The sequence below is a fragment of the Chiloscyllium plagiosum genome, unplaced genomic scaffold (genome assembly GCF_037043375.1).
Source record: "Chiloscyllium plagiosum isolate Xiang-an unplaced genomic scaffold, Cpla_swu_hap1 HiC_scaffold_15, whole genome shotgun sequence".
Lineage (NCBI taxonomy): Eukaryota > Metazoa > Chordata > Chondrichthyes > Orectolobiformes > Hemiscylliidae > Chiloscyllium > Chiloscyllium plagiosum.
This window is the reverse complement of record NW_028270153.1, coordinates 58,687,653-58,831,831: the sequence shown is the minus strand read 5'-3', so window position 1 is coordinate 58,831,831 and position 144,179 is coordinate 58,687,653. Positions and strand designations below refer to the sequence as shown.

At 43.2% G+C, this 144,179-nt stretch overlaps 1 protein-coding gene across 1 annotated transcript; it reads right to left on the bottom strand.

Annotated features, from left to right (window-relative positions):
• Window positions 1-80,078: 80,078 nt before the first annotated feature.
• On the bottom strand, window positions 80,079-138,987 carry LOC122559946 (uncharacterized). The gene is made up of 6 exons (XM_087994620.1): window positions 138,858-138,987; window positions 138,119-138,262; window positions 82,930-83,073; window positions 82,708-82,810; window positions 80,819-80,955; window positions 80,079-80,493 (listed from the first exon to the last, which is right to left on the bottom strand). Exons 1-6 carry the CDS (start codon window positions 138,985-138,987, stop codon window positions 80,444-80,446), a joined length of 708 nt encoding a protein of 235 aa, XP_087850746.1. The 3' UTR covers window positions 80,079-80,443.
• Window positions 138,988-144,179: the final 5,192 nt, after the last annotated feature.

The window sequence follows — 144,179 nt, the reverse complement described above, 5'->3', positions numbered from 1 at the left end:
GTCAAATATGGCAAAATGCAGGCTTTAGATGGGTGGTGCAGGTTCAATGGGCTGAATGGCCTTTATCTACACTGTATGGATTCTATGATTCTTAACAGCAATTGTTTAAATCTTCCAAAGAAGCCCCTTGTGTAGTTCTACCCTACCGAAAGATTTTATTTTTAAATTCTAAGAATATTTACTTGGCTTCACTCATACACTATCTGGGTGGCTTGCTCAGAACATACCATCAAACCTGTAAAACATTACCTGCTTTTTTAAAATGAAGTTTTGTGCATCATTAACATATTCCTCTCAATCGAAGTAATCATAAATTGCTTGCCGAAATGCTAGCTTCTATCTTATTATTGATTTTAAACTGATGGGGCTATGATTAGTTGACTCCATCCTGTTACCCATTTTAAAGATAATGACTGTATTAACCCCATTTTAGTCTAGGCATTGTGCAGGAGTGCACTGTATCATTAAACTACAGGCTAGGAGCTTGCACAGCACATGTCCTCCCACACTGAAGACTCTTGCATGGATATCAGCAAACCATTTGTTCTGTCCATTTTCAGGTTCTTATTTCTAATAAAAACATTATGTTCCTCTGAGCTAATGTTAGTTTTATTATTTATATTAATGTTAAATAATAAGAGTCTAACATCAACTCAAGTTGGTGGCTGATGCAAAGTACTAATTTATTATTTCAACCATATCCAGTTACTCTGTTATAACCTGGCATTGAACATATTTCAGTGGCTTAATGTAGTCTGTGACAATTCTCTGACTCTTTAAAGAACTGAAAAAGCTGTTCACATTATTTCCACAATTGTCTATTATTCTCTTTTCCATTATCGTTTTAGCTCATCTAGTGGAAGCCTTTGTTTTCTTTAGCTGCTCCTTGCACTTAACTCTGTTTGGTATTCATTCCATAACTAATTTAAATCTAGAGATTGAGATTGATATTATGCATTTTTTATCTTTACTTCAGATCTCTGATCTGTACAGCTCACATCTTGATTTTTTTTGGCAGGAACATAGAGGAAAAGAGCAAATGAGAAGAATGTAAATACATAAAGAATACAATGTTAATATTAGCTTCTGTTTTAGAATCATGTTTTATGTTCCTTGTGGATGATGGGAAACATCTTTAACTTTCAACTTCAGCAACATATTTTTGACTTACATACCCGTGCCTACACCAATACAGTATAACATCAGCTTGCCAAACCACAGAAATATCAGATCAATAACCTTATGTTAATTGCTTTTGAATTGCATTTAATTGCATTCAAGTTATGGTCATTGATTTCAGATTGACAAGATGAAAACTAAGGGAGACCAGCTTTCACAACAAGAAGTGGCTTCTTTGTACACATTTCAGCATAGCTATGGGGAGAAATGAAGACAAGGCTAGGACACACACACACACATGCACACATGCGTGCACGTGCGCACACACATACACTTTTCTTTGACCACATCAGTAAATTGTAATGAAGCACTATGTTTCAATAGTTACAGCTGACCAGATTAAATACATCTCATACCAGGAAAGCCACTATGAGTGACATTCCCTGGATCTCAGGGGTAAAATATTGAACTTAGAAAAGTCAACCAGGTGTGTTAAAATAGTCAAATGCATAGATAACAAAACCATATTGATGGTTTCAGCAGCAGATAAGCTGAGGCAGGGAAAAGTCAGGATATGTTACCATACAGGTAGTAATAGCCTTAATGCTGAGATGGATATGTGAATCGGAAGCTCATTCAAGGAATTGTCTGATATGATAAAACTGTGCCCTCTGTCATCATGTGATGGAACGCTATCTTGTTACAAGTTTCAATCTTGTACAGCTCAGAACATGGGGATTAACGTCATGTACAAATCGTTAATAAACATTGTTTAAAAGAAACCTAAAAGTAATTCTTGATCTTATTTGACGAACCAAAGAACCCAGATGAAAACAGAGGGTTCAACTGCTTTTTTCCACATGATTCCAATATGGATTATTTTAGGCAAGGGATGTATTTAAATATTTCTTGTAACTTTATATAAGGGAGTTTTTGTATTTATCTCTAAAATATGGGTTATTCATCTTTAATTTAGAAATTACGGGAAGGTACAGTAACAGAACAAAAGAATGTATTAGATTTTCATGCAGCTGCTTAAAATTTCTGACTCTGTCTGCAGTGACTGTGGAAAATATTGAATCGAAATAAATGTAATATTGTAGTCCTACAGCTTAGCAGCAAATTGTGGAATTGAAGCACACAGCCAGAGCTCATAATTGATAAGGCTGTGGCATTAACATTTATATTCATTTTTTGTGATACTTGCAGGCCCGCTGAGTCAAGGACAGCTCAAACTAGTTCTGTATTAAGGCAAAATATTCAAATAATCTTTTTCTTGGGTATGAATGTTAAAGCAAAAGTGTTTCAGAAACTGAAGGTTTTTCTAGAATAAAAGTCATCCTTGCTACTGCACATGATTAAGTTTATGAAAATGAGAGGTAAATCCAAATAAATCTATCCCTTACAACCATAATAATAGTGTGGATGCTGGAAACCTGTAATAAAAACAAAACTGAAACAAAAAATATTCAGCCAAACAGCACCTGTAGAGAAAGAAATGGCTCAGTGATTTATAAAGAAATATAAAGTATTATTGTTTTTTCCAATTCATTTACAGATGAGGGTGTCACTGGCACTTTTTACCCATCCCTAAATGCCCAGTGGGCAGTTAACAGTCACCCACATTGCTGTAGGTCTGGAGTCACATGTGGACCAGACCAGGTAAGGTTGATGACAGTTTACTTCCCTAAAGGACATGAGTGAATCAGATGGGTTTTTCCTGTCAATCAACATTAGATCGATGGTCATCATTAGACTCCAGTTTCCAGATTTTCTTTGTATTATGAATTCAAATTTCACCATCTGTCATAGCGGAGATCGAACCTGGGTCTCCAGGACATTCCCTGGTCTCTGGATTAATAATCCAGTGGTAATACCACAAGGCCATTGCCTCCCCTAAAACAGGTTGAGGGGAATTTTCCCTGGAACTAAATGGCATGGGCATTGGAAAGAAAATTAGGAAAATCACCTCAGACGTGTTGTAACAAGATTCTTACATTAAAAGCAAAAAGTCACATTTTGCAACCAAGTGTATAACGATGAGACGAGATTCTCAACAACCAGGGGTGAGAGGCGTATTTGCATGCATTTACATTATTAGTTCATCTCACATTATTTATATACAGTTTTCCATTCTGCCACCCACAAGGTAGAAACTAGACAGGACAATTCCAAAGAGAAAAATTAGGGTAGTAACTTGGCAACTCCAGCTCACTACTAGCTCCTCCAATTCACTATTTTGGACACCAGTCTTAAACCTCTCAAGGCACACTCCATAGGCAGTGGCTGCATGCACCCCCATTCACAAAAGTTGGCACTTAACACACACCAGCCTCACTGCATCCTTACAATGCCTTGCATTGCCTCACCTTTTTGAGCTTTGCTCCCTCAGTCAGCTTAAAGACTCACTGTGCTTTTGTCTTCATGCTGTTTAATGCAGGGACAGGCAGCTTGTCACAGTTAGCAGTCACCAGACAACAGACTGAACGTGTTACTGTATAGCACCCATGCTGCATCAATGTCACACCTGCACCAATGCCAGCAGCATATGTGGCAAAGACATTGCATGTGCTGCAACCAAATGGCCATGTCTCAAAGTCTAAGGGAAGGAGTCCACAATCAAGCCCAGGAAAACACCTTGCAGCCAAGGAGTCAATCACCCCTAACTCCATACAATGAATAGAGCTTTTAAACATAACTATGACATTTTGTTTTAATGCAGAAGTTGGTGGATAGGCAGTCAGAATAATCACTGGCATTTTATTCCGGAAAGACTTGATGTGCGAATCAAGTCTTTTGACAATCATATCTCTTGTTGGGTTCCTAAGGTAAATTAAGGTGGGTAACTCCACGCATTAACCAAGGGAATGGAACAACAGAGCATAGTTCCTCATAACATAAGGGCTGGTGTAACAAGCCAAGACACCTACTGAGTTGTACGACTGTGAGAATTGCAGGTTGTAGTTCATGGCTATCCATTCAATTGAATAATGAATAAAACATCAACAAACACAAAATATCTTCTGACAGGAGCTCACAACAGACATTGATCCCCTCTAGAATTAACTGATCATCAATAATTTAATAAATTCAGAAAGGGTAATGAAAGGTCTAATTTCATGAACATGGATTGTTAATGTGTTTTTGGTGGGGTATGTGTGATTACAGAATGGATTTCGATGATCATCAGGATTTTAGTTTAGTTTTGTTCATAGGATATGGGTGTCATTGGCTGGGCCAGCATTTATTGTCGATCCCTAGTTGTTCTAGAAATGATGGTGGTGCGCTTCCTTCTTCAACCCCTATAGTCCATTTGGTTTGGCCCGAAACACAATATCACTGGGGAAGGAATTCCAGGATTTTAATCTGTTGACAGTGAAGGAACAGTGATACATTTCCAAGTCAGGATGGTGAGTCGCTTGGAGGGGAACTTACAGATAGTGTTGCTTTCATATATCTGGTGCCTCTGTCCTTTTAGATAGTAGTTGTCATGGGTTTGAAAAGTGCTGTCTAAGCAGCTTTGGTGACTTTCTTCACCGCATCTTGTGGATGGTACACACTGTTGCTTCTGAATGTCAGTGGTGGAGGGAGTGAATGCTTGTAAGATGTGGTGTCAATCAAGCAGCCTGCATTGTCCTGGATGGTGTCAAGCCTCTTGCGTATTGTTGTAGCTGCATTCATCTCGGCAAGTGGGGACTACTCCATCACACTCCTGATGTTTGCCTTGTAGATGGTGGACAGGCTTTGGAAAGTTAGGAGATAAGTTCCTCAGTGCAAGATTCCTAGACTTTAAGACACTCTTGTCATCAATATACTTACATGACAAGCTCAGTTCAATTTTCAGTCAAAGGTAATGTCCAGAACATGGATAGTAGAGGCTTCAGTGATGTTGGTTCCAATAAATGTCAAAGATTGGTAGTTAGATTCCCTCTTATTGGAGATGGTCATTGTCTGGCATGAATATTGCTTGTCACTGGTCAGGGAGAAAGTGAGGGCTGCAGATGCTGAAGATCAGAGCTGAAAATGTGTTGCTGGAAAAGCGCAGCAGGTCAGGCAGCATCCAAGGAGCAGGAGAATCAACGTTTCGGGCATAAGCCCTTCTTCAGGAATGAGGAAAGTGTGTCCAGCAGGCTAAGATAAAAGGTAGGGAGGAGGGACTTGGGGGAGGGGCGTTGGAAATGCGATAGGTGGAGGGAGGTCAAGGTGAGGGTGATAGGCCGGAGTGGGGTGGGGGCGGAGAGGTCAGGAAGAAGATTGCAGGTTAGGAAGATGGTGCGGAGTTCAAGGGATTTGACTGAGACAAGGTGGGGGGAGGGGAAATGAGGAAACTGGAGAAACTCAGCACCGCCTTCCTAACCTGCAATGTTCTTCCTGACCTCTCCATCCCCACCCCACTCCAGCCTATCACCTTCACCTTGACCTCCCTCCACCTATCACATTTCCAACACCCCTCCCCTCTACCTTTTATCTTAGCCTGCTGGACACACTTTCCTCATTCCTGAAGAAGGGCTTATGCCCGAAACGTTGATTCTCCTGTTCCTTGGATACTGCCTGACCTGCTGCGCTTTTCCAGCAACACATTTTCAGCTTGTCACTGGTCAGCACAAGCCAGATCTTGCTGCATTTAGACATGGGCTGCTTTAGATTCCGAGGAGTCACAAATTGTGCTGAACATCCCTACTTCTGACCTTATGATGGAGGGAAGGCCATTGATGAAGCAGTTGAAGATGGTTGGCCCTAAGACACTACCCAGGGGAACTCCTGCAGAAATGTTCTCAAACTGAGATGAATATCCTCCAACAACCACAATCATCTTCCTACGTGCCAGGTATGACTCCAACCAGAGGAGAATTTGCTTCTTGATACCCATTGATTCCAGGCTTGCTCAGGCTCCTTACTGTCACAGTTAGTCAAATGCAGCCTTGATATAAATGGCTATCCTTCTCATCTCACCTCTGGAACTCAGCTCTTTTATCCATGTTTAAACCAAGGTTGTAATGAGGTCAGGAGCTGAGTGATCCTGGCAGAAAGCTCATTGGATAAAGTTTCAGTCAACCACTTGAAGCTGACCAACAAGCTTTTTGGTAAATTATAAACCTCGATGCTGGGGTCCGACTCTGCTCGAAGATGTCTGCCAATCAGAGACCAGCTGTTTATGAATCCTAATGACCAGAGGAGCTGAAGGCACAGATGTGGGGGTGACCTTCAATGGCCACCCTTTTCCCCCATCCTGTCCCCAGTCAGCTGCAACATGGAAGGCAGGTCACACTGGTTTCCTAGCCATGCAACCAATTACATTGTGCAGCTACTGGGAAGTCAGATAATTGGGTCAATGATAAGTTCAGATCATTAATTGGCTGTCAGTTGACCACTTAAGATCCTTAATTAGTGGTGAGTCAAAAAGGCCAAAATGTGAATTAAGATATTTCTGAGCAATTTGTGTTCCTTCCCTATCAAGATTCTCCTTTCTGAAGTTTCTTTTTTTAAATTTACGTGACAATAGTACTATTTGAATCTCTCATTTCAAAGTCAAAGCAAACTGTTGTCAGGGTGGCCCTTTTGAATTATTACTGAGAAAGAGATTCAAATAAGAGCAATTGGTGCTTGTCAGCTGACTTCAAAATTTGTTTCTTTTCTATCTTGTTATTGATCTCTTGCACCTTCTGCCATTCAGACTCCCAGTATTTAATGTAATACGAAAACAATGCAGATGTAATTTTACAACAGAAGTATTTCAGGATGCTCTAACTGCAATGAGTGCCAATGGAAAAGTAATGGGATGCTGCCAGATTTGATTCCCTACAGTGTAGAAACAGGCCCTTCAGCCTAACCAGTCCACACCGACTCTCCAAGGATTAACCCACCCAGCCCCATTTCCCTCTGACTAATTGACCTAACACAATAGGGCAATTTACCTGGCCTGCATATCTTCAGACTGCAGGAGGAAACCCACACAGAGAATGTGCAAACTCCACACAGTCACTCAAGGTTAGAATTGAACCTGGGAGCCTGCTGCTGTGAGGCAACAGTGCTAACCACTGAGCCATCTTGGATTTCAAAAGCCTGTTATTTGTAGTGTGAAAGGAAACCAAGAAATATCACATACTTAAAGTAACTTTTAGCGATCTTCTGGACTGATCATGGTCACCTAAGAGGTTGGACAGGAATTGTCCAGAGTTTTATTGTATCTTATATAATATCAAGGAACTGTGGAACCTGGAAATCTGAAATACAAACAGAAAGTGCTAGAGGAACTCACCCAATTTTTCTCTCTAGATGCTGCCAGACATAGAGTTCCTTCAGGACTTTGTGATTTTAATTTCTACTTGTTGGCTCTGGAATTTCTCAATTTTTGCCCCAGGAGATGACATGACTGTGCAGGAAGGTAATGAGAGGGGTTGAGCAACCAGATGGGTCAAAAGAGTGGAACCAGTTGACTGATCATCATCAACCTTCTGCCGTCTGTGTAGAACATGTTTAATGGACAATCCAGTAAACCAAGTATTATGTGTTGCCTGAATTAGAGCAGCTGACATTGGTTGGAAAGATTGGGAACTGAAACCTCATGGAATTCCTAAATCCTTGGCACTAAATTTTACAGAATTGACTTTCCTCCTGGGCTGTTTTCTTGAGTATAGTTCCGTGTTGGTTATAGTGATCTGTGCTGCCACCCACTGCTCATGTTCAGACATTCATCAAGGCTATTATTTGTATTGTATTGCCATCTAGTGTCTGATCTGGAAATTACAGCATCTCACCTCCCATTGCTGTGAAGAACAGCTTTCTGTTGAATGATGATGATTGCCTAACTTTGTCTTTCGGATGTTCCTAACTACACAGATTGATATTGAGACTGTAAAATGGTAGTCTCAATCAGGGATGTGATGGCCAAGTGATATTATCACTGGGTTGTAGATCCAGGTAAATGTTCTGGAGACCTGGGTTCAATTCAGCACGGGAAATGGTGGAATTTGAATTCAATGTATATGTGGGATTTGATGACCATGAATCAATTGTCAGGAAAGAAAACCCATCTGGTTCACTAATGCACTTTAGGTAAAGAAACTGCCATGCATACCTAATCTGGCCATGCTAGTCTGACCAGTAATGCTATCATCCTGAGAATGATTAAAGAAAAAAGATTTACTTTAATCAGGTAATTAGCTTCTTATTAAGTATTCCATTGGCTGACAACATCCCTCCTCTTTCTTCCTGAGTCAATCAGTAATTTGCCATTTGGCCCTTGTATCATAAAGGTTATATTCCCTTATAAGGGAGCTTGGACAAATAAATATAAACTTTCTATAATTGGCAGATTGAAGATAAAAAGTATTATATTTGGCACTCACACTCATACGCTTTCATTTGGGTGCCACAGGTGATCAGAAGTAGGAATCAATACTGTCTACTTTTGCACTTAGAGTCATAGAGATGTACAGCATGGAAACAGACCCTTTAGTCCAACCCGTCCATGCTGACCAGATATTCCAACCCAATCTAGTCCCACCTGCCAGCACCGGCCCATATCCCTCCAAACCCTTCCTATTCATTTACCTATCCAAATGCCTTTTAAATGTTGCAATTGTACCAGCATCCACCACTCCCTCTGGCAGCTCATTCCATACATGTACCACCTTCTGTGTGAAAAATTTTCCCTTAGGTCTCTTTTATATCTTTCCTCCCCTGAACCTATGCCCTCTAGTTCTGGACTCCCCAACCCCAGGGAAAATACTTTGTCGATTTATCCTATCCATGCCCTTCATAATTTTGTAAACCTCTATAGGGTCACCCCTCAGCAACTATGGTGCTGCTGTGCCTGAGATTTGCTGACTCAGTAATGACTGAGCAAAAGGCAATTCCCAGTCAGTTGGAGCCAATCACTTCGGGGTGGGGGTTCAAAGTTCTGTTTCACTTGTGTTTGGCTTTAATTCGAATTTGAATACATCCTATTGGAGTGAGACAACCTCAAGACTGGATTATTACAGCATTCAATGCACAGGAATCCAGCAGCAATAAAAGCAGACTGGAACTCACATTTCTCCTCACCCTGATGAAAGACTGTTGGTGGTTGACACAGATTCAATGTGTCCTTTGGACTTACGTCAATGTAATTAACTTCCTAACACTGCTTCAGACTCAGACTAAGGAGGGTGTAGGAAGCTCACTAACATTTGGAGCAGAAATTTGAAGGGAAGAGAGAATTCGAGATGAGTCTGATATTGAAATGTTGTATGCTCTTGGAAAATGTCTTAATCTATTTTTACATTTTTTGAAAAGCTGAGGGAGCAGAGCACTAATTACAGAGAGGTAAAGATATAACAAAAATATTTCCAATATGCAAATCCATGTTTGAAAATGAAGTAAGAGTATCTTTGTTGCAAATTATTTCCCTGCCATCATTCTTTTGGGTGGCAAGTCTTAAAGGAAATGTAGCCAAGCAACACTCCATACTCCACTCTCCTGTTACACAGGAGCTGTCAATCTACCCCACTGCTCACCCACACCAACTCATTAAATCTTTCATAATAGGAAGGTTTGTTTTTACATCTCAAGCTCTTGTACAATAGCATGGTGTTATTATTGAATAGAGATTAGGAATAAGGCAATGCTACTGACCTGGTTTATAGCAGGCATCAAAAGGCTGTGCAGCATTCAAAAACACATTCTACTTAGGATGGTAATAGCGACACCAACTAATTGCCTGTATCACCAAGAACATGGTATGCAATTAGTACACTGCTCCCAATAATAAGCACCATGGAATAATCATTCCATGCTGTGAAATGATGTTTCACCCAAAATCCTTGTCAAGCACTACAGAATTTCTCCAGCCAAACAATTATTTTACTACTGCATAAAACACACTATTGAATGTTGCAGGGTTGAGAACGAGGAGCCCGATAAGTGGGAGAAGGAAAGGTCAAAAAAGAGTGAAAAGTGGAGTGTGCTTTAGTTTGGTCACCATTATGATGACCACTCAGAACTCCAAATTAATGTGAATATTTTTCCACCCTTAATTCTAAAATATGTGTTTTTGTTTAAACAGTTATAAGAGACAATATAACTGCATGTAAAACCTTTGTGTGGAATGTAACCTCAAGGCTTCAAAGAAACTTAAAACAGGTTTGACTATGATCTCTCGCAATGACAAAATTAACAAGAAGCTGATAATGCTTGCTGCTCAACAGCAAGTTAACCCTTGCTGATCATGCCCTGAACTGCAGGCATGCTGTGTCTTTTTTCCCTTTGCAAGGATAAGGATAAGGACAAGGATTTAAAAAGTCACTTTCAACTCCAGTGAAGTAGAATTCTGAGAATGAATGCTCTCAGTTATACCTGACTGTGTTCGAGTGTTAACAAGCTGCAAAGGTCATAGTTGAAGAGCTATTCCCTGGTTCCTGATGGTGTCATCTTGACTCAAACTTGCTTTCTCTCTATGGATGCTGCCCGACTCATTGTAATCTCCGGCCTTTATCGTTTTCAGTTCAGAGTCCAGCATCTGCAGTATTTTGCTCCTTCCTAGTTTTCCCCATGTTGCAAGTAATGACCCTGTGTAACTCTGAGTGCTGCAAGCCGGTTTAGAAAGGAATCAGGCCAAAGGATTTTGACATATCCTGCAAAACCAAAATCAGAAACAAAAATTGAAATTGTTGGAAAAACGCAACAGGTCTGGTGGCAAATGTGGACAGAAAGCAGAGTTAATGTTTCAGGTCCATTGACCTTTATTCAGAAGGAAAATCTCAAAACATTTATTTAATGTTTGCCAACGTCATTGCATTGGAGGTTACCAATAACAATGACCATAATGTTCAATTATCCATTCTCCTCAAACCATTCAGAAAATGATCCACATAGCTATATTTTTAGTAACTGTTATCTTTTTTTGTACTCATCTCTTATTTCCAATCCATACATATGTATGTTGTTACTAATTCTTGTGTTTAGCAACAAATGAGCTCACTCTTTTTTTTTTAATACTTGGAAAAAACCCTGGTTAAATTGGCTCCTTTTAACGCATACGTTCATTTGGATCTAAGAGAAAGGTTAAGCAGTTATTTTGAAATTAACTTCATTGCAACCCACCAAGAATGGAGGTAAATAAGGAACAGGAGCCAGGTCATCCATTTTCACCAAGGAGTTTAACAATTTCAGGTATCTAATCTGGAATTGTAAAGAACTTTGGAATCTCTTTTGGGGTCTGGATAGAACAATGACATGAATTGGAATGGTTCTGGTCACTAGATGTTTAGGAAAGATGTGAGGATCCTCGACAAGGCACAGATGAGACTTACCAGAATGGTTCCAAGGAATAAACATGGTTAGATTGGAGAACTTGTGGTTGTTCATTTAGAGTAAACAAGATTGAAGGGGAAATTTCATAGAGGTGTTTATGACAGCTTTAGCGAAACTAGATTTAAAAAAAAACCAAATTGTTCTCATTAACCATACTAGAGGGAGATGGGGGACACAGATTTAAGACTCTTTTAACATACAAGATGCCAGCAGGATATGAGAAAAACCTTTTTGTAAACACAACAAACAGTAATCACCTGATAAACCCCACCACTAAGCTGGGTGGAATCTGAGACAAAGAATAATTTCAAAAATGGTACTTGAGGGAAATAAGTTAATGGATTTCTGTGGCTGGGGGTGGGAAGAGACAATGGGAATAATTCAATTGCTTTGGAGAGAGCCAGCATGGAGTTGATGTACCAAATGGCCTTCTCCTGTTCTGTAATGAATTTGAGAGACATGGTAGACTGACAATGGGATAGATTTTTGGAGTGATGATTTCCTCATCCCAACATGTGAATAGCAGTTCCAAACCTCAGAACTAACTGAAGCTCCAAGTCATGAGCATTTTTTTCAATCTGGTAAATGAAATAATATTACGAAGTTGTAATAGATAATAGATGGCCAGCAGGTAATAATTATTAATCAAAGCTGACCAAAGTCTCATATTTGAAATCATTCAAGGGTAAAAACTGAATTAGTACAATTTATATTTTATAGTATTAAATCTGTAAGATTGCATCACCAATTCCAATCATTTTTGGTTCTGAACTTCATTGTAATGCCACTCAAGATTAAATTTACTGTCCTCAATTCTAACAATTTTTAAATCATTCCACCAAGTGAAAGAATAATTCACGAGTTGCACATTGAATACCCAAGTCTCTCTTGATGAATATTCGCATGAAGAAAGGTTAGCCTGGGCACTGTGTTTTTAATGTTTTGTCGTGCAGCCTGGGCAGCATTGCAATATATTATAATTGTATAGTATTTTCTAAAGAGGTAGAAAATTGACTGGATAAAGGACTGATTCCAAACCAACTTTAAATTGCTCAGCTTTATTAATAACATAAACATAGAGTTAGTAACAGAGGCAGAGGGGCTACAAAATAGTCTCAGAAGGATTTAAACCATTTCATCAATAGGCCAGACATAAACCAAGTTAAATTGAAAGCTGATGAAAGCAAAACTCCTTGTGTGGCAACACGTATGCACCATATATGCAAGAACAAAAATCATGCATTTATATAGCACCTTTCACATTGTTATGACTTTCAAAAGCACCTTACAGCTGATGAAGTACTTTTGAAGTGCAATCATTGTTATAATGTACACATTACAGTAGCTAAGTTGTACAAAATTGTGCTTTGAGTAATGATGAGATCATTTACTTTATGCATTGATTAAATGAGGATAGCATTTCTGTGAAATATTGCCATGACATCTTTGGTTAATCTGAGAGATTACACATTAAAGAGTACAGCACTCCCTCAGTACTACACAGAGGTTTCAGCTTTTGTTAACATCTCCAGTTTCTTCAGTAAGACTCAAACTCAAAACCTTCAGAGTCAGAAGCAAGAATGCTCCAATCAATCAAAGACTGATAACTTATAAACAAGGTATAGAAAGAATGGAATTAAATAAACGCAACACTTAAAAAAGGAGTCCAGTTAATATGGATATGTTATTTATGATTTGGAAAATGAAGCAATTAAAACAAAGAAACAGAATTGATTATCAGAGTGGCAGTGATTACAACAATGTAATTTATATTTAGGGCAGATGATAGCTGGGTCAGATTATACTTAGGGACCCATAATGTGCATAGTCCCATAATGCTGATGCCCTAAGAGTTGACATACATCAAGCATCCACTCCCTGAGTCTATAATCTCATTGAGACATCCAGTCTACCTCAAAATGAGTAGCACACACCAACAGTATATTAGGGTCATTAAACTGTTCAATTATCCTAGACATTGAAGAGGAAACCCTTATTCTGCTCTTTCCAAAATGTTTAGCCATTCCTGCTCCATGATACCAGAAAATTGTAAATTCAAAGAGTAGCTGATTGAACCCTTTGTTGTAAAAAGTAATGATTCAAGAAGGGTTGATATTCATGTTTATTGGCTCCACCTATTTTACTAATGTCACACACAGTCTTTGAATGAAGACAAAGAAGGCCAACTCCACCTTTCAGAAGAAGCAGATGCATCTGGATCAGCTCCAAAAGGTCTGAGTAATTCTACTTGACCAAATATTTATTACTGTCATGCAATATCTTACTTAAGAACAGTGATTCTTTTGTAGATACTGAACAGAAGTGGTGTAAACTTTACCACTAATTACCAGATAGGCCAAAGACAAAGCAGAGAATAAAAGAGGATTGGTGACAGCAATCCTTACTTAGCACTAAATCCTGACAATGGTGACAAATCCCACAAGGTACTCGGAATGATTATCTAAGAAAATTACACCTTCAGTACTGTGGTTCAAGCCATCAGTAATTTGGACATTGTCAAATAATAATATTCAGAAACACCTATATTATGCAATTTTCAGTGAGGTGCTAGTGTGCAGGATGCATTATTGGCTCCGAAGTGTATCGCATTTGGTGAGCACATTCAGTACCCTGTTTTTGCTGGAGCAAGCTCCTGTGATTTTGAAGTAATATTAGATTTTTTGAGCTTATCAGAGGTCACTCTGAGTTCACGTTATTCACAGCATTAATTGTGAGCAAAACTAACAAACTAATTAGCTATAACACAAAATTAAAAGTGGGTCTAGATTGGGTTGGGATATCTGGTCGGCATGGACGGGTTGGACCGAAGGGTCTGCTTCAATGCTGTACATCTCTATGACTCTCTGTCCACCGTGCTATTTGTACTTAAAAAGGGGGGAATGCTCAGAATTTCGGGCCCAGTTTAAAATACAAACACTTCAATTATAATTCTTTCAACAGAATCTAATCTGATGGCTGTTAGTTAATTTTGCTTGATTTCTACAAGTATATTTGTATTGTTATCTCAAAGTAACTTTTAGTTGATCACCAGCAGACCGTATAAAAGTGCATAAAGGGCAGAATGGAGAGAGAATCAATGAAAGATGGATAATGTTCAGTACCATTTGCAACTTCCAGGAAAATGAAGCAATCTGTATCTGTGGGCAGTAAGACCTGAACAACATTCAAGCTCGGGCTAATAAGGTGAAGTAATATTCAAATCATATAAGTACCAGACAATGATCATCTCCAACAAAAAAGAATCTAACCATTTCCTTTGGACATGGCATGACATTAAAATCACTGAATCACCCAATCATCAACATCCAAGGAGTCCACTGAAACTCATCAGTAATATAATTGGACCAAGTGGGCGGCACGGTGGCACAGTGGTTAGCACTGCTGCCTCACAGCGCCTGAGACCCGGGTTCAATTCCCGCCTCAGGCGCCTGACTGTGTGGAGTTTGCACGTTCTCCCCGTGTCTGCGTGGGTTTCCTCCGGGTGCTCCGGTTTCCTCCCACAGTCCAAAGATGTGCAGGTCAGGTGAATTGGCCATGCTAAATTGCCCGTAGTGTTAGGTAAGGGGTAAATGTAGGGGTATGGGTGGGTTATGCTTCGGCGGGTCAGTGTGGACTTGTTGGGCTGAAGGGCCTGTTTCCACACTGTAATGTAATCTAATCTGCTTCATTACTATGACCACTGTGTCACATGTGAAAGGAAACTGTAATGAAACAATAAATACTGATGCAGCCATTGATAGTCACATACTGTTGTTAATTTTTTGTTTAAAAGAACAGATCAGAGTTTGGTAATTCTGCCCCAAAGAAACCTGTCCACACATTCAGAATTATGAAGAAATATTCTCCTCCAGACTGGAGATGTATAACTTCAAAAACATTCAAGAATATTGATTATCTTCCATGGCAAAGCAATAGATTGATCAACCACCCCATTTGACTATCTTCAAATTTCACACTTTCCAATATATTATGTACACGTTGCACCAAGATGTCATTATGGAAACTTTTGAATATGCACAGAAGGACAAAGTTAACAGGTATAGCTGAACACCACCAATTGCAATTTTCCCACCAAGCTACGCAACATTCTGAATTGGAACAAAATGACTACTTTTTACCATGATTGGATCAAAATCCTGGAAGTCTTATTTTAACAACACTGCGTATATACCTAGGGGAGAAAGTGAGGTCTGCAGATGCTGGACATCAGAGCTGAAAATGTGTTGCTGGAATAGCGCAGCAGGTCAGGCAGCATCCAGGGAACAGGAGAATCGATGTTTCGGGCATAAGCCCTTCTTCAGGAATGAGGAAAGTGTGCCCAGCAGGTTAAGATAAAAGGTAGGGAGGAGGGACTTGGGGGAGGGGCGTTGGAAATGCGATAGGTGGAAAGAGGTCAAGGTGAGGGTGATAGGTCAGACTGGGGTGGGGGCGGAGAGGTCAGGAAGAAGATTGCAGGTTAGGAAGGCGGTGCTGAGTTCGATGGATTTGACTGAGACAAGGTGGGGGGAGGGGAAATGAGGAAACTGGTGAAATCCGAGTTCATCCCTTGTGGTTGGAGGGTTCCTAGGCGGAAGATGAGGCGCTCTTCCTCCAACCGTCGTGTTGTTGTGGTCTGGCGATGGAGGAGTCCAAAGACCTGCATATCCTTGGTGGAGTGGGAGGGGGAGTTGAAGTGTTGAGCTACAGGGTGGTTGGGTTAGTTGGTCCGGGTGTCCCAGAGGTGTTCTCTGAAATGTTCCGCAAGTAGGCGGCCTGTCTCCCCAATATAGAGGAGGCCACATCGGGTGCAGAGGATGCAATAGATGATGTGTGTGGAGGTGCAGGTGAATCTGTGGCGGATATGGAAGTTTCCTTTGGGGCCTTGGATGGAGGTGAGGGGGGAGGTGTGGGCGCAAGTCTTGCACCTCCTGCGGTTGGAGGGGAAGGTGCCGGGAGTGGAGGTTGGGTTGGTGGGGGGTGTGGATCTGACGAGGGAGTCACGGAGGGAGTGGTCTTTATGGAATGCTGATAGGGGAGGGTAGGGAAATATATCCCTGGTGGTGGGGTCAGTTTGGAGATGGCGGAAATGACGGCGGATGATACGCTGTACATGGAGGTTGGTGGGGTGGTAGGTGAGGACCAATGGGGTTCTGTCCTGGTGGCGGTTGGAGGGGTGGGGTTCAAGGGCGGAGGAGCGGGAAGTGGAAGAGATGCGGTGGAGGGCATCGTCGACCACGTCGGGGGGAAATTGCGGTCCTTGAAAAAGGAGGCCATCTGGGTTGTACGTTTTTGGAACTGGTCCTCCTGGGAGCAGATGCGGTGGAGACGAAGGACTTGGGAGAATGGGATGGCGTTTTTATAGGGGGCAGGGTGGGAGGAGGTGTAGTCCAGGTAGCTGTGGGAGTCTGTTGGTTTGTAGTAGATGTCCGTGTTGATTCGGTCACCTGAGATAGAAATAGAAAGGGCGAGGAAGGGGAGGGAGGAATCTGAGACTGTCCAGGTGAATTTGAGGTCAGGGTGGAAGGTGTTGGTGAAGTGGATGAACTGTTCAACCTCCTCGTGGGAGCACGAGGCGGCGCCGATACAGTCATCGATGTAGCGGAGGAAAAGGTGGGGCCAGTGTAGTTGCGGAAGATGGACTGTTCCACATATCCTACGAAGAGGCAGGCATAGCTGGGGCCCATGCGGGTGCCCATGGCTACTCCTTTCGTTTGGAAGAAGTGGGAGGACCAAACAGTACCAACCAGTACCCTTCCACTGACACCCTCCTTCGACTGACTGAACTGGTCCTCACCCTGAACAACTTCTCTTTCCAATCCTCCCACTTCCTCCACGATGTTCAGTTATTGTCAAAATGTCACAAACATGATACATTCAAAAAATCTGAAGCTCAGTGCAAAATGGAGGGAATCTCATTGTAGTTTACAAAGTATGATATGGAGTAGCCAGGATAGGTGAGGAAAGATGGGCATTCACTGATGGAATTAACAGAAGATCAATTGATAGTAATAAAAATCTATGACTCAGAGTATCAAGCATTTCAAGTTGGATTTATTCAGATTATAATTAATATATCAATGGACGATTGAATGCACTCAAGGTTGAATTTAGTAAGGTTCAAGTTCCTCAAGCCATCTCAAATGCCTTTGGGAGGCTACTTTCAGAATCCTCACATACGTTTAGTGAGGTGTAACTTATTATGTATATATATATATATATCAACCATTGTTTCTGAGCAGATGGCTGGCTATCCCCACAACTCTGATTTCATTGGCAGACCAATTAATTAAGCAGGTTTAATATTGAATTGTGCTTTAAGGATATACTGGTTGTTACTGAGCTCTGTTTGTATGTTTTGACACATTTCGTAACGTTCTTTCTCAAACAATTTAATTTGGTGATCACTGAGATGCTACAAAGGGAAGATGTGTATCGTAGAAGTAATTTGGATATTACAATGTTTTGTGGCTGTCAAAGATTCTAAAAGGAATCATTCAATTAAAAGTAATGTCAGTATCGCAAATCCTTTTCTTAAAGTGAGCCTGTCAGGCATTAATAACAATGCATCATTCTTTGCCTGTGCAGGTAAGATGATTGGGAGGAACATAACTGAAAGCCCGTATCATGGATTTAGTTGCAAATAAACATTCCAAAGCTTTTTTAAATGTTTAACATGAATAAAAAGTGAATGGGAAATTTGCACAGTTTAATGCATTCCAGGTGCAGGTGACCTTAATGCCCAAATAGGCAACCAATATCATGCTATTAATTGTCAAGTTCAGAGAGACAGTAAAGAAAATCTGTCTTATTACTTCCATTTGCATCCCTCTTTCCTCTATTTAAAACTAAATGCAGCTCAGGCCTTATCTGACACATCATCTGGACAACAGTATCTCTGAGAACCATATGACAATCACATATAGGAGCAGAATTAGGCTATTTGACCTCTTGAGTCTTACTCTACCATTCAATCATAGCTGATATATTTTTCTAGGTCAAAGCGTGTGGTGCTTGAAAGGCACAGCCAGTCAGGCGGCATCCGATGAGCAGGAGAATTGACGTTTCAGATTCCTGATGAAGAGCTTATGCTCAAAACATCGATTCTCCTGCTTCTTGGATGTTGCCTGACTGGCTGTGCCTTTTCCAGCACCACACTTTTCAACTCTGATCTCCATCATCTGCAGTCCTCACTTTCTTCCCCGATATATTTTTCTACCCCATTCCCCTACCTTCTCCCCCCCGCCCACCAACCTTTGATCCCCTTACTAATCAAGAACCTATTTCTTTCTATCTTAAATATACTCAATGACTAGGCCTTCACAGCCTTCTGTGACAATGGGTTCCACAGATTCACTACCCTCTGGCTGAAGAAATTACTCCTCATCTCAGTTCTAAAATCATTTCTCAACAAAATATTCCCCTTGTACTGCATCCAATTGTCATCGTAATTTTTTATACCCTGTTCTTTGGAACATGAGCATCCTGCTCCTTGGATGCTGCCTGACCTGCTGCACTTTTCAAGCAACACATTTTTCAACATGACTTGAACCCATTGCCATTTAACTCAGCATAGAACATAGAACATAGAAAAATACAACGCAATACAGGCTCTTTGGTCCTTGATGTTGCGCCGATCCAAGCGCACCTAACCTACACTAGCCCACTATCCTCCATATGCCTATCCAATGCCCGTTTAAATGCCCATAAAGAGGAAGAGTCCACCACTGCTACTGGCAGGGCATTCCATGAACTCACGACTCGCTGAGTAAAGAATCTACCCCAAACATCTGTCCTATACCTACCATCCTTTAATTTAAAGCTATGCCCCCTCGTAATAGCTGACTCCATACGTGGAAAAAGGTTCTCATGGTCAACCCTATCTAAACCCCTAATCATCTTGTACACCTCTATCAAGTCACCCCTAAACCTTCTTTTCTCCAATGAAAACAGCCCCAAGTGCCTCTGCCTTTCCTCATACGATCTTCCTACCATACCAGGCAACATCCTGGTAAACCTCCTCTGCACCCGTTCCAATGCCTCCACATCCTTCCTATAGTATGGCGACCAAAACTGCACACAATACTCCAGATGCGGCCGCACCAGTGTCTTATACAACTGCAACATGACCTCAGGACTCCGGAACTCAATTCCTCTACCAATAAAAGCCAGTATGCCATATGCCTTCTTCACCGCACTATTTACCTGGTTGGCAACTTTCAGAGATCTGTGTACATAGACACCAAGATCCCTCTGCTCATCCACACTACCAAGTATCCGACCATTAGCCCAGTACCCCATCTTCTTGTTACTCTTACCAAAGTGAATCACCTCACACTTACCTACATTGAACTCCATTTGCCACCTTTCTGCCCAGCTCTGCAGCTTACCTATATCCCACTGTAACCTGACACATCCTTCCACACTGTCAACAAGTCCACCGACTTTCGTATCATCCGCAAACTTGCTCACCCAACCTTCGAGCCCCTCCTCCAGGTCATTTATAAAAATGACAACAGCAATGGTCCCAAAACAGATCCTTGCGGAACACTGCTAGTAACTGCACTCCAAGATGAACCTTTACCATCAAGTACTACCCTTGTCTTCTTCCAGCCAGCCAATTCCTAATCCAAACCTCCAACTCACCCTCAATGCCATACCTCCATATTTTTTGCAGTAGCCTACCATGGGGAACCTTATCAAACGCCTTACTAAAATCCATATACACCACATCTACCGCTTTACCCTTGTCCATCTACTTAGTCACCTTCTCAAAGAATTCAATAAGGTTTGTGAGGCACGACCTGCCCTTCACAAAACCATGCTGACTATCCTTGATCACATTATTCCTATCCAGATGTTCATAAATCCTATCCCTTACAATTCTCTCCAAGACTTTGCCCACAACAGAAGTGAGACTCACCGGCCTATAGTTACTAGGGTTATGCTTACTCCCCTTCTTGAACAAGGGAACCACATTTGCTATCCTCCAGTCTTCTGGCACTATTCCTGTAGACAACGAGGACATAAAAATCAAGGCCAATGGCTCTGCAATCTCCTCCCTTGCTTCCCAGAGAATCCTAGGATAAATGCCATCAGGCCCAGGGGACTTATCTATTTTCACCCTTTCCAGAATTTCCAACACCTCTTCCCTGCATACCTCAAAGCCGTCCATTCTAATTATTTGTGACTCAGTATTCACATCGGCAACAATGTCCTGTTCCTGAGTGAATACTGACGAAAAGTATTCATTCAGTGTCTCCCCAATCTCTTCAGCCTCCACACGCAACTTCCCATTACTATCCTTGACTGGACCTATTCCTGTCCTAGTCATTCTTTTATTCCTGACATACCTATAGAAAGCCTTTGGGTTTTCCCTAATCCTACCAACTAAGGACTTTTCATGTCCCCTCCTTGCTGCTCTTACTCTCTCTTCAGATCCTTACTGGCCTCCTTATAACTCTCAATCGCCCCAATTGAACCTTCACGCCTCATCTTTACATAGGCCGCCCTCTTCCCTTAAACAAGGGATTCCAATTCCTTATTAAACCACAGCTCCCTCACACGACCCTTTCCTCCCTGCCTGACAGGTACATACTTATCAAGGACACTCAATAGTTGCTCTTTGAACAAGCTCCACATATCAAAAGCGCCCTTCCCTTGAAGCCGACTTTTCCAAGCCACGCATCCTAAGTCGTGCCTCACTGCACCATAATTTCCCTGCCCCCAGCTATAACTCTTGCCCTGCAGTGCACACTTTTCCCTCTCCATCACTAGAGTAAAAGTCACCGAATTGTGGTCACTGTCCACAAAGTGCTCTCTTATCTCCAGTTCTAACACCTGGCCTGGTTCGTTACCCAGAACCAAATCCAGTATGGCCTCACCTCTTGTTGGCCTGTCTACATACTGTGTCAGGAAACCCTCTTGCACACATTGGACAAACACCGACCCATCTAACGAGCTATAGCTTTCCCAGTCAATATCTGGAAAGTTAAAGTCCTCCATAACAACCACCCTATTACTTTCACTCTTCTCCTGAATCATCCTCGCAATCCTTTCTTCTACGTCTCTAGGACTATTAGGAGGCCTGTAGAAAACTCCTAACAGGGTGACCTCACCTTTCCTATTCCTAACCTCAGCCCAAACTACCTCAGATGGCGAGTCTTCATCCATCGTCCTTTCCACCGCTGTAATACTATCTTTGACAAGCAATGCCACACCTCCCCCTCTTTTACCCCCACCTCTGACCCTACTAAAACATTTAAACCCTGGAACCTGCAACAGCCAATCCTGTCCCTGTTCTACCCATGTCTCCGTAATAGCCACAACATCGAAGTCCCAGGTACCAACCCACGCTGCAAGTTCACCTACCTTATTTCGTATACTTCTTGCATTGAAGTATGCACACTTCAAACCACTTTCCTGTTTACAGGCACCCTCCTTTGAGATTGATGCCATGTTCCTAACCTCCCTACACTCCAGGTCCTGCACCCTAAAGCTACAGTCTAGGTTCCCATGCCCCTGCAGAGTTAGTTTAAACCCTCCCCCCCAAGGATACTGGTGCCCCTCAGGTTCAGGTGTAGACTATCCTGTTTATAGAGGTCCCACCTTCCCCAGAAAGAACCCCAGTTATCCAGATATTGGAATCCCTCCCTCCTGCACCATCCCTGTAGCCACGCATTTAACTGTTCTCTCTCCCTATTCCTTGACTCTATCACGTGGCACGGGTAACAAACCAGAGACAACAACTCTGTTTGTTCTAACTTTGAGCTTCCTACCTAGCTCCCTGAAAGCCTGCCTAACATCCTCAGCCCTCTTCCTACCTATGTCGTTGGTGCCAATGTGGACCACGACTTCGGGCTGCTCCCCCTCCCCCTTAAGGACCCAGAAAACACGATCAGAGACATCACGTACCCTTGCACCTGGGAGGCAACATACCAAAAGTGAGTCTCTCTCACCCCCACAAAACCGCCTATCTGTGCCCCGAGCTATCGAGTCCCCAATAACTATTGCTCTGCTCGTCTCCACCCTTCCCTTCTGAGCAATGGGAACAGGCTCCATGCCAGAGGCCTGAACCCCATTGCTTACCCCTGGTAAGTCCCCCCCCCCACAAGTGTCCAAAACGATATACTTGTTCTTGAGGGGAACGGCCGCAGGGGGTCCCTGCACTGGCTGCTTCCTCCCAGTCCCCCTCACTGTCACCCATCTGTCTGCAATCTTTGGAGTTACTACTTCCCTAAAGCTCCGATCTATGACTCCCTCTGCCTCCCGATTGATCCTAAGTTCATCCAACTCCAGCTCCAGTTTCCTAACACGGTCTTGGAGGAACTGGAGATGGGTGCACTTCCTGCAAGTGTAATCAGCAGGGATGACCATGGCATCCCTCACCTCAAACATGTTGCAAGAGGAACATTGCACTGCCTTCACTGCCATCCCTGTAAAAGTAACCTTTTAAAAAAAAACTAGGTCTAAAGAATAGAACAAGCAAAATGCAGCACTTACCTACCTACCACAACGGGACTTATTATTAGGTTAGAGGAGGAGGGCCAGACCAGACAGTTCTGTCCGAAGGCACCAAAATCAAATTTAACACTTCAAAATAGTTAAATGGATGCAGTGAGAGGGCAAGAGACTATCTATTACCAGCATTAACATGGTTTAATGATCTTCTCTGCCCTGTTAAGATATAAAACAATTTGAATCAGAGCAACCCATACTATATAAGTCACTGGCCCTCGGCAGTCTGTCATCGTGAAAATAGAGCATAAAGGAACATCGTTTCTGTGTGTCCTGTGTGGTCCATGCACACATGGACAAAGTGAAGGCGAAGCCTATCGTGTATCTGAACATCCACGTGCAAGTCTAATAAGCACCTCTCAACTCATCTTTGAGTGTTGCTATGTGGTTGTCTGTCATGGCAGCTTCTATCAATATAAGTTTGGAACCATCATTGAGCACAACATGCATTTTGATCAGGGAGGCATGTTCATTGAGTATGTCCTTTTGAATACTGGGGATTGCCTTGAGATTATGAAAAGCTACGAGTCATTCACCTTGCAAATGAAAATCTACTTGGTGTGCTTTCAGGACCTCAGCTTCCTCTTTTGATATGAATGTGTAATGAAGTAGTTTGAACTCAGCAAATACCTTTAGTGAAGGTTGAAAGCACACTAAAGTTGAAACAATGCGCAAGAATAAGCTACTCATTTTTAGAGAATGCCTCTTGGGGAGATTATAACAGCTTCCTTAATTTAGCTAGCAAACCAATTCAGTTTAATTTAATTTAATTTATAGTGCACGTGGTACCTCCTGCACAAATGAATAAATTGGTTATGGGTTTCAATGGCCTAGTGTTTTTTATTGCTGGACTATTAATTCAGGGACCCAGATAACATTCTGGAGACCGGGGTTCGAATTCTGCTACAGCAGATGCTGGAATTTGAATTCAATAAATACCTGAAATTAAGAATCCAATGGTTCCAATGAATCCATTACTGATTATCAGAGAAATCTATCTTGTTCAATAATGTCCTTCAGTGACCTTACCTTAATCTGGCCTACACGTGACTGCAGGCTCACAGCAGTGTGGTTGACTCTTAACTGCCCTTTAGGTAATTAAGAATGAACAATAAATGCTAACCTAGCCAGCAGCACCCTCATGCAGTGAGTGAATTTTTAAAAATTTATACCATGCAGAATGATACCATACATTACAAGGGGTGGTAGACTGTGTCAAACAACATGTTGCAATGACCATTCACAGAGATCAGAATACTGATTGCGAACAACTCGCCTATGCTTGCAAGCCCAGGAAAATGTTTTTTGTGTAACCAAAAAGGAATCTGTATATATATTGCACCTTTTTCATGGAACAATTTGTGGAGACTGTCAATCTCTGCTGCATTGCACATCTACATCCTGACCAATCAGAGTCTATGTGCCTGATATGAGAACTAAGATTGACAGGTAATTTTTCCTCCATCCCCATTACAAAGATGACCCTAGTTTGCAGATGAAATTGAGTCAAGGGGTATACATGAAAGAAGCTCTAGTTGGCAACAAATAGCTGATTGGTCTGTGGACTTCCCTCTGCCAACAGCAATGGGATTGACTCCCAGGCAGCTGAACAATAAGGCGGGAATATCGCTTTTTTTGGCAGAAACAATCAGAAATCTGAGGGAGAGGGAGCTGTTTACACTCTACAATAAAAAACATCTCAAGACAGAAAATAAACAGTTGATTTCCCTTTCCCAGTTGCTGCATGCAATGACTTTTAAATTAATAAATCCAAGTCCTTCTACAGGTGCAAACCAGTCACCTTGTGCCCATTGCAAACAAATGAAAGTATCTGAAAAAGAGAGAGTAAGGATCAGCTTTCTGAGCAGAAAAAAATGATCATCTCAGTAATCTTTGTGAACAGGAACCACCTTAGTCTTTCCTTCCACCCATAACATTGATTTTTTTGTTTATGTTTGTTGGTATGTGTGTGTGGAAGGAGGGTTAATACGGGGGTTAGAACTTTAATGGGAGAATTATATGCCCGTAGTTCATGATTGTTTACCTCGAGTTACAGAGTCATACAGCACGGAAGCAGACCCTTTGGTCCAATCAATCCATGCTGACCATAATCCCAAACTAACCCAGTCCCACCTGCCTGCATTTAGTCCATATCCTTCCAAACATTTATTATTCATGTGTTTATCCGAATGTCTTTACAATGTTGTAAGTATACCCACATCCACCCCTTCCTCTGGAGGTTCATTCCACATATGAAACACTCTCTCTGTAAAATAATTGCCCCTCATGTCTCTTCTCAACCTGCTCTAATTGAATAATATCCTTCCTATAACAGGGAGACTAGAACTAGACACAGTACTCCAGGAGTGGCTTCAGAAATGTCTTGCGTAAATCCAACATAACACCGATGCTTCTGCGCAATGAAGGCAAGCGTGCTAAACACCATCTTAACCATGTGATACAAACTTCAAAGAACTATGTATCTGAACACCCTAGGTGTCTCTGCTCTACCTGTAGTTAGCGTCTATTTATTTGTAATAATTCGTAATTATTTTTAAGTATAGAAACCTATTCCATGCTTTCTATCCATCTTGGTCTAAACATTAGGTAAGTTGAAGAATTTTGCACAGTCTTAAAATCTTTGATGTTTGTGAAGGCTCCAGGAATAGTTGGGCTTGATTTCAATCGTGTTATCCCAGTTAGGTGTATCAGTAGACAATGCTGGTATTTAAAATACAAGTGTCATAGATTATAGTGCTGCTCTCCCATTAGAGAGAGAGAGAGAAAGAGAGAGGGGGAGAGATATGACTGGTGCTGATTTAACCCGAGCGTCACCATGCCTCTGGAAAGGGGAGAGGTTGAGAAGGAGCATCCCTTATGAAAATCTCAGCCAGTAGGGAAACTGAGCCACATGCTGTCAGCATCACTCTACATCACAAACCAAGCCAACCAATTGAGCTGACCAACTCTGCTGGTATTTATTATCTACCCAAGCAAATAGTCCCAAACCATGTGCATGCCCCAATATCATCTCCCTTTTCTTCTCCTTTCCATCTGTTCAACCTATTCTTGAATCCTAATTCGATAATTCAGATTTTAAAAAGATAAGTTTAGGTCAAGTTTGACTGAGTCCTTTTGGCTACCATAGCCCCCTCTTCAAAACAAACATATTATAGTGGGAGGAAATGTGGCAGAACTGTTGCCCTCATATCTCCAACTAGTGTGATGCTTTACACGTTTGCTAAGGTTGTGTCTTATCTCGGAGCTGAGTTCTTATTTGGCAACTGGAATGTTTCTTGTCGCATTGTCACGGAGGAACAGTGGCTCAATAGTTAGCACTGCTGCCTCATAGTTCGACGGAACTGGGTTCGTTTCCATCCTCGGGTGACTGTCTCTGTGGAATTTGCACATTCTCCCTGTGACTGTATAGGTTTCCTCCCACAATTCAAAGATGTACAAGTTAGGCACATTAGCCATGGAAAATTGCCCAGAGAGTTCAGGGATGTGTCGGTTAGCTATGGGAAATGCAGGGTGATAGGATAGGGGGATGGGATGATCTTCAGAGGGTCAGTATGGACTTGATGGGCCAAATGGCCTGATTCCACACTCTAGGTGTTCTATTAAATAAAGGAAAGCGATGAGACAAGGAATCAAATAGAGATCTAAATTTGAATCTGTTCTACTGGCATCTGTTGACCTGTGTTCGTGATAGCAGCTTGGATAAAGATGGTTGCTCCCAGCTCTGATGAAAAGGCATTTGCGATACAGAAAAGCTGTGGGTACAAACGGTTACCTAACATTACCTAGAATTTACAGCACATTCATCCCTATTGGTACATGGCAACAAGGTATTTCTCGTGATCCTCCCTCCTGCAATTTTCTCCTTCTCCTTTCATTCATTCTTTTCTCTTGTAAAGAATGGCATGGATCAGGTTGTTGGGAAATTTTGTTTTATTGGTTGTGATTGTTATTGGCAAAGCCACTATTGTTGCCCATCCATATTTGACTATGCACTGAGAGAGTTTGCCAGGGTAGCTCAGAGGACTGCACTGCTATGGATCTGCAGTCACATGCCAAGTAAAGACTGCAGATTTTCTTCTCTAAAGGAAAGGGCATTACAAAAGCAGATGAATATTTTACAACTATCGATGAGAGTTTCACGGTCACCATTACTGCAGTTAGCTCTTTTTAGATTTATTAATTGAACTCAAATGCCATCGGCCACTGTGACTGGGTTTGAAATTATAACCCTAACATATTCACTTGAGCCTCTGGATTACTAAACCCTGGCATTGCAACGACATTGCCATCTCCTCCATTAAAGGAAGCACAAGCATTCAAGCAACAAAGAACCTTTTACCTGTCCTCAGTTTTATCATTGGCCTTAGCTTTCAATGTTGAGCTTCCACTGAAAGAGTCCAATTTCAATATAAATATAAATGAATCTTTTCCTTTATTTCAAATTAGCAGCATATCGCTATGACATTTGAAAATCAATGTGTGACTTTTTTTGGCATCTGGAAAACAACACATCTCTGTGAATTGAAAAGAGACAGCGAAAATCAGCTTCAGCATTGTTGGTGGAGAGTGGTCTTTATTAATTTTACATTTTTATATGTTTTATGTTAAAGATAAACTGAGTAACAGTATTTAGAGTTATGGAGATGTACAGCATGGAAATAGACCCTTCGTTCCACCTTGTCCATGCCAATCAGATATCCGAGATAAATCTAGTCTCATTTTCCAGCATTTGGCCTATATCCCTCGAATCCCTTCCTATTCATGTACCCATCCAGATGCCTTTTAATGGCAGCTCAAACCATACACACACCACCCTCTGCATGAAAATGCTGCCCCTTAGGTCCCTTTTAAATTTTTCCCCTTTCACCATAAACCTATGCCCTCTAGCTTTGGAATCCCCCATCCCAGGGAAAAGACCTTGTCTATTTATCCTATCCATGTCCCTTATGATTTTATAAACCTCTATAATGTCACCCCTCAGCCTTCAATGCTTCAGGGAAAATAGCCCCAGCCTATTCAGTCTCTTCCTAGTTCTCAAATCCTCCAAACCAGGCAACATCTTTGTAAATCTTTTCTGAACCCTTTCAAGATTCAGAACATCCTTCCAACAGCAGGGAGATCAGAATTGCACATAATATTCCAAAAGTGGCCTTAATTCCTATACTGAATGCACTGACTGATAAAGGCAAGCATACCAAACGCCTCTTCACGATCCTATCTACCTGTGACTCCACTTTCAAGGAGCTCTGAACCTGCATTCCAAGGTCTCTTTGTTCAGCAACACGCCCAAGGACCTAGCCATTGTGTATAAGTCCTGCCCTGATTTGCCTTTCCAAAATGTAGCATCTCACATTGATCAAAATAAACTCTATCTGCCTCTCCTCAGCCCATTGGCACATCTCATCAAGATCCTGTTGTACTCTGAGGTAAGCTTCTTCACTGTCCATTACACCTCCAATTTTGGTGCCATCTGCAAACTTACTAACCATACCCCATATGTTCACATCCAAATATAAATGACGAAAAGTACTGGACCCAGAACCAGTTCTTGTGGCACACTGCTGGTCACCAGCCTCCAGTCTGAAAAGCAACCCTCCACCACCATCCCCCGTTTTCTAACTTCAAGCCAGTTCCGTATTCAAATGGCTAGCTCTCCCTGGATTCCACGTGCTCTAACCTTGTCAACAAATGAAAAACCTTGTTGAACACCTTACTGAAGTCCATATAGATCACGTTCACTGCTCTGCCCTCATCAATCCTCTTTCTTACTTCTTCAAAAAACTCAATCAAGTTAGTGAGATACAATTTCCCATGCACAAAGCCATGTTGATGATCCTAATTAGCCTTTTCAAATGCAAGTAAATCTTGACCCTCAGGATTCCCTCCAACAACTTGCCCACCACTGATGTCAGGCTATCCGGACTCTAGTTTCCTGGCTATTCCTTCGCACTTCTCTTTAATAGTGACACCATGTTCGCCAACCTCCAGTCTTCCAGCACCTCACCTGTGACTGTTGATGATGCAAATATCTCAGCAAGGGGCCCAGCAATCACTTCTCTAGCTTCCCACAGAATTCTAGGGTACACCTGATCAGATCCCAGGCATTTATCCACTTTTATGACTTTTAAGCCACTCAGCAGCATTTCCTCTGTGATGTGGACATTTTTCAAGAAACCGCTATTTCTTTCCCTGCATTCTGTATCTTCCATATCCTCCTCCACAGTAAACACTGAAGCAAAATATACTTAGCATCTCTCCATCACCTGCAGCTCCACACATCGGAAAATTTGCTGATCTTTAAGAGGCCCTATTCTCTCGATAGTTACCCTTTTGTCCTTAATATGTTTATAAAATCTCTTTGGATTATCCTTAATCCTACTTGCCAAAGCTATCTCATGTCTCTTCTGGCCTCCTGATTTGCCTCTAAAGTATACAGAGGAACCATGATTATCCAGCATTCGATTATCCAAATATCGGATTATTTGGCAAGATCGCAAGGTCCTGATGCTTGGCTAAACTATGTTATCCGGCATTTGATTATCCAAAATTCAATTAACCGAATGAAATACTCCCCATCCATGTCCTTCGGATTATCAAGGTTCCTCTGTCCTCCTATTGCTTTTATATTCTTCTCAAAAATCACTTCAATTTCTGCTAATTATACTTGATATATGCTTCCTTGTTTTTCTTAACCGATTTATGTGTTTGTACAGTTTACTAGCTTGAAACTATGAAGAAGCTTATGTGATGATGCTATGAATTTAAGTGGTGTATTTTGTCCTGGCTTCTTTATGAAGAGAGATTGAGGCAGAGGTGCCAGGCAGTCTCCTCCAAAACCAAAAAAGTAGCAGCTTGTCAGCCTTGGGTTTTTCTTTTAAGTTGGAATAATAGAAGCAGCCTGAATGGGTGGGGTCAATCTCCCACAGAAGAAGATTTTTTTTTTAGTTTTAGCCTTCATCAGCAGTTGCTGGGGTCTTGAAGCTGAATGTGGAAGCTGTTATTCCTCTCTCTGTTACAGCTAAAAGCTGGGGTTCTCTCCCTGCTGCTAGAATTGCATGTGAGACAATCTATTTTACTGAATTTGCCTTTGCCAAAGCTGCATTTTTGGGATGTTACCATATTGGAATAATTAATTGGTAGTAGTTAATACATATATTTTTTGTTAAGCATTTCAATAAAGTTACAGGTAAGCCAATTATTTTCTTTTTATTTATCTTTTTGTTTATTATAGTGTATAAATAAAGTGTGTATTTGTTTCAAGCCTGGTAGTTTGGCCAGACTTGTATCTTCCCTTTAAAATAAGAAAAAAGTGAGGATCTGGACAATGATCCTAATATATTTTTAGGGGGTTTGTTCTGGTCGATAACACTGAGTGGATGGAGCTTGAATTTCACCTGATAATGGGTTGCTTTAATGAAAGTGCCTTGATTCAGTTTGGCAAATTGTTAAATACTTGTATGTGACTCTTTATGCCCTACCCTGACAGACGCTGAAATCCCCAAGCAATGTTGTAGCCATGTCATGTATATTTTAACTTACTAAAGAAGTAAGTTAAAACCTTAACTATCAACAAAATAAGTGTTCATTTCCAATAGCACATCAGTTTATGTATCAAACTGTCATAATCTGGTTGGCCACACGAGGGCAGCTGGAACTAGAGTAGCTGATAGTACTGTGCTGAGGAACATTGATAACTTCAGTGATTTTTATCATCAACCTGCTGTGACATGCCTTCATGGCAGGTGGAACTTGAACCTGTTAAGAATCTTGATGAGAATTTATACTAATTCAGATTAAATAAAGTAATATCAGAGCAAGTCTTAAGAAAATTAAGTCTGGTGAAGGAGTCAAAGTAATCCCTTTTCCGTTCAACTTGTCCAACACCTTGCACTAAGTATCTCCCCTCCTAATACAATGCAGAGATGGCTTTCTATTCCACCTCCGGCCACTTCACACCCCATTCAAATAATATTGGGGGATGTTGAAATTCCAGTTTGAGATAATAAAGGTGACTGTTTATAGATTACAATGAACATGTTTAGTTAAAATTGGCCAACAAAATAGATAAATCAATGATCTCAATAGAAAATGAAGAATTAGTTACCCCCATACACTGTTGCTTTAGATATTAAAATTCTGCAAATAATATGGAAGATTGGTCTACAGTAGAATGATGCTTTATTTCCTCTCACTTCATTCTTTTTGAAAAGTACAAGAGCTGATTTTATTCTTTGACATATTACAACAGATCAATTTCTCCTTTGAATTTGGAAGTTTGCATTTGATTTAATAATCAAAACATTACAGATTACCAATGAGAAATAGCACCAAATACATGTCCTTTGTATTACTGAACAGTAATACTAATTACAAAACATAATATAGAATAACTGAAATGCAAGTAAAACTTACGACAGTCAATCATATACAAATTTACTTTCACAAGTTCTTTGCAAATATACAAGAACTAACTGAAGCATATTTATAAAGAGTATTTTTTGCAACACTTGGAATTTCATCTCCATAACTGCAACTTATTCTAAAGCGTTCTGTGTTCATATGAGCATCAACTCATTTGATCTGTGTTTCTTTGCATCCACCTGATCATCACTTTCTAATACCAGGACATTGATTTGAGGGTAACGAATCATACTGTCTCTTGTTCTCTTCCACTTGATCCTTTCATCTGCACTGCTAATGGAAAGAACTTGATCGTTGGCAAAGGACTCCTTTCTATCTTGTTTATCTTTCAGCATTTCATCTATATCTCCACTAAGGTTTGGGTTGTCTGCTCTGAATTTCTGAGCTGCCACCATCATGTCCTCTGCTTTTACTCTGGGTACAGGGACAGTGGGGATGCCAGCTATCATCATGGCGAGAGCAAGAATGCACATTTTAGGTGTTTCATTTGGTTTTACTGCTTCTGTCATTGCTCCATAAGCAGGCAGAGCAGACCGAGACGTGACAATCACCCGAGGGACAGATGGGAAATTTGCATCTGGAAATCCTGTTCTTTGTAGTTGGCTGGTTTGTGGATAATGTTCAAGCTGCTGGTGTTGAACCATGTGAGATGAAGACCCTTCATGGTTCAGGATAACATTCTGTGATCGCCTGTTCAATGACACAGCTGGATGGTTGAAATAATTCTGATGGTGAAAATAGTCTGCGTGACTCCCAAGAACAGTATTTATTGAATATCCTTCATAAAAGCCTTGGGAATAAATCTCTGGATAATAATCACTCCACTGCTTCCACTGCTGTCCTGGATATTCCATACTGTCTTGCAAAGGAAAGTGATTCATCAGAAATTTAGAGTATCAGTGCAGATGTATAAATGATGCATGGATAGATGAAGTGTTATCCTTTTCTATCTCCACAGACCCTGGAGTTAATTTTCTTGGTTGTCTTCTGCAAACCAGTGTATTAGTCCAGCACAGATATGAATTGGGGTCTTAATCAGAGCTTGTTCTGAATGAACTTTAAATTCAATGATCACCTGTAAGAAAATACAATTTTATGATTAAAAGGAAAGCATTTAAAAATTATTTTAATGAATATAAAATAATTAAAATGATTGATTACAATCAATCCATCTGATATTTTGCATGCTTCGGTTTCAAAGTTTTTCATCATTCCTTTAAAGAGGACATTCATATTCTTTCTTACACATGTATTTACCTTTTAAACATATTTAAGCCAATCTGAAAAATAAGAGCAAAACTCCAAAGTTCCAAAAGACATCAGCTACAAAACTGTTGAACTTAGCTGGTGCCTTTACTTTCCCTTCAAGAACAAAAGACTATATATTCCAACTTCAATTTGTCCAGGGGTTTGAGAACCATTTTAATGCTATTTAATGTATATGCTTTTGTGAACAAAACCAAGTAATTATTGTCAACGTTAAAGTAATTTGAAAAATTACTGAATCTGAAAAATGAAAATCTACAAAATTAAGAAAGCAGCAAAGAAACCTGAACTTGCTCAGTTTGTGGCAGTTTAGATTTTTTATTCCAGTCTCTAAATGCATATGCTTGGATTTTTTTTTTCAAATATCTACAAACTTCAAAAAATTTCAAAATTTTATTCCACTCTGCGATTGGAATTCTGTCACCCAAAGTTCTTGTACAGGTTTTGTTTAATGGTCCATATCAGTATTCTAGATGTAATCATTGGGTGAACTGGCTGAAAATGAATGGATGATGAAAAGATTTACGTGAACATTGAAAGAAGAGAAATTACTACAAGCAGATTTAAATGCAATAGAGCAATGAGCACATGTGGCAGATATTTAATATACATAAATGTAACGTAAAGCTCATAAGTATATCTAAGATTATGCTATTTGTACCATATATACGTACCAAGTTAATGTTTGATTAGTGGAAAAGAGATGTAGCTGCTTTATTATGAGTTTCCTAGATTCAGACCAGTGATAGGAAGCTTTGATAAAAACAGTTAAGATTATTAGGTGCAAAAGCACAGCACTCAGGTTGCAGAAAATTAACAACACGTCTGACAGCGTCTGTGGAAAGAGGAACCAAGTTAATGTGTCAGATTGACCTTTCAGCAGAATGACTAAACTGCAATATGCTCAAATTGTTAAGCTTTCTAATTTACGTAAAAGCAAGGGGACATCCTTTGAACTTACGTCAGTTTAGAAAAGTCTCTTTAATGTTTGGTCGCAGTTTCCAGGTTACTTGCTGAGTCTGGATTTGGTACAAGTTTTCAGAAGAGATTGTGCTAGGTTTTGTACTGTGACTTGTACCTAAGTATACAAAAGATCTCTAGAATGTTGTTTAATCCCAACATGATCTCGAACATGATGATCTGTGCCACTGTCATTGTATGTGTCAAGTTATATAGCTTTTTTGTTGTTTGGTCTACTATTCTGAATTTACTTTTAGATGCATATGGTCTTAACACTTTTTTCTTCTGCATTTAAGTGGAATGAAAATTAGAGTGTACTTTCGCTTCCTTTTATCTTGAAATAATCATCACAAGCTTTACTTTGCAGCTGAATAGATAAATTCAATCAAACAGGAAACTTGTGACCTTAAGTCTCTGTTCTGTTGGCTTCTGCTGTTGGCCAATTGCAATGTATAAATAAATAAAATTGCTTATCTTACAAATTAGCCAAGTTCAGTCAACCAGAATCTCTGAGTACTTCCAAACTATATGATTTGGCTCTGAGAAAAAAATGGCATATGTTGTAAATCTGAATAAATTCCTATTTTGATTTCCTGTGTATAGGAGATGTAGCTGTCCTTCCCCACTACTACTATAACAAACATTGCTTCCAAATGGCATGGCCATTTGAGTATGCTTCCTCCAATGCCAAATTATCCACCTTTATTAATGCTGGCTTACTCACTGTTAAACAATATTCACCATTCTTCATGTAGACTTTGAGCTCACCTTAAATCACCACTTCTCGGAACACCTCCATTCTGTATGCAAGTAGTCTCCTGACCACCCTCTGTCATACAACTATAACATCACCAACTGCTGACCCCATGCCTCCTTTGATTTATCCACCTTAGACCTTCTTTTAGCCAGGGTCAGTGTAAATGCCAGAAACAGTATTTCATCATTCTTATAGGTTTCTGCAGTCATCTGGGTTGAATATTGATTTCTAATGATTCCAGATATTAGCTATATCTGAGATATTTATCTATAAGAGAGGTCGTTGGTGAATATGTGAGTAAGCCAGCATTAATAAAGGTGGATAATTTTGGCATTTAGGGTATAGATATTTTTCATAACTAAAATGTTAACTTCTCTTTCACTTCAGGCTAAGGTATATACTTAAAGAAATTACCATCTTTACACATGAGGACAAAAATGTCTTGATCAACTTGGATGTGTGTAGTCACAACTACATTGTCGATAATGGTTCATGCCATTGGCCACATAGAATCATAGAGTCATAGAGATGTACAGCATGGAAACAGACCCTTCGGTCCAACTCGTCCATGCCCAACAGATACCCCAACTCAATCTAGTCCCACCTGCCAGCACCTGGCCCATATCCCTCCAAACCCTTCCTATTCATATACCCATCCAGATGCTTTTCAAATGTTGCAATTGTACTCACCTCCACCACTTCCTCTGGCAGCTCATTCCATACACGTACCACCCTTTGCGTGAAAACGTTGCACCTTAGGTCTCTTTTATATCTTTCTCCTCTCACTCTCAACCTATTCTCTCTAGTTCCCAAGGGAAACACTTTGTCTATTTATCCTATTCATGCCCCTCATGATTTTATAAACCTCTGTAAGGTCACCCCTCAGCATCCGATGCTCCAGGGAAAACAGCCCTCGCCTATTCAACCCCTCCCTATAGCTCAAATCCTCCAACCCTGGCAACATCCTTCTAAATTTTTTCCGAACCCTTTCAAGTTTCACAACATCTTTCCGATAGGAAGGAGACCCGAATTGCATGCAATATTCCAACAGTGGCCTAACCGATGACCTGTACAGCTGCAACATGACCTCCCAACTCCGGTGCTCAATACTCTGACCAATAAAGGAAAGCATACCAAATGCCTTCTTCACTATCCTATCTACCTGCGACTCCACTTCCAAGGAACTATGAACCTGCACTCCAAGGTCTGGATGTAGATTTGCTCACTGAGCTGAAAGGTTCAATTCCAGATGTTTCATTACCTTACTAGGCAACATCTTCAGTGGACTTTATGCAAAGCAATGCTGAAACTTCCTGCTTTCTATTTATATAAATATAAACCTACATCTAAAGCCTCAACCTGAGCTACAAATCTTCTCAAAACTCACTAACTCCAAGGTCTCTTTGTTCAGCAACACTCCCGAGGACATTGCCATTAAGTGTATTAGTCCTGCTAAGATTTGCTTTCCCAAAATGCAGCACCACAATTTATCTAAATTAAACTCCATCTGCCACTTCTCAGCCCATTGGCCCATCGACTCAAGATTGCATTGAAATCTGAGGTAACCCTCTTCGCTGTCCACTACACCTCCAGTTTTGGTGTCATCTGCAAACTTATTAACTACACATCTTACGCTCACATCTAAAAAGCAATCCTCCACCTCCACCCTCTCTCTTCCACCTTTGAGCCAGTTCTGTATCCAAATGGCTAGTTCTCCCTGTATTCCATGAGAACTAATCTTGCTAACCAGTCTCCCATGAGGAACCTTGTCGAATGCCTTACTGGTCCACATAGATCACATCCACTGCTCTGCCCTAATCAATCCTCTTTGTTACTTCTTCTAAAACTCAATCAAGTTTGTGAGACATGGTTTCCTACGCATAAAGCCATGTTGACTATCCCTAAACAGTCCTTGCCTTTCCAAATAAATGTACATCCTGTCCCTCAGGATTCCTTCCGACAAATTGCCCACTACCGAGGTCAGGCTCACTGGTCTATAGTTCCCTGGCTAGTCTTTACCGCCCTTCTTCAACAGTGGCACCACTTTTGCCAACCTCCTGTCTTCCGGCACCTCACCTGCGACTATCGATGATACAAATATCTCAGTAAGAGGCCCAGCAATCACTTCCCTAGCTTCCCACAGAGCATGTCAATTACTGACTATTAACCATAAATCTCACAGCGGTGCAGTAAAGCATTGCCACTGATCTTTCATCAAGGCTACAAAAACAATATTTGTCTTGATGTAATACTCACAGGAATACCATTCTTTCAAAGGACAATGCTGGGTGTACATATGGGTGACAGTATAATCTGAAAGATTAAATAATTATCTTCATTAAATTCAAACATACACCTTGACCTCAATGATTCTCCAAATTTATTTTTGTGCTACCAGATAATTCCGTTTGTTAACCAATAGCAGTCAATACTGATGGCATGATAATCATCTGTTAAGGCTTCAACGCAATTGGTCTGCATCATGTTTACTCATGTTTACTCATAACTGTTGGAAATGTCTCATGTTATTAATTAATTAATTATTGGACATCAATAAAGTCAGTAGGTGTGTTACTCACCACACTATCCAATGATTGGCAGAAATACAGTGTGACCAACATTTATAATGGGCCTGCAAAAATTATACTCTGTGCTCTGACTCCACATTCAATGTGGTGATATTGGTGGAAACTTAAGTTGCTATTTCCTCTGGTGTGACATCACAGTGCATAGTGACATCATCAGGTTGTTTCCTGTCACTTTTGGTTGATAACATAAGAGGCCCAATAGATAAACAACATCATCACAAACTAGATAAAATGGCAAAACCATCCCCCGACAAGGAATATCTAAAATTATGATTTGTTTGCTTCGGTTCTAATGGTTAGATTTTTTTTTGGCTAAATAACTTTAGGACATATATCAGGAAAACAATTCTGCGTCTAGCATCACTCTATGTTCACCAAACAATTTCCCTGGCTCAGATTCTGTAAAACTCAGTTGGTTGACAACTTCCTTATAGAAAACAATGGTGTGAAGCATTAAACTGGCTGCAGCACATTTAAGGTCCATGGCAGCCATTTTGGAAGTGAAAAAACTCAATCTGAGATCAAATAAAACATGTATCAGTGGGGTACTGAGCTTTTGGGTTTTCATTGCTATGTACAAGTATTTTTGACTTAGACCTGGGAGAAAAGAGAGCAACGAAGCAGGGTGACCAATCAAAACAATGATTCAGCAATAATTAATTCATTCTCCTATTACATGCATGACAATCTAGTGCTGCATGAAGTTCAAAATCCTAAGCAGGAAAGGTAAAATAAGACAAGATGGTCACATGAGATTTCAGTTTGACTTGTATTAATGCAATGTAGGAAGCATATGCTTCTACCCCTTTTGCCTTCACAGGGAAATGCCAACTACACTTCAACAGAAATATGTATGAAATCACAAACTCTGCACATCCGCTTGTTTCCCATTCAAACTTCCTTTACGTTCATCTTGCACGAAATGCGCAGGTGGAGCACACTTCCTACACCTGTTATCACCTCATTAAGAAATATTTATCCGAATGATACTGCTATTCCTTATTTTACCATATTCAACATCGACAGGTTTTTGCCTTATTCATTAAGTGTCAGCACCAGTCACAGTCACAATGATCTTAAGAGGATCCATTTGTGGAAGCGCAGGCATCTGTGAGCTGTTTTCACTTTCCTTTCTTTGTGTTTGCAGTTTACTGCGAGCTTCTCTAACTCTTATGCTCTACAACCTGTTACCCGGAATGCACCGAAACAAACATCAACTGTGCCTGGAAGACCATCAACTCTTTGATCTGCCTGTTACCTGTTGATCTTCCAGAACAAGGATTAGAGTGGTGCTGGAAAAGCACCTGACCTGTTGTGCTTTTCCGGCACCACTGTAATCTTGACTCTGATCTCCAGCATCTGCAGTACTTACTTTCACCTTCCAGAACAAGGAGTTGACCTGACTGAGAGTTGCAGACTGGCACATTCTAAGGTCCAGGACTAAGTACTGATGGAGGCATTAAAGCTTGGATCAGCAGCCGCTAAGGCACAGTGGGGAAAGACCACTATTTGAGGTCTTTCTGTCAAAGTTAATTTGGGGAGCCTTCAGTTATCAGATCCTCCTGGTGCCTCAAATGCATGTAATAATAATCTTGTTCAAATAAGAGATGTCATGCTACTGCTCAGAATCAACCTGCAATTGTGACTATATGTTTGTACATATATACACTCTGTTTATTTTTTATGACTAAAGTATATTTTTGGAATTTAAAAAAAGCTAGCTTTTCCCATTGAAGAATGATTGGCTTCTCTTCTGCAACCAGTCCATTACACCATTCCCATTCAGTGGCCTGAGATTTGTTCAAGGTACTAGCAGGGGTGTGGGGGTAACACATTACATGACACACCAGGAGGATTCAGAAGTGTAATAGACATGCCAAAGGTCAAGACTCGGTTGCTTTCAGCTGAAAAGGTTCAATATTCAGATTTCTGGGCACAAAAACCAAAGGAATTGTAGGTGCTGGAATTCTAAAACAAAAACAAAAACAGGTTCAGTCATGAAGAAGGGTCACTAGACCCAAAACATTAACTCTGATTTTTCTCCATCGATGCGGCCATACCTGCTGTGATTTTCCAGCAGTTTCTGTTCTTGTTTCAGATTTCTGAAGTTTAGTATTGGAATGATGGTCTCTGAAGATGACAAAGTACACACACGGACAGAAAGATTGATACCTAAATGAGCCAACTAACATTACAAGATAATCTCTACCACTCAGAGGTTAGCTAGTGTCTTAGATTTAGTATGCAGTGAAATTCCTATCTGTTCTCCAGAGTTTCAGAGAGCTCCTGAGGGATTGTTCTTAGTATTAGGAGCATGCAACTGAAGTACCTGTTCAAACCCTGGTAATCTGGAGCTGCCCTGTTCTGTTCAGGCATGGCAGGTAAGGAAAACCAGAGCAATGCTGCAAGGGCAGAATCCTGAAGATCCTGGTGGACAGGGTGTTGCAGAGGAGGGTCATTCTCTTCACCCAGGACTGGCAGACAAAGCCACAATACCAGATCCTGACAGTCTGGTCCCACCTTGCCAACTGGGTCAGTGTGATCTCCATGGTCCAGAGAAAATGGTCAGCAGTGCTGGAAGGTCAATGACTTTCTGCACTCCAGCAGGGGAAATGCCATCTGCTATTTCACATTAACTCCATCTCTGCAACTGCACACTCCTCCCACCAAGGCTCATGGTCAACCACTCTCACTACTGCATTCAACACGTTCTTTGATAAGCAATGTGTGCTTTACATTCATTCATGAGGAAGACAGTTTTAATGTCACAAAGAAGAATATCATGGAATCATCAAATATTTACAGCACAAAAGTAGGCCATTCAGCCCACTGTGTCTGTGGCTGGTCTGTATGAGTAAATCCCAACTGGTTCCATTGCCTGACCTTTTACTGTTGGTCCTCCAAGCTTTTTCTCTTCAGATGATTATCCAATCCTGTTTTGAAAGCCAGAGTTGAATCTACCTTCACTCTATCAGTGTTTTTGAGATTGTAAGCACTCAATGTAAAAAGTATTTATTTTCACATTGTCAATGTTTATTTGCTAATCATTTTAACTCTGTGCTCTCCTGTACATGAACCTTCCATCAATTGGAACAGTTGTTTTCCTATCTAGTGTGTTTAAGCCTGTTATAATCTTGAATGTCTCCATCAAACCTCTGCTCAACCTTTTCTAAGGAGAACAACCATGCCTGTAAATCCATCTTCATAACTGAAGCCTTTTATGAACCACTCTCTAAATTTTGTTTCTACACCCTCAGAGTGCTTGTTGAACAGAGTAAGACCAATTGGGCAGTCATGGGCATGATGGGATGGATGGCATGTCCTCCAACCTTTTGCTGACTGATTGTTTGAAGCTGCATTTGGTTTTCTGAGCCATATACTGCTGCACTGAATTGAAGGCAGCTCTTTTTATTAAGCTTTCTTTTTTCAGTGTTGCAATTCTTAGAGACTCTTAAATACATCACTTCTGATGCCTTTCGGCTAAGATCTAAACAGCATTAAAAATTTCTCCTTTAGCAATCAGTCTCATTTGGGACCTGTGCTTAGTGATTCCAAGGCTAATTTACGTTCCTTTCAGAATTTCCAGTTGATGGGCAGTAGCCGCCTCCTCTTCACCATGGACCTGCAACCCCTTTACATGTCCATCCCACATCAAGATGGTCTCAGGGCATTTCATTTCTTCCTGGAAAGAAGGCCTGAACTGTTCCCATCCACCACCATCCACCTTCACCTGACCAATCTCGGCCTCATTTTGAACAAATTCTCCTTAACTCTTCACTTTCTTCAGGTCTAAGGTGTGATTATGGGTACCTGCATGTGTCTCAGTTATGCCTGTCTGTTTGTGGGCCAAGTAGAATATTCCTTGTCCCCGTCCTACTCAGGCCCCCACGCACAACTCCATCTCTGGCGCATTGATGACATTATCGATACTGCTTCCCTCTCTCATTCTAAAATGGTAACATTTATTAATTTAAATTCCAATTTCCACCCTACCCTGATATTCACTTGGTCCATCTTTGACTCCTCCCTTACCTTTCTTGACATCTCCATTTCCATTTCTGGAGATAGGCTGGCTGCCAATATCCACTACAAATCCAGCAATTCCAACCATTACCTGGACTATACATCCTCTCACCCTGCTTCCTGTAAGGACTCCATTCCATTCTCCCAATTTCTCTGTCTCTGTACCTTGTGTTCTGATGATGCAACCGTAACTAGGTGAATGGGTAGGGAGTGAGGGCATGAGCTCAGAAATTTAAATCTTTATCTTAACCACGGCTTCCCCACTATCGTGGCTGATAGGGCCATTAGCTGTGTCTGACCCATCTCCATCTCCTGCACTTCTGACTTCTTCTTTTCCCTTCACTCCCACAATAGCAATAGGGTTCCCTGTCCACACTTACTACCAGTATAAGATGGGCAGAAGGGTTAACATTGTTGATGATATTCAACAGCTACATTGCCTTGAATGAGTCCTATGAACATTTACATGCTGCATACGGAATAAGCTTTTCTGTAGTGTTTTCTATACTAGCTGTTTGTTGCATTGTCTAAGAGAGGCTTTTGTTCCAAGTCGTTAGACTTCACATCAGACTGAGATCGCAAACGGTGCCAGGAACATACCTAAGCCTACAGACCAGCTATTGATCGGGGTTGGGGGGGCGGGGGGGGTGGGACCGGTTGGAGGGAGTCCTGACATGCAGAAGGATATGAGACTCATTGCTTTCTTTTCCTTCCTTTTTCATCTTTTTTTATTACTCTATAAATATTTGTATTTAAGCAAATTGCTAATGTTGAGTCTTAGATTAGATTAGATTAGATTAGATTACTTCCAGTGTGGAAACAGGCCCTTCGGCCCAACAAGTCCACACTGACCCGCCGAAGTGCAACCCACCCATACCCCTACATCCACCCCTTTAACCTAACACTACGGGCAATTTAGCACGGCCAATTCACCTGACCCGCACATCTTTGGACTGTGGGAGGAAACCGGAGCACCCGGAGGAAACCCACGCAGACACGGGGAGAATGTGCAAACTCCACACAGTCAGTCGCCTGAGTTGGGAATTGAACCCGGGTCTCTGGCGCTGTGAGGCAGCAGTGCTAACCACTGTGCCACCGTGGTCTTAACTACATTTGAATGAATGAGAAAAGAACTGCCTTGGATACATTCTGTGATTCAAGACACTACCCCACCCAACTTCCATATCCAAAGAATTGAGATCTGCCATTTCTGTCAGACACATGTTCCCCTCCTCTCATTTGTTAGCATTCTGCAGGGACTGTTTCTCTCTGGAACATTCTGGTCCACTCCACCTTCATTCTCAACACACCCCCAGACTCTCATGCCACCTTCCCTTGCATTCACAGAAGTTGTAAGACCTGCACATTTACTTTCTCCATCCTGACCATCCAAGGCCTCAGACATACCTTCCAGGTGAAGCAATGATCTACCTGCACTTCATTCGATCTGGTCAACGTATTCATTGCTCACAATGTGGTCTCCTCTACATTGGAATGTTGAAGTGGAGACCAAGTGACTGCTTTGCGATGTACTTATCTTGATTAGATTACTTACAGTGTGGAAACAGGCCCTTCGGCCCAACAAGTCCACACCAACCCGCAACCCACCCATTCCCCTACATTTACCCCTTTACCTAACACTATGGGCAATTTAGCATGGCCAATTCACCTGACCTGCACATTTTTGGACTGTGGGAGGAAACCGGAGCACCCGGAGGAAACCCACGCAGACACTGGGAGAATGTGCAAACTCCATACAGTCAGTCGCCTGAGTCGGGAATTGAACCCGGGTCTCTGGCGCTGTGAGGCAGCAGTGCTAACCACTATGCCACCGTTCCGCCCATGAAATTGACCCCTTCTGTCCATAAAAATGACCCCGAGCTTCAAGTTGCCTGCCGCTTCAACACAACACCACATTCCCATGGCAACATTTCTGTTGCAGACCTGGTGCAGTGTTCTAGAGAGCCTCAGCGCAAGCTCAAAGAACGACATCTCAATTACCTTGGGGACCCTGCAACCTCTTGGACTCAACATCAAGTTCAATAACTTTACAGCCTGATTCCACCGTCCATGTTACTCACCCCCACACCTGATCCTGTTATGACATGGGTTGCTTTTAACACAGTCACCCATTCTTAAGTATTCCTAGGTCAATTATCATATTCTTTGTGCTGCATTCAGTCCAAGTTACCCATTCTCCCTTACTCTTAACTCTTATTATCGCTTAGTTGAAAAATGTGGTGCTGAAAAAAACACAGTAGGCCAGACAGCATCCGAGGAGCAGGAGAATCGACGTTTCGGGCATAAGCCCTTCTTCAGGAATGAGGCCTCACTCCTGAAGAAGGGCTTATGCCCAAAACGTCGATTCTCCTGCTCCTCGGATGCTGCCTGGCCTGCTGTGTTTTTCCAGCACCACATTTTTCAACTCTGGTACTCCAGCATCTGCAGTCCTCACTTTCTCCTTATTATCACTTAGTCAGTTTTTCTTCTGGCCTGGGCTGCTAGCCATAATCTACCTATCCCTTGCATATCTCTCTCTCTCTCTCTCTCTTTCTCTCTCTGGGCTCAATCTCCATGGACCCATTCACCTCTCCCCTTCAACATTCCCACCTCCCTCAACTTGATCTTGAGCATCACATTTTGTTTAACAGCTGCTAACAGTTCTGATGAAAAGTCACCAGATTCGAAACATGAACTCTGCTTACTTCCTACAGCTGCTGAGTTTTGCTAGCAATTTCTATTTGTGTTTCAGATCTCCAGCATCTGCAGGTTTCATGATAGAAAAATCAAACAAGGTTGTACCCGACAGATCCTTTGTGGGCATTAGTTTCTTAATTACAGGTAACTGTTAGGTGGATAGAAATCTTTACCTCAAGATAAATCATGTCTCATTTTAGGTGGTGGGTTTCTGGATGGTGATTGCTAAGTCTGAGATCTTACATGGATTGATTATGCATGCTCGGCAGTAATACAGAGAGATTCCCTTGCACTGCTGTTAACAATGTGTGCAACAGTCTCTGCGGAATTGGGTTCAGCTCTTAACATCAGCTGCACAACAAGTGATTTCAATGTCCCCCACAAAGAAACTTTGATTGTTGAAAATAACCCTTTTCAGGAACAGTCCTTTTTTTAGTCTGAGAGCTCCCCTAACAATTAACTTGAAGCTAATGTTTGTTTCTCCAAGTAGCAAAGACGATTGTGAAGATTTTATAGTTGCAGTACTTTGAAGCTATTAATTCTTTAGCAATTATTATTAATGTGAAAAACATATGTAATTGAGTCTACATGGGAACAAATGAGCAATTGCAAATAAAGGTTGTCATTGTAATTTAAACCTTGACTTTGGCTGAAAAAAATGTTTCTTCAAACAGTCAGTAGCACATCAAACCTAAGTCAAACAGAGAAAGAACGTTAAGAAAAAGTATGTATGCTGGCTTTCAGGCATTGGCTATCACTGTTATTAGTAATACGTACATTACCCCTTTCAACATATTTTAATACAAATGCAAACATAATATTAAACAATAAAATAATTTCTTGCAATGATTAACTATAATTCTATTAATTGTATGTACTGCCGAGTATAAATGCATATTTACAATTTGACAAAACAAACTTTGCAGTTTATGTTTTACCTTTATAGTTCTCCATACATATCCACAAAGACTTATTTTCAGGTCACTTTCCAAATGTAACTATCACTCACTGAGTTTGTAACTGACCTTGTCAGGTAAAATGAGAAGGTGTTTTCATGGAAACAATCGACCTATGACATTCTGTGAATGTCATAATAGGCAGGGTCTAGAAACATTCTATTAAAGAGAACCCAATAAAATTCTAGTGTGAAAATTTGGCCACATTTTCAGGTATCATGTCACTGCCATCATTATTGGTTTTGTTGAAATTGACTGAACAGCTAACAGTACATCAATGTTTAGTGACAGGTAATTGATAATACACCAAGTAGTAAGTTCAATTGTGAGCTTTCATCCACAATTCTAATTTACATAGCAATGTTTATCAGGACAAAAATTCAGGTGCTTCAGTAAAGAAAAAACAGTCCAAGCCAAGGGTGGAGACAGTAGTATGAGTGACCCGAAATGTTTGGTCAGTTAAATTGGATTTAAGTGAAAGATTTTCAGAATGTAAAATTATGGAGCTCAGGACATGGCTACCAGTGGGCAGGCAAAGAGCAGGAAAGGAGGACAACAAAAATGCCAAATTTAGGCGCATTTGATTGGGAGAATACCGTATTAGTCTCAGAGGTAGGAATGGAAAAGATCGTGAATGGATTTTAACAAGAAGGATGTGAAACCAACTAAGGTCAGCAAGAATTTGATTGATTGATGAGCTTTTTGAAACAAAAAAATAATTAATTTATGTCATGTTTTTTTTATGATTTCTGATTCTGCCAAGATATTTTACAGCAAATGAAGAATTTTTAGATTGTAATTTCAATTGTAAGTGGGGTTGCACACAGCAAGGTCCAACATGCATTGTGATGTATGTTGAGCTTACTCATTTATTGATGTCGGGGGGATGAATATTTATCCAAAACCTCACAAGAACTCACCTTCTGGTTTACATCCACTTAAGAGGTTAAACTCGCCGAAACTCTCATCTGTAAGCACCTTGAACGTATGGCCCTCCATCAGGACTGTACTTCAGCTTCGTTCTGGATTACATAATCAGGTCTCTGGTATTGAACCTGGTCTCACTCTTCTGACTGAAAAACAGGACTATTATGACTGATTATGCCAACAGCAGAATTTCAATTAAACTAATCTTTACAGAAGGTGAAACAGAAGTGTTTTAAAGTAGTTAAACATGGATTTGGCACAAGTATGAATCAATAGCACAAATGTTAAATTTGACTAGAAAAAAAACCCATGACTAGAAATGATTGTCTTTGGGATCTTTTCTTCACCTAATCGGAAGCCCAGCTCAAGGTTGAACTGAATGGTGTATCAAGGTTGTTAACAATCTTGCCAATACTGAGATGATGACCAGAAATCTGAGTAGAACTGATTACAATAGTGAAAGCTGACAATAATGCCTTCACTCTGTTTATTATATATTTTGAGTAAACTGGACTTTATCTAAGACCAACTGTCCGTTAAATACTCGATCAAAACAAAGGCGTATTTTCTGCTCTTAAATACACAGAGAAGTCAAGAGAAATGGTGGAAAGGAAACTGGATATTGTCAGAATTCATATAACAGCTGATCCCTTGGCTGTGGTACAGTTGCCAAGGTACAGTACACAGATATGGAAGGAGTAAGGGTCGAAATAATTAGAGACAATAGTTCAGATGTGAAAGAGAAGATGGAGCTGGAGATGCTCTGGTTATGGTCAGATTGGAAGAATGGAAGCAAGCTGGGCTGGTCAATAGAAAGAGGATCAATTGGAGAAGCACAGTGTTGGCATATATGTTAAAGATCATGGAATCCATGATTAGGGATAATGCTCCATAACCACAGAAAAAGGCATGAGTGCATTAATTAATGCCACTTTGATGCTATGACAAAACAGAGACTTAGCATAAAGCACAAGAGCAGAGATTATGATAAATGGGTATAGATTGGAGAAGAACACTGACATGTTCAAAGACTCTGTAGTGTAAAAATGTTTTAAGGTGGCATGCTAGCTATTTACAATATCATGCATTATTGATTTTGAAGATGATGGAGACTATGTCTAAGAACTGTTTACAATATTAGCATGGAAGTAACTTAAAGTTTAGTGGATGGAGGGAGTGCTGCCTGGTTTATTGCTCACTAGCTCCCTGGTTCTGACACTGGGCTTACATAGTGGAATGTGGTGTGGTGTGATGGAAAACACAGGAGGCAGATGCTTCAGAGGCAAAGAAAACTAATTTTATTGATAACAAGCAAATTGAATATATGTACAGCAATGGGGAAAAAGATGAATACTTCAAAAAACAACTATTATAGATCAAAATCAGATGTCTGAGACTTGTTTGCCAGTTAACTTGCAGCCCAGACTTGAGACCACTGGTTTAAAATCACAGTGAGCAATTGCTAGCTAATGGGTGTCAGAGAGAGAGAGAGAGAAAGAAGAAATCAAAACTCACTAGTCCCAGAGTCCTACCCTGCTTCTCTTCCCTGGGGATGCCCTACACCCGTTAGCCCCAAAACCCACCTTCTGCTTTCTTACCTAACTGAGCTGCGACAAAGGGTCTCAATGACCTTGGGCTCACCCCTGGAGTAGAATGCGGACTTGGCTTGTTCTCATCCATAGTCTCCTGCCATAGCTGGGCTCTTCTGCAGATTGCAAGTGCTGATTTTTCCTGTGGTCCTGGATGCTGGTGGATGTTACTGCTGCTGGTCTGGTTGGTGTCTTCTTTCTCTCCTCTCGGTATTAGAGATTGGAGCTCCCCCAGTTGTACCCAACTGCAGGCCCCTTATCTCCAGCCAAATCTGGTTTCAATCACTGAGCTGTGTTTGTTCTTCTTGGGGCTGAATGAGCCTCCTGATTACTGGATGACATGTAAATGGTTTTTCAATGGTTTGAAATGTACAGTATTTCCCTTGAATGGGTGCATGGTAAATGTTTGACGAGTAGTGTGAAGGCTTTCACAGCCAAAGGTGAAACAGGTTTATAGGTAGCACAATGGTGTGGAATGTTCAGTAGTTCTGTGCCCAAGCAGTGATTGAAAGTTGAATGACTCTGTACCTCTGGGCTCCAGACGGTCTGAAGTTGTTTTGTTCTGCAGTCTGGCTTTCATTGTTTTAAGTTGGGGCATGAATGGAGGTCTTTCTTTAGTTTTGCAAGCTAGCTCCTGTTCCAGACACCTGTTTATGTATTACACAGGAAGAAAGTGAGGACTGCAGATGCTGGAAATCAGAGTCGAGAGTGTGGTGCTGGTAAAGCACAGCAGGTCAGGCAGCATCCGAGGGGCAGGAGAATCAACGTTTTGGGCAAAAGCCCTTCATCAGGACTGACGGTGTTACATTGTCTGTTCTGACCAGCCTTTCTTGGTTAAGTTGAGCCCATAGCTTCTTGAGTTCAAAAATTCAGTGAATTTTAGTTCAATGTACTTTCCATAAACTAATGTCCAAAGTTCAGAGGGTTTTAGTCCAGGGTATATACACAAGCTGATGGGGATTTTTGCCCCACCTTACATGGGATTGGAATTAGAAGTCCAGGAGGTCATAAAATCATAGATGAGGCAATCTTACAGACAGCATACAGGAAGATGAGGCAGAAACTGAAGATCACTCTGGGAATTAGATTGTAAAAACATGGAATGACAGAATTCATACATATTGCACCAGGGTGACCAAATTAATGGAATGAGATTAATTAGAGTACTGGAATTGAAAGGTTTGGATAAAGCAAAGCAAATTTGTTTTCTTTAGCTGAATGTACAAAGAAACACAGGAAAGACAGGGATAAAGCAAAAGATTAAAGGGACAATGGGAGGAAGAATACTCTTTATGTTGCAACTGATAATTACCTCGCAGTCAATGTGATGGAAGTAGAGGTATATCGTTTCAAAAAGACCTAAGATAGCTAATTGAGCAAAATAAGCTTAGCCCTAGGGTGATACTGTGGGGAAATGGGAGAGATTGGATTGCTCTGCGAGGGTGGGGGGTGGGTGGGATGGTGAATGGCCTCACTGGACCAAATGGTTTAAGTGTATTGTACCAGTCATTTTCATCACAGACATATAAACGTATCATGTGTGATCTCACGCTTACCCAAGCCAGTGCCGTCAAGAAATGTACTTGGTCCTCTCCTCCCGTACCCATCCTTTTCAGAAAGTTAGGAACTATAGTCATGGCATCAGCAAAAACTCTGGAAAATGGTCAGCGCCCCCAGGACTCGAATCCGACTCAGAATCCTAACAAAAATGAGAAGTTTACGCTTTGCTTAAATGTAGCAGGTATTGATCCGCGCAGTATCAAAGTGACCATAACCGGCAGAAAGTTGGAAATTAGCGGCCAGCACGTCCGGAAGTTTAAGCAGGGAGAGCTGGGAATCAACAGGTACAACTACTGTGGCTTCTCCAACGAGCTTCGCCTCCCTGCAAGCCTGGATTTAAACACCCTCGCTGCTACTATCACCGACGATGTGATGATCACCATTGAGGCTTACCATTACGATATCGGCATCTTGGTGGAAGTGCAGGATAAAGATGACGATTTCTTCCACCCGAGAATGCTTCCAATTGTTTACAAATATACTAATGCCTCTAATCCGCCGACAGAGGAGACCAAGAACAAGGACCGCACTTTCTGGACGCCTTGCCTTTTCCCAATCCCTGGAACCCGTTGCGACTCGAAGAGCGCCCTTGTTAATGTCTGTCACCACCCACTGCCCGGGAGTCTCTGCAGCTACTCCCCAAGTAACATCAGCTTCCCTCGGCCGGATCGGGACTGATAGCCAAGGCCTGTTTTCTAGCAGAACGTGGGAAGCCCAGAGAAAGATTCCAGCCTTAACCTTATTCGAAACAGGATGCAAGGGAAAATAAAGCAGCTAAGCATGGACTGAAATAATCTGGCGATACACAGCAATAAGCAAGCGGTTTTCCATGCACTTCAACCTGAAAGCATCATGCTCGTCTACCGGAGATCCAGCTTACGGATATTATAACTGTGTTTGAATTGCAAAGGCAACGCTTTTCATTTCGAGCTGACGAAATCCACTGCCCTTTTTCACAGTAATAAAGTTCGCCCTGAAACTTGGTTGCACGAGCTGCGTTTATTCATTTGTATTTTGAGGGATGGTGACACTGAAATTATGGCAATGTCAAAATGTTACCCAGTTATATTTGTGAAGCCCTTGCTGAGCAGTCAAGTCGTAGAAAAGCCCAATTGCAAGCCAAGGACGCATTTCAAATTTGGAGTGATGCTTTCTTTTTGTGAGTAACAAACTGTTGCTCATCTTTCACCATCAAGCATTGTGAGGAATCCACCGCACTCTACACCAGGCTTGTCCACATTGCATCACAGTACAGTCCGCCAAAGCAGTCCTGCCTGGGTACCAGGTCATTGTTCCAAGGAAGTGTAGGGATGAATATAAGATTTTGCAAACAGCTGCTCTTTCATCAGAAACCATTTCTTTCCTGTGGGTTGCTACCGTTGGGCTCATTAGTGAATGAGTGACTCGAGGGGTGAGTGAGTGGTGGAGCACTGTGGGTCGTGAGTGAGTGAGATGTGGGTGGGTAGTGAGTGAGAGATCCTGGCGGATAGTGACTGAATCAGATCTGGGTAAGTAAGTGAGTGAGATTTGGGTGGGTAGTGAGTGAGATTTGGGTGGGTAGTGAATGAGATCTGGTTGGGTAATGAGTGAGTGAGGTCTGTGTGGGTAGTGAGTGAGGTCTGTGTGGGTAGTGAGTGCGTGAGATGTGGGTGGGTAGTGAGTGAGTGAGATCCTGGTGGATAGTGACTGAATCAGATCTGGGTAAGTAAGTGAGTGAGATCTGGGTGGGTAGTGCATGAGTGCAATTTGGGTGGGCAGTAAGTGACTGAGGGTGGATCGTGAGTGAGTACTGGGTGGGTACTGAGTGAGATCTGGGCGTATAGTGACTGAGTGAGATCTGGGTAGGTAGTGAGTGAGTGAACACGGTGTGGGTAGTGAGTGAGTGAGTTCTGGGTGGGTAGTGAGTGAGTACTGGGTGGGTAGTGAGTGAGTGAGCACTGGGTGGGTAGTGAGTGAGTGAACACGGTGTGGGTAGTGAATGAGTGAGTTCTGGGTGGGTAGTGAGTGAGTACTGGGTGGGTAGTGAGTGAGGCTGGGTGGGCAGTGAATGAGTACTGAGTGGGTAGTGAGTGAGGCTGGGTGGGCAGTGAATGAGTGAGCACTGGGTGAGTAGTGAGCGAGCGAGTTCTGGGTGGGTAGTGAGGGAGTACTGGTTGGGTAGTGAGTGAGTACTGGTTGGGTAGTGAGTGAGTGAGCACTGTGTGGGTAGTGAGTGTGAGTTCTGGGTGGGTAGTGAGTGACTACTGGGTAGGTAGTGAGTACTGGGTGGGTAGTGAGTGAGTGAATGCTGGGTGAGTAGTGAGTGAGTGAGCACTGTGTGGGTAGTGAGTGAGTGAACACTGGGTAGATAGTGAGTGAGTGAACACGGTGTGGGTAGTGAGTGAGTGAGCACTGGGTAGATAGTGAGTGAGTGAACACGGTGTGGGTAGTGAGTGAGTGAGCACTGGGTAGATAGTGAGTGAGTGAACACGGTGTGGGTAGTGAGTGAGTGAGCACTGGGTGGGTAGTGAGTGAGTGAACACGGTGTGGGTAGTGAGTGAGTGAGTTCTGGGTGGGTAGTAAGTGAGGCTGGGTGGGCAGTGAGTGAGTACTGAGTGGGTAGTGAGTGAGTGAGTTCTGGGTGGGTAGTGAGTGAGTACTGGGTGGGTAGTGAGTGGGCACTGGGTGGGTAGTGAGTGAGTGAGTTCTGGGGGGTAGTGAGTGAGTACTGGTTGGATAGTGAGTGAGTAAGCACCGTGTGGGTAGTGAGTGAGTGAGTTCTGGGTGGATAGTGAGTGAGTACATGGTGGGTAGTGAGTAAGTACTGGGTGGAGGGTGAGTGAATGAACATGGAGTAGGTAATCAGTGAGTGGGATCTGGGTGGTTAGTGAGTGAGTGAGAACTGGGTGGGTAGTGAGTGAGTGGGGTCTGGGTGGGTATTGAGTGAGTGCAAACTGGGTGGGTAGTGAGTGAGTGAGCACTGGGTGGGTCATGAGTGAGTGAGCACTGGGTGGACAGTGAGTGAGTGATCACTGGGTAGGTAGTGAGAGTGAGCACTGGGTGGGTAGTGAGTGAGTGGGATCTGGGTGAGTGGTGAGTGAGCACTGGGTGGGCAGTGAGTGAGCACTGGGTGGGTTGTGAGTGAGTGAGCATTGGGTGGGTAGTGAGTGAGCACTGGGTAGGTAGTGAGTGAGTGGGATCTGGGTGGGTAGTGAGTGAGTGAGCACTGGGTAGATAGTGAGTGAGCGAGCAGTGGGTGGGTAGTGAGTGAGTGGAATTTGGGTGGGTAGTGAGTGAGTGAGCACTGGGTGGATAGTGAGTCAGTGAGCACTGGGTGGGTAGTGAGTGAATGGATCTGGGTGGGTAGTGAGTGAGTAAGCACTGGGTGGGTAGTCAGTGAATGGGGTCTGTGTGGATAGTGAGTGAGTAAGCACTGGGTGGGTAGTAAGTGAGTGGGATCTGGGTGGGTAGTGAGTGAGTGAGCACTGTGTGGGTAGTGAGTGAGTGTGATCTGGGTGGGTAAAGAGTGAGTGAGCACTGGGTGGGTAGTGAGTGAGTGAGTGAGCACTGGGTGGGTAGTGAGTGAGTGGGATCTAGGTGGGTAGTGAGTGAGTGGGATCTGGGTGGATAGTGAGTGAGTGAACACTGGGTGGGTAGTGTGTTAGTGGGATCTGGGTGGGTAGTGAGTGAGTGGGAGCTGGGTGAGTGGTGAGTGAGCGCTGGATGGGCAGTGTGTGAGCACTGGGTGGGTAGTGAGTGAGTGGGATCTGGGTGGGTAGCGAGTGAGTGAGCACTGGGTAGATAGTGAGTGAGCACTGGGTGGGTAGTGAGTGAGTGGGATCTGGGTGGGTAGTGAGTGAGTGAGCACTGGGTAGATAGTGAGTGAGTGAGCAGTGGGTGGGTAGTGAGTGAGTGGGATTTGGGTGAGTAGTGAGTAAGTGAGCACTGGGTGGATAGTGAGTCAGTGAGCACTGGGTGGATAGTGAGTGAGTGGGATCTGGGTGGGTAGTGAGTGAGTGAGCACTGTGTGGGTAGTGAGTGAGTGTGATCTGGGTGGGTAAAGAGTGAGTGAGCACTGGGTGGGTCGTGAGTGAGTGAGCACTGGGTGGGTAGTGAGTGAGTGGGATCTGGGTGGGTAGTGAGTGAGTGGGATCTGGGTGGGTGGTGAGTGAGCATTGGCTGAGCAGTGAGTGAGCACTGGGTGGGTAGTGAGTGAGTGAGCACTGGATGGATAGTGAGTGAGTGGGATTTGGGTGGGTAGCAAGTGAGTGAGCACTGGGTGGATAGTGAGTCAGTGAGCACTGGATGGATAGTGAGTGAGTGGGATTTGGGTGGGTAGCAAGTGAGTGAGCATTGGGTGGGTAGTGAGTGAGTGGGATTGAGTGGGTAGTGAGTGAGTGGGATCTGGGTGGGTGGTGAGTGAGCATTGGGTGAGCAGTGAGTGAGCACTGGGTGAACAGTGAGTGAGCACTGGGTGGGTAGTGAGTGAGTGAGCACTGGGTGGGTAGTGAGTCAGTGGGACTTGGGTGGGTAGCAAGTGAGTGAGCATTGGGTGGGTAGTGAGTGAGTGGGATCTGGGTGGGTAAAGAGTGAGTGGGATCTGGTTGGGTGGTGAGTGAGCACTGGGTGGGCAGTGAGTGAGCACTGGGTGGGTAGTGAGTGAGTGAGCACTGGGTGGGTAGTGAGTGAGTGGAATTTGGGTGGCTAGCAAGTGAGTGAGCACTGGGTGGATAGTGAGTGAGTGTGCACTGGTTGGGTCATGAGTGAGTGGGATCTGGGTGGGTAGTGAGTGAGTGAGCACTGGGTGGATAGTGAGTGAGTGAGCACTGGGTGGATAGTGAGTGAGTGAGCACTGGGTGGGGAGTGAGTGAGTGAGCACTGGGTGGGTAGTGAGTGAGTGGGATCTGGGTGGGTAGTAAGTGAGTGAGCACTGGCTGGGCAGTGAGGTGAGTGAGCACTAGGTGGGTAGTGAGTGAGTGAGGCAGGGTGTGCAGTGAGTGAGTGAGCACTGGCTGGGTAGTGACTGAGTGAGCACTGGGTGGGTAGTGAGTGAGTGAGGCTGGGTGTGCAGTGAGTGAGTGAGCACTGGCTGGGTAGTGACTGAGTGAGCACTGGGTGGGTAGTGAGTGAGTTCTGGGTGGGTAGGTAGTGAGTGAGCACTGGCTGGGTAGTGAGTGAGTGAGCACTGGGTGGGTAGTGAGTGAGTGAGGCTGGGTGGGTAGTGAGTGAGTTCTGGGTGGGTAGGTAGTGAGTGAGCACTGGGTGGGTAGTGAGTGAGTGGGATCTGGGTGGGTAGTGAGTGAGTGGGTGGTAGTGAGTGAGTGGGATCTGGATGGGTAGTGAGTGAGGCTGGTGGGTAGTGAGTGAGTGGGATCTGGGTGGGTAGTGAGTGAGTGGGATCTGGGTGGGTAGTGAGTGAGTGAGGCTGGATGGGTAGTGCGTGAGTGAGCACTGGGTGGGTAGTGAGTAAGTGAGCACTGGGTGGGTAGTGAGTGAGTGGGATTTGGGTGGCTAGCAAGTGAGTGAGCACTGGGTGGGTAGTGAGTGAGTGAGCACTGGTTGGGCAGTGAGTGAGTGAGCACTGGGTGGGTAGTGAGTGAGTGAGCACTGGTTGGGCAGTGAGTGAGTGAGCACTGAGTGGGTAGTGAGTGAGGACTGGGTGGGTAGTGAGTGATTGAGCACTGGGTGGGTAGTGAGTGAGTGAGGCTGGGTGGGTAGTGAGTGAGTTCTGGGTGGGTAGGTAGTGAGTGAGCACTGGGTGGGTAGTGAGTGAGTGGGATCTGGGTGGGTAGTGAGTGAGTGGGATCTGGGTGGGTAGTGAGTGAGTGGGATCTGGGTGGGTAGTGACTGAGTGAGGCTGGGTGGGTAGTGAGTGAGTGAGGCTAGGTGGGTAGCGAGTGAGCACTGGGTGGATAGTGAGTGAGGCTGGGTGGGTAGTGAGTGAGTGGGATCTGCGTGGGTAGTAAGTGAGTTCTGGGTGGGTAGGTAGTGAGTGAGCACTGGGTGGGTAGTGAGGGAGTGAGCACTGGGTGGGTAGTGACTGAGTTCTGTGTGGGTAGTGAGTGAGTGAGCACTGGGTGAGCAGTGAGTGAGTTCTGGGTGGGTAGTGAGTGAGGCTGGGTGGGTAGTGAGTGAGTGAGGTCTGGGTGGGTAGTGAGTGAGTGAGGTCTAGTGGGTAGTGAGTGAGACTGGGTGGGTAGTGAATGGGATCTGGGTGGGTAGTGAGTGAGTGAGGCTGGGTGGGTAGTGAGTGAGTGAGGTCTGGGTGGGTAGTGAGTGAGGATGGGTGGGTAGTGAGTGAGTGAGTGAGCACTGGGTGGGTAGTGAGTGAGTGAGTACTGGGCGGATAGTGAGTGAGTGAGGCTGGGTGGGTAGTGAGTGAGTGAGTACTGGGTGGGTAGTGAGTGAGTGAGGCTGGGTGGGTAGTGAGTGAGTGGGATCTGGGTGGGTAGTGAGTAAGTGAGTTCTGGATGGGTAGGTAGTGAGTGAGCACTGGGTGGGCAGTGAGTGAGTGAGCACTGAGTGGGTAGTGAGTGAGTGAGGCTGGGTGGGCAGTGAGTGATTGAGCACTGGGTGGGTAGTCAGTGAGTGGGATTTGGGTGGGCAGTGAGTGAGTGGGTTCTGTGTGGGCAGTGAGTGAATGAGCACTGGGTTGGTAGTGAGTGAGGCTGGGTGGGTAGTGAGTGAGTGAGTTCTTGGTGGGTAGTGATTGGGATCTGGGTGGGTAGTGAGTGAGGGAGCACTGGGTGGGTAGTGTGAGTGAGGTCTGGTTGGGTAGAGTGGGATCTGGGTGGGTAGTCAGTGAGTTCTGTGTAGGTAGTGAGTGAGTGAGGTCTAGTGGGTAGTGAGTGAGGCTGGGTGGGTAGTGAGTGAGGCTGGGTGGGTAGTGAGTGAGCACTGGGTTGGTAGTGAGTGAGTGGGATCTGGGTGGGTAGTGAGTGAGTCAGTACTGGATGGATAATGAGTGAGTGAGGCTGGGTGGGTAGTGAATGAGTGAGTACTGGGTGTGTAGTGAGTAAGTGAGCATGGTGGATAGTGAGTGAGTGAGCACTGGGTGGGTAGTGAGTGAGCGGGATCTGGGTGGGTAGTGAGTGAATAGGATCTGGATGGGTAGTGAGTGAGGCTGGGTGGGTAGTGAGTGAGTGGGACCTGGGTGGGTAGTGAGTGAGGCTGGGTGGGTCGTGAGTGAATGGAATCTGGGTGGGTAGTGAGTGAGTGAGCACTGGGTGGGTAGTGAGTGAGTGGGATCTGGGTGGGTAGTGAGTGAATAGGATCTGGATGGGTAGTGAGTGAGGCTGAGTGGGTCGTGAGTGAATGGAATCTGGGTGGGTAGTGAGTGAGTGAGGCTGGGTGTGTAGTGAGTGAGTGGCATCTGTGTGGGTAGTGAGTGAGTGTGCACTGGGTGTGTAGTGAGTGAGTGGGATCTGGATGGGTAGTGAGTGAGGCTGGGTGGGTAGAGTGAGTGGGATCTGGGTGGGTAGTGAGTGAGGCTGGGTGTGTAGTGAGTGAGTGGGATCTGGATGGGTAGTGAGTGAGGCTGGGTGGGTAGAGTGAGTGGGATCTGGGTGGGTAGTGAGTGAGGCTGGGTGTGTAGTGAGTGAGTGGAATCTGGGTGGGTAGTGAGTGAGTGAGGCTGGGTGGGTCGTGAGTGAATAGGATCTGGGTGGGTAGTGAGTGAGTGAGGCTGGGTGTGTAGTGAGTGAGTGGAATCTGGGTGGGGAGTGACTGAGTGACCACTGGGTGTGTAGTGAGTGAGTGGGATCTGGGTGGGTCGTGAGTGAGTGAGCACTGGGTGGATAGTGAGCTAGATCTGGATGACGGAGTGAACACATGATCCTTCGGGGATGTGCGAGTGAATGAGCACTGCAGAGGTGAGTGATAGCGGTTGGTGGGGGTAGGGGGGAATGTTAAGTGAAAGAGATGAGTGTGTGAGCTCTGGGGGAGGAGACTGGGGCCGTGAATAAGTGAGCATTGGGATGTGTGAGCACTGGGGGTGAATGGCTGGGTGAATGGGTGACTGAGCACTTGGTGGGTGAGTGAATGTTATGTTGGGTGGGTCGGTCACATAGTCATGGAATCACACAGCACAGAAACAGTGTGTGAGTTACTGGAGGATACATAGCCGGGTGCGTGAACAATTGGAGAGATAGATGGATGCGTGAGTGTGGTGGTTGGAGTGATGAGTGAGCGAGCTGGACAGGACACTCCCACCCTTCCTTTCCTACTGCATCCCCAGGTCCTTTCGGAAACTTGCTCACTGGCCTCCGTACATGACCCACCCCCTCCATCACGTGCCCATTCAAACAAAAAAAAGGGTTGGTTCCGAAGGAATCGAATATTATGAGTAAGTTTGAGAATTGTCGACCGTGACACTGAAGGTATCCTGTCGATCGACTCACGACCTCAGAAATGAAGTGGGCACACCCACACGATAATGTACTCTGCAAGGGTCCACCATTCTCAGTCACTTCTGTAAGGGAAACTCTCAATTCATATTGCAAACTTTATTACAGAAGTACAGCAGCGTGTGTGATCTCATGATTACACATCAGTGGCGTAAGAAGTACAGCGGTTTGATGGTCCCGGCTATGAACCTTTGAATTTTGGGCGATAATGAAGCCTCAAAGCTCTCGCACATCACACTGGGTCAGATATGACCGACCTCAGAGCCAGAGCGGGGAAGGCGAAGTTTTCACTCTCTTTAAACCTGGCCGGTACCGACCCGCAGAAGGTGAGAGTGTCGATCGCGGGTCGGAAACTCAACGTGTCGGGGGAGCAGTTCCAGAAGGTGAGGGAGGACTCCGGCCTGAGCAGATACAATTATTGCGGATTTTCCAACGACCTCTCCCTTGCCCCCAATCTGGATTTGGCCACAGTGATGGCCACCATAATCGACGAGAGAGTCATCACGATCGAAGCTTCTTATTACGCCGACCCCTCTCACGCTAGTCGGTTTGAAGATGAACTGGACCCGCGGAAAATCCCGATCTTCCTGAAATACACGCCCGCTTACAGCAGCAGCAGCCGGAGGTTTAATTTTATATGGACGCCGTGCTTTGTCCCTATCCCAGGCTCACGGCACGAAGGTGGCTCTAACCAGCTGATCCAACGCTGTCGCCACTCTATTCCTGGCACTATCTGCAGCACGACTTTGGTCTCACCTTCCCAAATGCACAATACCAAAGACTTTTGACCGACAACCCCTGTATCAGAATTTTATTCGACTTTATTAAAGTTATTGGTCAATGTGGTGCAGATTTAATAAAATATTATAGCGTGGGGGAGGGGGGGGGAGCGGGGATGCGACTGGCGGATATCGAGGGAAGCTACTTCTGAAACGTTTGCACCAGTTGCAGAGTGCGAGTGGGATGAAGGAATATTGGACACAAACAAAGCGTACCGTTTGTGTTGAGCAACCCCTGCTAGTTTGTGCTCTGAAGGGTCACTGGACCCTCAAACATTAATTCTCCTTTCTCTCCACAGAGGGCGGAAGTGGGTACTGCAGATGCTGGAGATTAGAGTAGATTGTTGTGGTTCTGGAAGTTTTTGTTGCAAACGTATCGTCCCCTGGCTAGGCGACATCATCAGTGCTTGGGAGCCTCCTGCGAAGCGCTTCTTTGATGTTTCCTCCGGTGTTTATAGTGGTCTGTCCCTGCCGCTTCCGGTTGTCAGTTTCAGCTGTCCTCTGTAGTGTATGGTATGCACAATCCGCATACATGAACATCAACTAGCCACTAAACGACACGACCAGCTATCCTTAGTAGCCACACACGCAGACAACAAGCAACATGAATTCGACTGGGACAACATTACTAACATAGGGCAAGCCAGACAGAGAACAGCCAGGGAATTCCTAGAGGCATGGCATTCATCCACAAACTCCATCAACAAACACATCGACCTGGACCCAATATGCCAACCACTACAGCGGACAGCTGAAACTGACAACCGGAAGGGCAGGGACAGACCACTATAAACACCGGAGGAAACATCAAAGAAGCGCTTCGCAGGAGGCTCCCAAGCACTGATGATGTCGCCTAGCCAGGGGACGAAACGTTTGCAACAAAAACTTCCAGCTCGGAGAACAGAACCACAACAACGAGCACCCGAGCTACAAATCTTCGCACAAATTAGAGTAGATTCCCTATAGTGTGGAAACAGGCCCTTCGGCCCAACCAGTCCACACGGACCCTCCGAAGTGTAACCCACCCAGACCTATTACCCTCCAACTAATGCACCTAACACTATGGGCAATTTAGTATGGCCAATTCGCCTGACCTGCACATCTTTGGACTGTGGTAGGAAACCAGAGCACCCAGAGGAAATCCACACAGTCACCTGAGGTTGGAATTGAACCTGGGACCCTAGTACTGTGAGGTAGCAGTGCTAACCACTGCGTCAACCCAATGCTGCTGGCAAAGCACAGCAGGTCAGGCAGCATCTGAGGAACAGAAAAATTGAAGTTTTGGGCAAAAGCCCTTCATCAGGAAAGAGGTTGGGAGCCTCAGGGATGGAGATATAAATGGGGAGGAGATGCAAGTGGGGGGAAGGTAGATAAAAGTACAATAGGTGGATGGAAGTGGGAGTGAAGGTAATCGGTCAGAGAGGAGGGTGGAGCGGAGAGGTGGGAAGGGAGGTGGACAGGTGGGACAGGTCATGAGGGCATTGCTGAGCTGGAAGTTTGGAACTGAGGTAATGTGGGAGGAGGGGAAATGAGGAAACTGGTGAAGTCCATATTGATGCCATGGGATTGGAGGGTCCCAAGGCAGAAGATGAGGCGTTCTTCTTCCAGGTGTCGGGTGGTGAGGGAGTGGTGACGGAGGAGGCACAGGACCTGCATGTGGGAGGGGGAGTTGAAATGTTCAGCCCATAGGGCAGTAGGGTTGATTGGTGCAGGTGTCCAAGAGATGTTCTCTGAAGCGCTCTGTGAAAAGAAATCCGGTCTGCCCAATGTAGAGGAGACCACATTGGGAGCAACAGATACAATAAATGATATTGGTGGATGTGCAGGTGAAACTTTAATGGATGTGGAAGCCTCCTTTGGGGCCTTGGACAGAGGTGAGGGAGGAGGTGTGGGCGCAGGTTTTGCACTTCCTGTGGCTGCAGGGGAAGGTGCCAGGAGGGGAGGGTGGGTTGTTGGGGGGCATGGAACTGACCAGGTAATCGCAGAGGGAATGGTCTTTGCAGAAAGCGGATAGGGGTGGGGAGGAAAATATATCCCTGGTGGTGGGGTCCATTTAAAGATGGCAGAAATGTCGGCGGGTAATGCGATTTTTGCAGAGATTGTTGGGGTGGAAGGTGAGGACCAGGGACGTTCAGTCCTTGTTGCGGTTGGAGGGGTGGGGCTCGAGGGTGGAGGTGTGGGATGTGGATGAGTTGTGTTGGAGGGCATCATCAACCATGCAGGAGGGGAAATTGTGGTCTTTAAAGAAGGAGGCCATCTGGTGTGTTCTGTGGTGGAACTGGTCCTCTGGGAGCAGATACAGCAGAGGCGGAGGAATTGGGAATACACAGATGCTGCCAGACCTGCTGACTTCTCCCAGCAATGTCTGTTTTTGTTGCTCATTTCCAGCATCCGCAGTTCTTTTGGTTTCTGTTGAGTTTGAGCTTGTGATTTGAGTTCAGTTTAGAGCTGCATATTACAAAATTAAGAGTTCACCTTTGCCCAGTCAGCTGAGTACATTCAGCATCTACACGTTGCGTTATAAAACAATTTCAAGTGGACGGAGTGTCACATGGAAATAAGAACAAGGTTGAAGTGATCGGGTGAACTATTTCGAGTGAAACCAGTATCTTAAATGTAATATGAATATGTACTAGGTAGGAAGAATAGAAAAAGGGAGGAGGGCAAGAGAGGAGGAGAGTGGCTTTTTTTTGATATGGGATAGCATTACAGCTGTACCAAGGGAGGATATTCCTGGGAATACATCCAGGGAAATTATTTGGGTGAACTGAGAAATAAGAAAGGATGATCACCTTTTTGGGATTGTATTAGAGACCCCTTAATAGTCAGCGGGAAATTGAGAAACAAATTTATAAGGGGATCTCAGTTATCTGTAAGAATATTAGGGTTAGGGGATTTTAAATTTGGAAACTGGGACTGCCATAGTGTTAAGGATTTAGATGGAGAGGAATTTGTTAAGTGTGTACAAGACAATTTTCTGATTCGGTATGTGGATGTACTGAGTAGAGAAGGTGCAAAACCTGACCTACTCTCAGGAAATAAGGCAGGGCAGGTGACTGAGGTGTCAGTGGGGGAGCACTTTGGGACCAGCGACCATAATTCTATTAGATTTTAAATAGTGATGGAAAAGGATAGATCAGATCTAAAAGTTGAAGTTCTAACTTGGAGGAAGGCTAATTTTGATGGTATTAGGCAAGAACTTTTAAAAGCTGATTGGGGGAAAATATTCGCAGGTAAATGGATGGCTGGAAAATGGGAAGACTTCAGAAATGAGATAATGAGAATCCAGAGAAAGTATATTCCTGTTAGGGTGAAAGGAAAGGCTGGTATATAGGGAATGCTGGATGACTCGAGAAATTGAGGGTTTGGTTAAGAAAAAGAAGGAAGCATATGTAAGGTATAGACAAGACAGATCGAGTGAGTCCTTAGAAGAGTATAAAGGCAGTAGGAGTACTTAAGAGGGAAATCAGGAGGGTTAAAAGGGGACATGAGATAGTTTTGGCAAACCGAGTTAAGGAGAATCCAAAGTTTTTACAAATACATTTAGGACAAAAGGGGAACTAGGGAGAGAATAGGGCCCCTAAAAGAACAGAAAATGTGTTGCTGGAAAAGCACAGCAGGTCAGGCAGCATCCAAGGAACAGGAGAATCAACGTTTCGGGCATAAGCCCTTCTTCAGGAACATCGATTCTCCTGTTCCTTGGATGCTGCCTGACCTGCTGCGCTTTTCCAGCAACACATTTTCAGCTCTGATCTCCAGCATCTGCAGCTATCACTTTCTCCCCTAAAAGAGCAGCAAGGCAGCCTTTGTGTGGAGCCGCAGGAGATCGGGGAGATACTAAACGAGTATTTTGTATGAGTGTTTATTGTGGAGAAGCACATGGAAGATATAGAATGTAGGGAAATAGATGTTGACATCTTGAAAAATATCCATATTACAGAGGAGGAAATGCTAGATGTCTTGAAATGCATAAAAGTGGATAAATCCCCAGGACCTGATCAGGTTTACCCTAGAACTCCGTGAGAAGCCAAGGAAGTGATTGCTGGGCCTCTTACTGAGATATTTGTATTATCGATGGTCACAGGCGAGGTGCCAGAACACTGGAGGTTGACTAACGTGGTGCCACTATTAAGAAAGGTGGTAAGGACAAGCCAGGGAACTATAGACCAATGAGCTCTACATTGGTGGTGGGCAAGTTATTGGAGGGAATCCTGAGAGACAGGATTTACATATATTTGGAAAGGCAAGGACTGATTAGAGATAGTCAGCATGGCTTTGAGCATGGGAAATCGTGTCTCACAAACTTGATTGAGTTTTTTGAAGAAGTAACAAAGAGAATTGATGAGAGCAGAATGGTGGACATGATCTATATGGACTTCAGTAAGGTGTTCGGCAAAGTTCCTCATGGGAGATTGGTTAGCAAGGTTAGATCTCATGGAATACAGGGAGAACTAGGCATTTGGATATAGATTCTGGATTAGTGGTGCTGGAAGAGCACAGCAGTTCAGGCAGCATCCAAGGATCAGCGAAATCGATGTTTCGGGCAAAAGCTTCCCCCGATGTTTCGGGGAATAAAGGCAGTGAGCCTGAAACGTGGAGAGATAAGCTAGAGGAGGGTGGGGATGGGGAGAAAGTAGCATAGAGTACAATAGGTGAGTGGGGGAGGGGATGAAAGTGATAGGTCAGGGAGGAGAGGGTGGAGTGGATAGGTGGAAAAGGAGATAGGCAGGTAGAACAAGTCCGGACAAGTCATGGGGACAGTGCTGAGCTGGAAGTTTGGAACTAGGGTGAGGTGGGGGAAGGGGAAATGAGGAAACTGTTGAAGTCCACATTGATGCCCACATTGGGGTTGAAGTGTTCCGAGGCGGAAGATGAGGCGTTCTTCCTCCAGGTGCCTGGTGGTGAGGGAGCGGCGGTGAAGGAGGCCCAGGACCTCCATGTCCTCGGCAGAGTGGGAGGGGGAGTTGAAATGTTGGGCCATGGGGTGGTGTGGTTGATTGGTGCGGGTGTCCCGGAGATGTTCCCTAAAGCGCTCTGTTAGGAGGCGCCCAGTCTTCCTAATGTAGAGGAGACCGCATCGGGAGCAACGGATACAATAAATGATATTAGTGGATGTGCAGGTAAAACTTTGATGGATGTGGAAGGCTCCTTTAGGGCCTTGGATAGAGGTGAGGGAGGAGGTGTGGGCACAGGTTTTACAGTTCCTGCGATGGCAGGGGAAGGTGCCAGGATGGGAGGGTGGGGTGTAGGGGGACATGGACCTGACCAGGTAGTCATGGAGGGAACGGTCTTTGCGGAAGGTGGAAAGGGGTGGGGAGGGAATTTGGATATGGAACTGACTCAAAGTTAGAAGACAGAGGGTGGTGGTGGAGGGTTGTTTTTCAGATTGGAGGCCTGTGACCCATGATCCGCCACAAGGATCGGTGCTGGGTCCACTACTTTTCATCATTTATATAAATGATTTGGATGCGAGCATAAGATGTACAGTTAGTAAGTTTGCAGATGACACCAAAATTGGAGGTGTAGTGGACAGTGAAGAAGGTTACCTCAGATTATAACAGGATCTTGGTCAGATGGGCCAATGGGCTAAGGAGTAGCAGATGGAGTTTAATTTAGATAAATGTGAGGTGCTGATTTTGGAAAAGCAAATCTTAGCAGGACTTATACGTTTAATGGTGAGGTCCTAGGGAGTGTTGCTGAGAAAAGAGACCTTAGCGTGCAGGTTCATAGTTCCTTGAAAGTGGAGTCGCAGGTAGATTGGATAATGAAGAAAGCGTTTGATATGCTTTCCTTTATTGGTCAGAGCATTGAGTCTAGGAGGTCATGTTGCAGCTGTACATGACATTGGTTAGGACACTTTTGGAATATTGCATGCAATTCTGGTCTCCTTCCTATTGGAAGGATGTTGTGAAACTTGAAAGGGCTCAGAAAAGATTTACAAGAATGTTGCCAGGGTTGGAGTATTTGTGCTATAGGGAGAGGCTGAACAGCCTGGGGCTGTTTTCCCTGGAGCGCGGAGGCCTTATAGAGGTTTATAAAATCATGAGGTGCATGGATAGGATAAACAGGCAAGGTATTTTCCCTAAGGTGGGCGAGCCCAGTAGTAGAGGGCATAGGTTTAGGGTGAGAGGGGAAAGATATAAAAGAGTCCCGAGAGGCAACATTTTCACACAGAGGGTGGTGCATGTATGGAATGAGCTGCCAGATGAAGTGGTGGAGGCTGGTACAATTACAGCATTTAAAAGGCATCTGGATGGGTATATGAATAGGAAGAGTTTAGCGGGATTTGGGCCAAGTGCTGGCAAATGGGATTAGATTAGGTTTGTTCATCAAACCAGCGGATAAAGGGGGTGCAGTGGTAGTTTGGTGCACTGACATCTAAACCGCTGAAGCCAGGTGCTAACTCGAAGACACCTCCTCCTACCACCTCCTCGACCATGATGTCACCCCCGTCAACAAACCATCTGTTTCTTCCTCTTCCGACATCCCCACCAGTACCCTTCCACTGACACTCTTATTTGTTTGGCTGAATTGGTCCTCACCCTCAACAATTTCTCCTTCGAATCCTCCCACTTCCTCCAGATGAAAGGGGTAACCAAGGGCACCCGCATGGGCCCCAGCTATGCCTGTCTCTTTGTCGGCTACATGGAACAGTTTATCTTCCGGAGTTACACCAGCACTACTCCCGACCTTTTCCTCTGCCACATTGTACTCCCATGAGGAGATTGAACTTCACCAACACATTCCACCCCAACCTTAAATTCACCTGGACCATCTCAGACACCTCCCTCCCCTTCCTGTACCTCTCCATCTCCATCAACAATGACCGACTCAACACTGACATATTTTTACAAATCCACCAACCCCCACAGCTATCTGGATTACACCTGCACCCACCCGACCTACTACAAAAATGCAATCCCATATTCCCAATTCCTCCACCTCTGCTGCATCTGCTTCGAGGAGGACCAGTTCCACAACAGAACACACCAGATAGCCTCCTTCTTTAAAGACTGCAATTTCCTTTCCCACTCTACCGAGGACACGCAGGTCCTGGGCCTTCTCCATCGCTGCTCCCTCTCCACCCGATGTTTGGAGGAACAACACCTCTTCTTCCGCCTCGGGACCCTTCAACTCCATGACATCAATGTAGATTTCACCAGTTTCCTCATTTCCCCTCCCCCCCGCCTTAGCCCAGTTCCAACCTTCCAGCTCAGCACCACCATCATGACCTGTCCCACCCGTGAATCTTCCTTCCCACCTATCTGCTTCACCCTCCTCTCTGACCTATCACCTTTACCCCCACCTCCATCCATCTATCGCACACTCAAATACCTTCTCCCCAGTCCCACACCCATCCCATTTATCTCTCCACCCCTTGAGGCTCCCAAACTCATTCCTGATGAAAGGCTTTTGCACGAAACATTGATTTTCCTGCTCCTCGGCTGCTGTCTAACCTGCTGTGCTTTTCCAGTACCACTATAATCTTGATTCTAGATTAGGTTACGATATCTGGTCAACTTGGATGAGTTGGACTGAAGGGTCTATTTCTATGCGGGACTACTCTATGATCCTATGACTCTAAATGTTGGTGATGAGGCAGTTTAACATGTGTAAATTTGTATGGATATTTTTGGAAGCAGAAGGTTACTGATAGGACAGATTTGACTGAAATTCATCCCCCACAGTGACAACACTTCTTCTGTGCACAATTTTGTAAAGTTATAAAGAATTTATTTACACACGTATGCCTATAATTTGAGGCATACCAACACAAAGAGGAATTATTCCCTGATGGTGGTCTTTGCTTTGTATTTATTGAAAAATATAGCTTCTAGTTTCTCATTGTTTTTCTATTCACACTGTCTGCCTGATTTGTATCTCCATTCCACAGGGACTGTGCATATCCTTGATGCATCCTTGCTTGCCTCAATGGAGACGGAATGCCTCAATGTTCATCATAAATGGAATAATGAAAGGAAAGTCAAGGTACATAGGAATGAGGGACAGTAAGCCACATGGACCTCGTTAGGAGCCTAACTCTACTTGAACTACCAATGTAGTGGACTCCTTTGGACTCTGGACCAGCAAGTGGCAGGTCAAGGTGACTCTGAAGGTGGATATCAGTGGGATCATCCTCCATCTGCCTACAGCTTCGGAGGGAGCTGGGGTTACCTGATATACGCCAGGGCAGTTTAGAGTGTGCCGAAACTATGGGAGGTCAGGGCACATGGAAGTGGAATGCAAAGTGACCCCCTGGAGAAACTAAAAACAGGAGAGCCAGCTGACTAAGGACCGCAAGGAGTCCAAGAGCTGCAACCTAAGTGGGGAAGGAGGCCACCTGTACAAGGCCTGCCCCAAGATGCGTGCTGGGCACCACATATGCTTAAATAGCCAGAAGTGGCAGCACGACCCATGGACCCCAAAAGGTAAGTGAGGTGCCACCTTCCAGCAAGAAAACTGGAAAAAGGAGCACCAGAAGGCGGGACAGGCCGGAGAGGAGGGAAAGGTAGCCAGCGTGGAGGCACAGCAACCGACCCAACCTCCACTCGAACAGATAGATTCAGTGGTGGAGGAGGAAAAAAAGGAAGTGGGGTGGATAGTGGAGAGGAACAATTACAAAAGGAAATCACATTGGCTGCCCATAGCAGAGTGGAAAGATGCAACTGAATGATGCACACACCAGCAGCAGCTCTGATGACAACGACGTGCAGAGGGATGGACAACAACAAAAAATGAGGCACTGCATCTCTGGGGGAGAAAGAGAGGCCTCTCCCTCACCCCCCCCCAAAAAAAAATGGAAATTGCCAGATGTCCTAAGTGGTCTGGTGAAGCCCAAACCCCAGCCTTTGGGAACAACGGGCTACCCATCACACCACAGTTCCAGCCAACTGGAAATTGCAATACTCCAAATCAGGAGCAGTGCACGACAGTCCTTCTGTCAGACTCCGAACTGGAGCTTCCAGGCTTCGTCCTCGCCCTGATGACACCAAATCAGGGCAGTCCACCCTCATGGGGAACAGGACAGCTACCTCACTGTGTACACTGTCCAACAGTTCACTCACACCGTGGGTATGGAGGCTGCCCTCAGTGACCTTGGGTGAATGGACATTGGATCTGCGTGTAATTCTGTGAACTCTCAAAATAGGTTTCAAAATTGCTAATATTAACGTGTGTAGCATTAAATCTACTGTGCGATGTGTTTCCACATTGGCTTACCTGGCCAATGTTAATGCCTTCCTCCTGTTTCTGCAAGAGTGTGGGATATCGCACCTCAGCAACTACAGGAAATGGTCAAGCTTACGGATGCACAGGCCTTCAATCTGGTCAGGGGGAAATGATAACCGTTCCTCCGGGCCTGGGTTTTCTGCTGCAAGGAGGCAACTTCACTATCTCAGAGATTAAGGAGGTGGTAGGCGGGAGCCTCCTCATATCAGACATTATCCACAGGAACATTCCCCTGAGACTAATTAATATGTTCATGTGAGTAGCTGGCCACCTTGCCACAGCTCCCACTGCTGCTGGCAATGTCCAGGCCAATCATTCTGGCCAGAGACTTCAACTGTAAAATCAATGCAGATGGACTATCCAGAGGGGATCATGAAGAAAATCATTTCAGAAGCTGAAATATAGCCAAATCTCACATTGTAAATACACCCTGGTGCTAGCCAGTCTACAGACATCCCTCCACCAAATCCCCTCCCCCGCCACTGCTTGAACAACACTGCTTACAATAAGTTTCAGCAACTTATTTTTACAAATGTAGCAACCCCTTCCTCAGTTCATTGCTGTAAAGCAGCCCTTTTCCCAATTCAGTCCACAATCAAAACTAAACTGAAATTCAAGATACGATCTTACAAGTTGTGCAACAGAGATTGGCGGAGGAAGCCCTGACGAACAAAGAACTGCACGCGAGGGAGTTCAGATAACAGCAGGCTAATCAGGCAAAAGGGAAGATGAGCTTCAGAGAAGAATTCTCCTGGTCAAGAGGAGGACAGAGGCAAACTGCAGGGGGGGGGGGGGGGGGGGGTGGTGGGGGGGTTGGTGGCATTTGATGGCAATTGTAACACCACTGAGTCATCTACTTGGAAACGACCATTCCAGTGCAGATACAGATTGCAACAGTCCAGGAAGATGCTTGTGGACATTTGTGGTTTCCAGCATTTTTCCAGCATTGTGATGCAGAAGGACTTAGTGCCTCACAGATTTCCGTAGCAGTCCCCCTAACTCCAGTCTTCAAGGTCATTGTTTCCCTGAAGTTTTATGCAGCAAGATCAATTCCAGGCATCAAATGTAGATCTCAAATGCATCTCACAGTTGGTAGCTCATTACACCATCAAGCATGATACAGACAACCAGTTAGGGAAGGTGAGGTAGTTGTGGTAAGATGAGTCAGTTAGGTACAGAGGGTATTGGGATTTGCAGCCATTGATGGATTTTTGTAGATTCAGGAAGCGATTGATTGTACCTTCTTTGCCATCCAAGCACCAAGAAACCAGGTTGCAAGTTTCTAAAATAGAGAAGGCACTCATTAAAAATCCAGCACAGGAAATGCATTTTGGAACTCTCATGATGCCATCATCTGATGAGATTTCTCCACCTCTCCAGGTCAACTTCCAAATTCTGTGATGGGCTACTTCTGGGTCAGGGTTTTCCTCCAACGAGGATACCTCTCCAGTACCAGATAAAGAGGTAGAGAGGTAGAGCTGCCTACAGTTAAAGCTGATTGGCAGTGATCATATCATTCACATTTTGAAGATACATTTTTTTAAAACTCATTGACAGGATGTGGTCATCACTGGCTGAGCCACTATTTATTGCACATCCCAAGTTGCCCTTGATAAAGTGTTATGTCCTGAGCCACTGCAGTCCATTTAGTGCAGGTAGACACACAATGGGAGAGAGTTCCAGGATTTTAATCCAATGACAACAGGGAATAGAGATATATTTCCAACGTAGGATGGTGAGTGGCTTGAGGGGAACTTGCAGGTGATGGTGTTCCCATGTACTTGCTGCCCTTGTCCTTCGAGGTGGGTCATGGGATTAGAAGTGTTTTTATCAAAGCCATCTTGGTAAATTTCTGCTTTGCATCTTGTAGATAGTGCATGTTACTGTTACTGTTATTATGTTCTGATTGAAGAAATGAATATTATTGTGGATGTGGTGCCATTCAACAGGCTGATTTGTGCTCAATGATGTAATGTGTATTGAGAGTGTTTTTGGAGCTGCAGTTAATCAGGTAAATGGGAATTATTCCAACATGCCCAACTATGGTAAAAGGTGCAGGGGGGAGGAAGAAGTGAGGAGAGAGAGAGAGAGAGTTGATGAAGGTGCTGGGACTCTTTAGCGACTTCCAAAATCAGATATCCAATTTTTCAGCAATAGCGGAACCACAATCCTCATGAGGTTACAAGCTACTGGCAACTGGCTTAGCAACTTCAGAAGACAGGATGAGCAATGAGCCTCCCAAAGGACATAATGAGTGGAGAAACAGAACGAGGATCCCTATGGTCCTCTATGCCATGTTCAATGGTATATAATGGACATGTATGTAAGTGTTTAGATTAGATTAGATTAGATTCCCTACAGTGTGGAATCATGCCCTTCGGCCCAACTAGTCCACACCAACCCTTCGAAGAGTAACCCACCCAGACCCATTCTCCCTATTTACCCCTGACTAATGTACCAAACTCTATGGGCAATTTAGCATAACCAATTCACCTAACCTGCACATCTTTGGACTGTGGGAGAAAACCAGAGCAACCCCATGCAGACACAGGGAGAATGTGCGCACAAACAGTTGCCCGAGGCTGGAATCGAACCCGGGTCCCCAGTGCTGTGAGGCAGCTGTGCTAACCACTGAGCCATCATGCTTCTTTGTTCTGGACTGGACCAAACACCACCTCCACCCCCATGTATATTATGGCAAAAGCCTAGACAGTTAATTTTATATCATTTTAAAAATGCAGGTGGTTTGTCCACCGCTAAATGTTAATCAAAACACACTTAAATCCGAAAACACAGATAAAATGCAAAAAAATTGGCAGAACATTTCTCAAGTGAAATAGTTAACATGATAATGCATTTTAACCAATAATCCTCGGTTGTTCCAATATAGACAGCATCCCATAAACATAGCATTGGTAAAGGCAGTTCAGCCTTTACAGTTATTAATCTCACGGGCTGTCTCTCTCCATTCCAAAAGAAACACTGAAATAACAATGTGCCTCTGGTTATTTTTAAGAGGAAGCCTCTCTGTTCAAGAGTTCACTCTAGCAGCACAGAACTCAAGCTTTCAGATCCAGCAGCCAGCAAAAACTGCCCAATAACTGAAAGCAAAACCAAAACCCTCTGGATCTCTGCGTGAGCCTGACCCCACCCAACTGTTTCCCAACTGTCCACTGAAGAAGACGTTTTGGCAGCACTGTGACGACACCCTTCTGCAAGAGGAACAAGACAGAACAAGAGTTGGGAGATCATGTTATGGCTGTACAGAACATTGGTTAGATCACTGTTGGAATATTGCGTGCAATTCTGGTCTCCTTCCTATCGGAAAGATGTTGTGAAACTTGAAAGGGTTCAGAAAAGATTTATAAGGATGTTGCCAGGGTTGGAGGATTTGAGCGACAGGGAGAGGCTGAACAAGCTGAGGCTGTTTGACTTGGAGCATCAGAAGCTGAGGGGTGACCTTATAGATGTTTACAAAATTATGAGGGTGTATGGATAGGATAAATAGACAAAGTCTTTTCCCTGGGGTTGGGGAGTCTAGAACTAGAGGGCATAGGTTTAGGGAGGGGAAAGATATAAAAGAGAACAAAGGGGCAACTTTTTCACACAGAGGATGGTACACATATGGAATGAGCTGCCAGAGGAAGTGGTGGAGGCTGGTACAATTGCAACATTTAAAAGGCATTTGGATGAGTATATGAATAGGAAGGGTTTGGAGGGATATGGGCTGAGTGCTGTCAGGTGGGACTAGATTGGGTTGGGCTATCTGGTCGGCATGGACAGGTTGGACCGAAGGGTCTGTTTCCATGCTGTACATCTCTATGATTCTATGACTCTATCTCTTAAATACCAAGTAGGTGAACAGGCACTGGTAAAAACTATAGACAAAATCTCTGTAGGTCCCAATGGGATTCTCCATGTCTACTACCTTTCCAGGGCGTACTGCTTACCAGGACAAAGGATCCCATGCCCACAATATGTAGGATCAATATGGTATACAAAATCCATTGCAACAATTGCAACAAGTACTACATCAGACAAGCAGGAAGAAAACTAGCCACTTGACTTCAAGAACACCAACTGGCAACTAACTGACATGACCCACTCTCTCTCATCTCTGTACACACAGACCAAGAGGGACATCAAGTCAACTCTGACAAAGTAACCATTCTGGGACAAGCCAACCAGAAACAAGTAAGGGAGTTGTTGGAAGCCAAATTTTCTACCAAAAAAGCCATCAACAAACAGGTAGAGATAGACCCTGTGTACAAACTGCTGCAGAAAAGACCCCAACATGGCACGCACCCCAACAGACTGGACCACGTAAAAACCAAGTGGGACAGAACAACAGCGATTCACAGGAGTCGCACTGATGATGTTACTCAGCATCATAATGAAACGTCTGCACGATAACCCAGCAGCTCATAGGCTAACCAATTATCTCAGCTTTACATCATGCATAGAATGAGTATAGGTAACCTATTTGCACACACAGGACTAACTATGTTATAGCAAAGGATTAGTGTGAAAGCACATGCATGTTATCAGGTCTGTTGCACAATCAGCTACAAGTTGTCCTTGAAGTAAGGGGTTATATCTGACATATATATATCTTATATCCTCCTGTGTCTGGTATCCCTCATGTTCTAATGACTATTTTCAAGGCTCCGAGGTTAATTGAATAATCAATTTTTTTAGTTAGCTGTGAGCAATACCATGACTAATCCTTGGCCATCTCATAGACACATTTGATCATAAACTCGTGGAATCATATAGTATGGAAGCATGTTGATGAGGTATCCTAAACTGAACTTAGCCCATTTGGCAGCATTTGGCCCATATCCCTCCAAACCCTCCCAATTCCTATATCCATCCAAGTAATGTAATTGTAACGATCTCTATCACTTCCTCCAGTAGCTCATTCCATACATGCACCACTCTCTGTGTGGAAAAAGTTGCCCCTCAGGTCTCTTTTATTTCTTTCCCCTTTTAATGCTATACCCTCAAATATTGGACTTCCCTACCCTGGGAACCATACCTTGGTTATTCTCCTTATCTATGAACTTCATCATTTTACAAACCTGTATATTATCAACCCCCTACCTCCAATGATCCAGTGAAAAATGTACCAGCCTATTCAGCCTCCCCCTCTCGCTCAAACCCTCCAGTACCAGCCACATCCCAGTAAATCTTTTCTGTGCCCTTTCCAATTTCACAACAATATTCCTGTAGCAGGGCAACTAAAACTATATGCAATATTCTGAAACTGGCCTCACTAATGTTTTGTATGGCTGCAACATGGCTTCCCAACTCTTATACTCGATGCTCTGACCAATGAAGACAAGCGTGCCAAACGGCTTCTTCACCACTCTGTCTACATCTGGTGCTACGTTCAAAGAACAATGCACCTGCACCCTGAGATCTCTCAGTTTGTCACTTCCATTATCTATATAAGTCCTGCCCTGGTTGGCTTACGAAAATGAAACACCTCACATTTATCTACATTAAACTCAACCTGCTCTCCTCAGCCCTTTGGCCCATCTGATCAAGATCACATTGCACTCTCAGATACCATTCATCACTGTGCACTATACCACCAATTTTGGGGTCATCTGCAAACTTACGTACCTTCCCTCTTATGTTATAATAGTGTATAATTGAGCAAAAATCCCTGTCATCTAAAATACTGAACAACACCGTGAACCTTTCTAATATCTAAAATACTGGACAAAAGCCTCAGTTCAGGGTACAACAAATATACACAGAGCCAGAATGACTTTGTCTGGGATTATTGTTCAACCTGGAATTCCAACACAGAGGAACCTCGATTATCTGAATATTAATTATCTGAATATCAGATTATCCAAAGAGGATCTCAAGGTCCTGATAGAAACATTACGTCAAAGAGGTGTTTCAGGTATAATGATTAAAAATGAACTCACCCCACTGAAATGCTACCGAGAACTGTCCTGGACAGTCCAGGCACCGTCTCTAAATGACTGACCTCCAGCCCTCTCTCTCTCCACCAAGACTTTCCCTGGAGTTCTACAGAGGGGTGAACCCTAAACCCCCCTTCCCCAGGTAATCTCTCCAACATTGTCCTGTACAGAGCAGAGGTGGAACCTGTCAAAACATTGAGTGTGTGTGTGTGTCTGTCTGTCTGTGTGTGCTATTTGGAGATGTACAGTCCAGCTGCCCTATGGAGGGCGCGGACAAGGATCGGACTGTGGGTGGGGGTGTGGGGTTGGGTCAGGCAGGGGGCAAGGTGGGAGCAGACGTTGTTGGGGGCGGGTAGGGAGGGCGGGGTGGGTGCAGGCAGGGGCGGGGTGGGACAGGGTTGGGGTGGGGCACAGGGTTGGGGTTGGGCGGGTTGGGGGCAGGCAGGCGGTGGGGATGGGGTAGGGATGGATGGGATTGGGGGCAGGCAGGCAGTAGGGGTGGGGTGAGAGCAAACAGGGGACGGGGTATCGCGTGTTGTGCTGCTGCCTAATCTCCTGAACGGGAGCAGACTTCACAGAGAACTCCGAGCCACAGAGGAAATCAATTACCCGAATAATCAATTATCCGAACAAAATAGTGTCTGCCCATCTCATTTGGATAATGGAGGTTCCTCTGTATACACCTGCACTCCAAGAGAATAACAACCAAAGCTAACACTCTAGACTTTACACCTTGGGCTACCCAACTCAAGAACTGATACAGATACCAATCATTCACCTTTAATCAATATTCATTCACAGAGTTATCAGACATTTAACGTTAGTCAGAACCCATTGACACCTACTCTTAACTATCAAGAAGCCAATTGACCTCAAAGGGAACACCAGAAACACAATGACAACACAGATTTGAGAGGAGATGGCAGAGCACGCAGTCTGTATAACTGCCAGGCCCAATTTCTCCAGAGAGAGCCTTTTCAACACCAAGCTTCTGCTGAAACAGTTTCCTCACAGGATCCAGCCTCAACAAGTAGCTTCGTAACCAAGAACCACAGAGGCTGAACAGAGGCACTGAATCAGGAAGACAAACCAAGAGTATCATCCAACAAAGGGCATCTGAGAGAGGGAAGCCAACCAAGTGCTATCTGAATAAAAGCTTCCAGACACAGGCTTTTCCAAACCAAGAGAAGCATAGAGTCAGAGAGATGTACAGCAAGAACCTCAGCATCTGGACACACTTTAAACCTGTCTTTTCCTCAGTGGTGAGCTGAAACTCCCAAGACCCCAAAGGATCTAACCTAGCTTGCAGTGAGGGGAAGGTGGGTGGTGACAGTGCAAGGAATCTGAAGGGTAGGAAGTCTGATTAAAGTTTCTGTGATTAAAATTGGTGTTTAGTTCAAATAGTGTTTAACCTGTGTTTAATTTAATACTGTATTTAGTTACAGTCCTCTGTAAATTTGATTGTATCAATTTCACTGTTTATTACATTTGCCTTTATTTCTTGCATTATACTTAACTTTTATATTTAATAAACACAGGTATTCTTTTGCATTGAAACACCTGTTTACTGCCATTCTCATATCACATTCCTAAATAAGTCCAGAAATCTAAGGGATGATTCAAATCACCTAGAAATCAGCAAAATACTGATTGCAAACCAGAATCCTACAATACAGGTCATTCAGATAAATGCCGCAAAGTAGTGGAGCCATCACCGATCCCTGTGGCACACCGCTGGTCACAGGCCTCCAGTCCAAATAACAACTCTGTCTCTCACTGTCAAGCTAATTTTATGTCCAGTTGGCAAGTGCTCCCTGGATTCCATGTGATCAAACCTTATTAACCAGCCTACCTTGCGGAACCTTGTCAAAGGCCTCGCTAAAGTCCATGTCTACTGCTTGCCTTCATCTACCTGCTTGGTCAACTCTTGCAGAAACTCAGTCAAGTTAGTGACTGTTTTCCAGGCATCAAGCCATGCTTACTATCTCTAATCAGTCCTTGCCTTTCCAAATGCATGTAACTCCTGTCTCTCAGAAACCCCTCCAACAACTCACCCACCATTGATGTTAGGCTCACTGGTCAGTTGTTCCGTGGCTTTTCTTTTCAGCACTTTTTAAAGAATGGCATAATATTATCAACTCTCCAGTTTTCAGGCACCTCATGGCTGTTGATGACACAAATATCTCACCAAGAGGCTCTGCAATCTCTTCCCTAGCTACCGACAATGTTTCGGGATACACCTGAACACACCTCCCAGGGATTTTTCTACTTTTATACATTTTAAGACATCCAGCTCCACCTCTTCTGTAATATGGACTGTTCTCATGAAGTTTTTAAAATAACACTTTGTTTCCTTGTGAGTTCATCCACAGTTTGCAGCTCACAACTGAATGCCATTAAATATTTTTCTGCAAGCTATTTTATTATAGTTTTTTAAAAACATTTTTGTCTTTCCACAAATGACCACATGCCACTTGCCTTTCAAATAAATTGTTCACTATGAAATAAACCTTCTGTGACTCATGTATGAAAGCATCCAGATCTCACTGTACCAACAAATTCTACACACTCTCTGCATTCAAATTTGTATTCTTTCTGCCAAAGTAGACAAATTTCCACTACTTACCCCATCTGCCAAGTTTTCTTTTGCTCAATCATTTGACTTTGCATGTATACTTCTGCACCCTTTATACTCCTCAAGGGATTCACTTGATCCCAGTTATACCAAGAGACACCAGAGTGACTAAAAATGATACGCTGGAGACACTGAACAAAATATTAAAAGTGAAGGTTATAGTCTTGGATTCAGTTTCAAGAAATCAACATATGCCAGTTACGAGATGTACAGTTATCTAAATCCAGTCCTAAGTATTGATTAGGATTATGTTGTCCTCACAATTTACTCCCCTTCCTGTCAGCTATCAGCAAATCATAGAAGTCCAACAGTGCAAATGAAGGCCATTTGGCCCATCAAGTCTGCAATAAATCTTCAAAGAACCTTCAAACGCTGCATTTATCCTGGCTACTCCATCTGGCCTACATATTCCGGGGCACTATGGACAACTTAGTATAACCAATCCATCCCAACCTGCATATCTTTGGGATGTAGCCGGAAGCCAGAGCACTGAGTAGAAACCCGTGCAGACATGGGGAGAATGTGCAATCTCTGGGCTAGGATCAGTATCTTGACCAATTATGGAACAAAAATTATTTTTAGGATTTTAATATAAAAGAGAAAGGTATCATATTAGGGAGATTTAGAAATCTAGAAAGTTAATTAGGCAGCAAAAGTATTTCAGCAATTCACAATGGTTTTATTATAAACCTGTAGATTAGCACAAGCACCAGTTTGCTCCTTTCCCTACTGGACGCTTTCCCCGTCTGGAGGCAACCTCCACAGTCGATCCCTCCTTCACCTCACCCCACCTACACCCCTCCCAAACTGGGGCAGAACACTTTTTTTTGTTGAAAAAAAAATGCTGACCTACTGAAGTTGCGACATCACAAAGGGAAAATTCAAAGTAATATCAGAATATCATTGCGGGTAGAAATAATGCACCTGAGCCCTTGAGGGGCCCACTGATATTAGATTCCCTACAATGTGGAAACAGGCCTGTCGGCCCAACAAGTCCACTCCGACCCTTCGAAGAGTAACCCACCCAGACCCATTTTCCTCTGACTAACGTACCGAACCTATGGGCAATTTAGCATTGCCAATTCACCTGACCTTCACATCTTTGGACTGTGGGAGGAAACCGGAGAACCCAGAGGAAACCCACACAGACACGGGGAGAATGTGCAAACTGCACATCTTGAAATGTAGACTCTGAATGTTCCCTCTTCAGGTAAACCCAGGAATGGATGTAATCGTGAAAGACAGGCAAGCAAACTGGGATTACAATCTCCTCCAAGGGCAGTTGTTTGTGTCTAATAATGGCTACTTTAGCAAGATCCACAACAGGCACACATGGAGCTCCTTCAATCTGTCTGCCAGCCCACGTTGTACTGGGTCCTCGAAGATCAGGAGTGTGCAGGTGAAGTACAAACAAAAGAACAGTAATGATCTTCTCAAATAACAAAAAAGGGGGTGCAATCCCCCACGACCTCAGTATGCATGATTGGCAGACAGAATCCAACTCTTACGTATTTGCAATTAATATGTTCTGACATGATATTCCACTTGTCCAGAACAAGACAAATTTGAATTCAGGTTTTAAGACTGAGAGGTATGAATATGTGCCACAGGAGTCCCAGAACCCAACTCTTTTTTCTTATATCCTACATCAAATGCAGAACATAGAACATAGAACAGTATTGTACAGTATAGGCCCTTCAGCCCTAAATGTTGTGCTTGCCTTTTATCTTACTCAAAGATCAGACTAACCTACTTAACCTTCATTGTACTAACTTCCATATGCTCATCTAAGAGTTGTTTAAAAGACCCTGATGTATCTGACTCTATTAGCACTGCCAGCAGTGCATTCCACGTACCCACCACTCTCTGAGTAAAGAAACTACCTCTGACATTTCCCCTAAACCTTCCTCTAATTTCCTTAAAATTATGCCCCCTCGTGATAGACATTCCCCTCATGGGAAAAGTCTCTGGCTATCCTCTCTATCTATGTCTCTCAACATTAGCCGATTGAAACAACAAAACCAGTAACAAGAAAAGCTCATCAAGGCCTAAAACTCAACTCTTTTTAATCAACCAGTCCAGTCACATTATTACACATGTCTGCGGTAGTTGGGACTTCAACTCTCATCTCTGGGTCAGGGTTAGGGAGATTATCACAAGTGCTCAGCTCTTAATGTTGTGAATTAACCCATTTATAAATGTTACGTCAGAACTTTGGAGCAGGTGGCAATGAATCTGGTCTCCTGGCTCAGAGATAGGGACACTACCCCCATGCCACAGCACCTGTTCTCTTTTATAAATGAGCATCAAATCATCCATATTTTATTAAGTAAAAAAACACGAAATGACCCATGTCGTTAGTTAAAATGTCAAGTTACAAGCACTTCACACCAATGACAGCATAATGACAACACTAGGGAGGGGTAGGTCAAGAGAAAGGAGCTAAATCAATACAAAATTAGAATGGAAAATAATGCACCCCTCCACCCTGCTCTCTAAATGCCTTGAGAGTGTTGATGGACACCGTTTGCTCCCTCCATAATGACACCCAGGTGCTAACGTATCCATGGAAAAGGCACAGGCAATTGGGAACTATGACCACCTCCACAGCCCACTAGCTGGACGTATAGATGGCAACTTTGGCTTTTCAGGAGCAGGCCCACAAAGAAATCCTCTGACTTGAAGAACCCAGCTCGTTCTTTTAGTCACCTATTTGACATAGTAGACAATTAACAAGTCAGAGGAAATACAACAGCAACAAAAAAGGGGAGAGTAGAAAGAGAGGGAGGAAATTAAATTAACATTGACTTAGTGCAGGAAATAATGCACTCCGAACCCCTGGTTTGGAACCAACCTCTCTCTAAATAGCTCAAATGTATTGGTGGATACCATGTGCTTTTTTTTATTGACATTGAACACAAAGTTAGCTGCAGGAACTATGATCTTTACGGTGTACTTCTGTCTGCACCTATTGATGTCTACTTTGGCCATGCCCAGGAGAGGCCCACAGAGAGGTTTGCCAACTTGAAGAACTCAGCATTTTTTTATATATCCAGAAGAGCTTTCATGCACAACTGCAGGTTTTGCTTTCCAGACCACCAAATCACCCATATATACCTGTTATACCATCTTTGATACTAGTGTTTCCAAATAATAAGCAACATACATTCACAGCCTGTTAAAGACAATGGTGAGTAATCAGCCTCCATAAAAGCAGAGTACTTAAATACAAATTACATGAATATCACATTCTCAAAGCTGCCATAAAGTTGAATGGGGATGAAAGTAGTGAGGGAGACAAATCTGCTGCCAAGTGATATATACATATGTGTTAAGTTCATGAGAAACATTGTAGAAGATGAAGCATAGTTTGGGGAAAAGTGAGATGTTCCACTTTGAATTTAGGTAGATCCAAACTTTGCAAAGCGAGGCTGGAATTTATGTTGTGGAACCAACCAGAGACAAACCTATTTTAGATCATTGTGCCAAGGTTAATTAGTAATTTCATGCCTTAAAATTCCTGGAAAAAATTGGCTTGCAATGCAATTGAATTCTACTTTATGTTATTTTCATTTCAGTATTGCCAATATTTAATTGAATGGCAGAGTAGATTTGAGGGGCTATATTCTCTATTCCTCCACCTAGGTTTTATATTTTTGCACTCGTTAATTAACAAACACATTGCGGATAAAAGCCAAGTTTCTGCGAATTTGGAATTAGATTTATGTTTAGAGACATCATATAATTATCATGATTTATGTATCATTATAATTTTTGTTCCATGATTTCCTAGGTGTGTGTCATGCTTTAGATTGTGAGGCAATTGCTGACTTGTCATGGCCAATAACATTAAACGGAATTGTACAATAATTTATTGAGCTTTCACCAATAGCAGCTTGTTGTGCTACAGACTGAGCTATGATTCAGTTTGAAGCACTCTTCTCTGTGAATGCAAAGATGTGGTCTCCAGCCTGACACGAGGACCTACTGACAAAAGGCTAGTACCTGAGGGAATGTTGACTTACAGACACTTTGTCATTTGGATGATAGCCACCATCTGTGGATCCTGGAACATTATTTAAAAAGAAGGGCAAGGCAGGCCAATATTTATTCCTCACATCATCACAGAAACAGATTATCTAGTTATGTAAAGTTTGCTGCATGTATGTTGGTGACTATGTTTCCTTCATGAAACACTGACTACTGTTTAAAAATAATTCACTGGCTATAACACCTGTTGAGTGATCCTGTGGTTGTGAAAGGTGTGTCATATAAATGTAGATGGTTCTGATGCCAAGATATAAACCTGTTTTGACGGATGTAATTGAACATTGTCACCTGCTGAAAACAGCGAATAAAAATCCAGAGAATCTACGTAATTCACCAAATGAAATGCAACAGCAATTTATTGGAAAAGATGACATTAACTTTATTAGGAAAGAGTTTTGACTAAATTGTGAAGGGTTCTATGCTGGCGGCGAAATCATTAAGAGTTTTAAACACCGGATGTTGCTTCTTCTTCACTAAAAGAGAACTTTAACAGTTAAGAATCTAAATGCTTCATGTGTAGCATCAGTCCTCTCTAACAGATCTTGAATTCTTTGCAATTATCATGTATATTTCAGTTGTCTGATCAGTTTACTTCAGAAGGGCAACAACACACAATTCATTAAATTGTTAAATCATTTATGCTTGGCGATTTTGGAAGCAGAAGACAATACGATCAATCGATTTTGTATCGGAGAAGTGCATGATGTTTCTTAAAGAAATGAGACAGTAATAAAGTACTAAGGAATGTTGGTCATTTCCTGGACATTCTCTATCACCTTCATCCATTCTTTAAAAGGGAAGATGATATTTGATTGAAAAGATACATATTTTAAATACTCAATAGTAAGTGTGGTGCCAGAAAAACACGGCAGGCCAGGCATCATCCGAGGAACAGGAGAATCGACGTTTTGGGCATAAGCCCTTCTTCAGGGCTTATGCCCAAAACGTCGATTCTCCTGCTCCTCGGATGCTGCCTGGCCTGCTGTGTTTTTCCAGCAACACATTTTTCAATTCTGGTCTCCAGCATCTGCAGTCCTCACTTTCTCCATACTCAATAGTAAGCCAACATCATATCATTAATGAGTTTAACTCATTTTATTATTTGTACATACCATTCAAGTGAAGTTTGCCATCATTGTTCTTGTCCAAGTCCCTCATGAGTTCATCATTTTCCTCATCTGTAACAAGCATCCCAGCAGAATGCATGATGTTCATCAGCTCAATAAAGTCAATGAATCCATCAGCATTCCTGGAAATAGCAAGAAAAGTATGAATATCCCCAATCCAGAAATGTTATCTGCCTTATCAAAATAGAAGTTGCGAGATAAGAAAATATTAGTTTCCATCTAATTTCACTTTCTTCCAGCCTGGAAATTTACATTATATAATCGAATCATAATAATCATTTTCATCACTGGTGTACAACAGATCTACATATGATGCATGAACATCTCAGGAAAGAACATCAGAACCCTTGGTCCAAAATCAGCTGTTTCATCCAAGCATGCTACTCTTCCCACACAATGTCTCAAATTACTCATGGCCTGAATTGGATAGTGGGCCCTGTACTCTGAAAGCAATTAAAAATAATCTGTCAGTGTAATCCCCTTTTTCTTTCAATCCTATCCAGTTCCCCTTTAATTGCAATTATAATCTTTAATCACACTCTTTGTTGTTCCACATTTTTGGCCATGGAAGTTTTTCCGTCTGTCTTCTATTTCTGGTCTCTAGTTATGTTCTCCATAACTTCCTACATGGATTTGGGCATTGCTGACAAGGACAGCATTGTTGCCTATGGCTAATTGGTCTTTAATGGAGTTGCTTGTTTAGCCATTTCAGAGTGTAGTCATCAGATGCATTTCCATTGTCTGGTATCACATCTAGGCCAGCTAGGTAAGAATGGCACAAAATCCTCTTTGAAGGACACTCGTGAACCTCATAGGGTTTCACAACAATCAATGACAATTGTCACAATCGTCACTGACATTAGTTTTATGTTCCAGATTTACGATTTGAATTTTCTATTTCACCAGCTGAGTGGATGAGAATTGAATCTTTGTCCTTGGGACATTAGTGTGAGCCATTGGCTAGCTAGTCCAGTGACATTTCCACTGTTGCCCCATCTCCCCCATTGTAAACATGCTGTCTGTCTACTCTATGAAAACCCTTATTAATTTTATAGACCACTATGGATCACCCCTTAGTCTTCTTTAGTGAAGAGAAATTGACTCCACTGTTAATCCTTTCCTGATGTACATACCCAAGAATTTCTGCGATCTTTCTTCTTCTTAATCTTCAAACCACCATTTCTAGTGCCTCTATAAATTGTGCCTTTTTTATAAATTGATGAAAGATAATACATGTGACAGACAATGTGGATGAACCACGGTTCAATACGTGTTTAGCAATTACTAGTTCTGCCAGAAATTTTTCTAGTGCCAAATATTTCTATATTTTTAGCCACTTCTGTTCTGGACAAATTATAGTGGACTGGAAACACAAAATCTATTCTTCCCTCTCTGCGGATGATACTAAACCTACTGAAAGTTTCTATTATTATTTGTATAATAGATATACTTCATTGTTAAAATAGTCTAATTACATTAATTTAAAGTAAAGTCACCAAAGTCTCAGCACATCATAGGGCTACATTCTCATTGGAGAGAGATGACTGGGAGTGAGTTTAGTTGTGGGTCACCATGCCTAATTGGACAGTTGAGAAGGAGAGTCTGTCAGATGGTTTGGAATGAAACCCACACGTTGGTGTTAACTTTGCATTGCAAACTAGCTATCCAAGCAAATGAGCTAGCTGACCCACTAGCACCCCCACCCCCACCCCCCACCCCCCAAATTAGGTTCAAATAGGTCTGGTTTTCATCTGTTGTGCTGATCTTTGACCAAGTTATTTTATTTCACAATGTGTACAACAGAGAAACTACTGCATCAAAATGGAATTCATGCACATTATATTTCCAGCAGCATAGTTAAAGGTCAAACTCACTTATCAAATTTGCGGAATGTTTCTGCCAACTCTTTTTTCACCCAATTTTTAATCTGCCTCACCATCATCGCCAAGAATTCTTTAAAGTCAATGGTGCCACTTCCTGAGTTAAGAGCACAATGGAATGTAAGATCTGTCTATTGTTAACCATTAACATTTGAGAACGAAATGACATTTGAAAAAAGTGTAATTATTAAGTATGATAGAGGAATGCTTTCTTACCATCTTCATCCACTTTCTCAATGATGGCATTCAACTCTTCTCTGATGGGGTTCGGACTCAGGATGTTCATCATTTGACACAACTTCTTGGTATTGATGTCACCACTACTATCAGTATCAAACATCTCAAACATAGCCTTAATCTCTATGATAACAAATTTCAGTAATTACCATCATGTTATTATTTGTTTCCATCTGTTGCAGACAATTCTCAGCATTTAGTCAGTCAATACATGTACACTGTCACATAGGCATCTACATGCAGATTAAGTAAGGACAGTGCTGGTTTGGTGTTACACAGTTCATAGTAATTAATCACAGATACAGCCATTCAGTCCAATGCTCAATCCCAATGTATTAATTCTAAAACAGTGTTAGTGTGCACAGTTCTGATCTGAAATTTGGCTACCTGTGGGAAACCCAAGAAATCAATCATAAGTGAAAGTGGAGTAAACTATTGTGAACTAATGAGAGAAGATTGATTTAGAATTAGATTTTATTATCACATCTACTCAAGGACAAAATGACAGGACTAACGTGAAAATTGAATAAAGTCACCACGGAAGGCATCACCTGAAGGAAAAACATTCCTAATAATGGAAGGAAAAAGTGAAGACTCCAAATGCTGCAAAGTCAGAATTGATAAAACGTGGAGCTGGAAAATGCACAACAGGCCAAGCAGCATCAGAGGAGCAGGACTTATGATGAAGGGTTCGACGAAATGTCGACTCTCCTACTTCTCTGATGCTGCTCGACCTGCTGTGCTTTTCCCAACTCCATATCTTATCAAACTCGGAATAAGAAAATGTGGGTACAAAGCAAGAAGAGAAACAGCTAAAAAGTTAAGCACTACTTTTGTGAATTAAGTAGATGCGTAATGTAATAAAGCAATAGTCCTTCTTAATTGATAAGAAAGTAGAAGGGTGACTTTACCTGACATACTTATCCTGGTTGCTCCTGGAGGGTTCATTGAAGAAATAACACCACACAATAAGCACAAAGTGGAGTCTCCTGTACATTGGGAAGAACAAACACACAGGCTAGTGGAACATTTTGCTGAACACTTCAGCGCAGCTCACCAGAATGTCCCTGAGCTTTTAGTGACCTGTCATTTTAATGTCCCACCCTGCTGTCAGGCTGGCATCGACTTGGCCTGTTGCCCTGTTCCAAAGAAGCTCAAGGGAACAAACAGTGCTTTTTCTTGTACTCTAGTATTTTATAATCTACTGGAGCTGAAAATGTGTTGCTGGAAAAGCGCAGCAGGTCAGGCAGCATCCAGGGAACAGGAGAATCGACGTTTCGGGCATAAGCCCTTCTTCAGGAATGAGGAAAGTTTGTCCAGCAGGCTAAGATAAAAGGTAGGGAGGAGGGACTTGGGGGAGGGGCGTCAGAAATGTGATAGGTGGAAAGAGGTCAAGGTGAGGGTGATAGGTCAGACAGGGGTGGGGGTGGAGAGGTCGGGAAGAAAATTGCAGGTTAGGAAGGCGGTGCTGAATTCGATGGATTAGACTGAGACAAGGTGGGGGGAGGGGAAATGAGGAAACTGGTGAAATCCGAGTTCATCCCTTGTGGTTGGAGGGTTCCTAGGCGGAAGATGAGGCGCTCTTCCTCCAACCGTCGTTTTGTTGTGGTCTGGCGATGGAGGAGTCCAAAGACCTGCATATCCTTGGTGGAGTAGGAGGGGGAATTGAAATGTTGAGCCACAGGGTAGTTGGGTTGGTTGGTCCGGGTGTCCCAGAGGTGTTCTCTGAAACGCTCCGCAAGTAGCCCCCTCCCACTCCACCAAGGATATGCAGGTCTTTGGACTCCTCCATCGCCAGACCACAACAAAACGACGGTTGGAGGAAGAGCGCCTCATCTTCCGCCTAGGAACCCTCCAACCACAAGGGATGAACTCGGATTTCACCAGTTTCCTCATTTCCCCTCCCCCCACCTTGTCTCAGTCTAATCCATCGAATTCAGCACCGCCTTCCTAACCTGCAATCTTCTTCCCGACCTCTCTGCCCCCACCCCAGTCTGATCTATCACCCTCACCTTGACCTCTTTCCACCTATCACATTTCTGACGCCCCTCCCCCAAGTCCCTCCTCCCTACCTTTTATCTTAGCCTGCTGGACAAACTTTCCTCATTCCTGAAGAAGGGCTTATGCCCGAAACGTCGATTCTCCTGTTCCCTGGATGCTGCCTGACCTGCTGCGCTTTTCCAGCAACACATTTTCAGCTCTGATCTCCAGCATCTGCAGACCTCACTTTCTCCTATAATCTACTGGAATCAATCAATACATTTCACACTGCCCTCTGCTTTGTTTCCTTTTATTTGTTTTTTTTTATTTTTGTGTTAGCCAACAGCACACTGCTCTTGGCACATTTCAGTTCCTTTATTTATTTTTTGCCCCATCTCAATTTCATTTGCTCCCCGAAGACTGATTTTCTGTTATCAATCTCCTCGTCTTCGATTATATCATGGATCTTGCTTTTGTCCAAAAGAGGGCAGAGTGGAGAATACAGTCAATGCGATCAAAAGAAGTACACATGAATGAATCTTTCACCTGGAAAGGGTGTGAAGGACTTTGAACAGTGAGGAAGGAGGAGATAAAAGGGTAGGTGTTACCCGTGCAGTATTTGTTGGAAAGGAATCCTGGGAATGGAATGAATTGTTGGGTGTGAATGAGGTAGGACTATTTCTTCTGAATGTTGAAATTCCAGCCAAATTTCACATTGTAAATGCTCCTTGGTGCTGGCAAGTCAACAAACATCCTCCTGCACTGCTTGAACAAGGCAGCTGTGTAAACACTGCTTGCAATGAGTTTCAGTACTATGCTTCTAAAAGTGCAGCAATTCCTTCCTCAGTTCTTTGCTGTGAAATTGTCCTTTTTTCCAATACAGTGTCAAGATTAGATTGGTGCTGAAAATCCATAGCAGGTCAGGCAGCATTCAAGGAGCAGGAAAATTGATGTATTGGGGAAAAGCCCTTCAACAGGAATGAGGCTGGGAGCCTTGGGGGTGGAAAGATATATGGGAGGGGTGTGGATCTGGGGAGAAGGTACCTGAGAATGCAATAGGTGGATGGAGGTGGGGGTAAAGGTGATAGGTTGGAGAGGAGGTTGGAGTGGATAGGTGGGAAGGAGGATTGAAAGGTGGGACAGGTCAAGAGGACGGTACTGAGCTGGAATGTTGGCACTGGGGTAAGATGGGGGAAGGGTGAAGTCTATATTGATGCCGAGGGGTTGAAATGTCCCGAGGTGGAAGGTGAGGTGTTCTTCCTCCAAGCATTGGGTGGCAAGAGAGTGGTCGTGGAGGAGGCCCAGGAGTTCATGTCCTCGGCAGAGTGGGAGGGGGAGTTGAAATGTTTGGCCATGGGGCAGGGGGGTTGATTGGTGCAGGTGTCCCGGAGATGTTCTCTGGAGTGCTCTGTATGTCGGCAGATGATGCGATTTATGTGGCAGTTGGTGGATGGAAGTTGAGGACCGAGGGGTTCTGTCCTTGTTGCAGTTGGAGGGGTGAGCACATTTCGGCCTAAATGGCATCATCTGCCGACAATTTTGCCACCTACAGATGGACTCCACCACCAGGGATATATTTCCCTTCCCACGCTATCCGCTTTCTGAAAAGAGCATTCCCTCCATGACTACCTCGTCAAGTACACCCCCCGCCAACAACCCACCCTCCCATCCCTACAACTTCCCCTGCAAAACCTGCACCCACACCAACCCCCTCACCTCTATCCAAGGAGCCTTCCACATTCATCAAAGTTTCTCCTGCATTTCCACCAATGTCATTTACTGTATCCGTTGCTCCCGATGCGGTCTCCTGTACATTGAGGAGACCGGATGCCTTCTCGTAATGTGTTTCAGAGAACATCTCCGGACCACCCACACCAACCAACCCCACTGTCCCATGGCCAGACATTTCAACTCCCCCATCCCACTCTGCCAAGTATATGCAGGTCCTGGGCTTCCTCCACCCCCACTCCCTCGCCACCTGATCCCTCAAAGACAAACGCCTCGTCTTCTGCCTCGGGACCCTTCAACCTCATGGCATCAATGTAGATTTCACCAGAGTCCTCATTTCCCCTCCCTCCACCTTGCCTCAGTTCCAACCTTCCAGCTCAGCACCATCTTCATGACCTGTCTCACCTGCCAATCTTCCTTCCCACCTATCCGCTCCACACTTCTCCCGAACTATCACCTTACTCCCACCTCCATCCACTTATTGCACAGTCAGTTACCTTTCCCCCTGCCCCACCACCCTCCCATTTATTTCTTTACCTCCAAGGCTCCCAGCCTCATTCCTGATGAAGGGCTTTTGCCTGAAACATCGATTTTCCTGCTCCTCGGATACTGGCTGACCTGCTGTGCTTTTCCAGCAGCACTCTAATCTTGACTCTAATTTCCAGCATCTGCAGCATCCACTGCCGCCTTTTCCAAATTCAGTCCGCAATCAAAAATAAAGTAAAATAAATGATCAAGTCTTACAACTTGGGAACAGAGATTAGCAGCAGAAGCCCTGATGAACAAAGACCTGCAACTGAGGGAGTTCAGATAACATCAGACAGAGGGGAAGATGAGCTTCAGAGAAACATGCTCTTGGTCAAGGGGAGGCCAGAGGAGCACAGAGGCAAACTATGGGGAGAAAATGATGATAATTATACCACGATTGAGTCAGTTCTTTAAATGACTGTTCCAGTGCAGTTACAGACTACAGCAATCAAGGAAGATGGTTGTGGACATTTGTACACTGATGCAGAATGACTTAATGCCTCACAGATTCCACAGCAGTACCCCTTACTCCAGACTCTAAGCCCACTATTACTCTGAAGGTTTAGGTCACCACATCATTCCAGGCATCAAATAGCAGCTCATAGTTGGTAGCTCATTACACCATCAGGCAGGATACAGAGGTCGACTATGGAGGTTGAGGTAGGTGGGGTAAGATGGGTCGGTTAGATACAGTGGACATGAGAATTTGTAGCCTATGATGTAATCCTGTAGATTCAGGGAGTGGTTGATTGTACCTTCTTTGTCATCCAGTCACCAAGAATCCAGTGTGTAGGATTTTAAAACAGAGAAGGCACTCATTAAAAACCCAACTGTCAGCACAAGAAATGCTTCTTGGAACGCTCAAGCTTCCATCATCCGATCAGATTTCTCCACCTCTCCAGGCCAACACCCTAATTCTGTGATAGACTGCTTCTAGATAAGGATTTTCCTCCAAGGAGGTTGTTCTTCAGAACTGTTCAACACCTAGATAAAGATGTAGACAGGTGCTACCAACCAGAGTTACCTACAATTAATGTCTGATTGGCATTGATCAAACCTTTCACATTTTGAAGATACTTTTATTGAAATTCATTCACAGGATATGGTCATTACTGGCTGGGTCATTATTTATTGTCCATGCCTAGTTGCCCTTGAGAAGGTCTTGAGCCACTGCAGTCCATTTGGTGCCTTTCAGTCCTGAGTTCCAGGATTTTGGCCCAATGGCACTGAGGGGATGGAGATATATTTCCAGGTCAGGATGGTGAGTAGCCTGGAGGGGAATGTGCAGTTGACGGTGTTCCCAATTTCTTGCTGCCCTTGTCCTCCTATGTGGTCGTGGTCATTGTCATGGATTTAGAAGGCTCTATCTGTTGCAGCGAAACCCCCTAACCAGGAACAAAGGCTCAGGAGGCAGCAAGATTCAGACACATGGTACTTTTATTCAATTAAGCACGAGATTGTGCAGGGGGAGAGCCAGTGATCACCCCCTAATCTGGACTCAATGTGAGGACTCAGTGATCCCTTTAATCTTTGATTCATATCAGAAGAGAGATCAAAGATGTTTTGATTTAATGAGTAGAACATAGTATTTTTATACATGCTGTGTAACATTAATCATATATCACATGTCACTGTGCCCTCCCCTTTGTTCTGTACATCCAATCCTGTGAAACCCATAGTCAATGATGGACACTTTGATTGAAGCCTCAGGTTCCCCATGATCTTTTGATGTTTAACAGACATTGTTATCACTAGGCCTTGGGACCTTTCAATACATGCTATTAATTCACATTCCAAAGTTACTGGCTATACACCTTCAGACATGTCCCAGACTTGCTAAGGACTGCTTGAATTCTGTTATTCATTGTATTCATTTGCTATCCCTATCAAATCCTGTTACTCATCTTATATTTCCCACTATCCTAATTATAAAAGATACAAAAGACAATTGGTTCTTAGTAACTGCTATAAGATTTGTAATATTAATTCTATTTTAAAATTAGTAACGTGTAAAATTTTATATCTACCCCTACTGTTAGCATTCTTTAGCTAATGAGTTGTGAGCAGTTTGTTTCTTACAGTGTGCGCTAGGCATTCCTTTAATGGTAAATGGAAGGCTTTCTGAGATTACTTAACTTTCACATCTTTCTGTGAATGTTATCCCTAATGCTTTTAATGATCTTTGTATTTTGTTACATGTGTATATTTATAATTACATTGAAAACTATCACAGTGATTATCTGAAGAATCTTTAACTAGATCCATTTCTTAATATTGTGAATAATTTCAATGGAACAACAAATTACTGTGAAATGTCTTTCTCTGTAGTTTTCATAGTCATACCATAACCTGGACTGATCGCATACTAACTTCTGGGTTGAGATTTACTCCCCTTGAACTGACTAACCCTTTTCACCTAATCAGGCAACATTCTTTCATTGATGAGACTGGGAGTCAATCACTGCTGCAGTTTAATGAACTTGTTTGATTGTCTCGATTTTTACGAGCCATAATCCCATAAAGTCATCTGCATTTGTTATTGCAGGAGGTTACTTTTCCCTTCAATGTTTGTTACAAATCTTCAAGATGTCTGTCCTTGTATATTTCTTATCAAACTGTCACTGACAAGCCTTTTTGCAGCTATTGTTTTGCAGGACTTTCCGTTAATCTTGGAATAACTATTGTTCAAAGGTACCATTGTCTCAACTCATGATCTCACTGAAATGCTGGATCAGGCTTTTAATTCTGCTGAACTACTTGTCCGCCATTTCATGTCTCTCAGTTATGGGCCACCCTTACATCTTCCATTTCATGTCTCTAGGTTATGACTAGCCCTAACACTGTCTGAGGAGCCTTGGTGATTTTTTATCAGTGCATTGTGTAGATGGTACACATTTCTGCTATCAAGTTGGTGATTGAGGGAATGAATGTTTGGGAGTGTGTTGCCAATCAACAGGCTGCTTTATACTAGATGATGTAATGCTTCTTGAATGTTTTTGGAGTTGTACTCATCTAGGCAAATGGGAAGTACTGTTCTCAACTACCATAGTGGAAGTTATGAATGTTCTGGGATTCTTTAACTGCTGCCAAAATTTTGCAGCAATAGCAGAACCTCAACAGCAAAGTAATATCCCAGAATGCATGAGGAAAATGCAGACAGACCTCGATCCCAAGGGAGGAATGTGATGATAATGAGCTTACATTAAGATCGGTTGGTGGTTAGCACTTGAATGTTAGGTGGCTAAATCTCGCCAAAAACATATTCCTGATGAAGGGCTTTTGCCTGAAATATCAATTTTCCTGCTTCTTGAATGCAACCTGATTTGCTGTGCTTTTCCAGTACCACTCTAATCTTGGCTCTAAACTCCAGCATCTGCAATACACACTTACACGATATATCTTGTGGGCAATGCATCCCAGAGAAGTCTATCAACATAAAATACACCATCAAAACTGGTCAATGGGACCTGAGAAATCATTTAGAAAGCTTTAATAGGGTCTTTCTTATGCTGAGTGGAAAAGATACTATTTAGTTAGACTGGATCACTTTACCTGACAGGTACAGGTGTTCAAGACATGGGATTGCACTGAAACCACAATTATAAACAGAAATTCCACATACCTTACCATCTCCAAATTTCTGAGATGGTAGAAAGAATGAAGTATACCTGAAAGACCTCCCTGGCCAGGGCCATCGAGCAAACAGGAAGATCATGGATAGATGTTCTGCCTATAATCCTCATGAGATGACAAGCCACTGTCAATTGGCTTAAAACTTTAGGAACACAGAGTGAGTAATGAGACTCCCAAAGGAAATTGGGACTACAGGGACCAGGTTCGATGGTATGTCATGGAGGTGTTATGGACCAGATAAGGACCCTAAAAAATACTACGGTGATAGCCTAGACTCTAAATTGTATATTTTATTTTTCAAAGGCAAGTGGAAGGCATTCTGTTCCAGAATTTACTTTACCGGTGCACCCTTAAGCTTTAATCACACATGCTTTAATCTTACAACACAGTTAAAACACAACAAAAGGAAGAATTGGCATAACCTTATTGAAATACATAACAAGATATTGTATTAGTTAACCACTAATCGTCAATTGTTCCAATGCAGACAGCACCCCATACACACACTAGGAGAAAGTGAGGACTGCAGACACTGGAGATCAGAGTGTGGCACTGGAAAAGCACATCAGATCAGGTACAATTTAAGGAGCAGGAGAATCAATGTTTTGGGCTCATTCCTGTTGAAGGGTTTATGCCCGAAACGTCGATTCTCCTGCTTCTCAGATGCTGCCCGTGCTTTTCCAGCACCACACTCTCAACCCCATAAATGCACTCTTGGTCAAGGCAATTCAGCAACACAGTTATTATTCTCACAGGCTGTCACTCTCCAGTCCACCAGAAAGAAACAATCTGCCTCTTTTAAGAGGAAGCTTCTCTGTCTAAGACTTCACTCTAGCAGCAGAGAGCTTAAGTTTTCAGCTCCAGCAGCCAGTAAACACCAGCAACTGACTGAAAGCAAAACCAAAACCCTCTGGACCTCAGTGTGAGCTTGACCCCACCCACTCATTGTTCGTTTAACATACTTTGAAAAAAAAATCACGCGGGGAAAATTCAAAGTTGTTTCCCAACTGCCCGTTTAAAGGAGACATTTTGGTAGCACTGTGACAACACCCTTCTGCAAGAGAAACAAGACAGGACACATCTCTTAAAGACACAGTATTGTCACAGCAAGCAACTCAGGGAATTGTATCAGGAGGCCAGGGACCAAGAGGAATGTAAAGGGAATGAACAAGATCTCAACCACAATTACCTCTGTTATGGACCAGGCCAGACCCCTTCAGAACTTTTCAAGAAAGTAACCCGGACTGTAATTTTGCTCGTTGTTTTAAGCACGTGTAAATGGGAATGAATTAAATAAAACAGTATTTATTTACAAGATAACCAAATGAAACACAAACAAAAGGGAGCAGAATGTAGAATTCGTTAAATATTTAAAAAACACAATCAACTCTATCACAATTTAATGATGCTGTTCCAAATACTTACAACATCCCCATAAACACTCTCTTGGCAAAAAATGTAATATCAAACACAGGCTCTTACAGGAGAGATGTCAGAGAAACAGAAAGGATCAGAATAGAACTGTTTCTTGGGTAAAAACAAGGACTGCAGATGCTGGAGACCAGAGTCTAGATTAGAGTGGTACTGGAAAAGCACAGCAGGTCAGGCAGCATCCAAGGAGCAGGAAATTCGACATTTCGGGCAAAAGCCCTTCATCAGGAATAGAGGCAGGGTGCCTGCAGAATGGAGAGTGGCACTCTGCCTCTATCCCTGATAAAGGGCTTTTGCCCAAAAAGTCAATTTTCCTGCTCCTCGGATGCTGCCTGACCTGCTGTGCTTTTCCAGCACCACTCTAACATAGAACTGTTGCTTGACCAGCAGCTTTAAAAAAACTGACTGCTTCCTAAAATCAAGTCAAACCAAACCAGAGAAAAGCTGAGCTGGGAGAACTGGCCACGCCCCTTTCTTTGTACAAGTGCTTTTTAAAAAGAAATTGAAAGCCTTTTGATTGAGGCACTATCTGTTAGCTATAATCAAATTGGCCTGAAAACCCACCCAAACCAGACAGATAGGAATCTATGCATTTACAATTCCTCTGAAAAAAAAACTTGAGGATAACCTAAGCTGGTTAAAGGAGCAGCATTGACACACTTACCCCTTAAAAAGGATGAACCATCAGTATCCAAAGATGGCTTTGTTTGAGACCCCCTTAATCTTAACTCAAGTTAGTACACTTGAGCACCCATATACATTACATTGACTATAGACATGCAAACATGCACTGCTACATTTTGTTTCAGTCCATTTACTCCTGCCACTGAATGCCACTGTTTCTCATCCAAATCTCGACAATGCATCGGCAATCATATGTTTTCATCCTGCCGTATGCACAATTTTCAAATTGAATGGCTGTAACAATAAACTCCATCTAAACAGTCTGGAATTTTTATCTTTAAATTCCTCCACAAACTTCAATGGGTTATGATCATTGTGCACGATTGTCTCAGACACATTACTGGTAACATAAACTTTTAAATGTTGTAATGCCAACACCAAGCTCAAAGTCTCCTTCACAACTGTCGAATATTTCAGCTGATGCATGTTCATTTTCCTAGAGAAATACCCAATAGGTCTTTCTATGACAGCTCCGCCCCCCCATCCCACCACCCCAGCCCCAACCCACTTCTCTCCAAACAATAGCCACCTTGAATGGCTTTACGTAATTAGGCGTGGCTAATACCGGGGCAATGGTTAACATAGCTTTTAGTCCGCTGTCCACTGAAACTGCTTGCCTTCCTTCAGCAATTTGGTGAGTGGAGTGGCCACTCTGTGAAAATTTGGGATGAATTTCTGATAAAGTCCACTCAATCCCAGGAATTATAGTACGGCTCTTCTTGTCGATGGTATGGGAAACTCCCCAATTACTTTTGCTTTTGCATTCTGTGAGGCCATTTGACTGTGCCCAATAACATGGCCCAGGAAGGTGAATGGGCTTTGGCAAATTCACTTTTAGCCAGATTTATCATCAAGCCTGCCTCCCAAATTCGATCGAACAATTTGGATAAATATTGTAAATGTTCCTTCCATGTGTGACTAAAAATCACCAGATCATTGATATAAACTACACAATTGGGTAATCCAGAAATGATCTTATTTGTTAGTCACTGAAATGTGGCCAGCACATTTTTCGTACCAAATGGCATGTCTTTAAACTGATACAGTCCACTTGGCATTGCAAAAGCTGAAAATGGTCACTCTTTTGGACAGAGGTACCTGCCAGTATCATCTGAGCAAGTCCAAGTTAGAAATATAAGTTGCTTGTCCCACTTTCTCAACACAGTCTTCCAGACATGGAATTGGATATGAATCAGTCTTTGTAACTGCATTGACTTTGCGATAATCCACACATAACCAGTGGGTACCATCTGTTTTGGCACCATTGCCATGGGTGAGCTCCAGTCACTGTAACTCACTTTGATTATGTCGTATTGGAGCATGCGTCCAACCTCCTTTTGAACCTGTGCCAACTTTAGAGGGTTATGCCAACAAGGATGTTGCTTAATCTGAACAGCACTTCCCATATCTACATCATACATAATTAGGTTAGCACTTCCCACATTATTTCCACATATCTCCGCTGTGACGGCAATAACTATTTAAGGTCACTTTGATTTTACTCTGGAAGGTAACTCAATAATTTATACCAATTTTTGACAACATCCTCATTGTCCAATTTAATTTGAGGAATGTCCAATGCAGAATCCTCTGAACTTGGTTCTTCCCTCTGTGTTGTAACCAATAACACAGTCTCCTTTGGCTTTCCTTCCCTGTCATCATACATTTGAGCAAATTCACATGACAGTCTGTGAGATTTCTTACTGTCTGGAATCCTTAGCAAATAGTTCACCTCACTTAATCTCATTTTGACTTGATAAGTTCCACTAAACCTTGCTTTTACAGGTTCATCTACCATTGCAAGTAACACTAATACCTTAACCCAATCGCAAAATTGTCAGTTTTTGATTTTTTGTCTGCTTCCCATATCATGTATGCCATGATACTTTTAAATGCTGTCTAGCCAACTCCCTCACTCTATTGAACCATTCCCTAAAATTTGACACATAGTCCAAACATGTGGTCTCTGAATTCTGACTTACCGATTTCACTTTAATCAATTTTAACAGTCCTCTCACTTCATGCCCAATAACTAGTTCAAATGGGTTGAATTTGGTCAATTCATTTGGTGCATCTTTGATAGAAAAAGGGACAAAAGGAATTCCCTTATCCTAGTCATCTGGATAGTCTTGATCATAAGCCCTCAACATGATCTTTAATGTTTGATGCCATCTTTCTAGTGCTCCCTGCGATTCTGGATGGTATGCAGTAGATTTGAATTGTTTTATTCCTAAACTGTCCATAACTTTCTTGAATAATTTTGATATGTAGTTCGAACCTTGATCTGATTGTATGTCTGTGGGTAATCTGTATCTCGTGAAAAATTTGAGTACCTCTTCCATAATCATTTTAGCTGTGGTGTTGTGTAATGGAATGGCCCCTGGAAATCTGGTGGACACATCCATTATTGTTAACAAATACTGATTCCCATTTTTTGTTTTTAATACAGGTCCGATGCAATCAATTAAGACTCTTATAAAAGGTTCCTCACATATGGGAGTGGATATTAAAAGTGCCTGCGATTTTCTAATTACCTGACAAGTATGATATGTCTGGCAAAATTCATCTACATCCTTGTGCAGTCCAGGGCACTAAAAATGTTTTTGTATTTTAGCTTGAGTTTTCCTTCCCCCCAAATGGTACTCCTACTGGTAGTGCCTCCAACACACCTTTTATATAACTTATTGGCAATATGAACTTGATGAACTTCTGCACATTTCTCATCTGCCTGAATGTATGATGGTCTCCATTTCCTCATTAAGACATCATTTTTAAGGTAGTAGCACACTGGGATACATTTAGATTCTTCTACATGCTTTCTGATACAATTGGTCTAGTTTCTCATCTTTCTGCTGTAACTCAGTACCATGACTTCTCCACTCTTCACTGGATACTCTAACCTCATTCTGTATAACTAAGCACTTCTTGTCTCACTGCGAATTGCTGTTACTCGCATGTTTTCTGGTAACAATCCTCTTGAGGTACATTTCTTCTCATCTTTCAACATCAAATATTGTGAGGATCCTGGTATTCCTTAATATTGTAACCTTTAATAGAACCCCTACAGTGTGAAAACAGGTCCTTCAGCCCAACAAGTCCACACCATCCCTACTAACAGTAGCCCACCCAGCCCCATTTCCCAACTACTCTACATTTACCCATGGACACTATGAGCAATTTAGCATGGCCAATTCACCTAACCTGCATATCTTTAGTTTATGGGAGGAAGATGGAACATCCAGACAAAACCCACGCAGACACAGGGAGAAGGTGCAAACTCCACACAGACAGTCGCCTGAGACAGGAATCTAACCCAGGTCCAGGGTGCTGTGAGGCAACAGTGCTAACCACTGAGCCACCATGCTGCCCCTCTTTACCTGCTGCTCCTGGCCTATGCAAGTAAACTTTACCTTCACAGCCATATGTTTAAGAAGATCCGCACTTCCTCCTTAACCAAACCCCAGTTGTACATTCTGGTGCAGCATTCCAACTTCCACTGTGCTTTCTGTTACCACTCTAACAAAATTCACTGGCCTCTCCTGTTTTCCTACATCTGGCTTCCCAGTGCTTTTGCTAATCCACCAACACTGTGATTTCATGTAGCATACTTTATTGCAGTGAATTCAACAGAAATTTTTAAACTTCTCTTTCCCCTTCAAGGTTTCCTTTTTACCCTGTGGTAAGTTATGCTGTGATCTTCTCCAAGATCTACCATTCCCTTTCCAAATGAGGATTTCTCTTTTCCCCAATTTCTATTTCTCACGGATTGAAATTGATATTGGAAGCCAAACTTTAGCGTATGAACCAACTCATAACCATCATTCATCTCAGCTGCTCACCTTGCCATTTTAACTCTCTGCTCTTCCATATAAGTTCTCACTACTCCAGGAAGTGAATTTTTGAACTCCTTCAAAATAATCGTCTCTTGAAGAGCCTCATAGGTTTGCAATATTTTTAATGCCCTTATCCACTTATTAAAATTACTTTGTTTGATCCTTTCAACCTCAACATAGGTTTGACCAGGGATCCTCCTTAGATTCCTGAAACATTGTCGGTAAGTTTCTGCCACAAGCTCATATGCACTTAAAATGGCTTTCATCATTCCTCCCCCGCAGCCCCCCGCCATACACCCCAGATCCATCCTTTGATAGTGATGCAAATACCTTACTAGCTCTACCTACAGGTTTTATTTAGATCAACAAAACTCACATGGTCACTGGCCACTGCATTTGTTTAGCTACTTTCTGAAATGAGATAAAAAATGCTTCAGTATCCTTCTCATCAAATTTAGGTAATGCTTGAATATATTTAAACATATCCCCACTAGACATTTGGCTACCAAGCGTTTGCTCATCCTCAATCTTTTCCTCATTAAGTTTACCTTCTGCCTCCATCTCCATCCTGTTAAGCTGACTTTCCTGTCTAAATGCTAATTTCTGAAGTTCAAACTCTCGCTCTTTCTCCCTTTCATCACTCTCCTTTTCTCTCTCTTCCTTTTTGTTCTGTTAAGTGATTCATTCTTTTTCTCCTTCCTCTGTTTTAATTGTAATTCAGACAGTTTCATTTCTTTGGTTCTTTCCTTTTCTTTCGCCTTGAACTCAAACTGCCTCAGTTTCAATTGAATTTTAGCCATCTCTAAAGATTCTGATGGCAGTTCCAGCAAATGCTGAGCTGTTGCTGTAATTATCTCTCATTTCGGCATTGACGGAAGCAGCTCCAACTCCAGCCTGACTGCCAATTTCCAGCAGTTTTTTCTTGTTACAAAACTTCACTTTGTAAAGTTCCCAAAGATGCTTCTTGCACCCCTAGAAAATTCTTAGTGACTGAAAGAGCCTTTGCCATCCCAAGCACTGTTTAAACAACCAAAACCAATACATGGAACAAAAGACACTAACATCTACCACTCACTGCCTTTGAGTCCAGCAACCCTAATTCAAACTTCGAACTATAGAACAAATCCCAGATGAGCTCCCATTATGTTATAGACCATGCCAGACCCCCTCAAAACATTTCAAAAAAGTTGCCCACACCCTAACTTTGCTAGTTGTTTTAAGCAGGTGTGATGCATCTGGCCCAACCGCTTAGTTTTAAACAAAACAGAATTTATTTCCAAGATTACCAAACAAAGCACAAACAAAAGAGAACAGAATATAGAATTACTTAACTATTTAAAAATCCAATCATCTCTATCACAATTTAATGATGCTGTTCCAAATACTTACAACGTCCCCATAAACACCCTCTTGGCAAATATTTAAATCAAAGACAGCTTCTTATATTAGAGATGTCAGAGAGACAGAGAGGATCAACATGGAGTTGTTTCCTTGCCCATAAGCCTCAAAGAAATGACTGCTTGATAAAACCAAACCAAACCAAACCAAACCAGACTAAAGCTGAGCTGGGAGAACTGGCCACTCCCCTTTCATTGTACAAGTGCTTTTTTTAAAAAAGAACTTGAAAGCCCTTTTTTTCTTGAGGCAGTATTGGTTAGCTATAATCAAATTGGTTCTAAAACCTATCTAGTACATCTTGGTTTTAATATTGCCACCTGGGGAAACATAATATCCACATCCATCCAACACACCCTGTTATTAGTTCCATTGAGGCCACCCAGCATTCTAGGTCTTATCAAACTCTCTGAATTAAACATTCTTTCCATTCCAACAACTAGTCTGGTGAACCTCTACAACACTCAATCTAGGTACAACCCTCTTTTTAAGACACTAAAACTGTACACAATTCTCAATAGTGAGTTATTACTGAGACCATATACAAGACTGTAATTTATTCCTGAACTTTTACAATGAAGCCTTTTCCGTGCCCTCTGGATTGTCTTTGTTGGAGAGGTTTTTAAACTTTGATTTTTTTTTCAACCCTGCCAGAGCTCAATGATGTGAAATTGCTGTTGGGGTGACGTCATTTGTCTTGATTGTTCTTTCTTCAATTGCTTTTTACTCGAGTGTAATGAAAAACTGGGAAGGAAATTCTCATCAGAAACCCTTCAACATTCTGACTTCAATGAACCAATGTGCAGCTGTTTTATTTGATGAACACCGTTAGCTCCTTAAAGGGGACTGATCATTCCAAGATCACAATCTGTTAATCAATTCACATTTCACCACAATTCTCTTATCTGCGAGAGTCAGAATAACGCGTCAAAATCCCAACACGGAATACTTCAATTAAATCTGCAACTTAACGTCATGTTTTTTAAACTAACACAGACACTTAAAAACATCTACATGTTCATTTCCGGATGTACCCGGAAATCTGAACTCCTATAGGTTATACAAACATGGCAGAAAATATTTATTGAGATGTCATGTTTTTCAGAAAAAATGACATAACACAAAGAAGAACACTTTACAATCAAGTAACAAAAGTTACAAAAGTCAAGAGTGTGGTGCTGGAAAAGCGCAACAGGCCAGGCAGCATCCCAGGAGCAGGAAAATCAACGATTCAGGCAAAAGCCCTTCATCAGGAATGAGGCTGGGAGCCTTGGGGGTGGAGAGCTAAATGGGACTGGGTGGGGCTGGGGGGAAAGGTAGCGGAGTGTGCAATAGGTGGATGGAGGTGGGGGTAATGGTGATAGGTCAGAAGGGAGGGTGGAGAGGATTGGTGGGAAGGAAGATGAACAGGTCATGAAGGCGGTGCTGAGCTGGGAGGTTGGAACTGGGGTCAGGTGGGAGGAGGAGAAATGAGGAAACTGGTGAAATCCACATTGATGCCATGGGGTTGGAGGGACCCAACCTCACCTTCCATATCAGGACCCTCCAACTCTATGGCATCATTATGGATTTCACCAGTTTCCTCATTTCCCCCACCCCCCACTTTATCCTAGTTCCAACCTTCCTGCTCACCACGCCCTCAAGACCTGTCCTATCTGCCCATCTTCCTTCCCACATATCTGCACCATCCTCCGCTCGGACCTATCACCTTTACCCCCATATCCATCCATCTATTGCACTCTCAGCTAACTTCTCCCCAGCCCCATTCCTACGCGTCTCCCATTTATCTCTGGACCCTTGAGGCTCCTAAACTCATTCCTGATAAATGGCCTTTGCCTGAAACTTCAATTCTCCTGCTCCTTGGATGCTGCCTGAACTGCTGTGCTTTTCCAGCACCACATACTCGACTCTAATCTCCAGCTTCTGTAGTCCTCACTTTTACCGAACAAAACCAAACAGTTTAGTGACGGCAGGCACTTGTGAAATTCAAACAGAAAACTTGCATGGGCCAAAAAATACAAAACCATAGTTTTTTACACAACAAAGCCTTCCAGGCACTTCCTTCCAAGCTCAGGTTTTAACCTGATGCCTCAGTCTGCCTTGTTGTCGGAATGAGAGGTACAGACATTTTTACATTTGTGATCAGAGGCCCCAGACAAAAGTACACTGCTGTGATATGGGAGCTTGTCTCCTCCATCTCAGCTGTGACTACAGTCATGGAGTCATAGAGTCATATAGCGTGGAAACAGACCCTTCGGTCCAACTCATCCATGCAGATCGCATATCCTCAACTAACCTCGACCCAATTGCCTGCATTTGGCACATATACTATACCTCTAAACCTTTCCGATTCATGAGTCCATCCAAATGTCTATTAAAACTTGTAATTATATCTGCCTCTCCCACTTCCTCAGGCAACTTGTTCTATAAACCCTCTGTTGAAATAGTTATCCCTCAAGTCCTTTTTAAATCTCTCCCCTCTCACCTTAATGCTATTCTCTCTAATTCTGGACATCCTTACCCTGGGAAAAAAGAAGGATATTGTCTATTCACCTTCTCTATTCACCTTGTGATTTTACAAACCTCCATAGCATCACCTCTCACACATGGGAAATAAGTTTCAGCTTATTCAGCCTCTGCCTGGCACTCAAACTCTCCAGTCCTAGCAAGACACTTGTAAATATTTTCTACGTGCCTTTCAGCTTAACAATATCTTTCCTCTGACAGGACAAACACAACATTCTGCAACTGACCTTACCAATGTCTTGTGTGCTGTAATGTGACTTCCCAACTCTAATGCTCCACGCTCTGACCAATGAAGTCAAGCATCCCAAATGCCTTCTTCACCCTCTGCTGAGCTGTGACTCCACTTTGAAGTAACCATGTGCTGAGGTCTCTCTGTTTGGCAACACTTCCCGAGCGCTCTTCTAATAAATGTCCTGCCCTGGTTAGTTTTACCGAAATGCAACATATTTATCTAAATTGAACTCCATCTGTCACTCCTCTGCTGAATGATCCATCTGATCAACATCTCATTGCACTCTTAGATAACCTTCATCATTGTCCACAATATCAACAATTTTGTTGTCATCTGCAAACATACTATCCCATGCTTCCTGTATTATAGTCCAGATCATCTCAGTACATGGTAAAAGGCAGTGAACCCAGCACTCATCTTTGTGGTTGGTCACAGTCCTCCACCCTGAATAACAACTCTCTATCACAACTCTCAACCTCCCACTGTCAATTCCCAAAACTCTATTTTGTATTCAACTCTCTAGTTCTCCCTTGATCCCATATGATCTTAACTTATTAACCAGTCTACCATGCAGAACCTTGTCGAAGGTCTTTAAAAAGTCCTTGGAGACAACATTTATTACTCTGCCTTCATCTCTCTTCCTGGGTAACTCTCTCAAAAAACAGTCAAGTCAGTGAGACATGATTTCCAACACAGAAAGCCAAGCTTCCTATCCCTCATCAATCCTTGCCTTTCCAAATGTGTGGAATACTTCTCTCTCAGAATCTACTCCAATAAATAACCCATCATTGATGTCAGTGCTCATTTGTCTGTTTTTCCTTGCAGCGTTTTTTGTTAAATAATGGCAGAATTGTATCCACTCTGCAGTTTTCCAGCACCCGACCCCTAGCTGCCAATGATACAAATAACTCAGCAAGGAGCCCTGCAATCTCATCCCTTAATTTGCACAACATTCTTGAATGCACCTGATCTGTTCCCAGGGATTTACCTACATTTATGCATGTTAAGACCTCCCGCCCCTCCTCTTCTGTAATATGGACTCTTCTGAAGGTATCACAATTTATTTCCTCAAATTCCTAGAATAGGCATGTATTTTTTAACGAACAGTTCGCTTTCTTGTGAGCTTATCCACATTTCACAGCTCGTAACTGAATGCCATTAAATATTTCTCTGCAATTTATTTTATTATACTATCTGAAAAATCCTTTTAGTTTTGAATAGATGGCCATGATATTTGCCTTCCAAATAACTTGTTCAACCTGCATACCAACCTGAGTGACTCCTATTGGAAAGTATCTAGATCTCATTGAAAATGTTTGTGTATAGCTAATCTCTGTGAATCCCTACTGGTTGCAGCTTGCCAACCTGAAAATGACTAACTTATACATCTACTTGCTGTTAGCCAATGAATCCCAATCCATGCTAATATGTAAACCTCTTCACAATGATCTTTTACATTTTGTAATAATCTTTGATGTAGCACCTTGGTCAAACAACTTTTAGAAGTTCAAGTAGAGCACATCGACAGCTTTCCCTTTGTCTTTGTTGCTGTTAGTTCTGCCAGGCTTTCTGGGAATACAAATTGCTGTCATTCATAACAAGACTGTGATCCACAACTAATTGATCTGAATGGGATGAGGGAAATATATTTGTCTTTCCACCCTTTCATCCTACTCATCTTTTAGACCTGACACATCACAGAGGATGAGAAGAGCCAAGAACCAAACTATTTAGATTGGTGTACGAACTGGATGTGAGTCATAAGCTGCAGTGGTAATGGCCAATTGCCAAATCCAAGGAAAAATAGGAATTAGGTTCTGAACTGTGAATGAGTTTGAAGAGATAGTATTGACATAAATTCACGAATCTTAAAATAAGAAACCTGTGCGATGTAACTTGAGTTACATGTCAATTGACGTACGGTTCAAGGATAAACTTCATAATGTTCTGTCTATCGGGATGGTTACACTGGCTGACGGTTCAGGACTGAACATGCTCGGCAAAACCCTGCACTCTTTTGTTCAAATGGGAACTAAAACTAAATAAAAATATTATTCGAGGTGGAAATAATGGACCTCAGCTCTCACTTCGCACCAACCCATGAAGATTCTTGCTGGCCTGTGAACAAGATGTGCTCCCTTGCCAAGGATGCCCGGACATTGATATAACCACAACAGGGAGTTTTCACATGACCAGCTTTCAGAAGCTTCTCATGATTAGATGGCAGGACAAGATACCAGTCACTGAGCACACATACCAAGTATCCAACCTGTATTAGGACAGTCACAAATGTCAGAATGCCTGACACTCCCTAAGGAAACAGCTCCTCTACAGAAAGTTTGAGTCTGCAGTACACTCACAGCATGGTCAATAGAAGCATTAAAAGGACACTTAGAAAGCTCCATCTAAGAGTTTTGATTTGGGTTTCCAGTCCTGGGAAAACTCCCTGTGAGACAGTGGATCTGAAACAACCAAATAAGAGAACGGTGTGCTGAAGAAGGGGTATCTGGATATAAAACATTAACTCTGATTTCTCTCCACAGGTGCTGCCAGAACTGCTGAGGTTTTCCAACAATTTCTGTTTGTTGTTGTTGTTGTTCTTGAAGAGAATGGTGCAGCCTCTTTCAAACACAAGTGCATATCAAATGATAGAAAATCAAGGAGATTAACTCCTGAGCCAGCAGCACATCGAAACCTCAATCTGCGGTCTGCTGGTCTACCTGCAGCAGAACCTTCTGTGTATAAACCTTCCAGGCACAGATTGGCCTGAGCAGTGACATACATACCCAGTGGACACTTAACAAACACCTCAGATGACAAATATGATCCTTATCACTTTTAACGGCAAAGAAGGCGTCTCGAGATTTGAGAATTAATCTCTGTATCTCAGAGGGGGGAGTGGGAGGGAAGGGGAATTTGCTTCATCAGGCACTGGGATCTCTGGGAAAGATGGAGCTATTCCCTTGAGATGGGTTCCCCTTAAACTGGGCTCAGATCAGAATCTTGACAACTTGCAGACATAAGAATGTTTTCAGGGATTTGATATAAATAGAGAAAAGAATCATATTTGGAGGAATTCATAAAATGGATTGTGGCCGAGTAGAGGTTGATAATTAAGTTCAGTACTCACGAGGCTGAACTCAACAGGGACTTTGGATTCATGTCAAACTACAGGTGACCCCACTATGCTATGCACTCACATACACAAAAGCACACAGATATACCCTGTCACAGGCATATACTTCATCGCACTCATGCACACACATGATCAAGCATACACACACACAGAGGTCGGGTAAATTTATATTTGTAGAGTTGTATTTGCAGATACATTCCATTTTGTTCAAAAAGCACAAAATCTGTAGGCAGACAATACATTTTACAATATAGTGACATTTTATAAATTCCTACTTTGGAAATAGAACCAATCTGACTCAAGATTGGAATACATACAGAGGCTAACATTATACCTTAAATTCATTGTCTAAGCTGAGATGTCACTTTTTTATATAAATTCTTAAGTTATTTCAGGAATGTGACTTGAAAGCAATTCTGGGATTTACATATTAATGATTTAAAACCTGCAGCCAATTCTAAAAGTTTAAAGACTTAACAGCAAACTAGGTTTATTCAATATACCGCATCAGTGGATGATGATATGTTCTTTTGCTCTAAATTCTGTGTCCAAGGATCCTACCCCATTAGCTACCTGATGAAGGAGCAGCGTTCTGAAAGCTTGTACTTCCTAATAGACTTGTTAGAGTGTAACCTGTTGTGGTGGGATTTTTAACTTTGTCCATTCAGGTGCTACACCGACACCTCCAAATCTTAATAGAATAAGTCGAAAAGTAAAGAAATAAGACAATACTTAACATTAAAATACTTCTTAATTTAGTCTAGGAAGGGCTACTTTACCTGCAGTACTTATCTTGGCTGGTCCATAAAATATCGCTGAAGAAATAACATCAAAGAATAAAACGACACATAACACAAAGTGGAGTCTCCTGGACATTGAGAAGAACAAACACAAAGGCTGGAAGAACATTTTGCTGAATACTTCAGTGCAGCTCACCAGAATATCCCTGGGCTTTTAGTAACCAGTAATTTTAATGCCCCACCCTCCCCTCAGGCTGACATCGACTTGGCCTGCTGCCCTGTTCCAAAGAAGCTCTCGGGAACAAACAATGCCCGATAATCTAATGAGGCTTTTATAGTCTTCTGGACTTGAACATTTCAATCCATATCACACAGTCCTTTATTTTCTTTCCTTTTCATTTTTAATTTTTGTTTTTTCCAGCAGCACACCTGCTCCAGGCACATTTTTGTTTCTTTGTTTATTTTCTTGCCACATTTCAATTGCCTTTGACTCCTGAATATTGACTGTTCTTGTCATCGACCTCTCCTGTCTGCCATTGTATCCCAGATATTTCTTTTCACCAAAAGAGGGCAGGGTGGGGAATGAAAATGAGAGGCCATTGAATGCTCAGTGAGATACTCGTGAGCTGCACTGAAGTGTTCTGGAAGATGGTCATCCAATCAGTGTTTGGTCTTCCCAATGGACAGGAGACTACAGTTTGAACGGTGAATCTAGTGGACTAGACTGAAAGAAGTACAAACAAATCAATCCTTCACCTGGAAGGGGTGTTTCGGGTCTTGAACAGTGAGGAGGAAGGAGATTGAAGGCAAAGTGTTACACCTGCTTCATTTGTCTAGAAAGGAATCTGGGAATAGAATGAGCTGGTTGAGGGTGACTGAGATTGGACCACCATCAAGAAAATCCCTTCAGGGTACTGAAACACTAACTAAATCTAACATTGTAAATACTCCCTGGTGCTGGCCAATCTACAGACATCCTCCCCCACGGCTTCAACAAGACAGCAGTGTAAACACTGCTCGCAATGAGTTTCAATAATTTGCTTTTTAAAAGTGCAATAATTTCTACTTCAGTTCATTGCTATGAAACAACCCTTTTCCCAATTCACTCCATAATCAAAAATAAACTAAAATAAAAGATACAGCCTTTAGAATTGTGCAACAGAGGTTGGTAGAGGTAGCCCTGATGGACAAAAAAGGAGTAACCGAGGGAATTCAGGGAACAACAATCTCCTCTAATGTCAGACAGTGTGGAAGATGAGCTTCAGAGAAGCATCCTCCTGGTCAAGAGGAGGCCAGAGGAGGACAGAGGGAAACTGCAAGGGGAAATGCTGGCATTTGATGGAAATTATACCACCATTCAGTCAGCTACTTGGAAATGACTGTTTCAGTGCTGTTGTAAACTGCAGCAAACCAGGAAGGTGGTTGTGGACATCTGTGGTCTGACCCAGAGTGACTTAATACTTCACACATTCAATAGCAGACCCTTTACTCCCACCTCCAATGTCACTATTAGCCTGAAGTTTTATGCAACCAGATAACTCCAGGCATCAAATGTGGACCTGAGTAGCATCTCGCAGACTGTAATTCAATAATCCCATCAAACAGGATTACAGTAACTCTATTACAGAGCGTGAGGAAGAATAGGTTGGTTATTACAGAGGGTGTTGGGATTTTGCAGTCACTGCTGGATTCCTGTAGATCCAGGGAGAGATTGATTGTAACTTCTTTGTCATCCAGGCAGCAAGAAGACTGTCTGCAAGATTCCTAAATAGAGAAGACACTCATTGAAAACCCAGCACAGGAAATGCATTTTGGAACTCTCATGATTCCATCATGCGATGAGATTTCTCCACCTCTCCAGGCCAAACTCCAGATTCTGTGATGGGCTGCTTCTGGATAAGAGTTTTCCTCCAAGGAGCTTGTTCTTGATACCTATCCAGCACCAGATAAAGAGGTAAAGAGGTGTCATCAAATGGAGCTGCCTGCAATTACTGTCTGATTGAGAGTGATCAATCGATTTGCATTTGAAGATTTTTTTCTTAATTCATTCACAGGATGTGGCCATCACTGGCTGTGTCAGTATTTATTGCCCATCCCTAGTTTCCCTTCAGAAGGTGCTGAATGTTTTGAATCACTGCAGTCCATTTGTTGGAGTTGTACATCTTCGGCTCCCTTTATGGAGGGAGTTGCAGGATTTTGACTCAATGACACTGAGGGAATGGAGATATATTTCCAAGTCAGGGTGGTGAGTGACTTTGAGGGGAATTTGAAGCTGTTGATATTCCCATGTACTTGCTGCCTTTATCCTTCCAGCTGGTAGTGGTCATGGGTTAAGGAGACTCTGTCTAAGGAGCCTTGGCGAATTTCAACAGTGTATCTTACTGATGGTAAACGTTACTGCTATTAAGTTATTGATTGAGGAAATTAATGTTTGTGGATCTGGTGCCAATTAACAGGCTGCTTTGCCCGAGATGATGTGATGTTTCTTGAATGTTATTGGAGCTGCACTCATGCAGGCAAATGGGAAGTATTCCACCATGCCCAAGAAATCAAAGGCGGTGGAGTGGGGTGAGTAATGGAGGTTCCAGAACTCTGAAACTGTTGCCAAAATACTGTACCTTAATTTGCAGCAATAGCAGAACCATGACATAAAGTGAGGACTGCAGATGCTGGAGAGTCAGAGTCGGAGAGTGTGGCACTGGAAAAGCACAGCAGTTCATGCAGCATCTGAGGAGCAGGAGACTCGGCGTTTCGGGCATAAGCTCTGCAACAGAACTGATGCCTGAAACATTGACTCTCCTGCTCTATGAATGCTGCCGGACCTGCTGTGCTTTGCCAGCACCACAGTTTTCAATGGAGAACCACTACAGCAGAGTAATCTCCCAGAATCCATGAGGAAATTGCTGATCAGACCCCATCGTACAATTGATCACCACAGTAAAATTGTCATGATAACTAACTTATACCAAAACTGGTGGTGGCTGGCAGTCAGACGTGAGGTGGGTAAATAATGCTCCCAGTATATACCCTGCAGACAATGCATCCCGGGAAGGCGACCAACATTAAAACACTACATTAACCCTGACGAACAGTACTGAGAAACCATTGAGAAAGATTTCACAGGGCCTGTCCCTTCCATGCTGAGGGGGAAACACACTGTTCAGTTAGAATGGATCACTTTACATGATGGGTAGAGGTGTTGAAGACAAGGGATTGCACCGCAACCACAATCGCAAGGATATTAGCCAAGGTACTGATTCCTTGGTGTGCATTCCACACTCAGATGGTTTCTGATCAGGAAGATCATTTCACCAGAAAAGTGGTAAAGTAGACCAGAAATTAATGAGGATAAAACATAAGTTCCACATACCCAACCATCCCCAATGTTCTGGGATGTTGGAAAGAATGAATTGAACCCCAATGACTTCCCTCACAAGGGTCATCTTGCAAACAGAAGATCCTGGGTGGATGTGGTCCCCACAAACCTCGTGAGGTTACAAGCCACTGCCAATTGGCTTAAACATTTAGTAATGCAAGATAGGAATGAGACTTCCCAGAGAACATAGCGACTGGAGGGATAGTGTAGGCCTTCAGTGGTTTAATGGTGTGTAATGGAACTGTGTGTAAGTGACATGGATTAGAGCAGTTCCCTCATATTATATTATGTGATAGCTTCTACGCTAAATTTTAATCACTTTTTTTACAAGTCAAGTGTAAGGCACTGTGTTCCAGATTTGATTTGGCTGGTCGACCACTAAGCTTTATTAAAAACATGCTTTAAACTTACAATGCAGTTAAAATACAAAATAAAACTGACAAAACTTTACTCTGTAAAATTATTTAACAAAACAATGTATTATTTAATCACAAATCATCAGTTGTTCCAATATGGACAGTATCCCATAAACACACCCTTTGTAAATGCAATTCAACAACACAGTTATTATTCTCACAGACTGTCTCTCTCCAGTCTACTGGAAAGACACACTGAAAGAAACAACCTGCCTCTTTTAATTTTTAAGAGGAAGTTTATCTGTCTGAGGCTTCACTGTAGCAGCAGAGAAATCAAGCTTTCAGCTCGAGGAACCAGCCAACACCACTCAATAACTGTGAGCAAAACCAAAATCCACTGGATCTCTGTGTGAGACTGACCCCACCAACTCATGATTCTTTTGCCTTCCTTCAAAAAGAAACATCCAGGGAGAATTCAAACTTGTTCTAAACTGTCTGCCTGATGGAGACAACTTGGCTCCACTGTGACAGCATCCTCTGCAAGAGAACAGGACAGAACACATCTCTTTAAGGTACAGTATCATCATAGCAATCAACACAGCAAGTCAGAGGTGAAAAATAATGTAAAGGCAATGAACAAGACCTTGAACCACCATGACCTGTTCACCCATTTAATGTGCAACAGGTGGATGAGTATGTAGTGATAAAAATTAAAGACAAAACCTTGATGACTTCCAGGTGAAATCCCCCACACAAGGTACTGTAGACAAATGGTACCTGTGCAAGTGATACCTGACAGGTGCAAGAATGATGTTTTGAAGCATTGGACCCAATTCAAAAAATAACCTGATAAATCCATTAAGGATTTGCATGTTGTCCTTAATTTAGCAGGCAATTCAAAGAATGGGGATATTTGTGTTTGCCATCTGTACCATAGCATTGACATCACCAAGTGAGTATGAAAGGGATGAGCACCACACATATGCACCACGACAGGATGGATATAGGAATGTAGATTCACAGTGACATCAGTAAAGAGGGATTATAATGCATGATATGTTTAAAATTCTGAGTGGAAGTTATTGTTCTTGAATAAACATTCTCACTTCATGAATAGACAATATGAAAGCCCTTGCTCATTGCTTAGAAAAAATAGTGGACTATTTTCTTGACCAGCCTGACCAAGAGCAAGGCAGCAGCATCCAGATACCAGAATGGAGGTCTGTCAAAAAATGGAATATAAATTAAACATCCCCCGAGCAGTGACTGTAGAAAGGGTTTTGCTGTATCAAATAGTGACAGTCTGAAATTTGGAAGAAAGGGTGTTATGTGTATAACCATACATAAGAGAATTTCATCCAAAATCATGTAGACTGTGCAGAATAGCTAATGTTACAAGTACGATCAGGAGCAAAAAGAAAACTTGCAGAGTATTAAGCTACCTACGGGAAGGGCATACCATGAGACAATGTTGAGAGGTGAGCGATTATAGTTCCTATTTACACCCTCCACAATAACAAGACTACACCAAGCATTTCAATTAATAGCATGACATCAATAACAACCACAGCTGAGCCACTCAGCTGTTCTGACCATACCACTAGGTTTACAAATGGGTGATGTTACATAGAAGATAGGAGCAAGAGGAGGCCATTCAGCCCCTGAACCTGCTCTCCCATTCTTCACAATCATGGCTAATCATCCAATGCAATAGCCTGATCCTGCTTTCTCTCCATAACCTTTGTTCCCATTCGCCCCAAGTGAAATATCTACCTGCTTCTTCAATACATTCAATGTTTTGACATCAATTGCTTCATGTAGCAATGAAATCCATAGACTCACCACTCCTTGGGTGATGAAATGTCTCTTCATCTCCATCCTAAATGGTCCACCTCGAATCCTCAGACTGTGACCCCTGGTTCAGGACACACCCACATTCAGGAACATCCTTCCTACATCTATCCTGTCTAGTTCTGTTAGAATTTTACAAATCTCTATGAGATCCCCCCTGATTCATCTGAACTCCAGTGAAAACAATCCTAACCCAGTGAATGTTGGCTGCACATTTTTTACAGCATTCAGCTACACAGCAAAACATATACCACTGAAAGTCATGTCCACAGATCACATACACACAGATGATCAGGCTGTGTTCTCCTTACTATGAAATATTGTGATTCCAGCAGCTATGTTCATGGCTGCAACTTGCCTTTACAAAGAGCACTCCAGCTCCACAAACCTCTGAAATTATCTGAATGACAGGATCCCGACTCCAGTGATGAAATTTCTTCCAATTAATTTCACACAGTGTCTCATAATTGTCTAACCTATCTCTTTGACCAAAGTCTGAGTCATACTCAGGACCTCAGATCCCATCTGATGAAAATTAGAGAGTGAACACTGCAAAAACCTCATATGGTTATAGCTAGATGGACACCAAAAAATGGTGAGTTTGGAACTTCAGAAGGCTTTTGACAAAGTCCCATACAAGAAGGTTAGTACATCCACCACTCTTCAGCCCATTGGCACAATTGATTAAGATCTCATTGTACTCTGCACTGTCCATTCTCCCACTAATTTTGGTGTCACCTGCAAACTTACTAACCTTGCCTCCTATAATATCATACAGATTATTTCGATAGATAACAAAAGCATTGGCCCCAGCACTGATCCTTGTGGCACACTGCCGTTCACAGGCCTCCTTTCTGAGTAACAAGCCTCTAACACAAGCCTCTGTCTCCCACTTTCAAGCCAATTTTATTTCCAATTGGCTCATTCTCCCTCGATCCTTATGAATGGGTTTGCATGCAGAACCTTGTTGAAGACCTCACTCAAGTCCATGGAGACTAAGTCTACTGCACCACTGAAACTACTCAAGGGATTGAATTGATCCCAGTTATACCAAGGAGACCCAGTGTGTCTAAGAATGGTCCGCTGGGGACCCAGACTAAAAGGTTAGAAGAGGGGGTTATACTCTCGGATTCAATTTCCAGAAATTAACACATGCCAGTTAAGAGCTGTACAAGTGTCTAAATATAATCGTTAACATTGACTAGGGTCATGCTCTCGACACAAGTTACTCCTGTCTTGAATCATAGGGCGTGTTCAAACAGTTCTTTTTGGATTTGATTAAATGTACTTAAGAGACGACTGGGCAATAGCAATTTGTTTAATGTGGGTATTTATTAGGTTATAATCATGATAATAGTAAGAAAAGGGAGAAAAAGTCGGGAAAAAAGCAATAAGTCTCACATCATTCTACCGTCGGAGACCCCTCGATCGAGGCTGGTGTCGAGGCTGAGCTTTATTCCTGGCCCCGTTCCCGATCCCGGTCCGAGGTGGAGTCCAATGACGCTGAATGAAGCTCTCTCCCTCACAGAGTAACACACAGCCAGCACAAGCTGCTTGCAAGTACAGAAAACAAGTTCTGATTGTGCCGCCTGAGGCATGTACGGGAATGTTCACAGGACTCCTTCAAGGTCATGCAGCTGCCCAATATCAGCAATTCCTTTCAGCCCTTCAGCCCATCCTGTACAACCCACCCCTGATGATATTTGAATGCAGCATGTTACAATTGTAAATACAGACGCAAATCAGCGAGAGTCACGTGAGAACATATAATAGAGTATGTAACCTACACTCGGAAATTAAAATCACAATGAAAATAACCATCATGGATACAAATAATAAAACAATGGGGTGAATTATTAAGCGAATGACCGCAGTGGTCTTTGGGAACTAACCCTTAAATGTATCCCTCCAGTGATGTACGGTTAAGGTCATCATGGAATCAGCAAGTCGTGTTAACTGTCCATCCGCAAATGAGATGGTGGCTTTCATTGGAAGTGTATTTCACCCCCTTGTCGCCAGTTCCTGAATAATACAAGTGTTTTCATGGAGAAATTACTCCAACTGATTCAAATTCACAAAAGGTGGGAGATCCTGTCCCCCAAAGGCAGTATGGTAATGCTGTCCATTTCCCATGTCCCTCATTGGGGGTCACAGATAGTGTATGTATCCTTACAACAATGATTAACTGGGGCATCCTTTCGGATACCATCTAAGTAACTGGTGCGGGGACTGGTAACACAGGCCTGATTTTGTCCTGCCTTGTGAATAGCCGTGTCATTATATGGAACTAACAGCCATGTGCATGTTCCTGCAGAATGTTCAAGGGAGCACAGTACAAACACTGGGCTGTGGAATGGACATGCCGTACCAAATGGCCACCCCTGGACAATCAGTCTCATTGTGAGGTTTATTCCTCTCATCAATCCACTTTCCTCTCATCTCTGGCAGCCGCAACTGCGGGCCAAACAGATGAGGGAGAGTAATAAAGTTACACCAGTTCTGTATATGGTTCACATTAATAATGCTCACAGTAAAATTATATATACCCTTTCATGTTACAGGTAGCATCTTACTTATTAGGTTTGATCTTCTATCTTCATTCAGCAAACTTGAATAAGTTCACCCAACTATCCCTCATTCCTGAAGAAGGGCTTATGCCCGAAACGTCGATTCTCCTGTTCCCTGGATGCTGCCTGACCTGCTGCGCTTTTCCAGCAACACATTTTCAGCAACTATCACTGTATCCTGAGAGAGATATTCATTCTAATTCTGCACTTAACAATTGATGAGTAATTTCATGGAACATGCAAATTATTGAAATTATTCTGTTGTAGTAACGTGTGAAATTGTTCCCATCCCATTCTATTCAGTTTTTCCCATCGCATTACATCAGATAACCAACTGGATAATATATTTATGGTTAACCCACTGTCCGAAGCATTTCGTAACGTAATGGTATCCCCAGTCAGGCTGCTCACTTTTTTGTCTCTTGTTTTGAACATTCTTAGTATCCATGACATTTAATGTTCCAATGCCTGATCCTATCCCTCCTAATATCGTACCAAGCCCCTGTCTCAGCCTGATCTTTTGCAGTCGCATAACTAAAGGTTTGACTTTCAACCTTGTGGGTTTTGACTCATGTTGTACCCGTACCGTGAGATGAAGTACACTGATGAGGGACTTTGGTGCATATTGAGTGGAGGCGTTAAACATGGGCAATTCCCAACTGCTGTTGACTAGTTTTCTGGATTAATCATATGGCCACCATCCATGTCCTATTTACTATTTCAAATGCATTGGTACAACCATACCATTGATCCGCAAATAATGTGTTTTTTATCGGTCCCTTTACACTCTGAAGTGTATTTGTGCTGTACTTTATCCAGTTAAAAATCACACAACACCAGGTTATAGTCCAACAGGTTTAATTGGAAGCACACTAGCTTTCGGAGCGATGCTCCTTCATCAGGTGATACTTTATCCAGTGTGTCAACCAGGTTCTATTCATTAACTGCATACTTGCATTGTTTTTTCTTACAAGCCATTTCTGTTCACCATGCAGTTTGCAGATGTACTTCCCTGTGCTCCCTACAATCCACACGATGTGCATATTGCAGTATACTGTTCAAAGACACATCGATTTTCCTGATCAACAAGTGAAATTGTCCGACACTCCGTTAGTCTCTCAATCTGGCCACACCATTTCCTCACAGCAACCACATATATCCCTTGCCCATGTAAACTGATGTGATATCCACAGCAGCATCCATCCATAATAATCCACATGGTACTGTGAACAAATTGTATCTGATCAGCGTACAATCTTTACATATCACTATCTTTTCATTTACTTCCCAATGCCTATACAATCTGGTACTTCCTGCTCCATTATTAGTATCCTTTAGATGTCACCTTGTCCATGGACACGTACCTCACAAGGCTGAGGAGGGTGTTGTGGGTAGTGTACCCAAACCTTTCCCCCTGTACAAAGGTCATCGGACGGTGTAGGTTTATTGGGAGGATGTAACTGGCCACCTCCTCCAAACATTCTACTCACAGGTCCCCCTCCTTTCAGAGGCCGATTGTTCAGGTTGTACAATATCTGCGGCAGCACTTTGAACAATCCCATTAACATATGATTCAGGGTCAATAATTTAGTTTGCTATTTTAATAACCCATTCATGTGTTCTACAAGACCAGCTGGTGAGGCTAGTAAGGATTGTGGAACATCCAATGTATCCCTTTGTCTACAGTTCAATGCTGCACCTGTTGACCTGTAAAGTGTGAGCCATTGTCTGATTGTATATCTGATGGTTCACCATAGTGGGATATCAATGGTTCTAGATCCTTAACAATGTTATTCTGATTTGCTGTGGTTGTCAGGAAAACTAACAATAACCCAGAGTAGGTGTCCAACATGGTTAACAGATATTGATAATGTTGCTGTAACAGTAATGAGCCAATATTGTCCATCTGCCAGATTTGATCAGGTTATTTTGTGCCATTGACTTTGAACAATCTTTCATATGTGCATCAATGTGCTGCACAGTAATTCCCTTCGCCCATATTTGTTTCCATAGTTCTGTTCCCCACAGGGGCTTTCCACCAATCTTCCAGAATGTGACTGAGAAGTTAGTATCCATATAGCCACAGCCCATGAGTCAGTTTAAATGTACAAACACTGACTCTCTTCTCTCTAGTTGTAGGAAAACAGCTGCGAATTCAGCATACTGGCTCAATCCCTCCATCTCCTTCCCTGCAGATAATCGTCTGTGTGGAGGCTTTAAACGCAGCCGCTCTCCACCGCCTTCCGCCAGCCCTCCAGGTGGCTGATCCAGCAGTGAACCAAACACAGTGACTGGCATCTTCAGGCAGTTGTTTACACGGGACACCCCATTGAACAGGAGATGCAGGTATGTTCAGGTCAGAGATGGTGGGTATTCAGTTATTTGTTCATCGGGTTTGGCAAATAGTTCCTTTCCAATCTCAGCTTGATTGACTATGTACCATTTCTATTTTCAGATTAGATTCCCCACAGTATGGAACAGGCCTTTCTGCCCAACCGGTCCATACCGACCCTCCGAAGAGCAACCCACCCAGACCCATTTCCCTCTGATTAATGCACCTAACACAATTCACCTGACCCGCACATTTTTGGATTGTGGGAGGAATCCCACGCAGACACAGGGAGAATGTGCAAATTGCAAACTCCACACAGACAGTCGCCCGAGACTGGAATCGAACCTGGGACAGTGGTGCTGTGAGGCAGCAGTGCTCACCACTGGGCCACCATGCCGCCCCAATGGAGCTTTGTTGGGCTCGCTATAATGGGTCCCTACACCAGATTACAACCCTGTCAGACTTGGTAACTCAGGTCTGAGGAACACTTTGTTCCAGTAACAGGCCAGAATTTGCTTTTGAAATGTAATGCAAAGCTGCCTCAGTCATCTTTCTGGACCAGAAGCCCCAAAGGTATCGCTTTCCCGTTTTGTCTCTGCCATAAGCTCCACATGGCTACATCTTATACTACTGACATTTGTAATTCAAAGGCAAGGCCAGGTATCTGAGGGGCCAGGGGCAGTGTTAGTGCTACGGCCTCTTCCGCGGCCATCAATGCTCTGTGTTCTTCATCGCCCCATTCAAACTTTGCTTCCTTTTGAGTGATGGCATATCAGTAACATCTGAGTAACAAGTGAGGGACATGTCTGCGCCAACATCCAGGCTGTCCTATAAAATTCTGTGCCTCAGTCTTTATAGTTGGAACAAACATTTCTTGAATTTTATTCCTGTTCTTAGAGATAACTCTATTCCTTTTGTCCATTGATGACTTAAAAACTGCACTGATTGTGCTGCTCTCTGTATCATTTTCAAGTTCCTTTCCCAGTCTCTGTCTCACATATGTTGCAGCAGTGTGACTACAGCTTCCGTCAGCACAGTTTCCATTGGTCCAGGGATCAAGATGTCATCAAAATTATGTGCTACATGAATGTCCCGGGGCAGTGGACATGCATCTAAGACCCTGTAACAATATTAAGGGTGACCCCCACCAGTTGGGACGGTTGTTAAGCTCTACAGAATCCTTGTACAGTATAATTGTGTTCAGTGTTTCCATCTACTCCACATTCTCATATCTATCAGCGCACACACATCCCCTGTTCCATTCCCTCATAAAGGCGGTGTCTCTGTGGCTGGAATCTGCGGAACTCTGGCCCCACCTTTCCCATGACATTGTCTCCTGGTCCCTGGGATTATCAAACTGTTGTTCTCTCTCTCAGCCCTGAGGTACCTGCCTGACCTTGACTTCATTCAGAATCATGTGGAACTGTTTACGTAGTTCCCCGAAAGATTTTACTATGAAGTAATCCTGCATCGAACCCACTCAGTATTATTCCTTCTTGGAATTGTTTAGCTCAACCAGTCATTAATTCCCAAATCCAGCACAAACACACCCAGCACACACCTTTAACACACAGAGCCCTTAAACCCACCCAGCACACACATACACCTCACCCACGAGAAACACACCCCCAGCACACCCCGACCCACCAAGTCCACTCACAACAATCCACCGCCCACCAGACACACAACCCCAACGCACTAACCCATCCACCCTACACACATCCCCAACACACCACCCTCCCACCAGACACATAACTCCAACACACCACCCCATCCACCAGAAACACACCCCAACATATTGCCCTACCCACCAGACACACATCCCCAACACACCACCCACCCACCAGATACACACCACCCTCTCACCAGAAGCACATCCCCACCCTCCACACATAAACACCCAACACATTCACCACACGCACCTCCAACACCCACCCACACCACACCTACACCCACAACACACCCCAACCCACCCAGCACACACACTGCCAATTCAACACCCCCACCCACCACACACACCCTCACACACTCTACCCACGAACCAAAACCCACTCTGGCACACACACCGTAACCCACCCACACACATCCCTTCCCACCCACCCACAAACTCACCCCATCCACCCAGCCACACATGTACCCTTACCCACCCATCCACATCAACACCCACCGCCACTCACCCCTACTTACCCACACACATCCCTTCTCTCCCACCCACACATACCCCCACACACAACCCTATCCACCCATCCGCGCATTCCCACACCCATACACCCCTACACACCCACACACAGACACCCCCATCCGCCCACCCACACACTCCCACAAACACACACCCCTTTCCACCCACCCATACCCCCCAAATACACACCCTACCCTCCCACCAACACCCATCACACACATACCCTACACACACCACAGACCACACAAAAGCACACCGACACATATCTCCCCAAATGTCCACATGCCCCACATTTACACACACCATACAGACACATAACCTCATACACCACTCCACCCAGACACCCAGACACCCATACATATACATGACATACACACACCACAAACATACCAGATAGGCACCCACCCACATACACACACCATACTCACACATACCACACAGACATACCAGGCACCCAAACACACACACCACGTACACACATCTCACACACTCCACACATACATGCCAGACACCACCCCCCAAAACATGTAGACCACACACACCCACACACATGTGCATCCCCCCCCACACACACAAATACATGCACACATGCCCCCCCCACCACACACACACACAAATCCCACACCCACACAGAAGTCCACACATTCCAAATACACACCACACATACATAGACACACAGAGGAACTGCACCAGAAAACTGGTATCGGGGATAAAATGGGCCTCACTGCCCAGAGGCTGTGGCAGTGAAGTGACCATCTGTCTGCCCCAAAGACAGTTTGACGCTGCCATGAAGAGCTAGGCCCAGCCCATCAGGGTCTCTTAGAGAGGCTAGGAGGAAGTGAGGACTGCAGAGAGGCACACAGAGGTCTACTCTCCACTGCCCCAGCCAATGGTCCTCCTGGCCGAAGACATGACAACAGGGGGACAGGGAAACCAGCGCACACTCCAGGTGTCCCTTCCTGACAAGGAGACAGGATGGTCCCAGGGGACAACCAGCAAGAGGTGAAACCACACCATGCCCCTCAGCAGTTTTCACTTTGGGCACTGTCAAGATGGTCAGACCCTCCAAATCTTTCAGGTTCAAGACTGGGAGGGTCAACATGCCTTTGGCAAAAGATACTCTTAGCTTGCCTAGCCCCCCTGGACACTAGCACCTCTTAGGTCATCTGCCACAACTTCAGAGTCACTGAGCTCCATTTCACCCCAGCTCCAGTTATTGTGAATGTATCATCTAAAAGGGTGGTGGATATAATTTGAATAGTAGGATTCTAAGGGATTTGGGGTTTTTTTAAGAGAAAGAATGAGTATGAAATAAAAGATTTGAAGTGGGGTTAACTGGAGTACTAAGTGAATACTCTGCAGTTAAAGATATTATCTTTCAGTAAGTCATGGAAGGAGATCTTGAGGCCATGGCCAGCTTCTCCCCCTCAATGAGGGAAGTCAGGCACAGTTCCAGTGCCCGGTATCAGAATGGCTGCAGGAAGTGTCTCCAGCTGGAGCTGCTGGAAGCCTGGGTTTTGGAGCCAGAGAGGCAGCTGGGATACTGTGGATCATCCGCAAGATTGAGTGTCATGGATTGCATGTAAAGGGAGGTGGTCACTCCACAGACCGAGACTCCACAGGCAAGAAGGGAATGGATGCCACCAGCCAAAATGGAAAAGAGCTAGGCAGACAGTGGAGGAGATCCCAGGGACAATTCTGTTCCAAAATAAATATATCACTTTGGAGATTATTGGGGCAAAAGGTCTCTCAGAAGAAAGTAGAAACAACCAAATTGATTACACTATGGTGAGCTCTGCAGAATGGGCGAGGAGGAAAAATTGCGGGAAGGCTATAGTGATGAGAGATTGAATTGTTAGTGTCAAGAATGTCTTGGAATGGCTTCAAGGACATTCTGAGGTGGGAAGATGAACAGCCAGTGGGACATGGTACACATTGGTAACACAACATAGGTAAAGTTCGGATAGAGTGTTAGACTATTCCCACTTTTTTGCAGCTCCAACAACACTCGAGAAGCTTGACACATCCAGGACAAAGCAGCCTATTTGATTGGTACCACATCTGCAAACATTTAGTCATTCCACCATAGTAACAGCAGAGTGTACTTTCTACAAGATGCTCCGGAGAAATTCACTAGCGATCCTTAGACAGCACCTCCCAAGCATACCACTTCTATCTCAAAGGAGATATATGGGAACACCACAACCTGCAAGTTCCTCTCCGAGTCACTCAACATTCTGACTTGGGAACATATCGCAATTCCTTTAGTGTTGCTGAGTCAAAATGCTGGAATTCCCTTCCTAATGACATTGTACATCTACCTAGAGCACACAGACTGCAGAGGTTCAAGAATGCAGCACACCATCACCTTCTCAGGGCAACTAGGAATGAGCAATAAATGCTGGTCCATATCCTCCAAGTGAATTTATGGGAACCCATACAGGGACACAGAAGAGAGGAAATGAAGGCAAAAACAAAGACAGAATCAGAAGAGAAAATGATAGGCAGAAAATTCAAGGGTAAGAATCCCACAGTGTACAATTATGTGAATGGGACTAAGAATGTTAAAAAGATAAGCCTCAGTCCTTGTGCCTTAAAGTGTGGCACACATGCAATAAAGTGGACGAATTTGTCATACAAACGGATATAAATGGGTGAGATTCAGTTGAGCTTACAGAAACATGATGGCAAGGTAACCATGGATGGGAACCAACTACCCAGGGTTATTCAGTGTTTGGGAAGAACAGCAAAGCAGGAAAAGGAGGTGGGATAACATTGCTAGCTAAAGAGATCATTAGGGAAGGATGATAGCTTCAGTAGAATTGAATCTCTTTGGATCAAGTTTAGAAACACGAAAGAACAGATGATGATAGTGGAAGTTGTATACAGATCCACAAACTGTAGTGATAATGTTGGGCAAGGCATTAACAGAAATTAGAAAAGCAAACAATGAAGGTACAGCTATAATTATGTGTGAGTTTAATCTACGTATAGATTAAGCAAATCAGATCAGTCATAATGCCATAGAGAAGGAGAGTTCACTGGATGGTTTTTATTAAGGAAACAACTACAGAACTGGCCATCCTCGACTAGATATTGTGTAATGATAAAGGAATAATTGGCAATCTAGCTGTGTGAGGCCCTTTGGGGAAAGTGAGCATAAAATTATAGAAATCATCATTAAGATGGAGAGTGACATAATTGATTCTGAGACTACGGTCCTGAATCTAAACAAAATAAACGACCCTCAGTTCTGCAAATCCGCGATAGTTGTGTTCCTGTGCAACCCTGTGCTACATAGAAATCACACAATAAAAATAGCACTTAAAGTGGTGTTAATACAATCACATTATAGCCAGCACATTTTTAAAGTTCACACTTTAGAAACCATATTCTCTATTCATCAATCGCATTGCAGCCAATTCGCGTTGACGAAACACGCATTATAGCAGAACTACCTGTACAATGGTATGAGGCACAAACTGGTTGTAATAAAATGGGGACATGACTTAAAAGCATGATAGTGGATAGGCAAATGGGAAAATTTAACGAGTGCATGGAAGAACTGCAACACTTGTTCATTCCTGACTGGCACAAAAATAAAACAGGAAAATTGGCCCGACCACGGCTAACAATGGAAATTAGGGATAGATTAAGATCTGATGAAAGGACATACAAATTGGTCAAAAAAAAACTGCAGTCTTTAGGATTGGGATAACTTTAGATATCAGCAAAGGAAGACAAAGGGATTAATAAAGGGAAGGAAAGTAGAGTATGAGAGTAAGCTAGCAGGGAACATACAAACTAATTGTAAAATCTTCAACAAGAGAAATAAATGAGACTTTCTTATAGTCAGAAACAGGAGAAGATATAACAGAGAACAAGGAGTAGAAAAATTAACTAAATGCATACTTTGGTTCCGTCTTCACAAAGAATAACTTCTCAAAACTGTTGGGGAACAGAGGGAGGAACTGAAGGAAATCAATATGAGTAGGGAAATGATGTTGAGGAAATTGGTGGAATTAAAGGTCAATAAAACATCCAGGGCACAAAGATCAAAATTCCAGAGTACTTAAGGAGGTAGCTTGGTGGTTATCTTTCAAACTTCTATGGACTCTGGAACTCATCCTTTGGATTGGAGGATAGCTAATGTAATCTCACTATTTAAAGGACACAGAAAACAGGGAATTATAGACTAGTTACCCTGACATTGATAGTAGCGAAAATGCTAGAGTCCACTATAGCAGAGGACTTGGAAAACAGTGATGGGATTGGACAGAGCCAGCATGGATTTATGAAAGGAAATCATGCTTCACAAATCTAATGGAAATTTTTTGAGGATGTAACTTGCAGAGATAATAAGTAGAGCCAGTGGATGTGGTTCACTTGGACTTTCAGAAGGCTTTTGATAAGAAATTAGCATGTAAAATTAAAGGTATGATTGGGTGCAGTGTACTGACATGAATAGATAACTGGTTAGCAGACAGGAAACAAAGAGTGCAAAAAAAAGGCCTGTTTCTGAGTGACAGGCAGTGACTAGTGGAGTACTGCTGCGAACAGTGCTTGGACCCTAGCAATTTACAAAATATATATTACGACTTAGATAAAGGAACAATATGTAATATCTCCAAGCTGCAGATGACACAAAGTTGGGTGGGAGGGTGAACTGTGAGGAGGATGTAGAGACACTTCAGTGTGATTTGGACAAATTGACAGAGTAAGGCAAATACATGGTAGAATGCGAGGTTATCCACTTTGGTAGCAAAACCAGGAGGGCAGATTAATATCTGTATGGGGATAGATTGGGACAGGGGGAGGTACAACAAAACCTGGGTGTCTTTGTACATCAGTCACTGAAACTAAGCATGCAAGTAGAGGAGGTGCAAATGAAGAAGGCAAATCATATGTTTACCTTCACAGCAAGAGGATTCAAGTACAGGAGCAGAGCTGCTTGCTGCAGTTGTACAAGGCCTTGGTGAGACCACACCGAGAATAGTGTTTTCAGTTTTTTTCTCCTTATCTGAGGAAGGATGTTCTGACTATGGAGGGAGTGCAACTAAAACAGATTCCTGGGATGACAGAACTATGTATGAAGAGGGCTTAGATTAGTTAGGATTATATTAATTGTGTTTAAAAGAAAGAGGAATGATCTCATAGGAACCAATGAGATTCCAACAAGACAGGGTAAATGCAGGAAGGATGTGCCTGATGACCAGGGAGTCTAGAATCAGGGGTCACAGTCTGAGGATACAGATAGACCATTTAGGACTAAAATGAGAAATGTCTTCACCCAAAGAGTGCTGAGCCTGTGGAATTCTCTGCCACAGAAAGTGATCGAGACTAAAACAATGAATGCTTCAAATAGAAATTAGATATAGTTTTCAGGGCTAAAATAATCTTCTAGTCTTCTGAAAGCAGAAAGATGGTACTGAGTTGGACAATTAGCCACAATCATATTGAATGGCAGAGTTGGCTCTAAAGACCGTATGACTTACTTCTGCCCCTGGTTTTTATGTTTCAGCTGAAACCTTTAAATCTGTCTGCTCCCCAGGTGAGAGTAAAATATCCCATGACACCATTTTATGGAAGAGCAAGAGATATTACCTAATTTTCTGCCTAATATTTACCACTTCACCACATCAGAAAAAAAGCAGTCTATCTAATCATTATGGCATTGTTTGCTTTATGGGGAATTGCTGTTTGTTTAAATGGCTGCTGATTTCCTAAACTGTCGCAACAACCGCTCTTTAGAAAACAAATCTCATTTTCTGTAAATTCTTTGAGAAGTCTCGTTGTTAAAGGTGCTATATGAATACAACTTTTTTTAAACATCTCAGACAGATCCACAACTGAGTAAGGAATGCCTTGGTTGGTTTTAATCCAAACAGCTTTTCTTTATCAGGTCCCATTATATTTTACCTCTGCGTATTCTTTTATTTGCAGTTTTGAAATGAAGGATTCATTTTACATGCTTGTGTAACTCACCTACAATCGCTTCGCTGCACCCCCCACACACTTTTTATGGTTATAAATATTGTAAGTGCTCACTTAGAGAAGTAAATTTCTGCTCGAGTTGCTTTTTGAAATCACCAGGAATTTGTGATCCCTTTTACCTGGCATTTGTTAATTGCAGTGTCTCTGCACTTACTCTTCCAATAGGGAAATAAATCTGTCTATCAGAAATGCTTTGAAAAGTTTCATGAAAAAGAACTTAATTACTTAACAAATGAACTGATGTCAGTCTCTCAATTACAGTATAACTAAAGAACTTAGTCTACAATGTGAAAAAATGTATTGATAAAAAGATTAGCACGACTTCATTCCCACTAAACACAGATGCACCTGATGTTAAGATCACTGGATTGTGAGAATTATAACATTGTGTTCAAGCTGACTGCATTAGATTTAGATCAGATTGGTGCTGGAAAAGCACAGCAGGTCAGGCAGCATCCGAGGAGCTGGAAAATCAATGTTTCAGGCATTGATTTTCAGCCCTTCATCAGGGTGAAAGGCTTTTGCCCGAAACATCGATTTTCCTGCTCCTTGGATGCTGCCTGACCTGCTGTGCCTTTCCAGCACCAATCTGATCTAAACTCTGGTTTCCAGCATTTGCCTTGTGCTAGATTTAGAGCCAAGCACAAAATGATCAATTGTCTACAGACGTGAGAATGATATGCTATCTCATTTCCAGTATTTTAGCATCATCGGAAGTAAGGGATCGTAATTTGGCATATAGGACTTTAAGTTGTTAAAAGCTGGAAGATCCCTATTACTATTGAATGTTTTCCCTTTAACTTTGCATGACATTGTTAATCTTGCAATTGGACTCTGCTGTAAGTAGGACACAGTCAGAGGTGCAAGGCATCAGTGTTTGGAAATGTCATCCTGCCTGACAGCAGGCAATGACCTCTCTGCTTAAGCATAACCAGAGAATCAACTATCAAGCTGGAGTCAGCTCTTACCTTTGTTTGTAGGTTCCTGTACAACAGTGTTCAGGACTTGGGGTCCCACCACAGAGGAAGGTTAGTTAGGTGATAATGTCTGGGGAGAAACAACAAGAGAAATGGTTTCCAAATTGCTGGAAAATCCTACCTGCCAATGAGTAAACTATCAACGTCTTTCACACAAGCTGATATTACCAATTCTAGATATTCATGTAAGAACATGAATATCTAGAATTTGTTCTTCTTCCACTGTAACAATTTGTACATCAGGTTCACCACAAGTTTGCAGATCATGTTTAACCTGGGGTGAGGATATAACTGAGGAGAAAGTGAGGTCTGCAGATGCTGGAGATCAGAGCTGAAAATGTGTTGCTGGAAAAGCGCAGCAGGTCAGGCAGCATCCAGGGAACAGGAGAATCGATGTTTCGGGCATAAGCCCTTCTTCAGGCTTATGTATCACTCCAGGAATGTAACATTCCTGAAGAAGAGCTTCTGCCCGAAACGTCGATTCTCCTGTTCCCTGGATGTTGCCTGACCTGCTGCGCTTTTCCAGCAACACATATTCAGCAGTGAGGATATTACTGACAGGGGGAATGCCTTGACTTAGCCCTAACCCTTGCTCTATGTTTGAATTGGGTGGAGACACCATTCAGCCAAGTTGGGAAATGTATTGTGACTAGCAATTCCAGGTTCAGCCATAGTTTGCTTTTTCACCAGGTATTTTGCAATCAACTCTTGCTACAACCTACCATTGGAGCTTAGAATTTTAAGAACAATTATTTTATATAATTAAGTTGCATTAAATTACTCCTTATACAATTTGGAGAAAACCTTTATTTCTAACTGTCGGCTGCCAGCTGCCATCCAGTAGCGAGAGTTGCAAGGGGTTGCTTAGAACTGCGCTTTTTTTTTCTTTTTTTTTAATCTCTTTTTTTAACCCTCACACTACCGCCTAACTGCGGTAGTGCTTATTTTATCCCCAGCACCCATGTTGTGTGTGTGCAGGTGTGAGACACATTAAAGACACAAGGTGCACGAACCTTTATTCAAATTTCCACCACCAGGAAGAAAGGAAACACCCGTGTGGCCAGTGACAAGCAGTGCCCTTCACATCAAAGGGCAATGCTGTGTGATCAAACAGTGAAGGGGAGGGCAGGGAAGAACTGCGCTTTATTTTTTTTCCCTAAACTGAAGAGATTCTAAATCTCCTCGTTATTATTTTATTAAACAAATTACAAAAACAGTTTACAACAAACAGTTACATTTACAGCTGCATACAAGAGACAGCAATTTTACAAGGGAGAGGAGCAGCAAAGCCAGGCCCCAAACCCTACCATACATTTTTCAGGGACATGAGGACAAACCTCAAATCCCAGTTTCACAAAGATATAAGGAGACAACAGCAGTGACAGTTGTACATTACACAGTACTGTTACATACAAAAGTGCAGACAATACAGACCCAGCAAGCCCCCATCCCTCCCACCTTCCGACCACTCTAAGGCAGCCCGCCCCTACCCACCTTCCGGTTCTCGGTCCACCCCATGCCCCTTCCAGTTCTCGGTCCACCCTGACACGCCTAGAACTGCGCTTTATATCTGCACTGTGCCAATCAACTATCTGCCGACAGATATTTATTGGCAATAGAGAGGCATTGAGTGACTAAGATTCTCCATTGTCATTTGAGGCCCTTAAGTAGCTACTTAGTAACCTCCTAAGGCCTTCCTCCCACACCACTGATTATATAAGTCACACCACTGGGGCTGATGCAATCCTAAATGGAGTGATACATAGAGTAAACAGTCTTGATTGCTCACTTAATGTCAACTACCGGAACACATTCTTGATATGTAGTGAAAACTCTACGTTAAGTTCATTTGACTAAACTCTCAACACTCTCGTTATTGGGTGGCTACTCTCTTGTTAAACCTTATTTGGTTAAGACAGTTTCTAATGGACCCAATTAGGTTTTGGTTGGTTTTGTCACGAGGGAAATGATGACCATTCTGGTTGGTTCTTCTAGTTGCTTCTGAATTTGATTCATTAAGGGATTTGGAATCTTCCTGGGCATGTAGTTACATAGTAGTTTAGCAACTTTTTTAAACATTGTGAAAGCTGGTTGACATGGACAAGTTGGGCCAAAGGGCCTGTTTCCACACTGTAAACGTCCTTGAAGAGGATTGATGAGGGTAGAGCAGTGGACGTGATCTTTATGGCCTTCAGTAAAGCATCCGACAAGTTTCTCATGGGAGACTGGTCACAACGGTTAGGTCACATGGACTACAGGGAGATACAGAACTGGCTCAAAGGAAGAAGACAGAGGGTGGTGGTGAAGGATTGCCTTTCAGATTGGAGGCCTGTCACTGGCGGTGTGCCACAGGATTGATGCTGGGTCCACTGTTTGTCATCATTTACATAAATGATTTAGATGTGAACGTAGGAGGCATAGTTAGTAAGTTTGCAGATGACACCAAAATTGGAGGTGAGGTGGACAGTGAAGAAGGTTATCACAAAGTAAAATGGGATCTTGATCAGATGGGCCTACAGGCTGAAGAGTGGTAGATGGAGTTTAATTGAGATAAATGTGTGATGCTGCATTTTGGAAAGGCAAATCACAGTAGGACTGATACACTTAAAAATAGAGTCCTGGGGAGAATTGCTGAACAAAGAGACCTTGGACTGCAGGTCCACTGGGGAAAGACCACTGTGTAACATCTGCCTGCCTAAGAAGAACAGGAGGCCCACACAGTCATTTGGGCTCTGCTGACACCTCAGCTAAAAATGTAATCATACAGACCTGTAAATAGGAATGATTACTCTGTTTCGGTATGCAAAGAAATGGAATGTTTACATATGTATGGCATGTCCCGTTGTATAGATCATCAAAGTATTTTATGAATAAAGTATATTTTTGAAATAAAAAAAAGACCTTGGACTGCAGGTTGATATGATAGTGAAGAAGGCATTTGGTATGCTTTCCTTTATTGGTGAGAGCATCGAGCATAGGACTTGGAAGGTCATGTTGCAGCTATACAGGACATTGGTTAGGCCACTGTTGGAATATTGCACGCAGTTCTGGTCTCCCCCCCTATTGGAAGGATGTTGTGAAACTTGAATGGATTCAGAAAAGATTTATAAGGATGTTGCCAGGGTTGGTGGATTTGAGCTATAGGGAGAGGCTGAATAGGCTGGGACTATTTTCTCTTAAGCGTCGGAGGCTTTTCAACCTTATCGAGGTTTATAAAATCATGAGGAGCATGGATAGGGTAATTAGTCAAGGTCTTTTCCTGGGGTGGGAAGTCCAGAACTAGAGGGCATAGGTTAAGGGTGAGAGAGGAAAAATTTAAAAGGGACATAAGGGGCAATGTTTTCATGCAGAATGTGGTGCATGTATTGACTGAGTTGCTAGAGGAAGTGACGGAGGCTTGTACAATTACAGCTTTTTACAGGCATCTGGATGAATATGTGAATAGGAAGAATTTCAAGGGATATGGGCCAGGTGCTGGCAAATGGGCCTAGATTAGGTCAGGATATCTGGTCGGCATGGACGAGTTGGACCGAATGATCTGTTTCTGTGCTGTATATCTCTATGACTCTATATGTCTACATGTGAATCCATAACTATATTTTGGGATAACTCGTAAGCACATCAGGATACCTGGCAGGAGCCTTATTAGCATTGATTTTGCTGGCTAATTCACTCTCTGGATTTCTAAATCTGCCTCCTGTGATACCTTTCCATTCTTATATTAAAGCTCGAGAAAAAGACAATTTTAGTTATATAATTTGTCATACTACTGATTCTAATCCAGTTTAATGGGAACCCATCTCCATGGAATAGCTTTGTCTTTCCCTTTGATGTGAAGATGAACATTTTTATCAAATGGGGTGTTTGTGAAGAGTCCATGAGGTATGTACGTTACTGTAAGCTCAATCTGTGCCTGGAAGGTTTGTACCCAGAAGGCCCGGCTGTAAGTAGAGCAGCAACCTGCAGACTGAGGTTTGGATGAGTTACTGGCTTGAGTTCCTCTCCTTGATGTTCTATCATTTAATTTTGACAGAGGCCATTCTATTCTCTTCTAAAGCAACAAAAACAGAATCTGTTGGAAATTTTCAGCAGGTCTGGTGGCATCTGTGGAAGGAAATCAGAGTTGACATTTTGGATCCAGTGATCCTTCTTCAGCACACCATTCTCTTATTTGACTGTGCCAGATCAGTTGTTTTACACAATTTTTTTCGACGACTTGGACACTAAAATCAAAACTCTTATTTGAAGTCTACTAATTGTCTTTGTAATACTTCTATTGACTGTCCCGCAAACCAATGTTGTGCCATTAGGATCAGTGCTGGGTCCACTGCTTTCCATCATTGATTTAAGTGATCCATATATGAGGCATGGTTAGTAAGCTTGCAGGTGACACCAAAATTATTGGTACGTTGGATAGCAAAGAAGGTTATTTGAGAGTACAATGAGATCTTGGGCCAATGAGCTGATGAGTGGCAGATGGCGTATAATTTAATTAAATGTAAGGTGCTGCATTGTAGTAAGACAAACCAGGACAGGCCTTCTGTAGGTAATGGTACAGGGAGAGACCAAGGGGTGCAGGTTCATAGTTCCTTGAAAGTGGAGTTGCAGGTAGATAGAATAGTGAAGAAGGCAATTGGTATATTTCCTTTATTGGTCAGAGCATCGAGTATTGGAGTTGGAAGGTCATGATGTGGCTATACAGGACATTGGTTAGGCCACCTTTGGAATATTCACTATCCACCATGCCACTAATTTTGGTGTCATCTGCAGATACATAGTCCCTTGAAAGTGGCATCACAGTGAAGCAGAGTGGTGAAGAAGGCATTTGGCACACTTGACCTCATTGGTCAGAGCACCGAGTTAAACTTTTGGAAAATTATGTTACACCTGTAAAGACGTTTGTGAAGCATCTTTCAGAATATTGCATATAATTCTGGGCACCCTGCTATAACAAACATGTTGTGCAGAAAATCTTTACAAGGATGTTGCCGGAATTGGAGTGTTTGAGCTATAGGGAGAGGCTAAATAGGCTGGGCCCTTTTCCCTGGAGCATCAGAGGCTGAGGTTTGGAAAATCACGAGGTGCATAGATGAGGTGAATAGCCAAGGTCTTTTTCTCAGGAAGGGGGAGTCCAAACCTAGAGAGCATAGGGTTAAGATGAGAGGGGCAAGCTTTAAAAGATTTAAACCTGAGAGGCAGCATTTTCATACAGAGGGTTTTGTGTGTGTGGAAAGAGCTGCCAGAGGAAGTGGTAGAGATGGCTATAATTACAAAGTTTAACAGTCATTTGGACGGGTACTTGAATTGGAAGGGTTTAGAGGAATATGGGCCAAATTTAGGCAAACAGGACTCGATCTGTTGAGGATATCTGGTCAGCATGGACAAGTTGGACCAAATGGTCTGTTTCCATACTGTATGATTCTATGACACTGAGCAAACTTGTCTACAACATAGCAAAGGAATAGCATTGGATAATGCTTACAACTGTACAAAGATCTTGTTTATTCATGAATCTCTGAGCATTGAAAGAAGTCATTGAAACACCAGGGGCATCAGACATGGAAGGATAATTGATATACACAAGTCAAACATTAGAAAAACTTGTAGACTATCATGCAATGAGACCTGACAATATGCATGTGCTTTCACACTAATCCTTTATTACAATTAGTTAGACATGCCTATGTATTGTGTTATAGACTCCATAATAGTCAGAGGGAAATTGAGAAACAAACTTATAAGGAGATCTCAGCTATCTGTAAGAATAAAAGGGTGGTTATGTTAGGGGATTTTAACTTTCCAAACATAGACTTTCCATAGTGTTAAAGGTTTAGATGGAGAGGAATTTGTTAAGTGCGTACAAGACAATTTTCTGATTCAGTATGTGGATGTACTGAGTAGAGAATGTGCAAAAATTGACCTACTCTTGGGAAATAAGTTAGGGCAGGTGCCTGAGGTGTCAGTGGGGGAGCACTTTGGGGCCAGCGACCATAATTCTATTAGTTTTAAAATAGCGCTGGAAAAGGATAGGCCAGATCTAAAAGTTGAAGTTCTAAATTGGAGAAAGACCAATTTTGACGGTATTAAGCAAGGGCTTTCGAAAGCTGATTGGAGGCAGGTGTTCGCAGGTAAGGGGATGGCTGGAAAATGGGAAGCCTTCAGAAATGAGATAACGAGAATCCAGAAAAAGTATATTCCTGTCAGGGTGAAAGGAAAGGCTGGCAGGTATAGGGAATGCTGGATGACTAAAGAAATTGAGGGTTTGGTTAAGAAAACGAAGGAAGCATATGTAAGTATAGACAGGATAGATCGAGGGAAGCCTTAGAAGCGTATAAAGGAAGTAGGAGTATACTTAAGAGGGAAATCAGGAGGGCAAAAAGGGGACATGAGATAGCTTTGGCAAATAGAATTAAGGAGAATCCAAAGGGTTTTTACAAATACATTAAGGACAAAAGGGTATCTAGGGAGAGAATAGGGCCCCTCAAAGATCAGAAAGGTGACCTTTGTGTGGAGCCGCAGAAAATGGGGGAGATACTAAATAAGTATTTTGCATCAGTATTTACTGTGGAAAAGGATATGCAAAATATAGAATGTAGGGAAATAGATGGTGACATCTTGTAAAATGTCCAGATTACAGAGGTGGAATTGCTGGATGTCTTGAAATTGGTAAAGGTGGATAAATTCCCAGGAATTGATCAGTTGTACGCAAGAACTCTTGGGAAGCTGGAGAAGTGATTGGGATATTTGTATCATCGATAGTCACAGGTGAGGTGCCAGAAGACTGGAGGTTGGCTAACGTGGTGCCACTGTTTAAGAAGGGTGGTAAAGACAAGCCAGCGAACTATAAACCAGTGAGCCTGACCTCAGTGGTGGGCAAGTGTTTGGAGGGAATCCTGAGGGACAGGATGTACATGTATTTGGAAAGGCAAGGGCTGATTAAGGACAGTCAGCATGGCTTTGTGCGTGGGAAATCATGTCTCACAAACTTGATTGAGTTTTTTGAAGAAGTAACAAAGAAGATTGATGAGGGCAGAGCAGTAGATGTGATCTACATGGACTTCAGTAAGGTGTTCAGCAAGATTCCCCATGGGAGACTGATAGCAAGCCTAGATCTCATGGAATACAGAGAGAACTAACCATTTGGATACAGAATTGGCTCAAAGGTAGAAGACAGAGGTTGGTGTTGGAGGGTTGTTTTTCAGACTGGAGGCCTGTGACCAGTGGAGTGCCACAAGGATTGGTGCTGGGTCCTTTACTTTTTGTCATTTACATAAATGATTTGGATGAGAGCATAAGAGGTACAGTTAGTACGTTTGCAGATGACACCAAAATTGGAGGCGTAGTGGACAGCAAAGTGGGTTACCTCAGATTACAACGCGATCTTGATCAGATGGGCCAATGGGCTGAGAAGTGGCAGATGGAGTTTAATTCAGATAAATGTGAGGTGCCGCATTTTGGGAAAGCAAATCTTAGTAAGACGTGTACACTTAATGGTAAGGTCCTAGGGAGTGTTGCTGAACAAAGAAACCTTGGAGTGCAGGTTAATAACTCCTTGAAAGTGGAGTCGAAGGTAGATAAGATCGTAAAGAAGGTTTTTGGTATGCTTTCCTTTATTGGTCAGAGTATTGAGTACAGGAGTTGGGAGGTCATGTTGTGGCTGTACAGGACATTGGTTAGGCCACTGTTGGAATATTGCGTGCTATTCTGGTCTCCTTCCTATCTAGGTGTAAGCTAGGTAGCTGTGGGAGTCCGTAGGCTTGTAATAGATGTCTGTGGTTAATCGGTCACTGGAAACGCTGTGGTTGACGATGCCCTCCAGCGCATCTCCTCCACTTCATGCACCACTGCCCTTGAACCCCACCCCTCCCAACGCAACAAGTACAGAACCTCCCCCGGTCATCACCTTCCACCCCACCAACCTTCACATACAACGCATCAAACTGCACCACTTCCGCCACCTTCAAACGGGCCCTACCACCAAAGAATTATTTCCCTCCCCATCCTTTTCAGCATTCTGGAGAGATCATTCCCTCCACGACCCCCTCATCAGGTCTACGTCCCGACCAGCCCACACCCCACTCCTGACACCTTTCCCTGCCACCGCAGGAAGTGCAAAACATGCATCCACACCACTCCCTTCACCTCCATCCAATGCCCCAAAGGATCCTTCCACATCTATCAGAAATTTACCTATACCTCTACCAATGTCATCTACTGCATCTGTTGAACCCGATGTGGTCTCCTCTACATTGGGGAGACAGGACGCCTTCTAGTGGATCATTTCAGAGAACATGTCTGGGACACCTGTACCCACCAACCCCACAGTTCAATGGCTGAACACTTCAACTCTCCCTCCCACTCCATCAAGGACATGCAGGTCCTGGGCCTCCTCCACTGCCAAACCTTTAGCACCCTATGCTTGGAGGAGGAACGCCTCATATCCTGCCTTGGGACCCTGCAACCGCACAGAATAAATATGGATTTCAACAACTTCCTCGTTTCCCTCTCCCCACATTATCCCAGTCCCAAGCCTCCAACCCGGCACCACCCTCCTGACCTTTCCATCTGACCCTCCCCTCTGACCTATTACCTTCTCCCTCACCATCATCCACCTATCGCTTTCTCAGCTACCTTCCCCCCAACCCCACCCCTTCCCATTTATGACTCAGCCCCCGAACCACAAGCCTCATTCCTGATGAAGGACTTATGCCCAAAATATCAAATCTCCATCTCCTCAGATGCTGCCTGACCTGCTGTGCTTTCCCAGCAACACACTCCCGACACTAAATGAGAAAAGGTCTGATCCACCTAATTTCACTTGCGTCCAGCCTGATAATTTACATGATATAATCTAATCATAGATTTACATTATCCAATCCATTTTAATCACTTGTGCACAACAGATCTAAATATAATGCATAACATCTCAGGAAAGAGCGTGGGGCAGCACAGTGGCTCAGTGGTTAGCACTGCTGCCTCACTGCGCCAGGGACCTGGGTTCGATCTCAGCCTCAGGCGACTGTGTGGAGTTTGCACATTCTCTCCGTGTCTGCATGGGTTTCTTCCAGGTGCTCCGGTTTCCTCCCACAATCCAAAGATGTGCAGGTTAGATGGATTGGTTGTGCTAAATTGCCCATAGTGTTCAGGGATGTGTACGTTAGGTGCATTAGTCTGGGGTAAACCTAGAGTAATATGGGGAATGGATCTGAGTGGGTTACTCTTCGGAGGGTTGATGCGGACTTGTTGGGCTGAAGGGCCTGTTTCTACACTGTGCAGATTCTATATAAGGGTCTCATCAAATGCTACCTCCAAAATCATCAGTTCCATCCAATTACACTACACTTGCCACACAATTTCTCAAATTATTTCATGACCTGAATTGTACAGTGTGTCCTCTCCTCTGAAAGCAATTTTTTAAAAATCTGTCATTGTAATCTCCTATTCCTTTCAGTCATATCTAGCTTCCCGTTAATTGAAATTTTAACTCAGACCCTTGAGTCCTGGCAACATCTTTGTAAGTTTCTTCTCCGCTCTTTCCAATTTAATAACATCCTTCCTGTAGCAAGGTGACCAAAATTGAACACAATACTCCAAGTGCAGCCTCACCAACATCCTGTATAACTGCAACATAACTTCCCAAGTTCTATAATCATTGCCCTGTTTAACTGTGACTCCACTTTCAGAGAACCATGCACCTGAACTCCAAGGTTCCTCTGTTCCACTGTGCTCCTTAAAGCCCTACCACTCACCATGAAACTCCTACCTTGATTTGGCTTTCTAAAATGCCAGACCTCTCAGTTATTTTTATTAAACTCCACTTGCCATTTCTTGACTCAGTTCCCCAGCTGATCAAGGTGCTGCTGCAATTCCTGATAACCTTCCTGACTTTCCACGACACTGCCTATTTTTGTGTCATCTGCAAGCTTGCTAATCATTCTTTTTACATTCTTGTCCAAATCATTGATACGGATAACAAACTGCAATGGGCTCTGCACTGACCCCTCTGGTATACCTTTAGTCACATGCCTCCAGTCCGACAAGTATCTTTCCACTATTACCCTCTGCTTCCTACCATCAAGACTATTGTGTATCCAGTTTGCCATCTCTCCCTGGATTCCACACAATATAACCATCCAGAGCAGCCTACCATGTCGAACCATGTCAAAGGCCTTCCTGAAATCTATGAGGAGAAAGTGAGGGCTGCAGATGCTGGAGATCAGAGCTGAAAATGTGTTGCTGGAAAAGCGCAGCAGGTCAGGCAGTATCCAAGGAACGGGAGAATCGACGTTTAGGCATAAGAAGAAGGGCTTATGCCCGAAACGTCGATTCTCCTGTTCCTCGTTCCTGAAATCCATGTAAACTATGTCTACTACCGTGCCCACATCAACCTTCCTGGTCACTTCATCAAAAGAACTCTAACAAATCTGAGATGTATGATCTCCCACGCACAAAGCCATGCTGACTATTCCGAACCAAACCCTGTCTTTCCAAATGCATGGATATTTTACCTCTCAGAATCTTCTCAAGTAACTTCTCTAACACAGATGTTAGGTTTACTGGTCTATAGGTCCCAGACTTCTCTTTGCAACCCTTCTTGAATAAGGCCACAGCATTTGCTACCCTCCAGTCTTCCAGGGCCTCACTCATGGTAACAATGATTCATTTTATCCGCCAGGACTCTCGCAATTTCTCCTATCACCTCTAGCTATGTTCTCCATCGTTTTTTACATGTACATGGATGTTGCTGATAAGGACAGCAATGTTGCTCATGCCCAATTGCTCTTGAACAGAGTTGCTCATTCAGTCATTTCAGAGTGCAGTTAAGAATCAGACACATTTCCATTGTTCTGGAGTCACATTTAGGCCAGCTAGATGAACCACACTAGTGAACCACATAGACTTGCACAACAATCAATGACAATTGTCATAGTCATTACTGACATTAGTCTGATGTTCCAGATTTATTAACAGAGTTTTCTATTTTACCAGCTAAGATGACAGATTTGAACATTTGTGCCTGGAATGTTAGTGTGAGCCACTGACTATCTACTCCAGTGATATTTCCTCTCTCTAAGTGAACATATGCTGTCAGTCCAAGCTATCAAAACATTTCTTCATTTTGGATCACACCTTAGTCTTCTTTAGTGAAGTGAGAACAGACTCAACTGTTAATCATAGAATTCCTACAGTGTAGAAACAGGACCTTCGGTCCAAAAAGATCATATCGACCCTCTAAAAGGTAACCCACTCACACTCCTACCCTCTTATCCATGTTTTACCCCTGACTAATGCACTAACCTACACATCCCTGGACAATGGGCTATTCAGTATGACCAATTCTCCTAACCTGCGCATCTTTGGATTGTGAGAGAAAACCGGAGCACTCGGAGGAAACCCACACAGACACAGGGAGAATGTGAAAACTCCACACAGGCAGTCGCCCAAGGCTGGGGTCAAACCCAGGTCCCTAGTTGTGGTTCTGTTCGCCGAGCTGGAAATTTTTGTTGCAAATGTTTCGTCCCCTGTCTAGGTGACATCCTCAGTGCTTGGGAGCCTCCTGTGAAGCGCTTCTGTGGTGTTTCCTCCGGCATTTATAGTGGCCTGTCCCTGCCGCTTCCGGTTGTCAGTTTCAGCTGTCCGCTGTAGTGGCCGGTATATTGGGTCCAAGTCGATGTGTTTGTTGATGGAGTTTGTGGATGAGTTCCATGCTTCTAGGAATTCCCTGGCTGCGACCACTAGGACTTATAACAGCACACAAACCAACAGCCACCCTCAGATAACAACTCACCAGAACGAAGGACCCGAAACCCAGCATGAGCAAAACTAATGTAGTGTACAAAATCCCATGCAAGGACTGCACAAAACACTATATAGGACAAACAGGAAGACAGCTAACGATCCGCATCCATGAACATCAACTAGCCACGAAACGCCACGACCAGCTATCCTTAGTAGCCACACATGCAGACGACAAGCAACATGAATTCGACTGTGACAACACTACCATTATAGGGCAAGCCAAACAAAGAACAGCCAGGGAATTCCTAGAAGCATGGCACTCATCCACAAACTCCATCAACAAACACATCGACCTGGACCCAATATACCGGCCACTACAGCGGACAGCTGAAACTGACAACCGGAAGCGGCAGGGACAGGCCACTATAAATGCCGGAGGAAACACCACAGAAGCGCTTCACAGGAGGCTCCCAAGCACTGAGGATGTCACCTAGACAGGGGACGAAACGTTTGCAACAAAAATTTCCAGCTCGGCGAACAGAACCACAACAACGAGCACCCGAGCTACAAATCTTCACCCAAACTTTGAACCAGGTCCCTAGTACTATGAGGCGGCAGTGCTAATCACTAAGCTACCGTGCCACCCAAATCCTTTCCTGAAGTGTGTACACAAGAATTTCTGGTATCATCACTGTAAATCCTTGAAGCCTCATCTCTCGTGCATTTATGTCTTTTTTATAAAATGATTAGATTACTTACAGTGTGGAAACAAGCCCTTCAGCCCAACAAGTCCACACCGACCTGCCGAAGCGCAACCCATCCAGACCCGTTCTCCTACATTTACCCCTTCACCTAATGCTACGGGCAATTGAACCTGCACATTTTTGGATTGTGGGAGGAAACCGGAGCACACGGAGGAAACCCACGCAGACACGGGGATAATGTGCAAACTCCACACAGAGAGTTGCCTGAGGCGGGAATTGAACCCGGATCTCTGGTGCTGTGAGGCAGCAGTGCTAACCACTGTGCCACCGTGCCGCCCACTCTTTCTAATGAAGGGTACTGATGAAAGGTAATGTATGTGGCATGCAATGTGGATGAACTAAGGTTCAACATGTGTTTGGCAGTTTCTCGATCTGCTAGAAATGTTTCTTGCACCAAATGTTTCTAAATTTCTCCCCCACTTTGTTTCTGAATAAGTTACATTGGACTCAAAACACAAGCTCTGTTTTTCCCTCTCTACAGATGGTGCTAAACCTCCTAAGATTTTCAAATAAAGTTTCAGCTTACCAGCTGCTGCAGTGTTTTGTACTATATTGTGAAAATGGCTTTGTTACATTAATTTAAAGGTGAAATCACCAGACTCTCCCCAGATCATAGGGCTGCTTACTCATTAGAGGGAGGTGGCTGGTGGTAACCATGCCTAAGTTAAGTGTTGAGAAGGAGAGTCCTTCGTGGTAACCCCAGCTGGTGTAGGAATTAAACCCACACTGTCATTGTTACTGTACGTTGCAAACCACCTGAACAGACAATTGATCAAGCCAGCCACTTCTACATTTAACTTTAAGTGGGTATGCTTTCCTGTTTGTTGTGTTGATCTTTGACCAAGTTCTTTCATTTTACAATTTGCTCAATGGAGAAATTACTTCTCAAAATGGATTTCCGTCTCTCTCAGTAAAGACAGTATTTCCACCAATGTAGTTAAAGGTCAATCTCACATACCAAGTACATGAAATAATTCTGCCAACTCTTCTTCAGACTTTTCTTTCGCCCCCTCTTTCATCTGCTTCACCATCATGACCAAGAACTCTCAAAGTCAATGGTGCCACTTTCTAAGTTAAGAACACAATCAAATATAAGATCTGTCTATTGTTAACCATGAACATTTGAGAATCAAATGATGCTTGAATGAAGTGAAATTGCTAAGTATGATTGAGAAATGCTTTCTTACCATCTTTATCCACTTCCTCAATGATGGTGTCCAACTCTTCTCTGATGGGATTCTGACCCAGGGTTTTCATCACTTTAAACAACTCCTTGGTGCTGATGTCACCGCCACCATCAGCATCAAACATTTCAAACAAGGCCTTCAACTCTACAAAACTAAATTGAAGTAATAGCTGTCGTTTTATTATTTAGGTTCATTCTGTTTCAGAGAATTGTCAGCATTAGGACGGTCAATATATATACATTTTTGCATCGACAATCACACATGGGTTAAGTGAGGACAGTGCTGGTTCGGTGTTACCCAGATCATAGTATTTAAGTACAGACACAGCCATTCAGTCCAACAGCTCAATTCCAATGTATAAGCTCCATGTGAGGGATTTGCTGCAATCTGAAATTTGACTACCCTTTGGGAAACCCAAGATAATAATCATATGTAAAGTGGAGTAAAATATTGTGTACTAATCCGTAAAGATGTGAATTACTCAGATTTAGGTTTAATTTTATGATCACACATACTCAGGTACAGAAAAACAAGAGTATGGTGAGAAGTGTCTAATGTCACCACACACGGCCCCATCTCAGGCACCAGGAACCTAGCTCCAAATAACTGAGGTACAAATTTGTAAGTGTTTAAAATGTTCAGCATTGCCTTATTAGAATGAGTAGACAAATAAAGAAAGAAGGTAACAGTCAACATTAAAGTCTTTAATTTAGAATAAAGTGTGGAAGAGCTACTTTACCTGCAGCACTTATCCTGGCTTCACCAGAAGGGCTCGCTGAAGAAATAACATCACGGAGTAAAACTACACACAACACAATGTGCAGTCTCCTGTACATTGGGAAGACCAAACACACAAACTGGAAGACCATTTTGCTGAACACTTCAGCGCAGCTCACAGGAATATACCTGAGCTTTCAATGACGTGTCATTTTATATCTCCACCTTCAGGCTGACATCAACTTGGCTGGCTACACTGTTCCAACTCAACACAACAAACAGTTGGAACGGTGCCTTATCTTCCAATTTGGCATTTTATAGCCTTCTGGACACAAACACTCCACTCAATTTCACACCTACCTCTGTTTCGTTCCCTTTTCTTTTTTGGCTGTTTTATCCATCAACACATCTGCTCCAGACACATTTTTGTTTCTTTGTTTATTTTCTTGTCACATCTCAATTTCATTTGGTCCTTGAAGACTGACTGCTCTGTCATCAATCTCACCCATCTGCCATTGTATCACAGATCTTTTTTTTTGTCTAAGTCAGGGCGGAATGGAGAAGGAGAAGGACAGGTTACTGAAAGCACCAAGAAGCCAATCTGCAAGATTCCCAAACAGAGGAGGCATTGATTGAAAACCCAACTATCAGCAAGGAAATTTTTTTGGATTCCTGTACATCCAGGAAGTCGTTGATTGTACCTTCTCTATCATCCAGGCACCAAGAGGTCAGTCTGAAAGAATCCTAAATAGAGAAGGCACTCATTGAAAACCCAGCATAGGAAATGCATCTTGGAACTCTCATGATTCCATCATGCGATGAGATTTCTCCACCTCTCCAGACCAACTTTCAGATTCTGTGATTGGCTGCTTCTGGATAAGGGTTTTCCTCCAAGGAGGTTGTTCTTGATACCTGTCCAGCAGCTAAATAAAGAGAAAGAGAGGTGTTTTCAACTGGAAGCATCTATAATTAATGTCTGTTTGGCTTTGATTAAACCATTCGCTTTTTGAAACAATTTTCTTCATGTTCATTCATAGAATGTAGTCATTATTGGCTAGACCCATCTCTAACACCTCCCTCCCCTTCCTGGACATCTCCATCTCCATTAATGACGACCAACTTGACACTGACATTTTTTGCAAACCCACTGACTCCTACAGCTACCTGAATTTCACCTCTTCCCACCCTGCCTCCTGCAAAAATGCCATCCCGTATTCCCCAATTCCTCCACCTCTGCTGTATCTGCTCCCAGGAGGACCAGTTCAACCAGAGAACACACCATATGGCCTCCTTCTTTAGAGCCGGCAATTTCCCTTCCCATGTGGTTAAAGATGCCCTCCAATGCATCTCATCCACATCCTGCACCTCCGCCCTCAAACTCCACCCCTCCAACTGTAACAAGGACAGAGCCCCCGGTCCTCTCTTTCCACCCTACCAACCTACGCATAAACCACATCATCTGCTGACATTTCCGCCACCTCCAAACAGACCCCACCACCAGAGATAAATTCCATCCCCCCCCACCACTTTCCACTTTCCGCAAAGACCATTCCCTCCGTGATTACCTGATCGGGTCCACGCCCCCCAACAACCCAACGTCCTGTCCTGGCACATTCCTCTACCATTGCAGGAATTGCAAAATCTGCGCCCACACCTCCTCCCTCACCTCCATCCAAGACCCTATAGGAGCCTTCCACATCCATCAAAGTTTCACCTGCACATCCACCAATGTCATTTATTGTATCCGTTGCTCCCAATGTGGTCTCCTCTTCATTGTGGAGACTAGACGCCTCCTCGCAGAGCGCTTTAGGGAACATCTCCGGGACACCCGCACCAATCAACCCCACTGCCCTTTGGCTCAATATTTCAACCCCCCCCCCCCCCCTCCCACTCTGCTAGGGACATGCAGGTCCTGGGCCTCCTCCACCGCCGCTCCCTCACCACCTGACACCTGGAGGAAGAACACATCATCTTCTGCCTCGGGACACTTCAACCCCAGGACATCAATGTGGACTTCACCAATTTCCTCATTTCCTGTCCACCCACCTTACCCCAGTTTCAACTTTACAGCTCAGCACCATCCTCATGACCTGTCCTACCTGCCAATCTCCCTTCCCACCTATCCGCTCCACCCTCCTCTCTAACCTATCACCTCTATCCCCACCCGCATTCACCTATTGTACTATTTGCTACCTTCCCCCACCCTCCCCTCTGACCTATCACCTCCATCCCCACCCCCATTCACCTATTATACTCTTTGCTACTTTCTCCCCCCCACCTCCCATTTATCTCTCCACCCTGCAGGCTCCCTGCCTCCATTCCTGATGAAGGGCTTTTGCCCGAAACATTGATTTTTCTGCTCCTCGGATGCTGCCTGACCTGATGTGCTTTTCCAGCACCACTCCAATTTAAACAATGGATTCCAGCACCTGCAGTCCTCACTTTTGCCCATTATTGGCTAGATCCCTGTTTATTCCCCATTTATTCTTCGGGAAGCAGTTTCAGGATTTTGACCCGATGACATAAGGGAATGGAGATATATTTCCAAGTTTGGATGGTGAGAGGCTTGGAGGGGTCTTTCATGTGGTGGTCTTCCCATGTACCCACTACTCTTGTTCTTCTAGGTGGTAGTGGTAATGGTGTGCGAAGATTTTGGAGTGGGGAACCTTGGTGAATTTCTTCAGTGTGTCTTGTAGATTGCACACATTACTGCTACTAAGTTGATGATTGAGGGAATAAATATTTTTGGATGTGATGCCAATCAACAAGCTTCTTTGTCCTCGATGATGTGATGCTTCCTGAGTCTTGCTGGAACGACACTCATGCAGGCAAATGGGAAGTATTCCATCACACCCAACTGCCTTCAAGGTGATGATAACGTTTATTGGACTCTAACTACTGCCAAACTTCTACACCCAATTTTGCAGCAATAGCAGAACCACGACAGCAAAGTGCTACCCAGAATGCATGAGGAAAATGCTGACAGGATTCCATCATTGGATTGGTCACCATGAGGGCAATGTCATGATAACTAGCTTATATGAAGACCGGTGGTGGCTGGCACTCAGACCCTTGGTGGCTAAACATTCCCAACAACATATACCCTGCAGCAATGTGTCCTGGGGAAGATTATCGACATTGAAATACACCATCCACCTAGCTCAAAGGAACAGGGTGAAACCATTAAGAAAGCTTTTACAGGGCCTGCTCCTTCCATGCTGAGAGGTAAAGATACTGTTTTGTTATTGTGGACCACTTTACCTGATAGGTAGATGTGTTCACAGCAGTGATTCTACCAAGGCTTTTGCTGTGTCAAATAGCTACAAATGTGACAGAAGGGAGAAAGGATGGTACATGTACAATCATATTTGGTAAGTTAGAGTCCAAAACTATGTGGATTATGTAGAATGGCTAATGTTACAAGTATGTTAAGGTCCAAAAGAAAATGCACAGGTATTAGGCCAGGTGGAGAGAGGATATATCATGAACCAATGTTGCCGGGTGTGTAATTGTAGTTTCTATTAACCCCCTCACAAATAACAAGACTATAACAGCCACTTCAGTGAGTACTACTGCACCAATAATCACCAGAGCTGAGCCATTTGGGTGTTTTGACCATGCCGATAGGCTTACAATTAGGTGGTGAAGAAGGTCTGATGAACGGTTTTCACCCGAAACATCGATTTTCCTGTTCCTCGGATGCTGCCTGACCTGTTGTGCTTTTCCAGCACCACTCTAATGTAGACTCTTACAAATAGGTGGTGTTAAGGGACAAGTGTATTCTACTCTATGATAATACAGACCACAAAATATTCCTGGTTATAGTGAACTTCAATGACTTAGGGTTACCTGAGATATGATGCCCCCATACCTGGACATGGGGTAATGTTGAAACTATTTTTAAAGGAGGTCACTGATGTCAGAAAGTCTGGAGGCATAGGAAGCTCCAAAGCTTACATTCTAAGTGTGAATTAAGGGTTATGGATAAAAGACAGGAATGTGAACGTGGGGAATAAGCAATGATCCCACTGAGTGGTGGAGCAGCCAAACAGCTTACCCCTGTTTCTCTTTCTTATGGTCCTATTTTCTTATTAATCAGCGAATATTGGGACAGCAGCTGTAAATGCTCAGGACATACAAATGCTTCAAGCAAGAACACCTCCAGGAGATAATCCAAGCCTGATGCAACAGAAAATCTGGGCGGTCAAAGAAAAGGACCAGATGGGATGAAAGACAGTAGAACAACTGTTTACAGGAATAATGGTCTTCAAAGGCCATGCCAAAATTATTAAGCTTTTGATCAATAAGCAACAGAATATGAACAGTAAGCAGATGGAAGTAAATGTTTGCCCTACAGGTGATAGCTGGGCAAAACAACATATCTACCAGAATCTGATGCAGATAAAGGAAGGAAGGTAGCCAACTGGATAAACAGCACACAGCCCTACTCTCGGCTCAACATACAGTGTTCAAAGAAGCCTGTGCATCCAAGGGCATGACAAGAGTGTGTGCAGTTACAGGGCTAGAGAGAATATTGCATGGTAACCAACTATAAACCAACTATAAAAAGCTTAAATATGAGAACGAATCTGTGATATACAAAGGCCACATTTCATTTTCACTCCTTAAGTACAATACATGTTGATATCAAAGAGCCTGAATAATCAATGTTCAGTCTTGGAGAATAGTGAACCTAAATATGTCAGACAAGGTAAAAATGAATTTGGAGGAATATGAGGAGGCCCTAGTAAGGGAAGATTTGGAACACCTAAAGGACCTTTGTGTGAGAGCGCCATCATATGGAGAAGGAATTGGAGAATTCAGAAAGGTGCTAGACAATATTCCAAGGAAAAAAATCTTTCAGAGCTGAGAAATGAATGCTGGCACGCACCCCTGAACTTCCATTATCCTGCATGTTTAAGTAGCAATGCAACTTTGATTGGCTGGGCTTACAGTCGGATACTCTGCCTGATCGAAGTGCAGAAACAAGTATTGTGCTGGAATCTAGTTTAGGAACAAAGGAAGTTGTTGGAAGGTGAATGGACAGCGGGGGAAGTTTTACACATCCTTCAAGGTCCTGGGCCTCTCTGACTACTTGGTTGGTCACCAGAGAAGAGAGTGTGGTGCTGGAAAAACACAGCAGATCAGTCAGCATTCGAGGAGAGGAGAATCAATGTTTTGGGCACAAGCCTGCCATCAGGAATGAGGGTTGTGGGCTAGGGGGTTGAGAGATAAATGGGAGGGGGTTGGGGCTGGGGGGAAGGTAGCTGAGAATGCAATAGGTCGATGAAGGTGGGGGCAAAGGTGATACGTCGGAGAGGAGGGTGAAGCGGATAGATGGGAA

Bases quoted from the DNA above. Each gene is read 5' to 3' on its own strand.
- LOC122559946 (XM_087994620.1), bottom strand. From the start codon at position 138,987: ATGGTCTTCCAGTTTGTGTGTTTGGTCTTCCCAATGTACAGGAGACTG. The intron at 138,263-138,857 runs GTAAAGTAGCTC...TTAGTTTTGTAG, and splicing joins AGCCAGGATAAGTGCTGCAG to AGTTGAAGGCCTTGTTTGAA. The intron at 83,074-138,118 runs GTAAGAAAGCAT...TTGTTATCATAG, and splicing joins TGAGGAAGTGGATAAAGATG to AGATTAAGGCTATGTTTGAG.